The sequence below is a fragment of the Eulemur rufifrons genome, chromosome 7, assembly GCF_041146395.1.
Source record: "Eulemur rufifrons isolate Redbay chromosome 7, OSU_ERuf_1, whole genome shotgun sequence".
Taxonomy (NCBI): Eukaryota; Metazoa; Chordata; class Mammalia; order Primates; family Lemuridae; genus Eulemur; species Eulemur rufifrons.
This window is the reverse complement of record NC_090989.1, coordinates 139877329-139987212: the sequence shown is the minus strand read 5'-3', so window position 1 is coordinate 139987212 and position 109884 is coordinate 139877329. Positions and strand designations below refer to the sequence as shown.

Sequence of the window (109884 nt, the reverse complement as noted above, 5' to 3'; positions counted from 1 at the left end):
GGAATGGCAGAAAACCTGTAATTTGGGCCTTTGGCTGACTTGGAAGTCCAAACTTAGTTAAGACTATTGAAATCATTTTTTTAAAAATTCTTTCACTGAAAAGGAAGAAAATGATCAATTGTCAGATTTTGCACACCAACATACATGTACCACCACACGTGTTAATATGCTGAGAAAACTATCAGATAGCATTTGATACACTAGTCATTGTCTCAATCACTGATCCTATAAGTTGTCATCAAAATACAATTTAGAAATATTGGCGAAGATGTTTATTTAATAGAGAAGAAAAGAAAGCACACTGCCTGAATGTGTAAAAGAAAAATGCAGAGGTTATTAAAATGTAAAGAGGTGACAGTCTTTGGATTTGTCTATACATATATATATATGGCTTTGCCTTAATATACCCCTTTTTTTGTTTGTGACTTTCAGCTGTAATCAGTTAATAAAGTATTTATTCTCTGCATTCAGGTTCAAATAACTTGTTGCATTCCCGTATATTTAAATTTGTATTTGTCAGCTAATAAGATTTGTTAGTATAGTCATTGCTTGGTATCTGTGCATAATTGGTTCCAGGACCTCCCTTGGGTACCAAAATCCATGGATGTTCAAGTCCCTGATACAAAATGGGTATAGTATTAATATTTGCATATAACCTATGCACATCCTCCTGTATACTTTAAATCATCTCTAGATTAGTTATAATACCTAATTCAGTGTAAATGCTATATAAATCGTTGTTATACTGTATTGTTTAAGGGAAAATGACAAGAAAAAATGTCTGCATATGTTCAGTACAGATACAGTTTTTTCCCAAATAGTTTCAATCTACAATTGGTTGAATCCTCGGATGTGGAACCCATGAATACAGAGGGTGGACTGTAGTTTGAAATGTTTGACTTATTAGAATTCTTCAGCATTCTGATCTTCTTCCTAAGAGACATAAGAGTACATAAGATTCACTATCCTGTGTAAGTTTCCTTAATTTGGGAGTTTGCCTTGATCAACACATCTTCCCCACAGGCATGTCTTGAACTGTAAAATCTTACGTCAGCATTCCTAAAAGATACAGCCATTTGTCATCATTCAATGGCAAGAAGCTATTTTAAAAGCTTGGCGGATGTATTAACATATAGCTACTCACAGGTGGTAACACCTGTTACTAATTGCACATTTTCAATACTCAGCTTTCATTGCTTCATAAGAACAAGTTGGTTTTTTTATTGAGGTTCACCTAGAGAATACATCTACATTTGACCTATTGAATCATTTCAGATAGTTGGGACCACAGTGGTTACTGCCCTTTAAATTGGTCTCTGTTACTACTTTAAAAATACATATTCCAAAGGTTTTTTCACCAAAGTATTTGAAGATAATACCTCTATTATCTAGCACAATCCTTTCATTAAAACTTTAAAATCTGTTTAGTTTTACAATAGTATTTGACACCTTATAATTTGTCAAAAATATATGAGAGGGCAATAATTGTTTCCATGTGGGAAAAACAGGGTGTTCCTAGGCATAGAAAAATTAATTTGTAAGAACATTTGGTTTCATAAAATATTTGAGATAAAAAATGCCATTGATAAAATATTTCATCCAGAAAGGGTTCTGCAATTAGGACAGTGTAGATTTTCTCTAAATTAGTGTTTGATGAAATAAGTGGAACTAACGATAAAAAGAATGCAGACTGTGTATTGTGGTACATTTTGATATATCAGCTACTGTGTTTGCATGCATAAACCAACTCATTTTGTGTGTGTGACATTGAGCATGTACTAGAAAAATCCTTGGAATTGAGTTGTTACCTAAAATTACTGTAAATTGTACACTCTATCTGGGATTTAGTTTTAACTAAAGCCTAGCGTTTACCATGTTTAAACTTTGAACCTATTTTTGTACCAATTTTTGCAAGGAAGTTTGTTTTACAACTTGATTTTTTGTTTTTAAACTAACTTCTTTTTAATCCTCCTTTGAATACATTTTTTCCCAAAATCTTTAAACTTTTTATTGAAATATACAATACAGAAGTGTACAAGTTACAAGCATACAGTTCGAAATATCACAGTGACCACATATAGCCAGCACCAAAGTAAGAAAGATTACCGGCACCCTCAGAAGCTTCCAGTGTGCCCCCTCAAATCAGTACCCCCACCCACCATCACTGCCTCACAAAGCCATAGATAAATTTTGCTTATCTTTTAAGCTTTATGTAAGAATCTTAAGAATTTATATTCTTTTTGTGTCAGGCATCTTTCAATATAGGCTGTGGTTCAACCATTTTTTTTTTTTTTTTTTTTTTTTTTGCATGTAGCAATAGTTACTCTCATTGCAGCGTGATATTCCCTTGAGCAAATATAGCCAGTGGGCCAGTGAGGTGGCTCATGCCTACAATCCCAGTGCTTTGGGAGGCCAAGGTGGAAGGATCACATGAGGCCAGGAGTTCGAGACCAGCCATAGCAAGTTCTGGTGTCTACAAAAAATTTAAATATATATATTTATATATAGAGAGAGAGAGCTATTATAGTATTGATGAGTGTATATTTGTTTCCTATCATTGCTGTAGTAGATTATCACAAATTTAATGGCTTAAAACAATACAAATTTATTATCTTAACCATTCTGGAGTTCAAAATCAGCCTTACTGGGCTAAAGTTAAGGTGTCGGCAGGACTGGTTTCTTTTGGAGCTTTCAGAGGAGCATGTATTGTTTTCCTTTCTAACTTCGAGAGGCTGCCTGCATTCCTCTGCTCTTGGCCCCTTCTCCAAAGCCAGCTGCAAAGCATCTTCAACTCTCTCTGCATCCATCACCTCACCTCATTCTGACTCTTCCTGCCTCGCTCACACAAGTGATTAAATTGGGCCCTCCTTAATAATCCAGTATAATTTCCCTCAATTCTTTAAATATTTCACTCCACTGTCTTGCTTGCATGGTTTCTTTCTTTCTTTTTTTTTTTTTTTTTTTTTTGAGACAGAGTCTCACTCTTTTGCCGGGGCTAGAGTGCCATGGCATCAGCCTAGCTCACAGCAACCTCAAACTCCTGGGCTCAAGCAATCCTACTGCCTCAGCCTCCCAAGTAACTGGGGACTACAGGCATGTGCCACCATGCCCAGCTAATTATATATATACACACACACACACACACACACACACACACATATATATATATATATATTTTTTTTTAGATGTCCAGCTAATTTCTTTCTATTTTTTTAGGAGACATAGGGTCTTGCTGTTGCTCAGCCTGGTCTCCAACTCCTGAGCTCAAAGGATCCACCCACCTCGGCCTCCCAGAGTGCTAGGATTACAGGCGTGAGCCACCACGCCGGGCCTGCTTGCGTGGTTTCTGAAGAGAAGTCCGGTGTAATTCTTTGCTCCTCTATAGATGTTTTTCCCCCTGGTTTCTTTCAACTTCTTTCTTTTTTCTTTCTTTTTTTTTTTTTTTTGAGACAGAGTCTCACTCTGTTGCCCAGGCTAGAGTGAGTGCCGTGGCGTCAGCCTAGCTCACAGCAACCTCAAACTCCTGAGCTCAAGCGATCCTCCTGTCTCAGCCTCCCGAGTAGCTGGGACTACAGGCATGCGCCACCATGCCCGGCTAATTTTTTCTATATATATTTTTAGCTGTCCATATAATTTCTTTCTATTTTTAGTAGAGATGGGGTCTCGCTCTTGCTCAGGCTGGTCTCGAACTCCTGAGCTCAAACGATCCGCCCACCTCGGCCTCCCAGAGTGCTAGGATTACAGGCGTGAGCCACCGCGCCCGGCCTCTTTTTTTTTTAAATTGAGACAGGGTCTTGCTCTGTTGCCCAGGCTGGAGTACAGTGGCACAGTCATAGCTCACTGCAACCTCAAACTCCTGGGCTCAAGCAATCCAACTGCCTCAGCCTCCCAAGTAGCCTGGAGTACAGGCAGGTGCCACCACACCTGGCTAATTTTTCTATTTTTAGTAGAGATGGGGTCTCACTATGTTGCTCAGGCTGGTCTCGAACTCCTGGCCTCAAGTGATCCCACCCCTCAGCAACCCACAGTGCTAGGATTATAGGCATGAGCCACCATGCCCAGCCTAAGATTTTTTTTCTTTAAAGTTTTCTGCAGTTGGAATATAATATGCCTAGGTGTAGTTTTTTGAGGTTTTGTGGGGGTTTTGGGCATTTATCCTGCTTAATGCTCTCTGAACTTCCTGGATCTGTGGTTTGGTATCTGACATTAATTTGGAGGAAATTCTCAAGTCATTGCTTCAAATACTCCTGTTCCTTTGTCTTTCTTCTATTGGTTTGCCCAGTTATCCCACAGTTCTTGGATATTTTGTTCCTTTTTTGTCTTTTTTCTCTGTGTTTCAGTTTCGGAAGTTTCTACTGACATATCCTCCAGCTCAGAGATTCCTGCCTCGGTCCAGTCTACTAGTGAGCCCATCACAGGCATTCCTCTATTAGGTGTTTTTTTTTTTTTTTTTTTAATCCCTAGCATTGCATTTTGATATGTTTTGGATTTCTGTCTTTCTGCTCACATTACCCATCAGTTCTTAGGTGTTGTCTATTTTTTCTCTGAGAGTCCTTAGCATATTAATTATAGTTGTTTTATATTTATGGTCTGATAATTCCAACATCCCTGCCAAGTCTGAGTCTGGTTCTGATGCTTCCTCTGTCTCTTCAAACTGTGTTTTTAGTATGCCTTGTAATTTTTTGTTAATAGCAGGACACTGTGTACGGTAAAAGTAACCAGTACATAGGCCCTTAGTGATGTGGTGAGGTATGGGGGGAGGGGGAGCGTTGTGCGGTCCTGTGATTAGGTCTCAGCTTTAGTGAGCTTGTGCTCCTGCGTTGTGAAGACTTCACTAGTGCTTCTCAGTCCCCCCACCCGCTTGTGGTGGCACAGGATGTCTAGAGGGGGCCAGACTTGAATATTTCCCTACCATGACTGACCTGATGGTAGGGAAATAGGCTCTGGTAAAATAGTTTATCTTGAGGGCAGGCCTTGTTAGAACAGAATGCTCTGGCATATTTCAAAATGGTTACTTTCTCTCTCCTCCTGCCAGAAGCTTGAGGGGATTTTTCTCTGATCTTCCCTGTGAGAACCTGGTAGAGCTGGAGGTAAAACACAAAAGTGTGAGAACCCTCTTATGACTGGGTCCCTGTGGAATTCTCAACTCCCAGGCTTGTCCGCACTGAACCTCCAGTAATTCATCAATTGCAGTTCAGATTCTCCTACCCCAGTACTGGTTTCCATGGAGGTCTCTACCCACGAATGTCTACCTGGTAAGGTGATTCTCTGCCTGGCGGTCTCTAATTTTGAGGCAGTGGTTTGCTCTGTGACCTCACTTCTCTGACAGATGTAAGAATTCTTTTTCATTTGTTCAACTTCTTACTTGTTAGAATCAAATGATGACTTCCAAAGTCCTTACATGCTGGACCAAAAACTGGAAGTCTTATTTCCTCCCTTTCAAGATCCTTAATCATACCTGCAAAGTCCCTTTGCCAAGTCAGGTAATATTTGCAGGTTCCAGCAATTAGAATGTGGACATCTTCTGGAGTTTATTGTTCAGCAAACATCCAAACAGGATGTTTGGGTGGTTTTCAGATTTTCAGTTGCCATTATGAATAGGGGTATTGTGAACACTCTTGAATGTGTCTTGTGGAAAACATGTATTCATTTTGGTTGAGTGTATTTGTAGAAGTGGATTGTTGGGTCCATAGGCTATGTATGTATTCAACTTTAGTAGATAAAGCCAAATAGTTTTTCCAAAGTGGTTATAAAGATTTCCATTCCTGGGAGAAAATATTTGCAAGACATATGTCTGATAAGGGCCTCCTGTTCAAAATATATAAAGAGTATTTATAATTCAATAATATGACAAATAACCCAATTTAAAAATTGGCCAAGGATTTGAATAGACAGTTTCTCCAAAGGAGATACACAAATGGCAAATAAGCACATGAAAGGATGCTTAACATCTTTAGTCCTTGGGGATATGTGAATCAAAGCCACAATGAAACACTAACTATTCAGCCATAAAAAGTAATGAACTATTGACTGATGTATGCTGTAACATGAATGAACATTGAAAACATGTTAAGTGAAAGGAGCCAGTCACAAAAAGCCACATTATAGGATTCCATTGATATGAAATGTCCAGAATAAACAAACTCGTTGAGACAGAGTGTAGATTAGTAATGGCTAGGGGGAAGGGAAAATAGGAATTGGGGTTTCCTTTTGGGGTGATGAAAATGTTCCCGGCCGGGCGCGGTGGCTCACGCCTGTAATCCTAGCACTCTGGGAGGCCGAGGTGGGCGGATCGTTTGAGCTCAGGAGTTTGAGACCAGCCTGAGCAAGAGCGAGACCCCATCTCTACTAAAAATAGAAAGAAATTATATGGCCAGCTAAAAATATATATAGAAAAAAATTAGCCGGGCATGGTGGCGCATGCCTGTAGTCCCAGCTACTTGGGAGGCTGAGACAGGAGGATCGCTTGAGCTCAGGAGTTTGAGGTTGCTGTGAGCTAGGCTGACGCCACGGCACTCACTCTAGCCTGGGCAACAGAGTGAGACTCTGTCTCAAAAAAAAAAAAAAAAAAAAAAAAAGAAAATGTTCCGGAATTATATGGTGGTGAATATACTAAAAACTACTGATTTGTGTACTTCAAAAGGGTGAATATTATGGTATGTGAATTATATACCATTTTCTTAAAAGAATTCCTCCTACTAGCAGCAACTTCAGAGTTCCAGTTGTTCAGCATCCTTGTCTACATTTGCTATTGTCTGTTTTTAGTTTTAGATATTCTGGCAGATAGATGGTAGGATCTCATGGTTTTAATTGTATTTCCTTGATAACAAGAGTTAGTTAATTAGAGTTAAGCATATTTCATGTTTATTGGACTTTTGATATCCTTTTTTGTAAAATGCCTGTTTAAGAGTCTTGTCCTTTTTTGTGACGGGTAGGGGTTGGGGGAGAAGGCTGTATGATTTTTTTCTTACTGACTTGTTTACTAGTCCTTGTCAGATCTGTATTGTAAATATCTTCTTGCACTCTGTGGTTTGCCTTTTCACACTCTTATTGGTGTCTTTTCATGAGTAGAACTTACTGATTTTAATGTCCAATTTGTCAGTTTTTCTTTATGGTTATTGCTTTTCTTACCTATTTTTAAGAAGTGTTTGCCTGCCCACAAGGTCATGAAGATGTTCTACTATAATTTCTTTTTTTAAGAAGCTTTATTGTTTTACTTTCCTACAATCTATCTGGAATTGAGTTCTACCCATAGTTTCTTAAAATATGAGTGTTCACTTAATCCAATACTACTACTGGAAAAAAATCGTCGTTTTTACAACACGGCAGTGCTACCTTGGTGATAATTCCACTGTCCATTTATGCACACAACTATTTCTGGGCTTTCCAGTCTCTTCCAATTGCCAGTTTGCTTATCCTCATGTGGGTACTACAGGCTCAATTTCTGTAGGTTTATTTTAAAGCCTTTATCTGGTCACTTAAGCCCTTTAGTATTATTTTTCCTTATGTTGTTTTTGCTATTCTTGTGCCTTTGCATTTCCATATAAACTTTAGAACCAACTGGTCACTTGTCACAAAAACCTGGCATTTTCATTAGGATTGTAATGAATTTACAGATATTTGGGGATAACTGTCATCTTTACAACATCTGCAAACTATGAATAGTAATATCCTTCTGTTTTTACATAGGTCTTCAATTTCTCTTAGCAATGTTTGCAGTTTTTTTTCTTTTTTTAAGATTAAAAAAAAAATTTTTTTAGGCCAGGCTCGGTGGCTCACGCCTGTAATCCTAGCACTCTGGGAGGCCGAGGCGGGAGGATCGCTTAAGGTCAGGAGTTCGAGACCAGCCTGAGCAAGAGTGAGACCCCATCTCTACTAAAAATAGAAAGAAATTATATGGACAGCTAAAAATATATATATAGAAAAATTAGCTGGGCATGGTGGCGCATGCCTATAGTCCCAGCTACTCGGGAGGCTGAGGCAGGAGGATTGCTTAAGTTCAGGAGTTTGAGGTTGCTGTGAGCTAGGCTGACGCCACAGCACTCTAGCCCCTGCAACAGAGCGAGACTCTGTCTCAAAAAAAAAAAAAAAAAAGAAAAAGAAAAAGAAAGAAATTAACCAGATAACTAAAAATATATAGAAAAAAATTAGCCAGGCATGGTGGCGCCTGCCTGTAGCCCCAGCTACTCGGGAGGCTGAGGCAGTAGGATTGCTGGAGCCCAGGAGTTTGAGGTTGCTGTGAGCTAGGCTGATGCCACAGCACTCTAGCCAGGGCAACAAAGTTAGGCTCTGTCTCAAAACATAAATAAATAAATATTTTTTTAAACTATTGATTTTTTTTTTTTTTCTGGAGACAGAGTCTCACTCTGTTGCCATGGGTAGAGCGCAGTGAGTGGTGTCATCGAAGCTTATTGCAACCTCAAACTCCTGGTCTCAAGCCATCATCCTGTCTCGGCCTCCCGAGTAGCTGGGACTACAGGTGTGCACCACCACACCCAGCTGATTTTTCTGTTTTTTTGCAGAGACAGGGTCTTGCTCTTGCTCAGGCTGGTCTTGAACTCCTGAGCTCAAGAGATCCTCCTGCCTCAGCCTCTCAGAGTGCTAGGATTACAGGTGTGAGCCACACTCCCAGCCTGTTTGTAGTGGTTTTGCACCTCCTGTTTGTAGTTTTTTTGCAGAGTATTTGTTTTTGATGCTATTATAAATGCCATCCTTTTAAAATTTCATTTCACTTTGTTGCTGATATATATAAATACATCTTCTTCATATTAATTTCATCTAGCATCCTTACCTAATCCAGTTATTAATGTAATAGTTCACCTGTTATTTTATTTTTTTCTACATACAGTTATGTTATCTGCCAATAATGTTTTATCTCTTCCTTTCTAATATCTTGCTATATTATACCTGCACTCCAATACAGAATAGTATAAAACTGGTAAGAGGAAGCATCTTTAATTTTTGCCCATGTAAGAGTGAAACTTTCAATATTTCACCATTAAGTGTATTTGCTGCATGATTTTTATAGACGCTCTATCAAAGAAAGTACTCTTCTAGTCACTTTATAGCATAAGTTTTATCATGAATGGGTGTTGAATTTTATCAAATGCTTGTTTTCTTCATCTATTGAGATTATTCCTTTTCTTTTCTCTCTGTTAATGGTATGAGTGACCTTACCTTTTAAAAATTAAGCCAGCTTTGTATTCCTGGAATAAACCTAACTGGATCTTAATGTATTAGTTTTATTATATTGCTGGATTTCATTTGCTATTGTTTTGTGAGAATTTTTGCATTATGCTCTTGAGAAAGACTGGCCTGTAATCTTCATTTCTCATAATGTTCTGTCAGTACTGATAGCAAGATTATGTTGACTTCCTAAAACAAGTTGGGAAGTATTCCCTCTTCGTGGTTTTGTAAAGAGTTCATGTAAGACTGGTGTAATACTTGTCAATTTTGTTTTTTTAAAACTATCAGATAACAATTTTTAAGGCTCTTCGTGGAACAGAAGAATGACTCAAATGGTAATATCCGTTACAGTTTTCTTATTTGGGGACTTCCATTTATATAAAAATTATTTGCTGTTTAAACTGGCAAAATTCCAGAATATGGGAATTCTTCCTTCATGTAACACCTTACTAATGTCCTTACTAAATAAATGTTCCCCGTGCTGAAATAGGATTGTACACAATGATGCCAGGGAATTCTTGCTGAATGTGTAAGATTTTTCCTATGATCATGATCGTTTTAGGAAATTATAGGAAAAATGAGTTAATCTCTTATTCCAATGGGTTAAAGTTTAATAAACCCTAGGGAGAAACTTAAGCTATATACAGTATAAGATAATTTACTAGAATTTTTATCTCTTTTTTCTTGAGCTACGCCGTGGCCTAGGAAATAGCTAAGACATATGAATACCTATTTGGAAACATCCTGTTGTATAAATCTTGATTGATTATATGGGTTTGGTTTGGTTTTGTAGAAAAGAATCATGGATATTATGTTTAGACAGCCCCCGAAGCCTCATTTATTATAGTTTAAACCAACAGGTAGAAAAAATGGCTTAAATGAGGAAATATTTAAACATTTGGGCAAGTCTTGTGTGAAATAGGGACAAGGTTTAAAAAAATAAAAGAAAGTGTACTTGTCCATTGCCTAGTAAGTTCTTGGCTACCCTGTACCAAGAAATGCCAGGAATAGCTGGTATTTTATTCTCTTAAATATGCAATAGGGAGAAAATCACCAACCACTTTTGGTTTTACTGTTTTACATTGTAATCTATAGATATAATGAAAAATATGTGGTTATTAATGCGAAGAGGTACGTGGAATTCAAAAATATTTTTTAAAGTATTTCTCAATAAGATAGAAATAATTGGAGAATGGAAAGCCATAGTAATACTTTGAGAAAGTGGAGGTATGTATATACAAACAGATAAAGGGAGAGGAGTAAATATACACACATACATACACACACACATTTGGGGTAAAATAGTACCTTGATCCACTGTATTACCAAAAGCTTTTTAGAATTAGTTGTTGACAATTCCTTTCTGTCTTATGCTGGGTTAAGAATTTTTTCTAAAATGTAAATACAGGCCAGGCATAGTGGTCCATACTTGTACACTATATTGCCCAGGCTGGTCTCCAACTCCTGGCCTCAAGTGATCCTTCCACTTCAGCCTCCCAGAGTGCTAGGATTACAGGCATGAGCCACCATGCCCAGCCACAAGTGTTAGTTTTTTGTTTTCTGTTTTTTTAATTTATTCTTTAACCTTTTTTTTTTTTTTTTCAATGGGTTGGAGGTTGTGAGGAGGGGTGCTCAGTTGCCTTGGTTTTTTTGTTGTTGTTGAGACACAGTCCCACTCTGTCGCCCTGGGTAGAGTACAATGGCATCATTGTAGCTCACTGCAACCTCCAACTCCTGGGCTCTTACGTGATCCTTCTGCCTCAGCCTCCCATGTAGCTGGGGCTACAGGCATGCACCCCTAACGCCCGGCTGGGTTTTTTTTTCTTTTCTTTTTGGTAGAGACAGAGTCTCACTCTTGCTCAGGCTAGTCTCAAACTCCTGAGCTCAAGCAGTCCTCCTGCCTTGGCCTCCCAGAGTGCTAGGATTACAGGCATGAGCCACCGCACCCAGCCTCATACAAGTTCTAAAAGAAAACATGGGTAAATTCTGTTGTACCTGAGTGGGGAAAGACTTTCTAACTTTAATTCAATCCACATGCAATAAGAGAAAAATTTTAATTTCAACCACATAAAAATAATTTTAGAAAACAAGATGGCAAAAAGCGCCATAAGCAAATGTAACATATCACAGATAAAGAGCTAATATTCCTAATATATTAAGAAGTCTTTAAAAATAGAGGCTGGGGGCTGGGTGTTTCACTTATCAATATATCTTGGAAGTTACTTCATATCAGTTCATAGAAATCAACTTCATTAAAAGAAAAATTGAAGTAATCTATCCTGTGGCTATACCACAGTTTATTCAGCCAATTTCCTGGGCGACACTTCTCTAAGTAAACATTTTTGTATGTTTTTACTTCTGGAACCTTTATCAATGTTTTAACATTTTGAAAAAATAAAACCAATAATGAGGAAAGAACTCTGAGATGGATTCTGTGACCTCTGCTGGCACTTGGTATGAGGCAAGGCTTGTACGGAGGGCGCATGGTGATGCCCCGGACTCCCTACAATCCAAGTTCCAAACCGGACCCCACCCTCTCCCTTCCCCAGGCACCCGGAAGCTTCCACCTTCCTTTGTCGCCACTCTCATTCAAGTGATCAAACTGTCCTGGACTAAAGTACCCAAATGATGATGGCAGCAAGGAAGCTAAGTGACCCGCAGTCCTTTTATCCCCTAATCCCACTTAGGAATTAACTCTGCACTGGTGTGTGCCTCAGAACCAAAGACAGTATAGCATTCCTTTGCCTTTGCGGCCCTCTGCTGGTGTAAAGAAAATGTGGAAGCTGATGGTACTTGTTTCTCCTCTAGTCTAGTTTTGTTGGGAGAGGAGCTTTGATGAGTTATCATCTCTAGAATATGTCTGATCCAAACTTGGCTTATCTGGCCCCTTGCCCACTCTACAGTTGGGAAGTACTGATGAAACAGAAGACTTTGCCTTTGACGGCACAACACGACTTCCTGCGTTCTCCTCCCCTTTCTTACCCTGGCTGCTCCTCTCTTTCTCTCCCACTCCCTCCAAAGTTCTGGCCTAAATCATTTTCTTTCTATAGGTTCATCCCTTTAACATTTTAATGACTCTAACTATTCAGTGCTACAACTATTTTCCAAGTGCTTTATTTGCTCCAATGCTCCAGATCCATGTTTGAAACTATTTACCACAAACTCCACTTGGTGCCCTCTGGTACCTCAATTTCAGTGTGCCCTGAATCTGAGTTTTTCATCTTCTCTTTGTTGAAACAAATGACCCAAAACCTCGAAATAGGGTGAGAAAATTACTGACTGCCCTTTCAATGTCATATGAGATCAGTGGTTCTCAAAGTGTGATCCGTGGACCAGCAGCATCAGCATCACCTGCGAGCTGTCAGAAGTACAAATTCTCAGGCTCCACCCAAGGTCTACTGTCAGAAACTCTGGGGGTGGGACCCAGAGCAATCTGTGGTTTAACAAACCTTCCAGGCCAGGCACAGTGGCTCACACTTGTAATCCTAGTACTCTGGGAGGCCAAGGCAGGAGGATCACTTGAGGTCAGGAGTTTGAGACCAGCCTGAGCAAAAGCGAGACCCCATCTCTACTAAAAATAGAAAAAAAAAATTAGCCAGGCATGGTGGCATGTGCCTGTAGTCTCAGCTACTTGGGAGGCTGAGGCATAAGGATCATGTAGAGCCCAGAAGTTTGAGGTTGTTGGGAGCTAGGCTGACATCACGGCACTCTAGCCTGGGCAACAGAGCCAAACTCCTTTAAAAAAAAAAAAAAAAAGAGAAGCCTCCCAGGTGATTCTGATGATCACTCAAGTTTGAGAACTGCTGAACTAGTGCAGGAGTCATCAAACTATGGCTTGTGGGCCAGATTGAGCCCACTGCCTTGTTTTTATGCAGTTTTATTGGGATGCAGACACACCCATTTGTTTATGGCTGCTTTCATTTCACAGCAACACAATTGAGTTGAACAGTTGTGACAGAGACCATATGGGCCTCATAGCCTAAAATATTTACTATCTGGACCTTTAAAGAAAAGGTTTGCCCACCTCTGGACTACAGCACTGTCTACAAAACCCTCTGAAGGGTCATCTGATGATAGGGAAAGATAATTTTATGTAAGTTGCTATTTATTTATTTATTTATTTATTTTTTTTGTTGAGACAGAGTCTCACTTTGTTGCCCAGGCTAGAGTGAGTGCCGTGGCGTCAGCTTAGCTCACAGCAACCTCAGACTCCTAGGCTTAAGCGATCCTACTGCCTCAGCCTCCCGAGTAGCTGGGACTACAGGCATGCGCCACTATGCCCGGCTAATTTTTTCTATATAGATTTTTAGTTGTCCATATAATGTCTTTCTATTTTTAGTAGAGACGGGGTCTCGCTCAGGCTGGTCTCGAACTCCTGACCTTGAGCGATCCACCCGCCTCGGCCTCCCAGAGTGCTAGGATTACAGGTGTGAGCCACCGCGCCCGGCCTTATTTATTATGAGTTGGGCCCAAAGTCTCTAACTAAGGTATTTTTTTTTCTTTGAAACAGAGTCTCGCTCTGTTACATGGGCTAGAGTGCCGTGGTGTCAGCCTAGCTCACAGCAACGTCAAACTCCTGGGCTCAAGCGATCCTACTGCCTCAGCCTCCCAAGTAGCTGGGACTACAGGCATGTGCCACCATGCCCAGCTAATTTTTCTATATATATGTTTTTAGCTGTGCAGATCATTTCTTTCTATTTTTAGTAGAGACGGGGTCTCACTCTTGCTCAGGCTGGTCTCAAACTCCTGACCTCGAGCGATCCTCCCGCCTCGGCCTCCCAGAGTGCTAGGATTACAGGCGTGAGCCACTGCGCCTGGCCTGTAACTAAAGTATTAATTATAGAAAACTGATAAATTGGAAATGATTTTTGTCTAATAGAAGTGAAAATGATTTCTCTCTGGTACGGTTAATTACAAAGCTAACAATTTTATTCTCCTGTACACTATTAATCAGTTTTGGATCTAACCCAGCAATCCTATCCCATCATACTTTTTTTCTTTTATTGAATACACACATACACATACACCAGGGTCTCTCATATCCTCCTGAGAACCAGTTTTACATTACTCCGATTACTAATAAGTTAGATAAATCTTTCAAGCGTGCTCACTACATACTTGTATGAAAGTCATCTTTTTAATTTTTTCAAATTTATGGTTTGACATCAGTAAGAGTTAATTCCTCTTATATTCCCTGTCTGTGTCCTTATACTCCCCCTATCTCCCAGTTACATGATTTGAAACCTGACATCTGTCCCAATTTTCCCTTATTCTCCAAACAAATCAGTCTATGAATCTCACTAATTTTACCTCCCATGTTCTCTTGGAGCCAGCGCATGACTACTGTCAGAGTTGAAGCCCCTATTCCCTTGCTCCTGAACTTTCACAACAGCCCCTACCTGGATCTTTGTAACCAATCCAGTCTGCTCAAGGATGCTAGAAAAACACCTCCAAAGAGAAGCTCCGATCATTTCACTCCCCTGCCACAAGCCCTCTGGTTGTTCCTCATTGGCCAACAATAATGGAAAAGTCCAGTTCCTTAGCCTGATTTCTAAGGCCCTCCGAAACTTGCCCTGAAGCTCATCTTCCTTGACTACTCTTTGTCCACCCAGCCCTCCCTCCATTCTCTGTGCCTGGGCACACTTTCTTTGCCTTCCTTCATATTGCCCTTCTGCCTGAATATCCTCTGCCCTGTTTCTGCATGTCCAAACCCAAGTGTCGTTTAACCCCAGCTTGAAGCTCCACCATACTGATCCTTTTAACCAAAAGTCATTTCTCTCTGCTCTTAATTCCCAACACATTTAATTTGTATCTCTTTTATAGCACATATGACCTATTTTGTGACATGGTCCTTCCGGTTGACATTTTTGTGGCCTTATTTTAAGACAGCATCTATGATGCAACATTGTATCCACATTATTGCCTAACTGTGCCAACACAGATACATAAGAGCCAGTGACAAGTTTTGAGTAGGAGCTGCTGAAAAATTAAACTCTCAACTGGAAAAGTAGCACCACATTATTTTTTGACTGTCTAAAATCCCATCATGTTTTCCCCATCTATTTCTTCTTTTGAATGTTTTCTTTCTTTCACTTAATATTAAATACTAAAGGAGAAAACTGAATACTCTTCAAAACCTAAGTTAAATGCATCTTCCCTTTTTTTTTTTTTTTTGGTGTATCTTTTCAGCATAAACAAGGTTTCTCGTTTCAATGAACTATTCCAATTAGTTTATTCATTAATGAGGGTGACAATTTTCTGTGTGGATATGCCCATCAAAAGGGCTTCCTCTACAAGTATTTGCTCTTGAAGCACTAAAATCTTTATTTGTTCTTTTGATTTATGAAGAAACATAAGGGATGCACACTTCTTTAATTGGGAAGGATATTAGTCTCTAAATCCTGGGCACCCCCAAATCAATTGGGGCAAACGAAGTATGGAATGTCTGCTATCTACTACATAACTGGCTTTTACTTTTATCATATTAAAAGACAGTGTTCCTTCATGTGGATGAATTTCTTACCAGACTCACCTGAAGAGCTTATTACAAAAGTATATTCCCAAACCCCATCCAAATTCAGAATCTTTGAGGCTAGATCTCCAAAAATCTTTATTTTTAATTAACCTCCCAGATGATTCTTATGCACCCTAGAGTTTGTGAATCACAGGCTAAATTCATATCTTCTTCAAAATGTAAAGAGAAGCAGAGACCCCTAGAGAATTGTCCAAGGGCACCCTAAACAAACCAAGAGGGTTAAGAAAGTCTGTTCATCTTTTCTCCTATATCAAAATGTCCTTGCTTCTTTGTAACTTTCCCCCAATATTTTACTTTGAAAGTATTCAAACATAGAGAAATATTAAAACAATTGTACGGTGGACACCCATATACTTCACCTACATTCTACCATTAACATGTTACTGCAGTTGCTTTATCACAAGTCTATCCTTTTGTCTTTTCAGTCATCAAACCATCTTATTTTGGGGGGTGGATTTCTAAGGAAATTTTAGACATCAGTAGTGTCCAATCTGGGATAATGGTGGTGACCTGAAGAATAAAAGGGCAGTGAATCCTTGTAGCCCAGGTGAAAATTCAGTGGCCTCCTTTTATTGGACAGAATTTGGTGGTTGCTTGGCCTCGGGAAGACATTTAGAATGCATTTAATCAGTCAGAAGGATGGTTGGCTGGCTATAGACAGCCCCCATGGAATAGTATCTACTTGTCTCCGTTCATTTGAATAGGAGCTTTTCTCTTGTTATTGGAAGAAGAAAAGGGAGGTTTGGAATCATGGAAAAGAGATGATAAATGTAGCAGCAGTAAACCCTCCCCTCTTCCATGGGTTTTGAGACCTTACTGAAGAAATAAGGCTGAAGTTTGCTGGGTTAGTGGTTAGTCAGCAGCAAGCTGTGAGTCAGACTGCCCAGGCCTGTACTCCAGCTGCTCCTGGCTTTTTGACCTTGGATATGATACTCAACCTCTTGGCCTCAGTTTTCTCATCTGCAAAATGAAGATAATAATAGTATCTACTTTACATCGTTGTAGAGAAAATAGGTGTGCAGCCTGCCATGTAACTCAATCATCTTCAGTTGCTAAAATATAATTACATTCCTTCGTGAGTTTTCCTAAGTTCACGTGAAATGAACAGATGTGAGTATAGAATCTGGTGACCAAGAAAGAGACAAACTACATGATTTTGACAAGTGAGCCTAAAAGGAATTCCGAGAGGCAGGAGGGAGCAATCCCGAAAGTCCTCCCAATTTATTATATATAAAATGATATCCAAATTCTTCCCTTGGTCTGCAAGGCTGCTCTCCATTATCTGACCTTTGCCTGCATCTCCAACTTCACTTCCTCTCCTCCTTCCTATTTAGCCCTAGCAACACTGGTCATTTGGCCTGCAGGACATTTGCACTTGCTGTCCCCTCTGCATGAAAGTCTCTTCCCAGATCTTTACAAGCCTGGCTTCAGTCTCATTCAACTCAAATACGAAGGTTCTCAGGATGCCTTTCATAACTACACAGTGGCCTGTTCGGCACCCAACTCTCCATCACGTCACATTATTTTCATGTCACTTATCACTATCTGAAATTATTAATCTGTTAACTTGTTTATTGTCTGTCTCTCCTACTAGGCGGTAGCACGGAGACGGCAGGTGCCTTGTGTCCTTGGCTTACTTGTCTGTAATCCCAGCACCTAGCACAGGGTTCTTGCACACTGTAAGTGCTCAAAAAACATTGAATGAATATCTGGAAGATGGAAGATTGAGGGAGGTGAGAAATAAATCAAAAGCCCACAGAAAGAACTCAAATCTTGGGCAAAAGCCAGAATCCCAAGAGTTAACAGACAAGTTTGAGGAGGGGTTAAGGTCGGGGGCGAAGGAGGGCTGGGAGCGGAGGTGGGTAGGGAAGGCGGGGCGGGGCGGGGGGGGGAACGCGGGAGGGAACGCGGGAGGGCGGGGCGGGGGGGGAACGTGGGAGGGGGGGAACGTGGGAGGGCGGGGCAGGGGGGAAGGCGGGGCGAGGGCGGAGCCGGCAGGAAGCTGGGGAGGAGGCCCAGGAAGTGACGGCTTTCTGCGCTCCCGGGGATTTCTGGAGTTCGTGAAGTCCGCGAAGTCAGTGACGCTATTGCTGTGGCCGTCGTGTTCCCCAGCCCTGGGCGATGGAGAACGGAGAGGTGTACAGAGCCACCACGGAGGCGGCTCCGGGCCCCGTGAGAGGCCCCCGGAGCGGCCTCGCTGCCTACTTCTTCCTGGGCCGGCTCCCTTGGTACCGGCAAGTTCTCAAAGGCTTGCAGCTGGTGAGTCCGCGGCCCGGGAGGGCGAGCCCGGGCTGGGGAGGAGAGTCTGCCCGGGGGCCGTCGGCCTGCGGGCTCGGGAGGCTGCCGAGCGGCCTCTTCTCAGCCTGGTTGTTCAGTAAGCGACCGTTTCCACATCCCCCGTTCCCTCCATCTCCGCCTGGGGAAGGGGGCGTTACCTTCCGCCCTCCCCACCCCGCTTCCGCCGGGCGGCCCCTCATCCCCTGGTCTTTCCCCACCAGAGTCCCCGAAGACGACTAGGGCCACCGAGCAAGTTAGGCGGGTCCAGGAAATGCGTCGGAGGAGCCCCACATCGGCCACTTAGACTTTTTTCGCTCATCCTCAGTAACTACCTTCCTTTCTTCTCCCAGCTGAAACTCTGCATTATCACCCCAAGTGCCTGTATTTAGACTGCGAAGTACTTTCTGTTTATCTTTCTCTGGCTCTTGCGATTTTCCTGTTGAGAGCCCATGGAAGCAGTTTAACTTGGACGAGCGCTTCCGATATCACGCATGGCTTTGAGATGTGTGTGTATATCCAGTAAATTGTCTTTCAGAAGTTCTGTATTCATTGGAAAAGAATTATTTCTGAGTGAGCAAGATGTGTGTTCCAGGTAGAAAGTCAGAAGGACAGCTCTTTGTGTTTATGTGCGGATAGCATAACTAAGGCATGCTATGCTTCTCTTTCATTTCTTTGAGTTTCAGTTTATTTTAAGCAATTGAAGTGCCGTAAACCTTTTAGAGGAAGTATCAAAGCACCTTTGACATTTAAATTATAATTCTGTTTACATTCGTGTTGAGCTACTATTGTTATACTGTTTCAACCAGTGATGAGCAGCATTTTCTACAAGAGTACCAGTTTGGGAAAAATCAGAATGCTTAGAATGTTTATGGGTTTTGTGTTATTTATGTATTTTATTTATTTTTTGAGACAGGGTCTCACTCGTTGCTCAGGCTAGAGTGCAGCAGCATCATTATAGCTCAGCGAAATCTCAGACTTCTGGGCTCAAACCATCCTTCTGCCTCGGTGTCCGGAGGAGTAGCTGGGACTACAGGAAGGCGCCATCATGCCCCACTGATTTTTCTATATTTTGTAGAAATGAGGTCTAGTTATGTTGCTCAGGCTGATCTTGAACCCCTGGCCTCAAGTGATCCTCCTGCCTTGGCCTCCCAAAGTGCTGTGATTACAGGGGTGAGCCACCGTGTCTGGCCTGTTTTGTTTTGTTTTTTAACCATCCCAAGCAAAAAAAAAAAAAAAATTGCTCATTGGTTTCCTTGGGAAGAACTTAAATTCTTACAACTCAAATGATCAGAACTTAAATTCTTAGGAACTCAGATGACCTACTTTTATTGAATAGAAAACAGAAACTTGGCACTGGTTTATAGCCACGAAAATGACCATATCTGGGAGTGACTGGAAAATTACTTGGAGGCAAGTGATAATATAGCCTATGGAACCCAAGAGGGTCTGGTTCTGTCATTCTTCAGCCTCCCTCTAGATAGTTCCACACCAGCCACCTTTAATTTTTTTTTTTTTTTTTTTTTTGAGACAGCGTCTTACTCTGTCTTCCTGGCTAGAGTGCAGTGGCCTCACCTAGCTCACTGCAACCTCCAACTCCTGAGCTCAAGTGATTCTCCTGTCTCAGCTAAGATTATAGGGGTGAGCCACTTCTCCCAGCCCCTACCTTTAATTTCTTACCAAGCATCAGGGGTTCCCTCCTGCCACTGTTCCTTTGCACAAGCTGTTACTTCTACCCAGAAGTCCTTCCTTCTGCTCTTCTTGTCAGCTCTCACAGGATTTTTATCAGCTATATTTGTTTGCATTAAAGCTAAAATGTTTCTACATGAATGAATAGAACTCTTCAGAACAGAATATTCATCTGAAGCATTCTTGCAGCTCAAAAGACATCATCTGTATTGGTTTGTTACCCATGAAATCTGATATTTTAAGTTGCTTTTATTCTTTCTAATCAAAAGTGGCAAAGCTAAAGTAAAATTTCTCATTACCTTATAGTTTAATAAACTATACTTCCATATCTTCGGGATAGAATGAAACCAGATTCCTTCCTTATTGCCAGAAAAAAGGAACACTACCAGAAATTTTGGTGGTAGATGTTATACTTGGACACAGAAGGGAAGATGAATTTGCCTTGAAAAGATTGTTAGACTATTCCTATTTGTTCTCCGTCATTCAGAAGGAGAAATGGGGAAAGAATAATGTCTCTTCATGAAATCCATTGATTTATGGGGAGCTTGTTAAAAGATTGCCTCCTTTAATATGAAGTTTTAAACATATTTTTTCATTATTACCTTTCACTTTAATGATTACCTTTTTGTTCCTGCTTTATCTGTTTTAATAATGTCTTATCTCTTCACAATAACAGTATATTACAAAAGTTACCTGGAAAGTCCCAAGGAAGTTACATATGAAGTCAGTAAAAGCTGTTATCCACTCTGGGGCAGTTGGCAGGGTTTTCTTTGCCTTAACTCAAACTGCCTTTAGGTTGGTTGTTTTACTTTAGATGTTTCATTTTTAAAAACTAAGTAGAATTGCAGACCTCCAAGAAGGAGATAACTGTAATGGAGAAACCCATAATCAGAAGAGGAGGTATTTTAACAAGAGACCTGCAAATCCTGTGAAAAAATTTTTTTTCCACGTCAGATGAGCAATGTGCTGACGTCTTACCAAGGTTTGAGGGAGGCACATCTCACACAGGGGTATGAAAACCCAGTCATCATGCTTATGAACTACGAAAAGATGCCCTGTGAAATTAAATTCAAAACGTTGTACATTTATATGTTTGGGTGCATTATTCTGGACCCACAAATCTTAGCAGATTCTCAAAGATCCCAAAAGAGAAAGGAAGATTTCTGTAAAACTTAAAAACCAGACACTGTATGTGCTTAGGAAATTCTTCGAGTCCTAGGAGGTTGAATTGGATTACCTCTGAGGTTCTTTTCACTCCTAAGATTTTTTTTCAAATCTCTGAGGCTCCATGGGGTTTGCTGTAACAACTGAACACCGATGGGGCAGAGAGTGGAGCCTGCACACACACACAGGAGGAGATGTAATTATATAGCTTTATCTGCCATTCAGATATGACCTGAATTTTGTCAAAACTTAAGCATCCCCTAACTACCGTCCACCTTTCCAGAGCTAAAGAAGAAATACTCAGTTAAGAATTCAATGTAAGGAGTTACTAGAGTCCTAAATTTATGCAATCAGTTTTTCAATTTATTCTATCCTTAGATCTGACCTGATGCTTATATATATATATTTTTTTTTTGAGGGAGTTTTTGTTTTAAGGGGAGAATTGACATTTGGTAACCTAATTGCTTGCTAATAAGCTGGTGCAGTGACCTAAATATATGTAATTTTCTCCCTGCAGCAAGCTCCCCATTGTGTCTGTGGTATCAGTTGAATGTCCTTATGGCTGCGCAGTACTGGGATTATGGTCACTCTTCAGGCAAGCAGTTTTAGGATTCACCAGTGATTTTCAGTATGTTACATTTTAAATAATGTTATTCTGAAAGTACCAAGAAATAAATCACTTAGAAGCAATTTCTTATGTTGATGCTCTTTTCATTATTTCAGTGTGAAAATTGATATGTACTAAATCGAAATGTTCTATTTTTTCCTTGAAGAAGATCCATAATGGCAGCAAATTATGTCTTTGAACCTTTGTAAGAATAAATATTTGCCTAAGGCAAGGGAAACCTAATCTATTTCTTCAAACTGACAGATGTTTTTATTTGAACCTTACTATAACTACAAGGTTTTTAATAGTAAGTTCATTAATTTGTAAATTCATATAATTTTGAGGGTGGAGTCTTATAATTAATGGCAAACATTAAAAAGTTTTTTATAAAAAAGTTTGAAGTAGTAGATTGTAAAGGTAAATGATAGAGAATTAGTATTTAATATAATGACTGTTAATATTAAGGAAGAGTTGAATTTTCAGAAAAGGCAGTGAAACTGAAATGGAGAAAGATACAGGATACTTATCATCTGAATGTTTAAATCACCAGAGCTGTGAGTAAGACCATCTTTTAGTCACTGAGACTTCCCAAATGTGTTGACCCTAGCAAATTGCTTTTAATGCATGATTTAATAGCACAAAGGGAAATATACAAAACTGTGGCTGTAACATCAAAAACCCAATCTAAAGGGAAAACCTATACCAAAATGCATAATTATAAAATGAACTTAATAAATGGTGTTTCATGGGGGGAACAATACAGAGTGGGCGTCAGGAGACATGGGTTCTTCTGTCTATGCCTGGATAACTTGGGGCTTAACCTGTCAGAAACTTGCAAACTTGCTTCCTGTAAACATGGAAGTGGGAGACTCTGTTTTCCACGGGCCCTCCCAGCTCTGAAAGCTTGATAATTTCCTTAATTATATTTGGATAAAATTTTATTTCATTAGAAGGAGCTACATTGAGTATGCAGTTGTTAGGTACTTAGCATAATATTCAGTAAGCAGTATTTAGCGTGATGACTTCATGCTATTGAGAACAAAACTGTTTACCAAAAATGATAATTGAGCCTTTTTACTCATGGGTTACATTTACCATTAACTTCTTACCTAATTTAGTGATTTTTCTCTCTTCTTATTCTTGACCACTTCGGTATTTAATGCTGGTGACCACCTGTTTCTTGAAATTCTTCCTTCCCTTAACTTTCACACTTCTTTCTTTTTTAATACAAGAAAAGTCTGCTTACTCAAAAAATCAACTAAAAAATATGATTAAAATAAAAGAGGCCACTCTCCCATCCTCACACTCCCACTCTCCCAGGCATCACTGCTTTATTAACAGTTTGGAGTATGTTTACTTGCTTTTTAAGGAGTTTTCCTAGGTTTTTTTTTTTTTAAACACTTCCTGTGACTTGTCCTGTGCTAGTTGCCTTTTCCCTCCTACCCTTGAACTGTGGAATTCCTCAGGCCCCACCCAATCCTCTGCTCCTCCTGTCTTCTAACCTACCAAACCACGCAGATATTCCTGCTGCCTTCATCTAGAAGTCCGTGTGCCCTTGCATGGTCATTACATAAACACACCCAACTCCTTTACCATTTTTTTTTCATCATCCCCATCCAGTTAGGTCAGTTGCCTTATTATCTTTCGGACTTGCCATTGCAAATTCTTGCTTTTATGAACCTGTTCTTTTTCATCCCCCACCTGGAATGTCCTCCGCCTATCCAGATTCTGTGTGTCTCTTGACCCTGGTTTGAGTCCTGCTTTTCCATTCACCTTCTCCAGCTACTCTGAACATTTTCCTGAGATTTTCTAAACTTATGTATAAGGAATGCTCAATTATGTGGTATAAAATATATTGTTTTTTTATTGTTTCTTGTTACTCCATCATTACTTGTTCCTATACATATTACAGTGTTGGATATATAATATTCAAATATATTTTGTACTGGTGCTGTTGTCCCCAGTCACTGGGCCATGGACTGGTACTGGTCCACGGCCTGTTAGGAACCAGGCTGCACAGCAGGAGGTAAGCGGCAGGCAAGCTAGGGAAGCTTCATATGTATTTACAACCACTCCCCATCACTTGCGTCATTGCCTGAGCTCTGACTCCTGTCAGATCGGCGTTAGATTCTGCATTATGGTGAGTTGTATAATTATTTCATTATATATTGCAGTGTAATAATAGAAATAAAGTGCACAATAAACATAATGTGCTTGAGTCATCCCAAAACCATCCCACCACCCCCTCCCCCATTCCCTTTCACTTCCCCAGCCCCCATCCATGGAAAAATTGTTTTCCATGAAACTGGTTCCTGGACCACTGCACTAGCAATTGTAGTGCTGTGGGAAGTTATAAAGGAAGGCTAGTAGCCTCAGGGATGAGGAAGCAGGAGAGAATTTCATACTGCATATAGCTTGTGGTGGTAATTTCTTGGTCTTTAACTGGGAATAGGAACTGGTAAACGTCCAAGCTTAATATTGTACTCCTTCATTCTCTTAGGATGTCCAGGCAGAACCTGCCTCTTAATACTTCTCTGAGGCTGGAGGTCAGTAAGAAGGACTCCTGTTAGAACAGGACTTGTAATGACTTGAGACTGTTTCTGTACAAGCTAGCTGCTGTCCCTTACTAAGACTAGACAAGCAGTCTATATTTCTACTACAGATAAGATTTTATTGTCGTGTAATCTTGACAGATGAGTGTTCCTGATAATCTAATTATTGTAATAAGAATGGTTCAGACAGTGGCTCACGCCTGGAATCCTAGCACTCTGGGAGGCCAAGGTGGGAGGATCGCTTGCGCTCAGGAGTTCAAGACCAGCCTGAGCAAGAATGAGACTTTATCTCTACAAAAAATAGAAAAATAAAATTAGCTGGGCATGGTGGCATGTGCCTGTAGTCTCCCCCCTAGCCCTCACCAAAACAAAGGTTCAAGATCAACTATTCTCAAACCCCGATTAGAGTTTTAGGCTGGCATCTATTCACAGTTAATTGACTTTATATACCTGAGGTATATTTTGCAAATTTCTCATAGAGAAACTCTTAAAACTTGGATAAGATTTAACGTAGAGGCAAGAATAAAGCAAGTGGAATATTAGACATTTAGTATTTTATTATGCTGTAGTGATGTAAAAACTCATCCTGTAATTATAATTATAGGAGATTAAGGAAGTACCTCTACACAGTGACCTGGGATTTGTCATGTCACTTTATATCCCATGGGGCAATGGTTGGGAATGTCTCATCTGACATGTTTGAGGGAAGTTACTTGGGATGTGCTGGGCTATTTCATGCCTCACTAACTTATGGGAAACCAGAGGGATAGGAGCTATTTTCATCCTTATATAAATTCTTTTAAGTTGCAGTTGTGGGGATATATATGAATTTTTTTTTTTTTTTTTTGAGACAAGAGTCTCACTGTGTTGCCTAGGCTAGAGTGAGTGCCGTGGCATCAGCCTAGCTCACAGCAACTCCTGGGCTAAAGCGATCCTTCTGCCTCAGCCTTCCAAGTAGCTGGGACTACAGGCATGCGCCACCATGCCCAGCTAATTTTTTTTTTCTATATATATTTTTAGCTGTCCAGATTATTTCTTTCTATTTCTTTTAGTAGAGACAGCGTCTCACTCTTGCTCAGGCTGGTCTCGAACTCCTGACCTTGAGCAATCCTCCCGCCTCGGCCTCCCAAAGTGCTAGGATTACAGGCGTGAGCCACCACGCCCGGCCTATATGAATTTTTTATTGCCAGTAGGAGGAGGGGAAATCCCTTAGAGGCTTTGGATGCCAATTTAGATATGACTGGTTTTTTTTTGCTTTTTTTTTTTTTTTACTTTTTATTTTGAAATAATTATAGATTCACCAGAAGCTGTAAAAAAATGTGAAGGGAGGTCCCATGCACTCGTGTGTGTGTGTGTGTGTGTGTGTGTGTGTGTTTCTGTGCAGTTTTATCCCGTGTATAGCTTCCTGTAATCATCACTATGATCAAGATACTGAACTGTTCTATCCACACAGGGCTTCCTTGTGCTACCCATTTATAGCCACAGCTTCCCACTTTTCCCTGGCCACCACCAGCTTGTTCACCATGGCTATAATTTTTGTTATTCAAAGAATGCTGTATAATTGGATTCATGCAGTATGTAACCTTTTGAGATTGGATTTTTTTTTTTACTTTGCATAATTCTCTGGAGATTTATGTAGGTCATTGTGTGTCAGGTTTGTTCCTTTTTATTGCTGATATTCCATGGTGTGGTGGATGTACCATAGTTTAAAAATTGAAGGACATCTGGGTTGTTTCTAGTTTGGGGCCATCATGAATAAAATTGTTATAAACATTCATGTACTAGTTTTGGCACGAACATTTTTTTTCATTTCTCTGGGATAAATGCCCAAGAGTGCAGTTGCTGGCTCTGCAACTTAGTTTTTTAAGAAACTGCTAAACTTTTCCAGAGTGGCTGTGTCATTGACTTCTTCCTGAAAATGTTTTGTAGGATAAGATATTTATTATACACTATGAAGTCTATCTGTTAATTTTGGTAGAAATCTTGTTGCCGTTTGGCCTGGCTGGGGTGAGATGGCATTTCCCTTTAGCCATTGACTTGGGTCATCTGTCATTTTGATGGTTTTGGCACTCAGAAGGAAATTCCCTCAACTTCCACAAAACCCACACAAACTGCCCAAATGAACCACTCTCTTCTCTCCTATTTCTAGAGAAGAGTTAGGCCCAAACCTGAGCCCTGAATCCTACCTTTAGAAAGCCTTTTTTTTTTCTACTTCTGTCTTTAGACTCACTTATCTTACTAGTTTCTACCTAAGCATTTAAACATGCTCAGTTCTCTCCCATCATGAAATTCGTTTTTCTTTGACATCATCCACTGCTACCCTATCTGGCCACTCTCTCCCAGCCACTCTTCTTGACTGTGCTATCTTTGTTCCACTGCCTTGTCCTCCCCTTCTTTCCCAATATACAGTCCTGTAATCTTACGTTCTCTACCTGACTATGCTGGAATTTTTCTTGCTGATATCACCAGTAACCTTCTCATAGCTCAGTCTAATGTAGGTGTTTCAGTGTTGTTCTTACTTGACCTCTAAGTAGCATTTAGCTCTCACTCTTCATCACTCTCTTTTTGTGGAAATACTTTTTTCTTGTCTGCTACCCCTTTGGCTTGCTGTTCCTAGTTATTCTTTGCTGGTGTTTCCTCCTCTGTATATCCCTTAAATCTTGGGATTCCTCTGAGTTCTGCATAAGGCCAACTTTCTTTATTCTGGGTGATCTCATCATTTTACTTGGCTGCCTCCCACATCTTTATCTGCATCTCAGACTTATCTGCATCTCAGACTGCTCCCCAGAGCCCTGAGCTCCAGACCTATATATTCATTTGCCTTCTAGCTACATTTCTATCTAACTCTTCTGCCTGTCTCCTCAATCACAGCACATTTAAAATGGAATTTGTTCTCTCTCCGGCACCCTTGCCTATTAAAAAGAGGAAGAAAAAAACCTGATTTCTTTCTTTATGAGGACCAGTATGTTAATATCACATATAGATCAGTGAGAGTGCTGTTAAAACCCATCTGCATTTAATTGAGTTGCCTGTTAACCAGAGTTAACATTGTCCATTCACCATGCTGAGCATCCTCCCCCGACACCTGACACCCACAGCCTGTCATGGCCAGTAGTTGCCTCCTTAGCACTCCAGCACTCATGCTTCTGTCATCAGTTGAGTGGTGGTATTCCCATAGTGATTTATGCTAACTACACTTTTATGGTCAAACATTCAATATTAAATATTACACAAACTAAAATTGAGTGTGAAAAGGAATTGTTTCTAGGGAAGCTAAATTGAATGCTTTGGAAAGACTGAAAGATAAGTTACTGAAATACTTATCTGCTGTGGAATTAAATAAGAGCAAGGCAACTATACAAGGCTAGTAAAACTAGACTGACTCTAGAAAAGTTATGCACTCTGTTTCTCAAGTGCCCAGGATCTCACTCTACTTCAAATCACCCGTCTGGAAGTGGTTGATGATGTTGAAAATGATTAAGGCAGAAAGCATGATGTGGAATTCCAATCAGTAGACCCATACTCAAAAGACCCACTTCAAAAGATTGGTGAATAAATGTGCCTTTTTCTTTTATGTTAAATAAAGTGTTTAAAGTCCGTATGTATTATCTCATGTCCCACTTTATTTGTACTCATCCTGTCTGATAAGAGCTTCTGCATCTCTCAGTGATTAGCTACTCTTCTTCATTACTACTGCCCTGGCCACTGTGTTTTCCCCGATTTCCTACATCAGCTTCCCAGCTGGATGGCTGACCCAAGTTTTCCCCTACCTACGTTTCCTTCTCCATATCGTAGCCAGTAAGAACTACTAAAAGCATAAACCTGATCATGTCGCTCCTTTACTTTACAACTTTTACAATCCAGATTCCTTAAACTAGTTAATGAGGACATTATTTAGATCTGGCTTCAGCTTACCTCTCTAGCCTCATATAATAATTTTTATTTTGCTATTCCCGTCCCTCAAATTCTGCACTTTAGCCATGTTGATTTGACTCACTTTCACAATTCAGTTGGGGTGGTAGTGGGGCGTGTGTGTGTATGTGTGCGTGAGAGAGTGCTGTGCTGTCTTACCTCTGGGCCTTTCTATGTACTGCTTCTCTGCCGGGTACTTCTCTCCCTGTGTTTCACCTCCAAAACTGACCCTATCTCCTTCAGGTCTCAGCTTTCCTTCAGGAAGCCTTTCCTGACCACCAGTTTGAGTGCCTCGCCTGTGTGCTTTTATAACAACACCCTATATTCCCCCTGTTTTGGCATTTAGCACACAATAGTTAATTATTTGTTTACCTATGTTTCTGTCAAGGCAGCCAGACTGTAAATTCTGTGTAGATAGGGTTTATTCATTAATCTTGTCTGCCATAGTTTCCATTTTATAAACATTTGAGTAAACGGATGCTGTGTGAATTCTATAGGTTCTTTAAAAAACACTTAAGTATAATGTCTTGCTTTTTTTGTAGTTGCTGTCTCTGCTGGCCTTTATCTGTGAAGAAGTTGTATCACAGTGCACTATGTGTGGAGGACTTTACGTTTTTGAATTTGTAAGCTGCAGTGCCTTTCTTCTGAGTCTCCTTATGTTGGTGGTGTATTGCACTCCTGCTTATGACAGAATTGATGCCAACAAAGTAAAATTATCAGTAAGTGTGGAAAAATGTAGTCCCTATATTAAGTGCATAGCTGTTTTATAATCTTGCATAGTTTTATTGTTCAAAGTAGTAATGCTTTCAAAACTCAGCAACACAAAAAAGACACTATCTGTTGTTCCAACTCTCTGCCTCTAAGCAACTCAGTTTTCCTGCCAACGGGATGATAGGGAAAGTGAGATTGGAATAAGAGTGACAAACACTGGCAATAATTTGCAATTATTGGTGGTTTAATTTAATTCACATTCGACTGTAAAAAAAAAAAAAAAAAGAAAGAAAAAACCTAGGACTTTGTCACTTTTGATTTCTCACATTTCAGAATGTCACTCATTGGTTTTACAATTATTGATTGTGTGCCTATTACATGCCAAGCATTATACTAGATACTGGAGATAGAGAAATGAACTAATGTGAGATATTTCTGGAGCTAAATAAAACAACAGCTCTACCTATATTTTGCTTTGATTTGATTATGAAAAAATTATAAGTAAATTAAGAATGCATTTGTTGAATTCATTGTTCAGAAATTTCCTTATGATAAAATTGTACTTGGGAGTCTAGATGCTTACCTTTCTAAAGACTTAGTCTGCTGACCCTATGTTTTTATTTGAGTGTGGTTTGGATTTGTGGGATGACAGATGAAATAATTAACATGATTTTTTAAGTTGAAAAATTAAAAAATAAAAGTTGATGCCAAACAGTTAAAAAATAACTTTGAAAAACAAATGGAGTCTGAGAGTCTGAATCAAATCCATCAAGCATTTGATGAGAACATACACACAGTTCTTGATATGGCCATTTGTGGAACATTTACCATATGCCTGGCACTGATGTATGTACCTTCCATGGATGAACTCTAATCTTTAGAATCACTTTATGAAGAAGATAGTTTTATTCCCATTTTGCAGCTAAAGAAATGGCATAGAGATGTGAAGTAACTAGTTGAAAGTCACATAATTAGGAAGTGGTAGAGGTGGAAATTTACACTCAGGTGATCTGGTTCTAGAACACCATGTTTATTGAGCACTGCATTATTCTGTCTCAAAATGATTGTCTTGTTTAAATATTTCCTTCAGTGTACTCCAAATATCAGGGAATAGAGTTTTATTTTTGTATGTAACAGATTTGAAATAATCAAAAAAATAAAAAATGGGCCAGGCGCGGTGGCTCACGCCTGTAATCCTAGCACTCTGGGAGGCCAAGGTGGGTGGATCGCTTAAGGTCAGGAGTTCGAGACCAGCCTGAGCAAGAGTGAGACCCCGTCTCTACTAAAACATAGAAAGAAATTTTATGGACAGCTAAAAATATATATAGAAAAAAAATTAGCCGGGCATGGTGGCACATGCCTGTAGTCCCAGCTACTCGGGAGGCTGAGGCAGAAGGATTCCTTGAGCCCAGGAGTTTGGGGTTGCTGTGAGCTAGGCTGACGCCATGGCACTCACTCTAGCCCGGGCAACAGAGGGAGACTCTGTCAAAAATAAAATAAAATAAAATAAAAAATAAAAAAATAAAAAATGGAGAAAGTACGACAGGAAAACATCTCTTTTAGAAGCAAAGAGAAAACTTCTTAAGTTTTTTATAAGTGTTAAGTGAATGTTTGACCATGTAGGAATTCTATGTTGGATAGTTTTATTGATATTAGGTTTAGTGGAAGTTGTGTTTCAGAGAACTCAGAAAGTGTCAGACTTAAAACACTTTGAAGTGGCTCTCATTTTACCAGTTTCCACCTCTGAATTAAGTATGTATGCCAGTGACTGTTTTCAGTTAGCATATGAGAGCCTTATGAAGTAATGCCTGTGAGAGCACTTGGAAACCCATGAAGCATCTCAGGATTGTAAGCTGCATTATGATGAGATATGGTAGCTTTTTTGTAGTAGATAAGCTCATCATACAAGCTCATTTTGGATTACCCACTTGGAACACTTGAAGGCAATATTTAATTGCAGGAAGCTTACGTGTCTAAAAAACGCTATTGGCATATTTGTATTTAATTAATGACGGGTGATTTTTTTTGATTCTCTCTTTTCCAAACTGCTTTCAGAGCAGAGAAGTACTCTCAGAGATGCCAGGCTAGCATACAATACTTTGTAAGAAAAGAAAAATGCTTTTTCTGCTGAAAGTAAGATGGAACTGTAATAAATGCTTTGGCTTTGATAATTTTAGTACACCCTAGAGAAAAAGAGGGCACACGCACATGACCTTTTGGAGGACTGTTTTTATTAAAAGATTATTTTGTAATGTGCTCTCTCAGTATGCCCAGCTCAAAGCATAGATGGTGTTTCTTTACAGGGTATGTATTGAATGCCAAAAAGTTAGAAGTTGGAGTATGTAAGTTTGGGTTGTGTCAAGAGAAAAAGTTATTGAAGCCTTTTAAAATTAAACCGTTTATTTCCATGAATCTAACCCTACTGTATTCCTTATTTGTTTTATATGTATGCATAGGATTTTTACATTACTTTGGCAACAGGATGTTTGTTTTTGCTGGCATCCATCATTTTTGTTTCTACGCATGACAGGACCGCAGCTGAATATGCTGCAATTGTAAGTACTTTGTATTTTTAACTCTGCTTATTTTTGCTTATTTAGAAATATGGAATTTGGAAAGTACTTGACAAGTTATACAGCATGTTGTCTTTCAACTTATTTTTTAGTGTAATTTTGAATAGAAGACCTAAAAGTAAATAAATACGACAGCCTTTAAAACCTAAAACCTGTCTAGAATTTGAGTTTTGTTAACAAAAATCCATTTACTCCACATATAAACATGTTACTGCTCATGGAAGTAGTAAAATTGACTTTATTATCTTACGTTTCTCTACTTTTCAGTTCAAACAAAAGCACACCCACATGCCAGGTGCTGTTCCAGGTATAGAAAATATATAGGAGAGCCTGGAACATTGGCACATGTCTGCAGTCCCAGCTACTGGGGAGGCTGAGATGGGAGAATCACTTGAGCCCAGCAGTTTCAAGCTGTAGTGGGCTATGATTGCACCTATGACTAGCCACTGCACTTCAGCCTGGGCAACATAGCAAGACCCCATGTCTGTTAAAAAACGAGAGAGAGAATGCATAGGAGAAATGACTCAAAGGTTGAGTCTAGTAAAGGAGATAGGTAAATAAATTGTAATGGAGTATGTTAAATAACCAATAGAAGTTGGTCTAGATAACATTTCCAGTGGGTAGTTCATCAAGACTTTCCAAGGAGTACTAGGAAGGATAGTTTTTGAGGAAATCGGTTTCCAGCTTTTTAATCTCCGTATGTAGTCTGTCTTAAAACTAGTACGTCTGAGAATTCATCTTGGTGGAGGAGTCTCGCCAGTTCTTTCCCGTGTTCCCTTTCACAGTCACACCTGCCCCACCCCCCAAAAAATAAAAGAAGAAAAATGTGTTTGCTTGTCCCATATCTTACTATGGTACATTGCCCTGAGTTGTAAAACAAAACAAAACCAAACCAAAAACCCTTGAGTACAACAAAGGGAAAATAAAGATTCAGTTTTTATCTGAAATCCTTGGGGACAGATTTTTTTTTTTCCTTTAGAATTCAGAACATCCTGGATTTGGAAAGGTAATACTGTGCATTTACAATATTACACAATACCATTTGAGGGCCTGGGGCAGACTCTGTAATCCCTCATATTTCTGAAGCAAATATTTACAGTAAAAGGGATAAGTGAAGACGGTAAATAGTCTTACTTCATGTCAATTTTGAGTCAAATAAATCATGAAAACTTTGAGGTTTTTGTAGATTTTTGGGTTTCAGAATTGCAAATCAAGGATCATGGACCTGGAATGGTATCAGTGTTGTGAACTTGAATGCCTAGCAATTGGATAACAAATCCTCTTGTAAATCAGGTGGTTTCCAATTAATACTTTGTTCTTAACAAAATTGAAGTTGTAATTAATAGAGTTGTCAGCTAGTAGACCATTCAAACTACTTTTATGATAGGACAACTCAAAAGGAGTTGAGAGATTACATGGCTGTAATATATCTACCTATTCACGTGACTACATTTTCTTAGCACTTACATGTGTTGAAAACAAAACATAGCAGTAACATCAATGCTAAACCTTGATTCATTCTAGCCATAAGTAATATTTATCCATGGGTACATAAACCAATTGAAGAGAAAAGCCAAAGTTTTAATAAGGTCTTATGGTTAATTTTAGTTTATACATATATTTTTGTTGCAGAGGAGTTTGATACAGTGATTGATACAATAGGAGTATAAAAATATTATAAAATTCTGTGGGGGAAGTGAAATGAAGTTGAAGAAAAATTAGTTCTAGGGGAAAAAATTCCCAGCTATTAGAAAAAGAGTTTATTTAAGTTTATTTATATGTTTTAATTAGATGATGTTTTAGATTGTTACAGTATTTAGATTTCATTGGATATATTTAATAGTGAATGGCCGGGCGCGGTGGCTCACGCCTGTAATCCTAGCACTCTGGGAGGCCGAGGCGGGTGGATCGCTCGAGGTCAGGAGTTCGAGACCAGCCTGAGCAAGAGTGAGACCCCGTCTCTACTAAAAAATAGAAAGAAATTATATGGACAACTAAAATATATATATACAAAAAATTAGCCGGGCATGGTGGCACATGCCTGTAGTCCCAGCTACTTGGGAGGCTGAGGCAGTAGGATCGCTTAAGCCCAGGAGTTTGAGGTTGCTGTGAGCTAGGCTGACGCCACGGCACTCACTCTAGCCCGGGCAACAAAGCAAGACTCTGTCTCAAAAAAAAAAAAAAAAAAAAAAAAAAAAAAAAATAGTGAATGATAGTTTAAAAAGTCAGTATTTATTATATGCTGGAAATTACCCTTTTCAACTACTTAAATTATGAAAAGTTTTATAGACTTAAAGGAGTGAGGAAGTTCTCTTTTCAAAAAAAAATTGGGAAGTATGTGAGCAAAAGAGCTGGAAGATGTCTTGTATGGATTGTGTAGTATAGAGGGCCCTATATGGACTGGGGCTCTCTGAGCTGTGACAGCCTCTCAGACAAGGTCTGCATTTGAAATATGCAAGAAGTTTGCTAGAAAAATAAGGGGATAGATGCTGTCAAGCCCAAGTAAAGACTCTACAGGGGAGAAAGACTTCAGTTTTGAGGGTGAATTGATAATTAAATTTAGGCTGGATATGCTGGGGACATCCAGGTGAATTCATGAATTTGGAGCTCAGTTTACTATATGGTGAAATGAGGCAGAATGCATATTCTTTGGGGGAAGGGAGAGGGGAAGGGTCAGGAAACTGCAACAGACTGTAACAGAATGTTAAAAATCATGGAGGTGGAGTGTCACAGTTGGAAGAGACTTGAGCTATCACCTACATCTGTTTTCTCTTCTTTACAGAGCACTTCTTTGGCCCCCATTTTCTTAAGGGTTTTGCTAGTGAAGTAGCTAAATTTGAAACATGGTCTTCTGTCTCTTGACAGAATTCTCAGAATGTTTGATCATATGTCAGAAGAGTAAATGAGGAAGTGATTTAAGGAAGAGGAAGTAGGTAGTGGTGTCATGTCACTGTGTCATTACAATGTGACAATTAACTGGAAAATGTATTTTAGGTAATTTAACCCAATAGTATCTTCAAGATGAAATTTCTTTTTGTCCATTCACCTAGGCTGAGTTGCCTACTCACATATTTCTGGTATCACATCTGTGGGTCATTCTAACTGTTGCTAATAATCCTGTGTTTTGTATCATTTTATAGGATTTAATTTTCATCTAATATTAGTTTCGTAGATTAGCATTCCATACATACACATGCACACATATTTGTATTTTGTGAGACTTTGACGAATAGCCATTATTCTGAAAGTTTTTCTTTTGTAACTTCCCATTTTTTGATGACTTTAAAACATTTTTTACCATTAAAATTAAAAGTAGTGTGTGTAAGATAAAATTGATGAACATCTTGCTTTTATGAAGCACTCTCAGAGCCAAGCAGAACATGTGAGATTATATTCCAAAATTCCTCACAGTACCTTTCTCCCTTTTTCCTCAGGTGTTTGGATTTATAGCAAGTTTTATATTCCTGCTTGACTTTCTTGTTATGCTCATTGAAAGACGACGGGAGTCCCAGAGGAGAAAACCTGAGAATGCCATTAGGACAGAACCCCTCACTGAACCACTTAATGCTTAAAGGCCATGGAAAGCAGTTGTTATGTAAGATAGTGGTTTTGTGTTGTGATGCCTGAGCCCTGGCAGAAGCTCTTGTAGAATTTGTGTAATTGTTGAAACCACTTCTTTTGGAGAACAAGAGGAAAGGCAGAAAGGCAGTTTTATCAATATTGTGTCAGTCACCACAAATTAGGCTAGAGGGTTTAAAAAATAATTTTAATTAAAAAAAATAATGGTTAAATTATTTTAACCATTTGATCTATCTAAATATAGATCAAATGGAGATTTGGGGGTGGGTGGGAGGTGGAAGACAATTGTTTTTTTAAATGACACAGGTCAACTGATGATAAATGATTCTGTCATTCTGTTATAGAGCATTCTGTTACTAGGCTTAGCTTCCAAATTATGCTTTATGGTTGTATAAACAGCATGATTATATTCATCATTTAGAAATTTTTATTTTTAAATTAATTTGCTTAGCTATTGGTTTGTTTTAATGATTAGATTATGTTCTATTAATGGGACTTTAATGTATATTTAAGAGACCAGTATTTTAAATATTGGTCTAAGTATTTTTCTTTAATATGTAACACCTGGCTTTACTGTATCTTGCTCAGCCTTGAAATTATATTGTGATGGTTTAGGATAATTATTAACTCTTTTGGATGCTTTTGTATAGCCTAATATAAAATATATGGAAGATGTTGGTATTGAATGTATATAAAAGCAACAATATCAGCATCCTCCTGTTTATACTGCACTTTGGTTATTGATGTAAAGTAAAAGAAAAAAAGAATTATTATGTAACACATAAAAAAATTGAAGAAACTGATATCACTCCTAAGGACCAAAAATAAGAAAGATAGACTTTTTGGCCAAGATAATGAAAGTAATTATAAAAACAGGCTTTTGACCATTTACCCAGTATCTGAAGGGATGAGTTAGAAAACGGTCCATTCCCTTGTTGGTATATGGTTATTTTTACTAAAATTAATACAGCTCTGCAGGCTTCTTTAGTGTTTTCTTTGGAGCCAGTCGTCTTTTTAGAACCCCAGCCTTTGATTTTTCAACTATTCAAGATATTCCCTTTTCTGTCTCTTTATCAGACAGAAATGAAGCCGTGTGCAGCTTCATCATCTGGCAGAGTTGGGACCCTGGCTCTGAGTCGTTCTTGTTGTCAGTTGTCTTTAGGTGGTCCAGAATCTTGGGCCCTTTTAACTGTGAAGGGTGTGTAGCAGGATCTTTAGGGTTCTGTTTCCACATAGGCACTGCTCTAGTTTCTCTTTGGAGGAGACTGTCTTAACAAAATGAATATGCAGAGAACCCTGCCCAGATTAATACTGTTGGTGGTATAAAGGATTAATAGACCATTCTCAAGAGTTACTTTGTAAGCAGTTCTGATAATTTGGAAGAATAGTCTGTTGCTGGCAGCTGTCTTAGAGCCAGACACATACAGCACTTGAAATAGGACCTTTCTGTCTGAGTGGATCACAGACTAGACCTTTATTGCCCTTCTGCTAGAGTTTTGACCTGAGTCTCTAGTGTTAAGGTGATAAGCCCATATGTCAGGTCCTTTTGTACTTTGGTGGAAGTCTCCTGGGATAGGTTTTCTATCTGAAACAGTGGAATCATGTTTCCAGTGATACAGTTTAATGACCCTATCCTTTTTAGTTTCTCATCTGCCATTTATGTGCTGTGAATGGGTTTCAGTTGCATGAACGTGGCTAATGTGATTCTCAGGAATTGGTCAGTATGGCCAGACATAACTTCTGCTCCGTCTCACTGACGGAGTACCTTACCTGTTTATATCAGAGTTTGGATGATGTCACCACTATCTATTTGGGAGATAATGAAACCAATCATGGATGCTGTTTTTATTGGGTGTGTCATCTAACAGAGGAGAAATAGCAGGGTCTTGGGTTTAAGAATAAAGACTGATTCAGATAACCAGTATATGGAAAGCAGATTGTAGAATTTCATATCAGACTGTACCATTGTCATTTTAACTGTCATCTGTACCCATTTAGAATTCATAGCAAATCATCTGGGCTACCTCAGAGTCACCACCCATGCAGTGGGTGTAATCAAGATTGAGAGACATATTCTCAGCTGGCCTCACATATGTAGCATGTTGGCATTTGAGCTTCAGCTCTGCTTGTTCTGAGATTTCACCTCCATTTGTTTCATTGGTGCAGAAATGGGTCTCTTAGTTGGCCACTTAATTCTTTCCTGTTCAGAAAGATACATTCACTGGTATTTTGGGTCACTCTTGGAACCTTCCTTCACATTGGTTTTCTATGAAACCCATGAATGGTTAGCCTCTCTCTTCTATTATAGAAGGAAATAAGAGAGTTAAAAGACCGTTGTACAACGTGAATAAGCTCAAGGAGAACTTGGGACCAGAAACCACTATTATGTACAGAAAAGGGTAAACTCAATAAACTAAAACTTAAAATAATTTTTTATTAATAGCTATGATAAATTTCATTTGTTACATTTTATACAAATAAATTGTTTAGAATGGTTTTAATTATAAGGGAAATGCATTTACAGTACAAAAATTTTTATAATTACCGTACTTAAATTATGTTCTGTTTGAGGACCGGGAAATGTATTTTTACATTGTTTATGGCCATTTTTCTATTTGTCAGTTTAAATCCTGTGGGTCTTTTTTTTATCTCTCTTAATGTCAAATTTTGTAGTCTTCTTTTTAAATAAATCCATTTAATTAAAATGTTCATACCTTTGTCATTGTTTATTACAGAAGCATGATGTTTAGATGAAAGCTTTATAGTTTTGGGAGTTGGCTCTATAACCTTGTTGAATACCTATATAGAATACCAGATTGTGGATCTACCCCAGGTGTGACTCTACCTAGGCTAGAAAAGAAACAAATCCATTTCCTATCCATGAGCTGTCCTGCTCATTGAAAAGTTAGAATATACATTTAAACAACATTTTTAGGAAGTCACAGAACGCCTTTAAATACTTCCAAAGAAGCAAATTTAGACTCTCCATCACATTTCTAGATGTGGCCAATAATGCCAAAAACAAAACAGACATATTCTCTAACAGACTGTTCAATGATTAGGAAAAGCATGAAGCAAAACTAGGGTGGTTCTTGTAAAGCTACAGCTATTTGTATAGTTTGCAAAATTCCTGCCTCCAGCCTGTATGAGAATAACAAGGTCTTTTAGTCATCAAGAACTCACTGGAATTTGTACATTCTTCAGGGTTTTGTGTTTTATTTTGATAAAGAACATTGTATCAATGTGCAATGTGCTGTAAGGAGCAGAAGACCTACATTAGATGTGTCTTAAACAGTAAGGAAAATTTACTTTTAACAAGAAGTCTGGGTAGGGCAATTCCACCACTGGTAAATTTGTGGCTAAATTATAATTCTAAAAGTACAGTAATATGTATCATAGCAAATTGGTGTAATAAAAGGTGGGAAGTATTATCTTTCCCCCAATATTTTTACATTTGGCTAGTTTTATTTTTAATTTTTGAAATATTTCAAGCCCTGGAAGTACAGAGGATAACGGCAGTTACAGACACTAACCAGCTTTAGTAGATTATAACATTTTGCCAAATTTGCTTCAAGGTCCCTTGTTTAAAAAAGAAAATAAAGTTATACTTTTAAAGTACTGCCCCCTCTAATCTTATTCTTTCCTTTCCAAAGGTAAACACTATATTGAATTTGGTAGGTATCCTTCCTGTCTGTGTTTTTATTGTCTGTAGTATATGTACAGATGTATCCATAAACAATGTCTAACATGGTATTTGTGCTATATGTATTTTTTCATAGCTTGCTTTTTAAATTAGTATTTTGAAATATATCTAATACATGTAACTCTGGTTCATTCATTATAGATGCTATTTGATATTTCATTGTATAAATATGTCACAATTTACGTATTTCTCAACAGAAAAATTTTAACATTTTTAGTTTTTGATCATTTCAGTGTTACAATGAACAAACGTATTTGAACATCTCTTCTTGTGCACATATGTGAGAGTTTATATGTTGGATAAGTACTTAGAAGTAAAATTGTTGGGTCAGAAGGTATGTGCGATTTCAACATGGTTAAATATTTCCAAATGGGTTTCCAAAATGGTAGACCCAGGGCCGGGCGCGGTGGTTCACTCCTGTAATCCTAGCACTCTGGGAGGCCGAGGCAGGAGGATTGCTTGAGCTCAGGAGTTCAAGAACAGCCTGAGCAAGAGCGAGACCCCGTTTCTACTAAAAATAGAAAAATTAGCCTGGCATCATGGCACGAGCCTGTAGTCCCCATTGCATTCTACCCGGGGTGAATGAGTGAGACTCTGTCTCACCAAAAAAAAAAATAGCCCCAGTTTTTGTTTCTATCAGCTATGTATGGGAGTGCTTGTTTCCCCAATCTTGTCCTGCCCATAATATTAATTCAGCTTAACATTTTTGCCGGTCTGGAACTGAAATGGTGCCTCATTTTATTTTATGTTTCTCATATTACCAGTGAACCTGATCATCTTTTCATTTGTTCGTTGACCTTTTAGGTTTCCACACTTTCATGAGTTGTTTGTTTATATCTTTTGCCTTTTTTTAAATTGAGGTGGTTTTTTTTTCCCTCATGAAAAAACTAAGTTTCTTTTTCTTTTTCTTTCTTTTCTTTTTTTTTTTTTTTGCAACAGAGTCTTACTCTGTTGCCTTGGGTAGAGTACAGTGGTGTCATCGAAGCTCACTGTAACCTCAAACTCCTGGGCTCAAGTGATCCTCTTGCCTCAGCCTCCCGAGTAGCTGGAACTATAGGCCGGCGCCATGATGCACAGCTAATTTTTTTAGTTTTAGTAGAGATGCTGTGTCTCTCTTGCTCAGGCTGGTCTCGAACTTCTGAGCTTAAGCAATCCTCCTGTCTCGGACTCCCAGAGTGCTAGGATTACAGGTGTGAGCCACCATGCCCAGGCTGAAGTTTTTTTCCTGTATTTGAGAGTTCTTGACGTATTATGGATGTTATCCTTTGTTAGAAATAACCCTTGGAAACATCTTCTTGCAGTCTGTGTTTATATTTTAACTATGTTTCTGTAGTTACCTCAAGGATAGACATGTTCTCTTATACTTTCTAAACTGTTTAAAGATTTATATTTTATATTTAGTACTTGATCAGGCCAATAGCCTTGATGCAAATATACACAAAAATCCTCAACAAAATACTAGCAAACCAAATTCAGCAACACATTAAAAAGATCATTCACTGTGATCAAGTGGGATTCATCCCAGGGATGCAAAGATGGTTCAACATATGCAAATCAATAAATATGACACATCACATTAACAGACTCAAGGACAAAAGCCATATTAGATACTGAAAAATCATTCAATAAAATTTTATATCCCTTCATGATAAAAACTTTCAACAAATTGGGTATAGAAGGAGACTACCTCAAAACAATAAAGACTATACATGACATACCCACAGCTAACATCATACTGATGTTGGGAAAAGTTGATTATTTAGGGGAAAGGTTGAACTCTTTTCCTCTAAGATCTGGAACAAGACAAGGATACCTACTTTCTTCACTTTTATTCAACACATTGCTGGAAGTTCCAGCCAGAGCAATTAGGCAAGAGAAAGAAAGAAAGAGCATCCAGATTGGAAAGAAGGAAACCAAATTGTTCCTGTTTACAGACATGGTCATATATATAGAAAACCCTCAATACGCCACCAAAAAACTGTTAGAATTAATAAATGCATTTAATAAAGTTATTGGATACAAAAATCAACTTACTAAAATCACTTTCTGTATGCCAACAGTGAACTATCTGAAAAAGAATCAAGAAAACAATTACATTTTTTTCCTTAGAACAACTCAAGACGTGTAACCAATTAAAATAGCTACACAAAAAAATAACCTAGGAATAAACTTAGTAAAGGATGTGGAAGATCTCTACAATAAAAACTATAAAACATTGATGAAAGAAATTGAAGAGGACACAGATGGAAAGATATACCATGTTTATGAAAGAATTAATATTGTTAAAATGTCCATATTACCCAAAGGAATCTACAGATTGAATGCCTTCCCTATCAAAATAACCAATGACTGACACACTTCACAGAAATAGAAAAAACAATCTCAGAATTCGTATGGAAATGCAAAAGACCCAGATAGCCAAAGCAATATTGAGCAAAAAGAACAAAACTGGAGACCTTACTCTACCTTACTTCAAAATATGTTACAAAGCTATATTAACCAAAACAGCATGGTATTGGCATAAAAACAGACACATAGACCAATGGAACAGAAAAGAGAACTGAGAAACCCATGCCTTTATAGCCAACTGATTTTTTACAAAGGTGCCAAGAAACATACATTGGGAAAGGACAGTTTCTTCAATAAATGGTGCTGGGTGCTCACTTTGGCAGCACATATACTAAAATTGGAATGATACAGAGACCATTCACATGGCCCCTGTGCAAGCATGACATGCAAATTCATGAAGTGTTTCATATCTTTTTATTAAAAAATGTTGCTAGGAAAACTGGATATCTACAGAGGACTAAAACTAGACCACTGTCTCTCACCATGTACAAAAATCAACTTAGGCTGGGCATGGCAGCTCATGCCTGTAGTCCTAGCACTTTGGGAGGCTGAGGTGAGGAGGATTGCCAGGAATTCCAGACCAGCCTGAGCAAGAGCGAGACCCTGTCTCTACAAAAAATAGAAAAATTAGCTGGGCATGGTGGTGCGCACCTGTAGTCCCAGCTACTTGGAAGGCTAAGGCAGGAATATGCTTGAGCCCAGTGTGAGGTTGCAGTGAGCTATGATGATGCCACTGCACTCTAACCCGGGTAACAGCAAGAACATGTCTCAAAAAAAACAAAAACAAAAACTAAAACTAAAAATGGATTAAAGACTAAATGTAAGACCCAAAACTGTGAAACTAGTAGAAGAAAATATAGAGGAAATGCTTCATGAAATTGGACTGGGTAATAATTTTTCTTTAATAAAATCTCAACAGCACAGGCAACCAAAGCAGAAATAGACAAATGGGATTACATAAAACTAAAAAGTTTCTGCATAGCAAAGGGAATGATCAATAGAGTGAAAAGACAACCTACAGGCTGGACGCAGTGGCTCACGCCTGTAATCCTAGCACTCTAGAGGCCAAGGCGGGACGATCGCTTGAGGTTAGGAGTTCGAGACCAGCCTCAGCAAGAGCAAGATCCCATCTCTACTATAAATAGAAAGAAATTAGCTGGACAACTAAAAATATAGAAAAAATTAGCTGGGCATGGTGGCGCATGCTTGTAGTCCCAGCTACTTGGGAGGCTGAGGCAGAAAGATTGCTTGAGCCCAGGAATTTGAGATTACTGTGAGCTAGGCTGACACCACTGCACTGTAGCCTGGGCAACAGAGTGAGACTCTGCCTCAAAAAAACAAAACAAATAGACCAAAAAAAAAAAAAAAAAAAAATGAGAAGACAACGTACTGAATGGGAAAAAGTATTTGCAAACTATGCATCTGATAAGGGGTTAATATCCAGAATATACAAGGAACTCAAACAGCTCAATAGCAAAAAGCCAAATAGTCTGATTAAAAAATGGGCAAAATGGCCGGGCGCAGTGGCTCATGCCTGTAATCCTAGCACTTGGGAGGCCGAGGCGGGCAGATCCTTTGAGCTCAGGAGTTCGAGACCAGCCTGAGCGAGAGCGAGACTCCATCTCTACTAAAAATAGAAAGAAATTATATGGACAACTAAAAATATATAGAAAAAAATTAGCCGGGCATGGTGGCGCATGCCTGTAGTCCCAGCTACTCAGGAGGCTGAGGCAGGAGGATTGCTTGAGCCCAGGAGTTTGAGGTTGCTGTGAGCTAGGAGGACGCCACGGCACTCACTCTAGCCCGGGCAACAGAGCGAGACCCTGTTTCAAAAAAAAAAAAAAAAAAAAAAAAATGGGCAAAAGACCTGAATAGACATTTCTCAAAAGAAGACATTCAAGTGGCCAACAGATACATGAAAAAAATTTCAACATCACTGATCATCAGAGAAATGTAAATCAAAACCACATTGAAATACCATTTCACTCCAGTCAGAATGGCTATTATCAAAAAGACAAAAAACAAATGCTGGCAAGGATATGGAGAAAGGTAAACTCTTCACCGTTGGTGGGAATATAAATTAGTATAGCCACTATGGAAAACAGTATGAAGTTTTCTCAAAAAGTTAAAAATAGAACTACCATATGACCCAGCAATCCAAGTATTAGGTATTTATCCACAGGAAATGAAAACAGTGTGTCAAGGAGATACCTACACTCTCATGTTTATTGCAGTGCTATTCGCAATAGCCAAGATATGGAATCAATCTAAATGTCCATCCATGGATGAATGGACAAAGAAAATGTGGTACACACACATACAGACACAATGGAATACTGTTCAGCCATAACATAATGAAATCCTGTCGTTAGCGGCAACATGGATGAACCTGGAGGACATTATGTTAACTGAAATAAGCCAGGCACAGAAAGACAAAACACTGCGTGATCTCATTCATGTAGAATCTAAAAAAGTTCATTTCATAGAAGTAGAGAGTAGAATAGTGGTTACCAGAGGCTGGGGAGGGTGGTGGGGAGGTGGGGACAGGCAGAGGTTGGTCAATGGGTACAATAGTTAGATAGAGGGAATGAATTTTGGTGTTATATTATACAATAGGCTGACTATAGCAAATAAAGTAGTGTGTATTTCGAGATAGCTAGAAGACTTTGACTATTATCCCCACAAAGGAATGTCTAAAGTGGTAGATATGGTAATTACCCCGATTTGATCATTATACAATCTATACATGCATTGAAACATCACACTGTACCCCATTTATACAATTAATATGTGTCAATTATAAATAAACATGTTTTAGAAAGTCCTTTACTTTCTAAACTGTTTAAAGATTTGCATTTCATATACATATATACTTGATTCTACCTTGATCTTAGTACAGTGATTACTTCAATGAGTGACCCCTTCTCTGACACACAAGGTTGTTGTTTACCAAGTTTGTGTATATGAATGGGTCTGTTGCTGGCTTTCTTGGGCTGTTTTGAAATACTTAATGCTAATATTATAGACTTGATAAAATCTTAATAGCTGATAGTGCAAGTTCAAAATTGTTTTATTCTAGCCTTGGTACTTTACTTTTTATTATAAATTTTTTTTTTTTTTTTTGAGACAGAGTCTCACTCTGTTGCCCAGGCTAGAGTGAGTGCCGTGGCATCAGCCTAGCTCACAGCAACCTCAAACTCCTGAGCTCAAGCGATCCTTCTGCCTCAGCCTCCCGAGTAGCTGGGACTACAGGCATGTACCACCATGCCCGGCTAATTTTTTCTATATATATTTTTAGCTGTCCATATAATTTCTTTCTATTTTTAGTAGAGATGGGGTCTCGCTCTTGCTCAGGCTGGTCTTGAACTCCTGAGCTCAAACGATCCGCCCACCTCGGCCTCCCAGAGTGCTAGGATTACAGGTGTGAGCCACCGTGCCCGGCCTTATTATAAATTTTAAGATGAGTTTGGCAAGTTCCATTAAAAACCCTTGCTTTTTTTCTTGGAATTTCATTGAATTTAAAGATTAATTTGGGGCCGGGCGTGGTGGCTCACGCCTGTAATCCTAGCACTCTGGGAGGCCGAGGCGGGTGGATCGCTCGAGGTCAGGAGTTCGAGATCAGCCTGAGCAAGAGTGAGACCCCATCTCTACTAAAAATAGAAAGAAATTATATGGACAACTAAAATATATATATACAAAAAGTTAGCCGGGCATGGTGGCACATGCCTGTAGCCCCAGCTACTCGGGAGGCTGAGGCAGGAGGATCGCTTAAGTCCAGGAGTTTGAGGTTGCTGTGAGCTAGACTGATGCCACGGCACTCACTCTAGCCCGGGCAACAGAGCGAGACTCTGTCTCAAAAAAAATAAATAAATAAAAATAAAGATTAATTTGGGAGGAAAATGACATCTTACTGGTTGGATTCTATGGATGAACATAGAATCTCCACTGACATTAGTCCCTTATTGTTTTTTTGTGAAGTTTTATGCTTTTCTTTATAAAGGTCTTACATATCTTTTATCAGATTTATCCTAGATACCTTATTTTTATAGCTATTCAGAATAGGATCTTAATAAAAAATTTCACATTCTGATTAGCATATTGGAATAGGAATGCAGTTGAGTTTTAATTATTGATCTTATATTCAACAACCATGCTGATATCTTCTGTTACCTCTAATAATTTGTTTATGGATTTCTGTTGGACATCTTCTGGATTTATCTGTTTGTGTTATGTTATTTAACTTACTCTTCTGTTTCCAGTATTTCTTGTAAATGGAAAGATAGCTCTAAAGGTGTGCTTTTAAATTCAGGTTAAACTTTTTCTTTTTTCAAGGTTTTCTTGTAGGGGGTGCTCTGTACTTCAGGAGGTGAGTCTTCTCTGGTAATAGCACATTTAATGCACACTTAGTGGGTTCAGGTGCTGAGAGTGTGTTCCTTCTCGCTGTAAAGTTTCCCACCAACTTTTTAGCTAAAAGGTTTCATCCATTGATCTTTGCCTAAATGTCAGTTTGTTCGGGGTTGCAAAATGGTGATTTCATGATTCTGTCATTCCTGCCACTTTTGTTAGCTAGAATTCTTTAGTAATACCTTTTTAGCATGCACAATTGACTTTGTAAAGATTTATAAAGTCAATTAGTACTCCCACCCATCTCCTGAATAATACTGAGAATTTAGAATTAATGGCCACTAATTACTCCCATCTACTGTGGTGTTATTACCTAGTATTTTGCTTTTTATTTTATTTTATTTTTTTGAGACAGAGTCTAGCTCTGTTGCCCCGGGTAGAGTGCAGCAGCATCATCGTAGCTCACTGCAACATCAAACTCCTGGGCTCAAGTGATCCTCCTGCCTCAGCCTTCCAAGTAGCTGGGACTATAGGCATGTGCTACAATGCCTGGCTAATTATTTTTTTCTATTTTTAGTAGAGACAGGGTCTCACTCCTGCTCAGGCTGGTCTCGAACTCCTGAGCTCAAGCGATCTTCCTGCCTTGGCCTCCCAGAGTGCTAGGATTACAGGTGTGAGCCACCACACCAGGCCCAGATTGTCCTTTTTCTGGACCCACAAGTTGCCATTACCGTAGCAGATAGGGGCAGAGGAAGGTGGCCACAGAACACCTGAGACAAAGTACCCCAGTTAGTCTAGCCACATAGATCTGACCAAAATGAACCGTACATCTACTTACCCATTGAGGTCAAAGCAGGTGCCAAAGCCTAGGAGCTCAGGTAAGCAGAGGAGATTATTAGCTTGTGAATAGATGAAGATAGACCAGCTGTCCCTGTAGAAGTCATTAAAGTCTGGTATATGTGGCAAATAATACATCTTTGCAGTTAAGAGTGGCTTCCGGCCGGGCGCGGTGGCTCACGCCTGTAATCCTAGCACTCTGGGAGGCCGAGGTGGGCGGATCGTTTGAGCTCAGGAGTTCAAGACCAGCCTGAGCAAGAGCGAGACCCCATCTCTACTAAAAATAGAAAGAAATTATATGGACAGCTAAAAATATATATAGAAAAAATTAGCCGGGCATGGTGGTGCATGCCTGTAGTCCCAGCTACTCGGGAGGCTGAGACAGGAGGATTGCTTGAGCCCAGGAGTTTGAGGTTGCTGTGAGCTAGGCTGATGCCACGGCACTCACTCTAGCCTGGGCAACAGAGTGAGACTCTGTCTCAAAAAAAAAAAAAAAAAAAAAAAGAGTGGCTTCCATAATTCCTCATGGGGCATCTCAATCCTTTATGGTGGTTCCATGCCCACGGTGGACTTGAACACAGGTTCATTGGTCTTTAGCGGAGATGATGGCCACATAAGTTTGATTGGCTTTTTCAGTCTAAGTGCTTTTCTCTACATGTGGTTGCTTCATATAACCACATCTATAACAAATATTAGCTTTGCAAGTAAAGTTTTATGTTTCCTAGATGGGGGCACTCAATATATGATATGTCATTGCTAGTTCAGTCCTGGTTGGTGCAAATATCTGACCATACAGCTAGGCCATTAGCGACTGCCCATGAGATATTGTTTAATAAGTCCTGGAACAGTGCAGTCTGTGGCTAGAAGTTCCATCTGACGTTCAGCCCATTGCACAGAGTGTCCACAGCTATGAGCCATCAGCCATTTACCATCACTGGATGGCTGTAGCTTTCCAAAGGACCTCCTTGCCTCAGAGGCGGGCTCTTTCATCAGTGATGCTTTCTTATCAAGTGGTCTGTTTTGTAGGTGAAACCTCATTAAAGCAGCAGTTTGGCTAAAACAGTAGGAAAGACACTTTCTGTCTAATGGGTGGGCCACCACCTATTTGTGGAGATGGCTAAAGACCGAGGGGCTGGGTTGGCCCTTAATTGGAAGATCCATTTTCTTCTCATAATGGGACATTCTGGAGCTTGTCTCACCTATGGAATTCACTTCAGGTTTGCAGGATGAGGCCAGGTGTGGTGGGTCACGCCTGTAATCCCAGCGTTTGGGGAGGACAAAGTGGGAGGATTGCTTGAGGCCAGGATTTTGAGATCAGCCTGGGCAACATAGCAAGACCCTGCCTCTACAAAAAAATTTTTAAAAAGAATTGCAGGATGAAAATGTCAAGTTGAAGACTGTTTTTATTAGGGCTCAATAATGCTAGCAATAATCTGTCAGCAGCAGGAGGAAGTCATCAAGTTCAAAGACCTAGGGAGTTTGCTATGCCAAAGGTCCTAATCAATTGTGCAGTTAGTCATGGACACCTGTAGTTCCTTGAGGTCTGAAGGACATAGAGGCTCTAGGGGAAGGCTTCTTTTATCTCTGCCTGGACTGCTTCTAATTTGTTGTTGGGGCCCTCACTCAAATGCGGCCACATCTGATGACTTGGGATTGAGACTGTAGGAACTTTCCCAGGTTTGGGGTATACTGTGTCCAATAGCCAACAGCCAAAGCAGCCAATTTTGCTGTGGGGCCACTTTCTTTTTGGAGTTGGTGGCTACTATTAATACACAGTTTGTCCTTGTTTGATTGTGAAGTATCTGTTTGAGCTGTGACACAGCTCCCAAGATGGTCACTTGGAAGGCAGAGCACTTGGATTTTGTCCTTGCTCAGGGCCCATCTGTCTTTCATCAGTGGCGCTTGGGTGGCATGTAATACAGTGAGAGCAGTTTTCTCTGTGCAGCCATTACGGAAATGCACATCCACCAGTATTTCGCATTGTACTAGGTTTGTCCAACACACTGATGACATATCACTGGAGAATTCAGGGTAATAAAAGTGTGCTGTATGCTGTGCCAGGTGAAAGCATGATGATTCTGTCCCCCCAGAGCAATCTAAAATACAGGGTGTCCCAAAAGTCATCGTACACAGGGAAAATGGGAAATTGTAGCTAAATGTACATTTATTTACAAAATATTCATTACAAAATTTTTTCTTTGTATGGAAACTTTTAGGACACTCTGCATAAAGCATTGGCAATATCCTAGGCTGCCAACCAAGTACCAGGTATGAGGCCAAGAGGATATAAAGTGTGGCGTAATGGTAAGTGAATAAAGTCCCGAAAGATTACAGACAGTGTGGTATCCTGTTCATGTACACACTACCATGATAATATGCACTTTTAGAGCAATAGCTATAGCTGCCATAGAACTATATAATAAGAACAGCAAATACGTGATGAATGTGCGGGATTCAGGAGGTTACCTTGGGAGGGGAGAGATGGGAGGGCGATGAGATGGGGAAACACAGTTACAGTCCAATGTAAGTGGTTGTCATGATTCTAGCTTCAGTGCTGACTACATGATAAAAAACAAGAAGGAAGGGAGGAAGGAAGGAGGCAATTCATGGACTAATGATCGAAGAGCGTAAGAGTGTTGTGAACCCAGAACTATGATTAATCTGTGTATCCGAGGTCCAAGTACAACGTGCAGGTTGGTGCTTCTAAGCTGAACCCCGAATTCGGGCGAACTTGCCTTTCCGGTGGCGATGCTTCCCGCTGGCCGCCAGAGGGCGGGCGCCGCCCGGAGTGGGCCGTGGCGCGCGGCCTCGGGCCGCCACCTGCGCTGTGGGTTTGTTTTTGCCACAGGAGAGCTGTGCCCAGCTGGGAGGGGTGGCAGCGGCAGCAGGCGGGCGCAGCTGTTGGCAGGGGACCCCGGGGCTCCCCGGGGAGGGCTCCGCCCTGCGCGCTGCCCCCGGGTTTCGGGAAGAGGCAGCCGCCCGCCCCCGTCCGCCTTCCTCCCAGGCTCAGCCGGCTTCGTCTGCCCGTCCCGGACCTTGAGGGTCCCCTGGGCAGGGGCGCACGCTGGGGGCCGCTGCTGCACCTCGCCCCCAGACAGGTTCTGCTCGGCCTGAGTGTATCTTTGAAAAGTTTATTTAGCAGCATTTAAAAATCTGGAAATGGGGCCGGGCGCGGTGGCTCACGCCTGTAATCCCAGCACCCTGGGAGGCCGAGGCGGGCGGATCGTTTGAGCTCAAGAGTTCAAGACCCGCCTGCCAACACAGTGAGACCCCTGTTTCTACAAAAGGTAGAAAAATTAGCCGGGCGTGGTGGTGCGCACCTGTAGTCCCAGCTACTCAGGAGGTTCAGGAGCCCGGGAGTTTGAGGTTGCTGTGAGCTATGATGACGCCACTGCACATTAGCTGGGGCGACAGAGAGAGACTGTGTCTCAAAATAAAAATAAATCGGGAAATGTTTAGCCTGAAAATCCAGGTTTCCGTTTCTCTGGGTCACTCGGGGCCTCTGGCAACACTGAGCTGCTGTCCTGCCCGGCAGTGTTTGGCCGCCTGCCCCTCCCCACGCGCCCTGCCCGGCTGACCAGGTTTGTCACAGTTCAGGTCAGATCAGTATTCAGCGCGACCATTATTCTGGTTGTTATCACTATTCACAACTGAGCAGGTGGCGCACTTCATGCCATGATAACATTTCCGAGTTAATTATGGGTTTGTTTTTTTTTTCTATGTACATAGAAAGTGACAAAAAACCCCTGACAATCCACCAGTTGTCTCAGTCTCCGTAGGAGGCCCAGAGGCACCAGGTATTCTCCCGGTGGTCTTCATGCGGAAGTCCCTCTGGCTGTCCCTGCACCTCCTCCAGGCATTGTCTTCATGCGGAAGTCCCTCTGGCTGTCCCTGCACCTCCTCCAGTCTGGCCTGGAGGCGGCTGGCAGCTTCCTGCCTCTCAGTGGTTTCCACACTGTTTTTTAAAGCAGAGAAATTCCCTTTTTCAATCTAAATCATACACTCCATTATATAAAAGAGGAAATATGATGTGAATATCAATTACCAAATTATATTTGTAACATTTATTTATTATTAAGTCAGTCCATAAAAACAATGGGATTAATTTGCAGAGACCACAATTTGGAGGAAGGAGCTCGCTGCCGCTGCCGTGTCTTGCTTGTGCAGGGTGGGGACGTGGGCTGTCCAGACAGGAGCACAGGGAGCGGCAGGGTCCTCAGCTGAGGGAGGCGGCACAAGGTGAGTCACCCCGTGTGGGAGGCAGGTGGCCACAGTATCGGGGTCAGTGTTTGCTGTTGCCGCCTGACCGTGTGTTTGGAGATGTTAGTGTGTATATATATCCTACACATACAATCATAAAACCCACTGTCTGTGGGCCTCCTGAAGCCCCTCTGAGAGTTCACAGGATGCAGTTCAGAAAGTGCCACAAAGGGGGGAAGTGGTGTTTGCTGAGGAGGGGCCCCACACACCTGCTGTGTTTCCATGGCGACAGAAGTTTGCTTTTTCGTGCTAGCAAAGGCCTGGGAGGTGGTGGCCCAGGGAATGGGCCAGCTCTGGATCTGTCTTCCTTCACCGTGGGCCTCTTTAGTGGCCTGGCTGGAGGCCCAGGCTGAGGGCCTGGGAGAGAAGCCTCCAGCACGCGGGTGCCTCAGGCCTGGGGCCTCCCTGGGAGACACACTTGTCTCCCCCCTGGGCCTGTCTGCAGACATCAGGGCCGACTGCCTGTGAAAGAAGGCCATTGGCACAGGCCAGCAGCCCTGCCGTGCCATCCCGGAGGGCGGAGGGGGTCAGGGCCAGGCCCAGCAGACAGCCAGGCCTGGGCTCAAAGCCCAGCTCCATCACAACCTCGTTTCCGCTCAGTTTTCTCCTCGGGCCTCCCTGCTACACTGCCAGTGCCTGCAGGGTAGGCGCGCTCCTGTAGGCAGTGCGGTTGTCACAGGCCACAGTGCTATAGAGAGAGACCCACACAGATGCCATCTTCCAGAGCCTCACTGAGCGGCAGTCTTTCTGTCAGTCTTGGGTGGAGAGAAAACTCCTGTGGCAGAGCTTGCCAGAGGGATGGCGCCACCTTCATCCCTTCCTCCTCCAAGGTCTAGGCCAGGCTGGGGGAGGCTCTGCGGCCGGGGAACCGGCTGCTTGTGGTGGGGCATGTAGGCCTCATCTCCCAGCGCCCCTGTAGCCAGCCACAGGTGCCAGCACCTTTTCCCAGGGGCTCCAGCTGCCACAAGCCCGGGTCTCTGCCCTTCCCCCATGGGCCCAGCCTCCCCTCCTTTCACATCTTCGTCTGCACCTGCTTGGCTGTGACTGCTGTGGGAACTGGGGTGGTGGGCATGGGGTTTGGGTGGTGCAAGGGCACTGTCCCTGGAGAGGGCTTGGTCTAGGGAAGACACACGCACACCAGAACTGGGGTTCTCCAAGATCCAAATGCTTAGCTGTTAGAATATGGTGTTGGGCTCTGTGGGCTGTGGTTTGCTGCTTTGGGTTGGGTGTAATTTTTCCTCTGGCAGCTACTTAGGAGTTCAGACAGAAGGTCCTATATTGCTGTTTATCTATTTATTTATTTCTGAGACACGGTCTCACTCTGTCACCCAGGCTGGAGTACAGTAGCATGATCATAGCTCGCTGCAACCTCGAACTCCTGGGCTCAAGTGATCCTCCTGCCTTAGCTTCCCGAGTAGCTGGGACTCCAGGTGTGTGCCGCCACACCCAGCTAATTTTTAAAATTTTTTTTTGTAAAGATAGGGTCTTGTTATATTGCCCAGGCTGGTCTCAAACTCCTGGCCTCAAGTGATCCTCCTGCCTCAGCCTCCCAAAGTGCTGGGATTACAGGCATGAGCCACCTCACCCAGCCCTGTATTGCTTTTTTTTAAAAATTGTGGTAAAATAAACATAAAATTTACCACCTTTACCATTTTTATGTCTGTAGATCAGTGGCATTAAGTACATTTACATAGTTGTGCGACCACCACCACCATCCATCTCCAGAACTTTTTCATCTTTCACAACTGAAACCCTGTAGCCATTAAACACTAACTCCCCATTCCCCTCCTCCCCCCCCCCCCCCCCCCAGCCCTGGCAACCACAGTTCTGTTTCCTGTTTCTATGAATTTGACTACTCTGGGCACTTCGTATTAGTGGAATCACACGGCATTTGTCCTTCCGTGTCTGGTTTATTTCACTCACCACAATGTCTTCCAGGTTCATCCACATTGTAGCAAGTGTCAGCACTTCCTTCCCTTTGAAGGCTGCCTGTGCTGCTTTTGAAGGCTGCCTGTGCTGCTTTTGAGTACTGCTTTTTGTCTTGTGTGAACAGTCCTGGCTTCTACCCTTCATGTAAATCTTGAGAGGCCAGTATCCTGTGTCCTCTCCTGTCCTCACCTCTAGCAGGACACACAAGCTCGGTGGGACCCAGGGAGCATCAAGCATCCCCTCACTCAGGGAGCGGCTCTGCCCTGGGGCGGCAGGAGCTCAGGCCCCCTCCTTCCAATGAGCCCCTCTTCCTCATTTACAAAGCACGGTGACATCTGGCCTCAGCCTGAGGAGAGTGGAGCGGGTCAGGTGCTCCCCAGTCCCCTGGGGCTGGGGGTGCCGTTCTACATGACTTGTCCCAGGATCCACGGACAGTTCTGCTCCCCATACCCTCTGCTCTGCCTCCGGGTCCCCCTGGGGCACAGTGGGGCAGGGGCCTCAGAGGGCTGAAGCCAGAGCACGGGAAGGGTCAAGGGGTTTGAAAATGCCAAGACAGGAGGCAGTGGGGGTGCTTCTTAAAAGGCGTCTTTCTTCCAGTGTAGCTGTGGATCCAGCGACAGGAAATAGATTTTGCTTCAGATTCCTGCCAAGCAACACCCTTTCTCATCTCCCTCCCCTAGTGAAATCAACCTCAGATTTGCACCCGACCTAGAGCATCTTTGGTCCAACAGTGCTTCACCCACACCGGCATGCATGCACCACTGGGAGTTGGTTACGCTGAGGATGACTCTGCTTATTCAGTCCCCGTGGGGCCTGGGTCCTGCATTTCCAACTGGCTCCTGGTTGACGCCACGTGGCTGAACCACTTTGCGGGCAAGGCTTGGGAGATCCCTGGCTTCCAACTCCGACCTACAGCATCTCAGTTTCTTGGAAGAAGGTTGGTCAGTTCTCCCAGGCACACTGGATTGTGATGAATTAATACCTGAGTTTGGAGTTTAGTCCTCCACAGGGACAGCTGAACGGCATTGCCACACTGGCTTGGATACTCACTCCCTGGGGTTGAAGCTGTAGCCCAGGGGCAGTGAGTCACCACTGGGAAAACACAGGGTTCCTTCTCCCTACTGTCCACAGCATCCTCAGTTGCCAATGGACAGCCAGCTGCCAAGATGACAAGGACTCCCAGGTGCTGGCCCTGTTTGCGGAATGTCCCTCAGTGGCTGGGGAGCTACCAGGGACAAAAGAGCTGGAGGAACAGAGGGTCTGAAAATCATTGCCACACTTTGAAAGTGAAAAGCCAGCGTCCCCTTCCCCAGGTTGGGTGGAGTTAGCAGGCAGGGGCGACCCCCACGACCCAGCTCAGGGGCGGCGGCCGTGCATGTGTTAACCCACCTGGTGTCCTGCAGGTGTTTCCTCCTGCCCGGCATCCACAACCGCTCCTGGAGTCCTGCTGAAACCTGCCCTCTGCCCCCAAGCCTGACTCTAAAAGAATTTAAGGCCCAGGAAACTAAAAGCAAAGATGTTTTCCAGCAGTCTAACTCCCCACGCCCCTCAGCAACATTAACCGGCTTGTTTCCTGTCATTTCGGTACCTCTTTTGGGATTAAGACCAGAAAGATAACTATAATATAAGCACGTTGCTATGTTACTGAATTCCAGGAGGGTCCAGGATGGGCTTACTCTCTCCATTATAGGAATGAGGAGCGAAGGCTCAGCGAGGTAGTCGGTGCAATGCCAGGGGCTAGCATGGCAGAGCTGGGACCCACACCCAGGACTTCTGACTCCAACCAGATTTCTTCCCACCACCCTTAGCTCTGTTTGCTGAAACAATTACTCCCTGGTGCTGGGGTGTGTGGCCAGTTTCTTAAAAGGCCCTGTGGCTTCAAGCAGTCACCTCTGCCCCCACCTCCCACCTCAACACTCTGGTCGAGCAGCTGCCGCGGAGATCTCATCTGCTCTGCACTCCTCTTCCTCACTAAGCAGGCTCTGGCTCTTACCATTCGGCCATCGCACCCTCCCTACCCTCCTCTGTCCCGAGGGGAGACCCGAATGGTCACTCCGACTCCTGGTTCCTTGCTGAGGCCTGCATCGTCACCACACAGGCGGGGACCTCTGGGCCCCGCTGCCTCACCTGGACAGTGCCCTCCTCAGCCAAGCACCACCATCCTGTGTTGAGGAGCTGGTCAACACAGGGCTGCCCAGCCGTGTTCCCGCTCCAGCCCGCCCGAGACACGGGATGCCCTCCTGGCAGCAGCCACACCATGGTGCTGCTGCCCTAGATAATTCCAGACCGATCTCGCTCTCCTGAGCTGCGCAGCATCAAGGAGAGCAGCCCAAGAGCCCATCTCACAGCCTGGGGGGGGGGGGGGGTGGCACTGCCTCCGTTTCAGGCCACACGGTGCACAGGCAGGCATGGGGGTGGGAGTCAGGCACACCTAGATTCTAAGCCCCGTCCCTGCTGGCTTGCCCTGTGCTTTGGGAAGGGAGGCCCGATTTCCTCATCTCTAAAAAAGATGTTCCTAAGGCCTGCCCAAAACACTGCCATCACTAATAGATGTGGTCATGAATGTTACATGCTCAAAGGACGGCTCAACTAACTTTGTTCCACTCCCCCTTCCTCTTTCTAGCCAACTAAGCAGCCCATGACCGGGAAAGTGGTAAACATAAGATAAGAAGGTTAACTGTCATAGTGTAAACACAACCACTTAGCTTCCTTCAAAGCCCCTCACCTTTTTTTTTCTGGGATAGAGTCTGTCTCCCAGGCTGGAGGAAGTACAGTGGTGTCATGGTAGCTCACTGCAACCTCAGACGCCTGGGCTCAGGAGATCTTCCTGCTTTAGCCTCTCAAGTAGCCAGGACTATAGATAATGCGCCACGATGCATGGCCAGTTTTTCTATATTTAGTAGAGACAGGGTCTCGCCCTTGCTAAGGCTGGTCTCAAACTGCTGAGCGATCCTCCCGCCTCGGCCTCCCAGAGTGCTACGATTACAGGCGTGAGCCACTGAATCTGGCTGAAAGCCCTTTCTAAATTGAGCAAAACGATACTGCAGAAGGACCTAAATATAAACTAAAACCTGTACATGTTTACGCAAAATCTAAAATTCAACCTATTAACATCACCCAAAATGGAGCGAAAAACAGAAGTCTAGCAGTTCAGCAAGGAGTCTAGACAGAGCAATGTGTCAGACACAAACTCAAATGGAAACTGTTTCAGGCCATTTTACAGACTTCTAGTTCATTAAGAAATCCTTGTGCAATTGGTCAAGTCAATATTTTATTAAAAAACACACACACGTACAAACACACACAATGGTAACAAAGGCAGAGACAGGGAAAGGAGACATGAGATCTCCTATTTGGGAATAGGCACAACTCACTTTCAGAAAGAGGAGATCTCAGAGACCAGATTGACAAACGAGATAAATTAGGAGGAGGCTTTGTTTCTGTAAGAGGACTTAAGGCAGCATCACTCCCCTGAGGAATGTGAAGTTGAAGCAGATTGATGTAGGAGTATTCACAAACCCCCACCGTGAGTTAAGTGGGGCCATCAGTACCTGAGGTGGTTCTAAAAGCAGGAAGTGAGGGACCAGATTTCCCCTGAGGCTGCCTTCCTTTGGCAGAAGGGGAGGAATGTTCTCCAAGGAAGACTGGAAAGAGAGGCTCTGGCCAGCTCAGGAGCTCAGGGAACCACCTCCTGCCAAGGCGGGAGGAGAGTGCGGGCCCTTCCTTGTGCCCACCAGCGGTGCAGGCCTTTGGCACAGGGACACAGGTCCAGAAGCTTTGCCTCGGGTCACTGGTCCTCCGGTCTGCAGGGCTCCCTAGGGGCCCGAAGGCTGTGGCCTGGTCAGACAGCTGCATCTTGGGAAGGAAATGGCAAAGTCAGGACAGCTTTCCAGGGACGGAGCCCGCCGGGAAGCCACACACTGCTGGCTTGACCCCAAGGTCTGCCCTGGTGGAGGACAGAAGAGTTAGCACCCAGTGCTAACTTTCATTGGGATTATTTTATTCTTTTCAAATATTCTTCTAAAAAAGAAAAAAATTTCAATAGTGCAGAGACGGCACTCCTCCCACCTCAGTCCTCCTCAGAGGTAAGCCCCTGTGACGCCCTTAGCTGCTGCTTTTGGCGATTTCTCCATAATTTTAAGTAATATGTTTATATCAATATTTATAGATTTATCACCTTTAGACATTACTAACTTTTCTTCTACATTCTCCACTTTTTTAATCATTCATTTTTCTTAAACAGCTTTACTGGGATATAATTCACACACCGTACAGTTCACCCATATAAGTGTACAATTCAATGGTTTTCAGTATACAGGATTGTACAGCCACCATCACAATTTTAGGACATTTTCATCACCTCAAGCAGAAACCCCATCCCCATTAGTGGTCCCTCCTGAGTGCCCCCTGCCCCCAGCCCAAGGCCACTACTGTCTGGGGTCTCTGCGGATTTGCCTGTTCTGGACATTTCTTACGAATGGGACCCTACACCCCCGAGGCTTCGGTGCCTGGCTCCTTTCGCAAAGCTCTGCCGTGACTGCCTTTCTGCAGCCGTTCAGACAACGTGAGGCGCACACTTGGACATTTCGAATGTGTTTTTTTAAAAGAAAGAAAAAAAGATAAAGAAAGGAAGTGCTGGCTGAAAGAAAGAAGTGGATCAGTCAAAATAGTGGCTTCAAGCTTTCAGCAATTCTACTCCTAAGAATTTATTCTAAAGAAAAAAAAATGTTAAGGCTGTGTATAGGGATTTGTTGGTAAGGATGTTCTTTACAGCACTGTTTAGTCACAAAGAATGTTTTCAAGCCCCCTAAAACCTTAATGCCCTCAAAAAGGAGACAAGTTAGATAAGGGGCAGCACAGTCGTGCAATGAGTCGCTGCGACACCGCAGAGCCGGGGAGAGCGACAGAGCGGGATTCCTAATGACGCTGGGAAAACGTCTGATAGGTGGCTAAGTAGGAGGGAAAAACAGGTTACAAAGTAGCACATAAAGTCTGATCCTTTTAATAAAAGCAACAGGGATATATATTTTCACAGAGGAAATACTGGGAACATAGACACCCAGGTGCTATTTCTGGGTAGTGTGATGACAGACGGTTTTTATTTAATTTTTTTTCCCTTTAGCTGTATTTTCTAAAAGTTCCACGTTTTATTTTCATCATTAAGAAACTTATATAAAGAAAATGCTGGCCGGGCGCGGTGGCTCACGCCTGTAATCCTAGCACTCTGGGAGGCCGAGGTGGGCGGATCGTTTGAGCTCAGGAGTTCAAGACCAGCCTGAGCAAGAGCGAGACCCCACCTCTACTAAAAAAATAGGAAGAAATTATATGGACAGCTAAAAATATATATAGAAAAAAAAAAAAAAAAAATTAGCCGGGCATGGTGGCGCATGCCTGTAGTCCCAGCTACTCGGGAGGCTGAGACAGGAGGATCGCTTGAGCTCAGGAGTTTGAGGTTGCTGTGAGCTAGGCTGACGCCACGGCACTCACTCTAGCCTGGGCAACAGAGTGAGACTCTGTCTCAAAAAAAAAAAAAAAAAAATAAAGAAAATGCTTTGCCTTCAGAGGCTGAAATGTTAGGGCGTCACTGGGCGTGTGGAGACGGGGACGAGAGCAGAGATAATGGGGTTACACCTGCTCTCCTGGCGGCCCCTGTGCTCTAACACCAGTTCGCAGGTCCCCTTGGGATACAGCCTTCTCGGCAGCAGGGTCGTTCCCTGTTGTTGACGTCAAGAATAAGCCGTCCTCCTGTTGCCAAGAGGTGGGGAGTTTCAGAGATCCTCTGGGCACAGATACCCAGAACTCACCTGTGGACTGGGTCACACACGAGATCTTGTAGGACAGCCATATGCTTGCCAGGCAGAGGAAGGTGGCCAAGAAACCGAAGATCTGCAGTGGAAAGAGAGGACAGGATGTTCACAGGCGTGGGCCAATCACTTGGCAATCCTGTCTGTTTCTCATCTCTGTGCTGGTCCCCTGGACCATCTGTGGCCGGAAGGGGGCTTGGGGAGTCACCTGACCGGACCTCCTCGTCCTTGCTCAGGTGCACACATGAAGCCCAGAGAGACCCAGTCACCGGCCCCAGGTCCCCTAGGTTGGGCCCAGGTCAGGTCTGGCAGCCAGGCCTCTGGTCTCCACCCCCTGCCCTTCTCACTCTAGGCAACTTCAGGGCCCCCGTTTGGGTTCATATTTATAACCAACTTGGGGCCAAGCCACTGGACTTTGATTATCCTGGATGAATGAATTAGTAAGGTGAAATTATACATTTTAGTTTGGGTTTAAATTTTTTTTTTTTATTTCACAACATTATGGGGTACAAATGCTTGGGTTTAAAAATTTGAAATGTTCAAATGGATTTTATTGGTGTGGTGGCATTGTTTGCATTTCATTTGTCATGGCTTTCTGTTCCATTCTGGCTTTATAGCCATGCAAGAGCCAGAAGCTGAGGCCTTTCTATCCAGTTTGCACACATTAAATAATATTAGACTGAAATAAGGGCAGTGTACTTTTCCTTTCTCAGGGTCCATCTAGTCTGACCTAGCCCAGCCCAACCCCTCACTTGCAGATGGGGAACAGGTGCCTGGGGAAGAAGGGGCCTTGGGGGAGGCTCCTCAGCCGGTTCAGGGAGAAGGCAGGCACAAACCCTGGTGTCTTTGGAACTCTGACGGCTGCAGCCATTTTCCTTCCTTGTGAACACACTGGCAGCTGTAGCAGCTAAAACTTACTGACCACCTACTGTGTACCTGCCAGGGTACTAAGCCCTTGTGTGGATCCCATTAACACAACTCTATGAAGTGGGTGCTAGTACTACCTGCCTTCATCCCCCCCATTTTACAGCCAAAGAAAGGGAGGTACAGGAGGTCAACTATTTTGCATAAGGTTACAGAGCCAGCAAGGGCCAGACATGGGGCGTGAGCCCCGGGAGTCCGGCTCCAGAGTCCACGCTGTGCTATTCTGGCCGCACAGGTGTTCTCAGACCACTCAAAGGCCTCGGGCTCATTGTGCCACCACTAGTGCACGCCTGAAATCACCGCTTGACGTCCAACAGGAATGGTCCGGGCACAGCCAGGTGAAGGGTAGGACTTTCAACAAGGTTTGGTTTTCTTTTCAAGCCCAGCTGCTGGTTTACATTAACAGCTGCCACCACCAGCCCACACTCACTACTTCCTCGAGTGCCTTTTCCTTGGCTCTGTTTGTACCAATTGTTTGTAGCACATAATTAGCCTATTAGTGCCTGTCCTGGCCTCTCATTGTCTGTTCTGCACAATTAGCACATTATATACCATCCCAGTCTCCAACTGTCTGCACTGCATAATTGAACAGTTTATTATATCGCTACATAATACCATTCTAGATGACAATGCCTTGTTTGCTAATTGTTTCATGTGCCTTGTCATCATCTCCTAAGCTAAATTGCCACTTTCTCATAAGCAAGGACCATATTTTTAAAATTTCTTCTGGCTTCCCCGTGGCCCAGGTTTGGTCCTGGGCACGACGACAGTGTATGATAAATGTTGGCTACTGGGGCTCCAGGGCTAACATGGTTACATGCAGCCTGAGTTACCAAACCCAGCTGGCATCTCCCTGTGTGGGCCCCGAAACACAGAGGGGTACATTTCCTCCTGCCTCCGCCACCAGCCCACACTGCAGCTGGCCAGGTGGTGAGCTACAAGTGGCAACCACCCCCTCCTCAGGGACTGCGCAGGGGCAGGGTTGTGGGAGGGGGTGCTGAGGGAGGCACAGACGGGCCATCAGTGTTTAGGGCCACCCTCTGCAGTGACGTTCTGCCCCCATGCTGACCTTTGGAGGAGAGACTCCATCTCTCAGTGGAATTCCAGGAGCCAACCCACTCCCAGGCCAAAGCCCGGAGGATTTTGGTAACGTGTGTAAGTCAGTGAATGTTACACACAGAGAGAGCTGTTTATTCTTTTCTTCTTCTTTTTTTAAAGAGATGGGGTCTCACTATGTTGTCCAAGCTGGACTTGAACTCCTAGGCTTAAGCGATCCTCCTGCCTCAGCCTCCTGAGTAGCTGAGACTACACCATGCCTGGCTTGAGAGAGTTTTTCTTAAAACTCATTTGAAAAATCTTGCCTTTTTATCAGTGAAGCAAATCAGTACTGCAAACAACTAAATCAGAAATCAGATGACAGGAATCTGTGAATCGCATACGGGTGTTATTTCCTGCCCCGAATCCTGTTAAGAATCAGGAATGGCAAAGCTAAGACTCATGGCAGATTCACTAACTGATCATAGCATCCTGCCGCCTGGGCCCACAAAAGGCCCTAAAATCTTTCTCTGCACATTACCGTGGCAGCCACAAGCAAATGATCAGAGTGGGCATGCAAATTAAAACCCATCTGCCCCTGATTTAAGTAGTGGCTGTAGGAGAGGGAGGCCTGGGCTCCTGGGGGCCACTTGCATTTGCCAACAGCCCTGACATACCACCTTCTGAGACCCTCTGCTGTTCGCCCACGTTTAAGGCTCTTTGGAGGTAGCTGCTGGCTGGATCAAGGTAGCTATCGAATCTGTGAAAGAAAGGCCCCAGAAACCAACCCCTTTCCTGCCCCCCACCACGAAACAATAAGCATTTGAAACATGAATTCATTCCTAAAGACCCCCATGAACATCCTCACCGCTCCGGCTACCAGTCCGCCCTGGCTGTAACTCTTGGAGGCTGCCACGATGGAGGCGATGAGGAGGAGCAGGGTACCGATTCCATAGTGCAGAAGTTCCTGGGGGCAGCAACAAAGCAGACGGTGGGTAGGGAGGTCCACTCCTAGCTCTTGCAGAGCAACTGGGCATCAGAAGAGATGAAAAGAAGGGGAGAGTGACACCGGCTGGGAGCAGCGGTGCAGCTAGCAGGCGGCCGACGTGGAAGGCTGGCCGGGAAGAGGCCAAGCAAGAGAGGAACGATGTTCAATGCTAGGCAGGCGGGAAGGGAAGGGGACGCAGAGAAAGGAAGCTCTCCTGAGGGCAGAGACAGCCACTGAGGACCGCTCCACTCCAGAGATCAATCTGTAGACAGTACACTGATCTCTGGCTAAAGCTACTAAACAGCAAATGAGCTTCTTGCAGTTCCCAGGCTGGAGAGTTTAAATGGAGGCTCCAGCTCTGGGAAGCAAAGCCCCTTAAAGAGATATGTGCCTTTCTCTTCAGCTTCAGAGAAAGTTCTGGGCCAACAATGTGCTGCCTTTGTGTGGCAGCCCCGAGTGTGGACTTGAGAGGTGCTTGTTCCTAGGGGCCCTTTGTGCTCAGAGTCAGAGCCCAGAATGAGGCGTGGTGCGCAGTGGCAGCTCCTCTCTCACTCCTAAGCCCTCTTGGTTTTGTCCTCATTTTGTCGTTCCCTCTTCTCTCCAGAAGAACTCCCTGTGGCCAGGCTCTGCCAATGAGCCTACTGGCAGGACTGACTCCATCTTTACTTCTTGCCTTGGCCCATGGGCCGTCCATTTCCACCCCATTCACTCCCTGTGATTAAAAAGCATCTCTGCCGGCCATGGACAAGGCTGGACCTATTAGTAATATGAGAATGCTTTTACCTCACCCTCCCTCCTCCCCATTCAATGCCAGATCAGAGGAGAACTGGAGCTGAGAGCCACTTAGAGTCTTGCTCTGAATCTAGAGTCAATCCATTTCAGTTGCCTGCAATGAGAATTTAGACATCATTCCTTCGTGAAGGTCTGCCCATCAGGGCAGGCAGCTATTACAGTTTGGAAAAGCATTCCATTTTGAAGCTTAGCTCCTCTCAAAGCTATACAAAATCAAAGACTCTGATTTGTTTTCTAGTGAATAGAAAGGACTACGCCAGGTAGATCACAGAGATTGTGACTAAAGAGCAGATTAGTAGCTGGAAGTTCTCCATCTCCAAGATTCTCACCTATAAAAAAAGAGGAGGATGACGTGGGACAGAGAAAGACACTCGAGAGAATCCTAGCTGGGAGGTACTTAAACAGTACTCAGCCAAAAATGTGTGGTGGAGCCTGTCCTTCCAACACTCACCACCCCCTTAGCCCACCCCAGTTCTTTTTTTTTTTTTTTTTGAGACAGAGTCTTGCTCTGTTGCCCAGGCTACAGTGCCATGGTGTCAGCCTAGCTCACAGCAACCTCAGACTCCTGGGCTCAAGCAATCCTCCTGCCTCAGTCTCCCAAGTAGCTAGGACTACAGGCATGCGCCACCATGCCTGGCTAATTTTTTCTATATATTTTTAGTTGGCCTGCTAATTTCTTTCTATTTTTTAGTAGAGACGGGGTCTCGCTCTTATTCATGCTGATCTCAAACTCCTGACCTCGAGTGAGCCACCCGCCTTGGCCTCCCAGAGTGCTAGGATGACAGGCATGAGCCACCTCGCCCGGCCTCAGCCAAACATTTAAAGAACAATTAATACCAATTCTGCACAAACTCTTTCAAAAGATAAAATAGAATTAGCTGGGCATGTTGGTGTGCACCTGTAGTCCCAGCTACTTGGGAGGCTGAGTTGGGAGGATCGCTTGAGCCCAGGAGTTTGAGGATGCAGTGAGTATGATGATGCCACTACACTCTAGCCCAGGCAACAGAACAAGACTCTGTCTCAAAAAGAAAAAAAAAAAAGATAAAAAAGAAGGAAACACTTCCCAAATTATTCTATGTGACCAGTATTATCTTGATACCCAAACCATACAGACATGAGAAGAGAACTACAGACCACTATCTCTTTTGAATATAGATGCAAAAAATCCTCAACAAAATACTAGCAAGCTGAATCTACCAACATACATGAGGTTGGGATAAATGTCCTTTGGTCATGGTGTATAATCCATTTTACGAGGTCTGTCTGGAAAGTATCCAGCCATTGTTATATGTTATATGGAGGATTTTGGTAATGTGTGTAAGTGAAAGTCAGTGAATGCTGCACACAGCTATTTTTTTCTTCTTTTTTTTTGTTTTTAAAGAGATAGGGTCTCATCTGCACTCGAATGTTTTTAGCAGCACAATTCATAATTGCAAAGACGTGGGAACAACCCAAGTGCCCATCAATACATGAGTGTATTAATAAAATGTGGTATATGTATACCGTGGAGTACTACTGAACTATAAGAAACAATGGTGATATAGCACCTCTTGTATTTTCCTGGATAGAGCTGTAGCCCATTCTACTAAGTGAAGTATCCCAAGAATGGAAAAATAAGCACCACATGTACTCACCATCAAATTGGTTTCACTGATCATCACCCAGGAGCACATTTAGGAATGACATTAATTGGGTGTCGGGCAGATGTGGGGGGGATGGGTGTATGCATACATGATGAGTGCGGTGTGCACCATCTGGGGGATGGACACGCTTGAAGTTCTGACTCAGGGGGAGGAGGATAAGGGAAATATACCTAACCTAAACTTTTGTACCCCCATAATATGCTTAAATTAAAAAAAAAAAAAAAAAGAGAGATGGGGTCTCATTATGTTGCCCAGACTGGACTTGAACTCCTAGGCTCAAGTGATCCTCCTGCCTCAGCCTCCTGAGTAGCTGAGACTACAAGTGCACACTTGTTAATATAATGAGAATGATTTATACAACATTGATACAACCTGCCAGCCAAGGAGAGTGGATTGTAATGTAAATGTGTGAATAATGATGACTTCACTGTACTAGTCAGTGGGGCACTAGACACTGTTGAGTGAGCATGTGTACTGTGTGGCCATTGCATTCAAAATGATTGGGCGAGTAGAGCAAAGATTCTGCATCAAATTTTGCATTAAGCTTGAACATTCCTCCGTGGAAACCATTCGGATGATTCAGAAGGCTTTCGGGGATAATGCAATGAGTGGAGTGCAAATAAATGTGTGGCACAAATGCTTCAAAGATGGTCAAGGATCTGTTGAAAGTGGTCCATGTTCTGGAAGGCCTACAACAAGCAGAACACCTGAGAATGCTGAACGTGTACGGGCTAGGTTAAGAGACGTTGGGAGAACTGTGTGAAGTCCCAAGTGCCTACTTTGAAGGAGACTGAGGTGTCATTGTCCTATGTACAATGTTTCTTGTATCTTCTTCAATAAATGTCTCTATTTTTCATATTACATGGCTGGATACCTTCTGGACAGACCTCGTAAAATGGATTATACACCATGACCAAATGAAATTTATCCTAGGAATGCAAGGTTGGTTCAACATATAAGAACAAATCAATGTAATGTACCATATTAATAGAATAATGTGGAGAAAACCCACATGGATCATCTCAATAGACACAGAAAAAAGATTTGACAAAATCTAACACCCTTCATGATAAAACACTCAACAAAGTAGGACTAGAAGGGAACTTCCTCAATCTGATAAAGGGCATTTACCAAAAAACAGATACCCAATATCATATTTAATGATGAAAGATGAAATGCTTTCCTCTTAAAATCAGGAAAAAGATAATGATGCCTGCTCTTGCCATTTATAGTCAACATTCAACTAATTTACTCAACTAATTTCTTTTTTTTTTTTTTTGAGACAGAGTCTCACTCTGTTGCCTGGGCTACAGTGAGTGCCGTGGCGTCAGTCTAGCTCACAGCAACCTCAAACTCCTGGGCTTAAGCGATCCTACTGCCTCAGCCTCCCGAGTAGCTGGGACTACAGGCATGTGCCACCATGCCCGGCTAATTTTTTGTATATATATATATTTTAGTTGTCCATATAATTTCTTTCTATTTTTAGTAGAGACGGGGTCTCACTCTTGCTCAGGCTGGTCTCGAACTCCTGACCTCGAGCGATCCACCCGCCTCGGCCTCCCAGAGTGCTAGGATTACAGGCGTGAGCCACCGCGCCCGGCCTCAACTAATTTCTTGCAATAAGGCAAGAGAATGAAATAAAAGGCACTGAGATTAGAAAGAAGTAAAACCATCTCTGTTTGCAGATGACATGGTCTTATACATATAGAATATCCTAAGAAATCCACTAAAAATCTATTATTAATAGAACTAATAAAGGAGTTCAACAAAGTATAAGACAGGATCAATACAAAAGTAATTGTATTCCTATACATTTGCAATGAAAAATATGAAAATGAAATTAAGAAAAATCTGGTTGAAATAGCATCAAAAAGAATAGAATACTTAGGAACAAATTTAACAAAAAAAGTACAAAACTTATACTCTGCAAACTATAAAACACTGAAAGAAATGAAAGAAGGTCTAAATAAATGGAAAAATCTCCCATGTTCATGGATCATATGACTTAATATTGTTAGGATAGCAATATTACCCAAATTGAGCTACAAATCCAACAAAATTCCTAATAGAATCTCAACTAATTTCTTTGTAGAAATTGAAAAGCTGACTCTAAAATTTAGGGGGAATTGTAATGATCCAAAACAATCCTAAAAAAGAACAAATTGGGAGGACTCCCATTTCCTAATTTCACAACTATAAAGCTACAGTAATTAAAATAGTGTGGTACTGGCATAAATACAGACATATAGATCAATGGAATAGAATTGAAAGTCCAGAAATAAATGCATGTATTTAACGGTCAATTGATTTTGACAAAGGTGCCAACACCATTCAATGGGGAAAGAATAGTCTTTTCAATATATGGTGCTGGGAAAACTGGATATCCCCATGCAAAAAATGAAGCTGAACCCTTACCTCACACCATATGCAGAAATTAACTCAACATTATGTTAAGTGAAATAAGCCAGGAACAGAAACTAAAACACTGCATGTCCTCACTCATATGTGGAAGTTAAAAAGAGTTGATCTTACAGAAGTAAAAAGTACAACAGAAGTTACTAGAGGCTGGGAATGGTAGGAGAAAGGGAGGGATAAGGAGAGATTTGTTAAAGGACACAAAATTACAGCTAGATAGGAGAAATAAGTTCTAGTGGTCTTTAGCACTGTAGGATGACTATAGTTAACCATAATACATTATATGGTTTCAAATAGCTAGAAGGAGGATATTGAATGTTCTCAACACAAAGCAATGATAAATGTTTGAGATGACAGATATGCTAATTACCCTGATCTGATCATTATACAGTATATGTATTGAAACATCACTATAGGCCAGGCATGGTGGCTCACACCTGTAATCCTAGTACTTTGGGAGGCTGAGGTAGGAGGATTGCTTGAGTCAGGAGTTCAAGACCAGCCTCAGCAAGAGGCTAGGTTCAACATAATAGAGGCTTTCTATTTCAAAAAAATAGAAAGAAATTAGCTGAGCAACTATAATAGAAAAAATTAGCCAGATGTGGTGGTGCACACCTGTAGTCCCAGCTACTCAGGAGGCTGAGGTGGGAGGATCGCTGAGCTCAGAAATCTAAGGTTGCTGTGAGCTAGGCTGATGCCACAGCACTCTAGCCTGGGCAACAGAATGAGACTCTGTCTCAAAAAAAAGAAACATCACTATGTACCGTATGAATACATATAATTTATTATTTGTCAATTAAAAATAAATTCAAAAAATTAAATCAAAATGGATTAAAACCTAAATGTAAGAACTAAAACTATAAAACTCTTAGACGAAAACACAGAGGTAAATCTTCACTATCTTGGAGTTGGCAATAGCTGCTTAGATATGACACCAAAAGCATGAGCTAAAAAAGAAAAAAAAAGATAAGTTAGATTTATCAAAATTAAAAACTTGTGCTTTAAAGGGCACCATCAAAAAAGTGAAAAACAATGAACAGAATGGGAGGAAATATGTGCAAATCATCTGATAAGGGACTTTTATCTAGAATATATAAAGAACTCTTACAACTGAATAATAAAAGACAGATAACCTAATCAAAATGGGCAAAGGATCTGAATAGATATTTCTTTAAAGAAAAAGTACAAATAGCCAAAAAGCACATGAAAAGATAATTGACCTCATTAGTCATCAGAGAGATCAAAACCACTTCACACTCACTAGAATGGCTAAGATCATAAAGTCAGATAATAAGTGTGCCCAGTATAGGGTGAAATTCGAGCCCTCATACACTTTTGGTAGAAATGTAAAACAGTGTACCCACTTTGGCATACAGTCTGGCAGTTCCTCAAATAATTAAACATAAAGTTACCATATGACCCAGCAATTTTACTCTTAGATATATACCAAAGAAAAATGAAAACATGTTCACATAGAAAACTTGTATATGAATGCTCACAGCATTATTCATAATAGCCAAAGGGTGAAAATACCCAAAGGTCCATCAGTGATGAATGAAAACAAAGTGTGGTGTACCCATGCAATGGAATAACACTTGATCATAAAAAGGAATGAAGTACAGATACACACTACAACATGGATGAACCATGAAAACATTCTGCTAAGTGAAAGAAGTTAGTTACAAAAGATCACAAATATGATTCCATTTATGTGAAATGTCCAAAGTAGAAAAATTTTACAGACAGAAAGCAGATCAGTCTTTGCTTAGGACTAGAGGAGATGAGTGGTGGGGACGTGAGAGCTAAAGGGTACAGAATTATTTTTTGAAATGATGAAAATATTCTTTTTTTTTTTGAGACAGAGTCTTACTACCCTCTATTGCCCGGGCTAGAGTGCCGTGGCATCAGCCTAGCTCACAGCGACCTCAAACTCCTGGGCTCAAGCGATCCTCTTGCCTCAGCATCCCAAGTAGCTGGGACTATAGGCATGCACCATCACACCCGGCTAATTTTTTCTGTTTTTAGTAGAGACAGGGTCTCGCTCTTGCTGAGGCTGGTCTTGAACTCCTGAGCTCCAGTGATTCCCCCGCCTTGGCCTCCCAGAGTGCTAGGATTACAGATGTAAGGCACTGTGCCCAGCCTGAAAATGTTCTAAAATTGACTGTGGTGATAGATGCCCAATTTTGAAAATATACTAAACTCCATTGAACTGCACACTTTAAATGGGTGAATGGTATAGTATGTGAACTGCATAGCAACAAAGCTTTAAAAAAAATAATATAGTGGGAACAAAAACATCTGGCAACCTCTGATTGTCTCCCTACCCTGCCCATCCCCTTTAGCTAACAAATCCCATCATGCAATGCTCACAACAGCATAAATACCCACCCTCTCCATCAGCTCCTTCCTTCCTGTTCCTCCTCCCAACTCCCACACCACAGCCCATTCTCTGTCACTTGAGAAAATCAACACTGAGGCCAAAGCCACAGTCTTCTTGTAGCTGGCAAGTGAGTTTTAGAAAGCAGAGATGTCCACCAAACCATGGGAAATTCAGGGCGGAAGCAAAGGACGGTTAAAGAGGAGGAATGGGCAGACGGGAAGGACTGCATTGGGTGTCAAAGCAGCTGACATCCTGACGTCGGCATGCTGAGAACAGGGCCGGGCTGCTTACCGACAGGGGCCAGCTGATACAGGTGAGCAGGCGGTAGACGCGGAAGAGGTGGACCAGGTAAAAGGCGAGGATCATTATCAAGTCGCAAATGGTGACCACTTCAAAGTAGCTGTAGGCACTGTAGTCGGTCCACACAGAGCTCCGCACACAGATGAAGGCGATCAGCAGCGTGACCTGAGACATGAGTACAGAGACATCAGAGAAGTGCCTGCCCAAGACAGGAACCCAGGGCACGAACAAACAGAAAACAAACCAGACATCCCCCTGGCAGGCCAGAATTGAGGAAATGCTACAGGTTATTTCCGCACAAACTGGCTGCAAGGTTGGGAGAGTGCAATTTCATAGAGTGCAAGCTTTTTAAAATACATGCTAGTTGTGAATGCTGATGATGGCAGAGACTGACTTCGTCCCCTCTGAAGTGCACTGTATTGTGCCGGCAGGATGCCTCACACGGACATAACAAAGCAGAACCATTCCATTTATTTGCTGGACCACCACAGGGCAAAGAATAGAGTACAGAGTGACAGCTGACCTAGGGTTTACATGTTAGGTTGGACTGTATGAAGTTGCCAATATTCAACTGTTTTTGACCTACAAAAGATGACAATTCATACAATACAGCCTATCAGTCGGCAGGCAGTAAGTTACCATTTGCTGATGTCTGACATAGATGATCTCACTAAGGCCTTGCAGAATGCTGCCAGGTAGACCAAATCCTCATGTTCATATGGGGAAACTGAGGCATGTGGGTTCACAATTAGTCCAAGGCTACCCAGCTTGTAAGCAGCAGCGGTGGGATTTGAATCCAGGTCTGCCTGACTCTAGCAACTCTGTTCCTCCATGTCAGATGCAATTTTGCCTCCCAAAAATGTAAGCCGTCATCCTAAAAAGCTGAAAGGGGTGGATATATCATCAAACGGGTGATGCCCTGTTTCAGAGGTGGTGCCTGCTCACCACCAGGGCAGGTGCTGAGGCCTCACTCAGTGATACTGTTGCATGAATGAATGAATGTGCACAATTAATGACCTACTATTGGCCAGGCGCGGTGGCTCACGCCTGTAATCCTAGCACTCTAGGAGGCCGAGGCGGGAGGATCACTCGAGGTCAGGAGTTTGAGACCAGCCTGAGGAAGAGCGAGACCCCGTCTCTACTAAAAATAGAAAGAAATTATCTGGCCAACTAAAAATATATATAGAAAAAATTAGCTGGGCATGGTGGTGCATGCCTGTAGTCCCAGCTACTCGGGAGGCTGAGGCAGGAGGATCGCTTAAGCCCAGGAGTTTGAGGTTGCTGTGAGCTAGGCTGACGCCACGACACTCTAGCCTGGGCAATAGAGCGAGACTCTGTCTCAAGAAAAAAAAAAATTATTTAAAAAAAAAAGAAAAAAAATGACCTACTAATGAACTGATAGGTCAGGTAAATATTATTAGCAACACATGAATATGACAGGTGAGTAGAATGGAGGAGGGAAGAGAAGATTCTGAGTTTTTGTGAAGGCCACTCAAAGAGAATGAAACCTTGTCCACTTCGTGCAGGGAATAAATCAATAACACACAGGGTTAAATGCATGTAAAAATCTCAGGATCTATTTTAAATGCACAACTAATTTAGGAAAAAGATTATTTTATACAGCCTCTTTCCTATAGAATAGTGATTCTTAAATGTGTGGGCGTGGGGAGAGAGAGAAAGAGAGATTTGTGTCCTATGGGACATTTGGCAATGGCTGGATACATTTTTGATTATTACAACTGGGGGGTTCAACTGGCCTTTAGTGGGTAGAGGCCAGGGGGGCTGCTAAACAGCCCAAAATGCATAGTACAGCTCCCATAATAATTATCCAGCCCCAAATATGACCCCTAAACTATTGTACTGCTGTTGAAAAACCCTGCCGTAGAAAATGTCAGTCTACAATGAGAATTAAATCACGAAACAGATCTAACTCCAGTTAAAGTGGTCAATGCTGAAAATGCTCTTATTTTCTAAAGCCCCTTGTTTCTAGCTCTCTCTCAAGGTCTCAGTAATAGGTACAACAGCTAAAAAAGAACTCTTGGCTTGAAGTGGGCACAAAGACTGTTCTGCTTAACAGATGAAAACACAAGTGTGTGGCTCTGACATGGAGGGACCCTCAACATTTGCGATTTCCCTTTGCTAATGAGTAACATGAGTATTTGCATTTTTTCGGTTCCTCTGAAGCCAGCCAGCCATGGCAATATAATGATTCACACCTTGAGGTTGTTTCAAGCTCTTACAGTGCCTCTGCTTTACATGCAGGACTGTGCATGGTCTCCAGGGCTTGGCTGTCTCGTCAGTCCCATTTCCCGACCTCATCTATTCGAGGAAGTCTCCCCCGCGGGGTCTCCCCCACGATACGCTGACCTCCTCATGCACTGGGCTATTTTTATGCACGGCTTAAATGCAGATAATTTGGAATGATGCAGTATGATTACTAGGTGAAGAGGCAATTTTGCACCTAATTTAATGCAAAGATTAAAATAATTTTTACAACTCTTCATTGATGAGGGAGTCAGCCCTCTCTCATGGTGACACAGGGATATGCAAGTTTCCCAATGAACAAAAGGGGTCTGGGCAGGCCTTCCCCCTCTGAGCTTCCAGGCTGAGTACTCTGCAGCAGGACATTATTGCCATGTCACAAACATCTCAAACCTCGCTGGGAAACTTGAAATAAGACTTCCTGAATTCTGTTCACACGGACTGCACCCGCCTACCATGTGCCCTTCTTTAGGAAAGCCCCATTTTGGAAAACTCTAGTTTAGACAGGATAGGGCATGTGCTTATGCGTGCTCCTAAAAACTTCCTTTTTGCCCGAGGATTCATTCATTCCAACTGGACACAGCCAGCGTCTCAGCCAGCTCACTGTAGTCCCAGCAGTTTGGGAGGCCAAGGTGGGAGGATCGCTTGAGCCCAGGAGGTCAAGGTTACAGTGAGCTATGATCACACCATGGCATTCCAGCCTCGGTGACAGAGCAAAACCACATCTCTATATATAAAAAAAAAAAAAAAAAAAATTTAAAAATAGATATGACTGACACTGGACTTTTCAGAAATTCTTCTAAGGCCAGTAGGTAACTTCTGCAAATGTTGGGGACCCCTGAATCATTTAAATCAGTTCTCAGGGGGCAAGAAGAAAGGTGAAGCAGAAAGAAGAACAAGACGACGGTGGAGAACAGGCCCTGGGTGTTTATCCACTGGCCCCTCATGTCTCTCAGGATCTCTCCTTGTTCCCGGTCCGAAAAGCAAATGAACAAAACGCCTGAGTTCAGAAAGGACCGAGGGAGGAGTTCTGCCTTCAGCACAGGTGAGGCTGGGAGGCTCTCTGGAAGACAGGTGTGCTTTTGCTTGGAGCAACTTCAGCGTGATACTCCCCAAGGGCTAACTAGTCTCTTAAGGTGCCTTCTAGCTCCTCTCGTAAAGGTTTGTTCCTTTATATTGAACTGTCACGGAAGTTGAAAATAAAGCATCTAACATAAAAGTCCAGGGGTTTAAAAGCAATGTTGCAAGAGCCTGCCACTCAAAGCAAGGGTCCCACATGCCAGCCGTGACACTGTGTAGAGTCACAGGAATTAGAATTCCAGAGTAGAAACATCCCTCCTCCCCGAACCTGTGTCCTTTCTGACTCTATTCTATCAGAATTCTTACTAGAAAGAAGAGACGATTTTTGTGAAAGTAGCAGAGGGTTACAATTTCACAGGAGGTGAAGCAAGCTGGCATTACCTGAGAAAAATGATTTTCCCCTGAGGACTGCAGAACTAGACCAGTCTGGGCCTAACTAGAGTAGACACCCAGAGCCGGGTGACAACAGCTTGTCTAGGTTTTAAGCCTGGCTGAGCGTCCCTCCAGGAAGAAATGGAATTTTGATTTCTAAGTAAATTCCAGAAAAATTTCTGGAAAAGACTCAACAGACACTTTCAGGAGATGCCTACTTCTGAGCTGGGCAGAACAAGCGTCTTGAGGTCTTGGAGGCCCTGAGTCCTGCTGCCCGCAGCCCATGCTTGGGAACGTTCCCTCCGCGGGCCTGAGTCCCCACGTCCCTGCCAAGTCCGTCCACTGAGCGTGCCTGTCTGTGTCTGGCTGAAGATGGCACCAGACACCTTTTGTTTTGGGAGCCTCAGGCTGGATGCCGGCAGGTCACCCAGCCCTGCCCTCCCCATCCTGAACGTGGAGTGACAGAGACAGGCAGGAGGAGAGGACATAACTGATGAAAGCCAACATCAAAAGGTCCCAGACCCAACCCGAAGAGGCTTTTCTGAAAAAGCCCAGGAGATGAAAGGCAGGTTTGTTCAAAAAGTCAGAGATGTGGATGATGATTTGGTGACTGAAAGCTGCGTGTGTCAATGACTTCACCTGGCAGTGGGCAGGCAGGAGGAAGAATCCGACATGTTCCCAGCTTTGGCTGAATTTTGCCCCGGGTGTAAAGAATTTACCCCTGCCTCCCTGTTAAAGCCTCCACTACGTCAGTGGCATCTAACAGCCCTTGCACAATCTCACTGACACCCACGGGGCTGAGAGAACCCTCCCACTCACTTCCTCTAGACGCTGTCTCACTCACCAACATCAGACTCTTGCTCCAGGGTCCTGCCCACCCTTCCCTAAGCCCAGCACACAGTTTTGTATTGTACCCATAAATGAAAATGCCACAGAAACACAAAAGAGGGAGAATAATCTAGGGAATATGTTAGGGACCCCCAGCTCCAGGTCTGGAGCAGACAGAAGGGCACTGGCTTCTGAATCTAACTGTGTAGCACAGCCGCCCGGCAGCACAGAAAACCAGACTCCCCGTCTGCCCACGCTGGGCATATTTGTGGAAGGACACATGAAAAGGAAACAGTGGTTACCTCTGGGGAGGCGGAGTGATATGTAGCGGTTTTTAAAATTCATTTACTTTGTTTTCTTACATTATAAAGGATCACATATTAAATTTCAAAAAAGCAATTTTTAAATGACACATCTTAGAGATCCTTAATGTCACACAAATATAGGTCTACCTTTTTCTTTCTTTTTTTTTTTTTTTTTTGAGACAGAGTCTCACTTTGTTGCCCAGGCTAGAGTGAGTGCCATGGCGTCAGCCTAGCTCACAGCAACCTCAAACTCCTGAGCTCAAGGGATCCTCCTGTCTCAGCCTCCCGAGTAGCTGGGACTACAGGCATGCGCCACTATGCCCGGCTAATTTTTCTATATATATATTTTTAGTTGTCCATATAATTTTTTTCTATTTTTAGTAGAGACGGGGTCTCGCTCTTGCTCAGGCTGGTCTTGAACTCCTGACCTTGAGCAATCCACCCGCCTCGGCCTCCCAGAGTGCTAGGATTACAGGCGTGAGCCACCGGCGCCCGGCCAGGTCTACGTTTTTCTTTTCATTGTCTGCACAGTGTTGCCCCGGCTGTGGCTTTATTTAACCTGGAATTTCTCAACCTCAGCACTACTGACATTTTGGGCTGGATGGTTCTTTGTTGTGGGCGCCTGTCCTGTAGGTTGTCTTCCGTCCTGGCCTTTACCTGCTCGGTGCCAGTCTCTATCCACTCCCCAGCTGCAACAACCAAAAATGTCTGCAGGCATTGCCAAACTGCCTCTGGTTCAGAACCGATACTTCAACAGTCATTTATTGATGGGCATTTAGCACACCCCCAGTTTTTCACCAATACAAATGATCCTGCAAAGAACTGGATGCATTTCTTTGTGTATGTGTGAATATTCGTGATAGATTCCTAGAAGCAAAATTACTGGATGAAAGCATATGCACATTTAAGATTTTGTTGTTTGTTGCTAAAATGCTATTTAAAAGATAGGAGTCTCCTTACATGGGGAATCTTGCCAACACAGATTAACAGCATTAAAAAGAATGGAAATGATGTCATGTTTTAATTTTCATTTCTCATTTCTCCAACTACTAGTGGGTTGTATATCTTTTAATATGTTTATTGGTTACTGCCTGTTTATGTTCTTGGCCTGTTTTTCTATTTTTTTTTTTATTATGGATTTAAAGAACTCTTTATAGTCTGAGTATTAACTTTCTGACTATTATGGGTATTGCAAATATATTCTCTCCATCTCTCATTGCCTTTATTTTTAGTCTTCTGTTTTACAAAAGTTTAAATTTTTTGTACAGCAAAATCTATGTATCACATTTTATAGCTTCTAAGTTTTACGTCTTGTTCTCCAGCCCAATATTATAAAAAAAAGTAGTCTCCTACATTAAAAAGAAATATTTGCTTCCTTCCAAAATATATGTAACTTTTAGCTCTGTAAGCATCTGGGATTTATTTTTGCAGATGGTATGACCTAGGGCACACAGTAGAGTTCTCACTTTATCCAGTTAGTCAATCGATTGTGCTAACATTATTTATTGGACAGCCCATCTTTCTCCACCAGTTTGAAATGCCACCTTTAACACAAACTTCTACCAGCTCACTTCCAATCTATTGTCCACATAGCAATTACCATCAACTTTAAAACACTTTTAAGTCTTAAAATGTAAAACCCTTCAACAGTTTCCCATACTTTGGGAGTCAGGTCAAAATCCTTTAATGAGGCCCTGCTGGAGCTGCAATTTCTGATCCCAGGTTCTTCTGCTCCTCTGGGCACACGGGGCTCCTGGAGCTCCTCACGTGCTGCCCCGCAGGAGGGTCCCCAATATTATCTCGTTGGGAACCTTTGCAACCTGTACTGTATCTCTGTGTTTGCTGGCTAACTTGTTTACTACTAACCTCCCCAGCTAGCATGCAAGCTCCATGAGTACAGGGACCCCATCAGTTTCACTTGGACTCTCTACGTGCCCTGCACACAATGGGTGCTCAATTCAGTGCTGGCTGAATGAAAGGTTCCTGGGGTCATCTGCCATCCTCTGTGACTGCTCCATGACACTCTCTTACATTTTAAAAATTCATCTTCCTCCCTTATTGGCCTCCGGTCCTCTGAGGTGAGAACTGTGCTGTGTTGCTGAACATCACTGAGGGACCTAGCACAATGCCTGACACATGGAAAGGGGTGAGTGACTTCTGGAGGCTGCCGTTGGGACATCTTTACACTTGACAGAATGCCCTCATCACCTGCCCTGGGAGGTCTGTCCTTCGGGCCCTCCAGGCAGAATATCAGGCTGTGGGTGGATGTAAGGATTCAGGTTCCAGGTTCTCAGCTCATGACGGGGCCAGAACATTCTCTGCTTGTTACGCAGACTAGGCCATGTTCTTGTCTGTAACCAATTTCCCCACAACAGACGCAGCCTGGATGCACAGTCTGCACAGCCCTCGGGCCACCGCTTCACCCCTGCACTGCAGCAAAGGTCATCAGGATCACATTTAGGAAGACCCGGCTAGAAAGCTCAACTTGTCAAAAATGTCACTGCATCAAAGGGTGAGATGCACCGCTGACGTTTACTGTGTAGCAAATTTGGCGGTTTGGTGCTTATGCTGAACTGAGCTAAAATCACAAATTCTTGTTTGCAACAAGCAATGATTTCTCTCTAGCTTGTTTCTCTTTCAGTGTCTGACACAATTTCCTGGTCTCTTTAGTGGCTGACTGAATTTCACGACTACAAAAAGAGCATCCCCTGCCCCTTCTCCTGCCCTCTCTGTGGGAGGATAGACTTCTTTGGATATACAGCGGGGTGAAAGGACAGGGCTGTGGGCAGTCACCACCACAAGGAGACCATTTGGAGGAGCGAGGCATCAGAGAGGAACAAGGGCGGCTGAGACAACGTGGAGACACCACAGGGAATGTGAGGGACCCCCAGGAGAAGGACATCTGCTGTGGTTACCAGCCTGGCTCCTAGGACGACAAGGAGAGCAGGGTAATCACTAACACTGACTGAGTGCTCACTGTGCACCAAGCTCTGTGTGCCTTGCATGTACGTGCCCATTTTATCCTCAAGCCTACGACTCATGCAGGTACTGTCATTCTCCTCACTGTACAAATGGAAGCTGAGGAACAGAGACATTAAGGGATTTGTGCCTATCACATGGCTAAGTGCTTCCGGAGCCAGGGCTGGGACCCAGGCAGCCTGGCTCCGGCAGGCCCCTCGTCAGTGCTGCAGCCTCTTGTTGCTATGGCAATAGTGGCCATCGCCACAGAGACTGTCGCCCAAGGGCACCCCAGCCCCAACTCTGGCTACCAACGCATGTCAGCAAAAGTGAACTGGGCAGAGAGGAACAGGTGGGGAAGATGTCTGGGGGTCAGTGCCATGGACACCCCCAGGGTGAAGGAAGCACCAGCTAAGGCAGGGCAGCAGGTGCGGAAGCCCAGGGAGCGATTTGGGAGCCCCGAGGGGGGAGGAGGCAAGAGGAGCGGCAGTGACAACTGTCCACTGAACACCTGCTAGGCACCAGGCAGCGTGATGCTGGCTCATCCCATCCTCACAGCTGTGGCCAGGTGGCACTGTGACCAAACTAACAGATCTAAGGAAGGTGGGGACCAGGGTAGGTCACTTGCCCAAGGAAGGTCACCTAGATGGCAAGTGGTGGAACCCAGACGCAACGCCGGGTCTGTGTGACCCCCAAGACCCTGTGAAGAGGGAGTGTTTTCCAGAGGGAGGCCTCAGGAAGCTAGTGTGGGCTGTCACACCTCAGAGGCTTGAGCTCGCTCCTAGCCCACCCGGGTACGGGCGTCTCCTCCAACGTCCGACCAAGAAGAATCTCACAGGGGCGTGACAGAAGGTGGTGGCAGGAGGGGGCTACAAAGAACCAGATTCGAGTCTATTTCTTCTAAGGTTTCTTTAAAATAAGTCACTCTCTTGCTTCAGGTCAGGAGTTCAAAACCAGCCTGAGCAAGAGCAAGACCCTATCTCTACTAAAAATAAAAAAATTAGCCAGGCGTGGTGGCCTGCACCTGTAGTCCCACCTACTCAGGAGGCCGAGGCAGGAGGATCCCTTGAGCCCAGGAGTTTCAGGTTACAGTGAGCTATGATGATGCTACTGCATTCTAGCCAGGGTGACAGAGCAAGACTCTGTCTCAAACAAAACAAAACAAAACAACCCAAAAAATTACCCACAATGCTACTTCTCAAAGAAAACCACCACCTCTCGCTCTGGTGCCATGGCTAGAGTGCCGTGGCATCAGCCTAGCTCACAGCAACCTCCAGCTCCTGGGCTCAAGTGATCCTCCTGCCTCAGCCTCCCAAGTAGCTGGGACTGCAGACATGCGTCACCATGCCCGGCTAATTTTTCTATTTTTAATAGAGACGGCGTCTCCCTCTTGCTCAGGGTGGTCTTGAGCTCCTGAGCTCAAGCAGTCCTACTGTCTCGACCTCCCAGAGTGCTAGGATTACAGGTGTGGCCACCACGCCCAGCCTATGACCTTTTTCTGAGGGCCTTCTATGGTCTTCACTCTCCACTTACTGTCCAGAGGAGACAGGCAGAGAGCAAAGGAGGGCAAAGCCATCACCCTGGCGAGGGCTGTATCTTTAACATGTGGGATGAGAATGGTACATTCACTCTCTCCCGTCCACCCCAAAACAAGTAGGGGCTTTATACCCAGAAGCAAGAGGTCATCAGGGAAGCTGTGTAGAATATGTGCCGAGGCATTCAGACATAGATCAGGAGCAATGCTTTAGCTGGAAACAAGCTGGCCTAATAAGCTCACATCCCACCAAGGCCACCTCTGACCACTGTATTATACCAACTGTGTACACAGTTTGACTTTGTTGTGCACACACAGCATGGACCACAACGAATTCATTGTAGTATCCTCAGTGCCCAGCACATAGGAGGCCTTCAGTCATACCTGTAGAACTGAATTGGGGTTAAACTGAATGCCCAACAGCACCTCCAGCATAAAAATGGCCAGCAGGCCCAATGCAGCCTCTTTTCTGCAATCATTTCCCCGACGGCTTCCTGGGGTTTGTAATAAGAGGCAACCCTGAACCCAGGGCTGTGCTTTTATAAAGATGTAGGCAGAAGTGGGCTGCCTGAGCAGGCGCCGTTGTGACACACGAACACAATGCCCAGCACTTAGATACACACCGAAGTGTCTGTGGATGAGAGGAAACGCAGTACAGGATCACAAGATAGGAGCAAACGGGCAGGAGGGATCTTTTGAGGGTGCTGGAAATGTCTGAAAATTGGATTATGATGACGGTTGCATAGCTCTGTCAATTTACTCAAAATCATTGAATTGCACATGCAAAAGGAATAACGTTTATCATATTAAGTCATTTCTCAATAAAGCCATTAAAAATAACCTGGCAGTGGAGATATAGGTCCACAAAAACTGGCCATGAGTTGGCGATTGCTGCAGCTCGGTGACAGGTACATGACGGCTCATTGTGCTTTTCTCTCTACTCCTGTGTTTGAAATTTTCCATAATAATTTTTTTTTATATACACTGTCCAATAAGCTCAGAGAAAGAGAGGAGGGGGAAGGAAAAACAAAGAGATTTGCAGTCATCACTCTTCCCATAAAGGCATGAGAAGTTAGGAAATTGTTCTTTTTATTTTTAAAACTATAAAGTAATGATTCCATTTAGTAAGCAATTCGAGCAGTGTGATGGGATGGGGCTTCCTCACCCAAGAGTAGACAATGATTTTTGGTTCCTTTTGATAAACTGAATGAAAGTGCAATAGTTCACCTTCTGACCACAGCCAGACTAAGTGATGAGGTTCTACGTCACAAATGTCACCAGTGCAAATAGCAGCACAGACTCTTGGTGGGAGCGCGTCTGATGCAGTCAAGCAAACCCTGACTGATGTCTGAATGGGGCCAGGTGGGCCGCAGGTGGGCCGCTGTTGTCGGCAGCTTTCCACAGTTCTCAGGCGCAAGGTGGGCCGAAAACAACTCAGCTGACTCTCTGCCAAGAGTAGAAGGAACATTCTGGAGCAATGAAGTCTGGGATTGACTGGAAAAATACCCACACTGCATAAAGTCAGATGGATAAGACTCCTACATGCAGCCAGGGTCTTACCAGGGTTAGGAGCTAGTGTTTCCCAGAGGTTCCCTGCTGAGCTGAATAACAAAATAGAACAGTATGACTGCCAAGGCGTCTTCTCCAGGACTAGCAGGAGGGGGCAGGACCCACAGCCCTTGCTGGGACAAAAGCTTTTTACTAGGTGCTGAACTGATGCTAATAATGGTAATTATTTTCACGAATGGCTAATATTCATTAGGCACTTATCATACGCTGAGCATAGAGTCATCAAATTATTACAACAACCCTAGGGGGTAAGTGCTCTGACTTCCTTTGTTCTACAGGTGAGGAAACTGAGGCAGAGAGGTGCCCGCCCTGGGCCACAGAGCTGCACACACAGAGATGGGATGCAGTCTCTCCCACGTGGCTCCACAGTCTGCTTCTTAATCACTGGCACAGCCTCCTGCCTCTGGTGTGTTTTTTCCAGCTGCGAGACTTCGGGCAGATCAGCAAAGCCCTAACTATAAAGCTTTCCCTGAGGACTCAATGGTCTGTTGGGGGGAGGAGGCTTAAGCAGGCTCCCTGCAGCCAGATATTCTGAGTCCTCTGTCCTCAGTAACAGGGTATAAAAAGAACACCCAAGACCACATTAACGCAGTGTGGCTGATTGCATTTTCCAAAAATGGCCACAGTGACGTTTCTAGTCTCACATACTCTTGCTGAACCCTGCCACTCCCCATCAAGAAGCAGAATCTGTTTTCTTTCCTCTAGAAGCTGGGCAGGCCTTGGTGGCCACCTAGAATGTAGTGGAAGTGTCGTGTCATAACCTGCAAGGCGAGGTCACAAGACCGAGATACTAGTTCTTTCTGGTCGTATCCCTCAGGCCACTTGCCCTGGGACCCCTGCCACCATGTTAAAAGGAGGCTCAGACCGCTGGAGAGGCCAAGTGTGGGTGTTCCGGCCAGTAGCTCCGGCCGAGGCCCCGGCCAGCACCGGCTGCAGCACGTGAGAAAGTGAGTCTTCAGACGGTCTGGCCCGGCTTTGGAGTCTTCCCAGCTGAGGCTGCAGGCATTGTGGAGTAGAGACAAGCCATCTCCACCGTGCCCTGCCCAAAATCCTGACCTGAAGAATTTGTGAGAATAATTAGAGGTTGTTTCACATCACTAAATTTTGGGGTAATCTGTTCCGTACTTTAGTAGCTGGAACAGGCACTTAAACAGAAACAGGCCTGATTCGGCCTATATTGAAAGTAACACACGAATTGTTCTGGGTTTCACGTTTTGATCCTTTGCACGGGGAAGCTGAGATCTGTCCAGAGGACAGTGATAGGCACGGGTGAGAGAGACAACACCTGTGACCTGCACCTGGGAGTCTGGCTTAAATGTCCCCCCAGCAGAGATACTCCTAGGGCAGGCTCAGCTGAAAGGCAGCTGTCACCTCTGAGAACCTTGTCACTATTATATAATACAATGAAACCACCGTGGTGGCCATGCCGTGAGAAGTTGAGTAAATCCCCACCTCCTTACCGCATCACTGAGTGGATGCGCACCCGAGTCACCTGCAGACTAGGGGCTCTGATGGGGCTGGCCCTGGAGGCTCCACGCTCTGCTTCAGGTAAATGAAAAATGCCAGTGACAGTCAGAGGCAGCTTTTGAGAAAGCTCTTGGTTTTGGCTTCCCAGCAGCCACGGAAGCAAAGAGGGATCAGTAGGAAGACACAGAAGTCCTGCCTCCACCGTCCTCTTGGCCCCGACCCTGAAAGCTCAGCTGTAAGAACCATTTATTTATGCTTCCTGTAAGATTCCACTTGAAAAGAAGCTTCTACACCAAATATATCTACTAATACATATTTTTTTTTTTGTTGAGACAGAGTCTCACTCTGTTGCCCGGGCTAGAGTGAGTGCCGTGGTGTCAGCCTAGCTCACAGCAACCTCAAACTCCTGGGCTCCAGCAATCCTCCTGCCTCAGCCTCCCGAGTAGCCGGGACTACAGGCATGCGCCAGCATGCCTGGCTAATTTTTTGTATATATATTTTTAGCTGTCCATATAATTTGTTTCTATTTTTAGTAGAGACAGGGTCTCGCTCTTGCTCAGGCTGGTCTCGAACTCCTGAATTCAAACGATCCACCCGCCTCGGCCTCCCAGAGTGCTAGGATTACAGGCATGAGCCACTGCGCCCGGCCTACTAATACATATTGATTTCTTTAAAAAATTAAATGTGGCAACTCTTCACAGTACGATGGTAGAGGTAGGTCCTTTTGAGTTTGGTGTGTTCATACCACCTATTGTGGACTTTGAGACAATGCAGTTCTCCCACCACTTTTCTCTACTCAAGCTGCTAGCCTGCTGGCCCCAGAAGGATGAGAGACATGTGGACAGTGCGGGGTCACTCCAGTTACCCCAGCTGAAGCCAGCCCAGGTTGGATGACAGCAGCCAACCCCCAGCCATGGAAGCAAGCCTAACTCATGATCAGCGGAGCCAACCTCCAGCTGACCTCAGTCATGTGAGCAATAAACACTTACTGTTGTATGCCACCAGGGTTTTGTGACTACAGAAGGTCAGACTTACAATGGCTGGAGTTATTTTTCAGCTTTATGACGGTGCGAAAGTGATGCACATTCAGTAGAACATCAATAAATTATATTCATCACTTTATTATAAAACAGGCTTTGTGGTAGATGACTGTGGGCTAATGGAAGTGTTCTGAGCATGTTTAACACATTGACTGCCACACTAGAAAAAATTTTTTTCCTTGGGGCCACGATGTTTTATTATAAAAACAGAATAGAAACTTTGAAAACAAAACAATCCTTTCTAATTTAATAAAAAAATTTGTTATTTTTTATTGTGTTCTGTGCATGAGTTATATGCAATGTTTTTAGAATTAAATCGTTGGCCAGGCGCGGTGGCTCATGTTGGTAATTCTAACACACTGGGAGGCCAGGCTTGCTTGAGCTCAGGAGTTTGAAACTAGCCTGAGCAAGAGTGAGACCCTGTCTCTCACTTTTTTCCAAAAAGGAAAAAAAAACCAAAACAGCCAGGCGTTGTGGTGCGCCTGTAGTCTCAGCTACCTGGGAGGCTGAGGCAGGGGGACTGCTTGAGGCCAGGAGTTCAAGGCGGCAGTGAGCTATGACTGCACCTGTGAATAGCTACTGTACTCCAGCCTGTGTGACAGAGACCCCATCTCTAAAAATAAAATGAAATAAATAAATAAAAAATGAAAAGGAAAGAATAAATTTATTCATTCAATGATTCTTTATCGAGTACCAACCACATGCCCAGGCCTGTGCTTGACACTAGGGATAAAAGACTGCCCTGGTTCCCATTTTGCCAAAGAGAATCCTAAGGAAACCTTGACACAGAAGAAACAGTTATGCTGCTCTGCACTTTGGCCACTATCCTGGGGAAATAAATATTTGGAGAGGCTGTGGGGCCAGTCCCAGCAGGAGGCCTGGCACCCAGCCCTGGGCAGGTGCCAGAAGTGCGTGCCTGCTGAGTTTCACAATGCGGGCATAGGGCGCCTTGATTGAAAACCCAGGCAGCACAATGCCAAATCAGTGCCAGTCTGGGGAAGAAGAAATTAGTCTGGGATAAAAAAATGACAAAGCAAGTACACAAGAACCATTAAGGGATTGTAAGCACGAGTCACGAATGGAAAACCACTATTGTTAAGAATGTGTGATCATCACATGGTACCCAGAGAGGACTGGAGCAGGAAGCCTGAGTGCTGGCCACAGGCTGGCCCTCCATCACAGCAAGTAAGGCTGAACGGGAGCAATAATGCACAGCCAGCAACCCCACAGATCAGACAGTCATTTAACAAACACAATTACTAGTGGGCCAGTTAAGCTCCCTGGGCCTCATCTTTGAATTGGGATAATAATCCAACGCATCACGTACAGTAAATACAAGGATTAAACGAGCAGATTCAGACAAAAGATTTAGAACAGCCTGGTACTGCTCTAGTAAATGCTCAACAAATGTCAGGTATCAAAACTCCTTTCAGAGGTTTGTTGGGAGGAATGAAGGGATAATGTCTCAATGTTTGAGAAGCTCTTGGGCACAGAGTAGCATACAAATGGTGATTCTTCTAAGTGCAGTGTGTTGTCACCAGAAGATGAGCACAACATGGGGACAGCTTAGACACAAGGCCCTGTCATAAAGGATAAGGAGCTTAAGAGCCAGACACACGTAACTACAATAAAATTCGGGATAAATGCCATCAGACAGGTACAGTTTGTGAGGAGTGATGCTTGGGGGAAAGAGAAGGTCCTTTGTGTCCTCTATGAAGAGCAGATGTGGCCCTTGTGTGGACTCCACAGGAGGATTCCAACACACAGAGGAGGGAAAGCGGAGGCTCCTGGCACAGGGAACATGGCAAGGGAAGGAACAGGGTGGAAAAGCACAGAAACATCTGGGAGCAAGTGAGCTTTGTCCATGGTAGGCAAAGCACACAGGTACATGAAGGGGCGTGATGGGAAGTAAAGTTTGCAGGGAGGAGTGGGCATCAGATTCCAGGCTGAGGAAGTACTCATGATCAGTGGGAGCCAGCGAAGGTTATTGAGCAGAGTAGATCCACAAGCAGAACTGTACTTTAGGAAAACCCATCTAGTATCAGATGTCCTGGAGATGAGGGAGAAGAGACACAGAAGTCAGTTGGTAGAAGATTGTGTCTATGCTAGCAAGGACTAGATTCAGAATACTGGCCAGAGGAATGGGGCAGGAGACAGATGGGAGTGGAGGGCAGCAAGTGGCAGAGATGTCCCAGGGAGCCTCCAGGGAGCCAGGCTGCATGGTCCTGCAGGGAGCAGGTCCCCTCCAATAACAGGGTCCCCACAGCTGGAGAGACCCACAGGACACTCCCCTGCCTCGCTCGGCTGCCCCGGATTCCTCAGATTCTTGACAACATGCTCAAATTGAGCTGACAATTCTGTCTGTCCAAACACTTCCACAAACTAAACCACTGATTAAAGCAGCAAACGCCAGGCCTCACCCCTTCTGCAGGCCATTAGCTGTCCCCCTCTGCTGCTCCCGGACCCTGCTCCGCAGAGAGGGCCTCTCCCGCCTCTCTCTGGCTGCTGTGCTTTCTAGGGAGCAGACGCCTGCTGTGGTGGACCGCCCATTCACACAGGCGACACGGTGGGGCTGTGGCATGCACATGTCGCCCCTTGCTTCCTTCCCTCTTCCAGTCTTCTTGACTGTGTCCCTGGTTCACAGGTGTGACTACTGTGACCTGCACCCCCAGGTCCAGCGGAAGTCATTTCAGAAGGCAGGCAAGGGTTCCGGTGGCCCTCCCCTGACGCTTCATTCTCCTGGGCTCTCTCACTTCTGAGTCATCTGAGTGCCAAGTGAAAACAAAGACCTCCCTTCAGAAAGTTCCCCACCCCCTTGGCCTTCACTTATTAAAAGTAACCTGATAAGGCTGGAACCTGGCCACTCCCTACATGTCCCTTCATCCAGCCTGCAGGGTCACTCTGAGGCCCCCCTTGCCACTGGTGGTAAGACAAAGAGACCCTTTCAGAGCCTACAAAGCAGGCCCTGCCTCTGCCGCGGTCTGGATGCCTCTGGAGAAAGCAGGGAGGCCACAAAGAGATGCGATCAAGGGTTCACAACAATGTCCCCTCTCATGCACCTGCCAATGGAGAACCAGACTGCGTAGATAAATCACAGATGAACTGTCCTCCGAGCCTGAAACAGTGGGAGCCAAGCATCTGGGAGGTTCCCAGTAATGTGAGGCAAAGCAATTTGGATCTAGCAACTGGACTCAAATACGTCTTTCTAAATCTTGTTTCTGAACTGAGTTGCAATTCAGAAATGCTTTTCAAGCATGTGGGCAGAAAGGAGAAACAGGTGGAAGCCAGAAAGAATAGCAACCACAGAAAGGAGGAGAGACGAGGATTCAGAACAACCCACACTAGACTGTTAGTATGTGAATACTCCAAAAGGGACTACTGAACATGGGTTTGGTCATTAACACACTTAACGGAGAAACTCTTTCCAGGATATCAAAAACCCTCAACAAAATATTAGCATATCGAATCCAACAATATATAAGAAATACAAATGTACCACAACTAAGGTTTATTCTAGGAATACATGGCTGGTGTTCAATATTTTCAAATGTTTCAAATGTATGCATCATATGAACAGACAAAAGAAGAAAAACCAGACATTCATATCAACTGAGGCAGAAAAAGTATTTGACAAGATTCAATATCCATTCATGGTAAAAACTTTCAGCAAGTTAGGATAGAAGGGAACTTCCTTAATCTGATAAAGGGCATCTACAAAGCAACCTACAGCTAGTGTCAGACTTGGCAGTGAGAGATTGCATGCTTTCCCCCGAAGATGGGGAGAACAAAGAAAAGATGTCCTTTCTCACCATTCTTATTCAACATACTGCTGGCAGTTGCAATAAGGTAAGATAAAGAAATAAAAGGCATATAGATTAAAAAGGAAGAAACAAAAGTTCTTTATCTGTAGACAACATGATTATCTATGTAGAAAAATCCCAAAGAATCTACAAAAAAGCTCCTAGAGCTAACAAATGAGCTTAGTAATGTCATGGGTGGGCGGATCGTTTGAGCTCAGGAGTTCGAGACCAGCCTGAGCAAGAGAGAGACCCCATCTCTACTAAAAAAATAGAAAGAAATTATATAGACAGCTAAAAATATATATAGAAAAAATTAGCCGGGCATGGTGGTGCATACCTGTAGTCCCAGCTACTCGGGAGGCTGAGACAGGAGGATCCCTTGAGCTCAGGAGTTTGAGGTTGCTGTGAGCTAGGCTGATGCCATGGCACTCACTCTAGCCTGGGCAACAGAGAGAGACTCTGTCTCAAAAAAATAAATAAATAAATAAATAAATAAACTTTATATGGAAAGGCAAGGGAACTAGAATAACCAAAACAATTTTGCAAAAGAACATTATCAAATTTCAAAATTTACTATAAAATTACAGTAATCAAGACAGTGCAGTATTGGTGAAAGCAAAGACACATAGATCAATGGAGCAGAATAGAGTCCAGAAATAGACTCACATTAATATACTCAACTGATCTTTTGATAGAAGTATAAAGTAATTCAGTAGAGAGAGGATATTCTTGTCAACAAGGAGTGTTGGAACAACTGGACATCCATATACTGTACAGAACAATGAACTTTGACCCATACTTTGCTCCTTATATAAAAATTAATTCAAAATGGATCACAGACCTAAAATATAAAACCACAAAACTTCTAGAAGAAAATACAGGAGAAAATCTTTGTGAGTTGGGTTAGGCAAAGAGTTTTTAGATAAGATACCAAAAGCACAATGCATAAAAGAAAAAAACTGGTAAGTTAGATTTTATCAAAATTAACTTTTGCCCTGCTCTTAAGAGAGATTGTTAACAGAAAGAGAAAGAGAAGCCATAGAGCAGTGAAAAATTTTGCAAATCACATTTCTAACAAATGACTTTTATATAGAATATATAAAGAATACTCACCAATGAGCACACGTGCACAGAGGGAAGTAAAACGCAGTGGAAATCAAGCGGGGGTGGGGGGGGATGGGGGGGAGAGGGGCAAAAACCTACCTAATGGGTACAGTGTATGCTATTTGGGTCATGGGCACACTCATAGCTGTGACTCGAGCCTCACAAAAGCGATCCATGTAACCAAAAACATTTGTACCCTCTTAATATTTTGAAATAATAATAAAAATGAAAATTTTTTTTAAAAAGAAAAAGAATACTCAAAACCTAACAATAAAAAACCAAACAAGCCTATTTTTTTAAATGGGCAAAAAAATTTGAATAGACACTTCACCAAAGAGGCTGTATGGATGGCAAACAAGGACATGAAATGATGTTCAACATTATAGTCTTTAGGGAAAGGAAATTAAAACCACAATAACAAATCACTACATACCTATTTGAATGGCTAAAATTAAACAAAAACAAAAACAGAAAATATTGATAATACCAAGTGCTATCAAGCACGATGAACAACTAGAATGCTCATACATTGCTGTGGGAATGCAAAATGGTACAGCCACTGTGAAAAACAGTTTTGTAGTTTCTTATAAATTTGAATATACACTTAACATATGACCCAACAAAACCACTCCTAGGTATTTACTTAAGGGAAATGAAAACTTACATTCTCTCTCTCTCTCTCTCTCACACACACACACACACACACACACGTTCGTGCAAGCAAAACCTGTAAGTAAATGTTTACAGCAACTTTATTCCTAATTGCCAAAACCTGAAACAGATGTCCTTCAACTGGTGAACAGATGAAACACACGTCCATACAATGGAATACTACTCAGTAATAAAAAGGAACAATTAATTAATTCACATGATAACACGGATGAAGCTCAAATTCATTTTGCTAAGTGAAAGAAGCCAGTCCCAAGGCTACATACTGTTATGATTCCATTTACATGACATTCTAGAAACAGCGAACTACAGGAATGGAAAACAGACAGTGGTTGCCAGGAGTTACAAGGTGGGGAGAGGGGTTGACTGCAAAGGGGCAGCACGAGGGACGTTTTGGTGTGAGGGGGCTGTTCTGTGTCGCTCTGCGGTGGTGGATACATGACGATGCATTTGTCAAAACCCACAGAATGGTTCCAGGTGTCCTGAAATTGACTGTGGTGTTGCCGGTACGTGCTCTTTGAATATACAGAAACCATTGAATTGGACACTTTAAGTAGGTGATTTATATTGTATGTGAAATATATCCGATGATGCTGTCTCTGAGTGAGAGTCAGGTTGTGGAGATAAGATGAAATTTGGAGGCTCCAGCTCTCACTACACTTTGTAAAAACCTCACTGTGGCATTTCCAGAACTCACAGGGCATTTTCAAAACTCTGATTTTCTCTGCCCTGGAATTTCTTGATGCCAACAGAAAAACCTTCTAGGAATGCCCAGCCCCCAACACTCACAGTTCATCCACACCAGCACCCAGGCTTTTTGGAATCTGCCAGCAATTCATATTCTTATGTAGGACATACGTGCAAGTATATATAATTATTAGAACAACACTGATCTTGAGGAATTTCCCCCTACTTTGCAAGAGAAAACTGAGACCAAGAGAGGGGACGGACACGATGTACCCAGGATTACCCACATGGTGGGCAGCAGAGCCAAGAGCCAACGCAGTGCTCTTCCTTCATGACCTTGATGTCTCTGCTCAGTCAAAACACGAGTCTGGCACATACAGCCTGCTTTACACGTGATAGCTAAATGCAAAATGAAACCGCTGTAATGCCCTTGAACGATGGCCAGGTGGTTGCTCTCCTCCACTCCAATGCAGGCATGTGCCAATCTAACATTCCTAGCAAAGGGACCAACGTAGATTTGAGGAGGTAAGTTGGAGATGTGCAAAGAGGAAGAGAGAAGGAGGACCTTGTAGGAAATATTATGAATATGGACTAGCAAGAACAGACCCAGCTGACTTGTAGGTTAAAGATTAAAGATGTCCCTAGGATGCCGAAAGGAGATAATAGAATAATAACTAGCACTTACTCAGAGCTCAAATACTTCATAGATGATCTGCACAGTAACCCTTGGAACCAGGTAATACCATCACCTCCATTTCACAGATAAGGGAAATGAGGCACAGAGAGGGTAGATGACCTGCCCAAGATCTCACTCAGGCAGTGGGAATCCTGCAGTTACACTGCCTCAGTTTCCCTCCCTTGATCAGTAGATGAAGAACAGCATGAAGGTTCTTAATCCTAATAGGAGGGTCTCCTGAAAAGGCAGCACAACAGTGGAAGACAATGATGACCTGCAGGTGTTGCAAAGGTGCTCATGGTCTTACGTCCCTGGTTTGCCTGAGACACAGGCCAGGCAAGTTATGAAGGGGGCCTGTGATCTGTACAGCAGTGAGGAAGTCTCTACCCGCCATCCTCACCATTCAGAGTGTTTCAGCCAGGGGATGTGTTAAAATGCCAGTCCCTGGGCCCCTCAGCCAGAGTTTCTAACCCAGTAGGTCTGAGTTGGGGCTCAGGAATCTGCATTTTGAACAAATTCACTTCCCCCACCAGCCAAAGTACTTTGCACACCTCTGGTCCCTGGGATAGGCTATGGACAATCTCGGTCTGTACAGAAAGAAGTCAAACTAATGCAGATTAAGAGCTTTTGTCTCTGGAGTCAAATTCCCATTGCCTCTTACAAGCTGTCTGAGGTGGAAAAGCTAAGTAACCTTCCTGAGCCTGTTTTGCCACCTGGAAAGTGGGGGTTACCAATAGTAACCAATAGTAATACCTAGAGGGTTAGCTCGTCTAAGATAAAACCTGAAAAGCACTAAGCACAGCGCCTGGCATGCATCACATGCTCTACGCATGACAGCTAAACGCAAAAATAAAGCCCTTATGGGGTCCATGGAATGCTTCTATTGCCGTAAACAATCTGCAGCCCCAGTATCGTAACATTCTTGAGTTATCATTTCCTCTTCCTCAGCTGAGTTTTCTGGAAGGAGTCTCTTTCTGAGCGTGAATTAGTAACTCAACAGAAGCCACCGCTTCCCCAGCCTCCCTCTTCCTCCCGAGAAGACAGCGTTCCTGCCGGTTAGCCTTCCCCTCTCCCCTCGCCCCGGGGAATGGAGACTGACGCTGACTCAAAGTGGACATCTGTTCGGGGGCAGATGGTCCGTGCAATTTGAATATTTATTATCTTAGTAATTTGTACTTCACCTCTTCCTAAAGTAATGAGGCCATAAAAGGACCCTTAGTAAGAAATGTCAAAGGCGAGGGGAAGAGCAGAGACTTGCACCAAACACAAGCTGTGAATGCAGTGCTGAAATAGCATCACGAAGAGCAGCAAAGAAGGCGCAAACTTGCAAAGTCGATGGAAAGTTAAGAATGAAAATGAACCAAGAAAGCTTAGGTTGGTCATTTGGGGGGGGGGGGGCGGGTGTGGTGTGGAACAGAGAGTTCCCTGGAAATAGACTGAGAAATAGGAAATAGGCTGGGGAGTGCTCTCTGGGAGACAGCTGTGGGGGAGTGAGAGGCAGGACAGGGCGGAGGGAGGATTTGGGCAGCTGTAACATAGGCCTTTGCGGGCCCTCCAAGGAGCTTGGCTGGGATGGGTCTTCCCAGTTGTCTCTGTTGAGGTAAGGAGACCAGGCCTTCATAACTCCCCCACTGACCAGCCACTGGACACAGAGTGCCCCCAGGGAGAGGACAGGTGTCACCCTGGGTGAGGTAGATCCCTTTGGCCAAAGGCAATTTCTGGAGAGGAACTCAGCAGGCCACATCCCTGGCATCTGGGGGGAATGAATACCTCAGTAATAACAGGGGTATCTGGCCATACACCAGTGTGTCCATTGCATGGATTTAAGTGGGTTCTTTCCCAAAAAGTGAAGTTGCAAACAGAATAGAAAAATCTTAGCCCAAATTTAAGCAGCCACATAGGAGAGAGCTGCCCACTGACCAGGAATGCCTATGTTGGGGTTCCTAAATGGGGGACGAGGAGGTATTGTGTTAAACCACTGACAATTGAGAGTTATTTGTTCAGCAGCTAGTGTTACACTAATACAACAACAAAAAAAAAAAACTGTGAGAAATACTATGAATGAAAAGCACTGGCTGCTAATAGGAGAGTTATAATGGAGGTGTCAATTAGTAACCTCTGAGTACAAATGGACCAAAGGTACTTTAGTGATATCTTCTAATTACTATGACCTTATAATGGTTAATGAATGAATGAATGAATCAGCTAACTCATTTGTTCTGATATGTCACTGTCTATATGGACCATATTCATGTTATAAATTCGAAACTATTTTGAAATCAACAAAATAATATCCTGAGTAAATAATCCCATCTCTTACAATTTATCTTAAGAAAAATAATCTCAATCAAAACAAAGCTCTACTACATACCATAAAACAGAGGCTGGCAATTTCTTTTTGGTAAAGGACCAGATAGTACATATTTTTGGCTTTGCAGATCACAATCTTAATTGCAACTATTCCATTCTGCTGTTGTAAAGCGAAAGTGGCCATATGCAATACATAAGTGAATGGGTTTGGCTGTGTTCCAATATAACTTTACAAAAACAGGTGGCAGGCTGGATTTGGTCTGAGGGCCATAGTTTGCCAATTTCTGCAAATGTTTGATGTAATATCATTTATAGCAGCTAAAAGCTCAAAAGTAACCTACATGGTCAAAAGTGAATGGTTACATAAATTAAAGAATGTCTACTTAGAACTGTACATATGCACAATTATGAAGACTTTATTGCAACAGAGACATGTTACCAAACATTAAATTTCATAATAAAAATATGCAACAAAGCAGAATCTATGATTATAATCAGTTGGATTACAGCCCAGCAAACTTCACATATACTCTTAAACAAGGACCAAAATATAACATTCGTAAAATCTAAGGAATCTAAGGTCCACAGGTGAATTTAGTTTTTAAAATAATTTTTGGATTTAATTATATTAATGTCCTAATCATATTTGTGTAATAACATAAAATATCAAAAACAAAAAAAAATGCTAGACCTACAAAATCTCTTCAATGGAAGACCCAGATGAAACACGTAAGTTAACATGCTCACCACGTCAATTCCTTCAGCAGTTTCTATGAGACAGTGGACAACAGTGGGGAAGCTGACAAAGCCTAACAGAATCACTAACTTATTTTTGTGGTTACCAGCTCTTCCATCCCTCATCGCTACCAGAAAGGCCATTTTGTGAACTGACCAAGATTTCAAACACTTTAACTTCTCTCTCAACTCCAGGCCTTTGCAGAGGCTGTTCCCTCCTCCTGAACACTCTTCCCACCTTTTCCTCCCGCACTGCTTCCCCTGCATCAGGTCTCAGCCTGGAGCTTCCTTCCCCAGGAAGGTCTGACCAGGGACTGGGGAGGACCCTGTTATCTGTGCTCACAGCATCCTCTATTTCCCTCTCTGTAACACTCGGCACCCTGGCACTAACCACACTTCACTGATTCAAGATGTTCCTTCTTTCAAGTTTTTACTTCCCTCAAGCTGGTGCATCTTACAATCGCCGCTGGCCAAACAGCAGTTGTGGAGCAGTTCTCATTGTGTGAGCACGTGCCAACGTCAAACATGCCAGCATCAAACTTGTGGCATTAGCTGCCAGCAGCATGAAAGAAAATCCCAGAGACAAGAGTGGAACACCTTGACCCCTGGGAAGCCTCGGGTGTGAGGCTGAGATGGCAGGGACGGGACGGTGAAGCAGGCATGTTTAGCATCATTCTGAAAGCAAGAGTCAAACTCCAGCTTACAGGCCCAGAACCAATGGCTTTTGGTTCTTGTATGGATTCTCCTGAGAAATGCTGATGGCATAGAGGACAGCAGTGTATGTAACAATACTCTTAAAATAAAAAGAGATTTAGGAGAGGAAGGAGGGCTCTGACTGTAAAAAGGTTTTAGGAATATCTTAACCAATTTATTTTCCTTCACCTATTTTCCTTTTTACATATTCACAAGAATACATAAACATCTATATTTAATTAAGCCTAAAAGAACTCTTTCAATAAGCATAAGATAAAAATCTAAGAGAGACTTGTGTCATCATATAATTAATTTTTTTTTCTTTCTTGGGCGTGCCTAAAGCGATGGTGCCTCAGAGGTGATGAAACACGATACACGCTTAGTGCCCAGGTTTGCAGCCACACAGGAAGGGCCGGATGGGCCTCACCGACGGCTGGATCCCCTGCAGTTGGCACAGGGCTGGGACAGAGCAGACACTAACTAAACATCTGACGAAGGGACTTGAAGTAGAGCCTCTGCCAGGCAAAGAGCCAAGACCCCACCAAAGGCGTGGCCCTCGAGCCAGAAATGGAAATCTGAAAGCGAGCTTGCCACTTCTGGCATTCGATTCTCTTAGCCTTTATTACAATACAGTAATGTCACTATCCAGTGTTTCCTGGTGTTGTTTTAAATTAGGAACCCTGCCCTGACAGCTTGATTCACTGACAGACAAGTCTCTCATCCTTCCGCTTGTCTGTCTGCTTTGGCGTAGGGACCACTGTTTTGATTAGGAGTCGGTGGAAACCTGTCAACTCAACTAAATAAAAAAGAAAGGTGCTGTCACAAAAGGCTGGCAGCCAGCATGGAACCTGCATCCTATCAGAAACCTGGGGGATGCTCCACGACAGGCATCCCAGCCTCTCCTTGCTGGGGTCCTCCCACTCCTCCCCACCCCCAGCCGCCTGGCCCACAGGTCTGCAGTTACAGGCCCCCGGCCACTCCCCAGCCCCTCCCGCAGCAGGCGCCTACTGACAAAGCATAATTTCATCTTCTGAGGAGGACCCGAGCCTCTCAACTTCACCCACGCTGACTTTTTTGAAAGGAGTGCTATTACCAAAGGCTTTGTGAAAAAAAATATGCATTCATTCATTAAGTAAAAAATGATTATGAGAACTTTCTGTGTCCCAGGCAGCTCCTTAGGAACTGGACATCCTGCAGCGACCCAACAGAAAGGTTGCTGCCCCCGATGCAGTTCGGGTCCCAGTGGAGAAGACCCACCATGACCACGCAATGAAGGCGTGAACAAGGGGGTTTCTGCCAGCAATGGCTGGGATGAAATCGGAACTGGACAATAGGATAGAGTGATGGTGGCTAGGCCTGGGGGTCGGGGAAGGCCCTTTGGAGGCAGGACAGGGAGCAGGACAGAGGGGAAGCAGGCATACCCCAGGCCTGGGTTTGCTTCTCTGTTTCCTTATCTATAATATATGAAAAATAATGGTTCCTAAATGATAGGGCCGTTGTGAAGATTAAATGAGGCAATTCATGTCAAGTTCATAGAATAAGACTTCATAGGCAATAAGCCCTCAATCCACTTTAGTCATTGTCCCAAGGAGGTGACATCTGAGCTAAGACTTTTTTAAAGCACAGAACATAAAATTAAGCTCAGCTTGAATTATTAGCTATTAACTTCAGATAGGAAGTTTGCAAAAGAGACTTTTGTGAAAACAAAAGCACTAAAATTGAGATAAGACACGCCAAATCTTCTTTTCCTTCTTTCTCCTTTGCCTCCAGTGTAGCCATAAAATGCTGAGAATCAGAAGGTCCCCCCAAACTGACTTTAATGTCCAATGACGGGGCTGTTCCGTCCTGGACTCTTCACAAATGTCAAGGTCATGAAGGATAAAAAAGACCGAGAAACTGTTCCAGACTGGAGGGTATTAAAGAGACCTGACATCCGAATGCACCTCGAGATGTGGGATGGGCTCCTAGACCAGAACAAGGACATTAGTGGGTCGATGGTGAAATCTTAATAAGGCTTGTAGATAAGATAATAGCATTGGTGTCTTTAATTTCTGATTTAGGTAACTGTACTATGGCTATGTAAGAGAAGGTCCTTCTTGGGAAATACACCTGCAGTACTGACGGACAAAAGTGCATGAGATCCGCAACTCACTCTCAAATGGTTCAGAGAAAAAAATAATTAATGTGTATAAATGAAAAATGATTAAACAAACGTCAAATGTTAATAATTGGGGAGCCTAGAGAAAGGGATTATGGGAAGTTCTTTGTATTGTTCGTTTCTATAAATCTGGAATTATTTGTAAGTGAAAAGTTTAAAAAGTATATATAATTTAGAGGCTTAAATCATCAGACAATTTTACAAACAAAAAATAGCAACCAATTCACAAGTAGTAGATTAAGCAGTGTCAACTTGACCACCTTAATACATATGTTTTTGAGCTGTACTAGCTTATCTTTAAAGACTCTACGAGAATGCCGTAAGATTTATTTGGCATTCTAATGGTCTGCGGGAATCTGGGGACACCTCATTCATCATCTGTGGAAGGCTAGAAGCAGTGCTTCTTTGAAACGTACTTTTCATCTTTTTGCCTCCACACTGCCATCTGAGAACCACTCTCTGATGTTCTCTTCTGTCTTTATTGTTTCGTTTTTCTCAGCAGAAATTCAACCACTGCTTCCCTTTTTGAATAAGCTATCAAGGAAAAAGATGTAGTGAGAGAGGACTGAGTTGTCATTGCCATTCAGAGAGGCAGAAAGGGTGGCCACCACCTCTCTGAAAGTTCATTCCTGGAAATGAGCAAAGTGCTTCTAAAAGAAGAAACTATTAAATGCCTACAGTCTATAATGTTGAAGATTTTTAGAATCTGACCACAATGGAAAGTCTTTACTTGGTTGGGTTAGTTTCCTGTGGCTACTGTAATAAACTACCATGAATCTGGTGGCTTAGAACAACAGACACCTATTCTCCCACAGTTCTGGAGGCCAGAAGTTTGAAATCAGCGTTCACTGGGCTGAAGTCAGGCATCGGCAGGACCACTGTCCCTCTGGGGACCCTGGGGGAGAATGCCTTGTCTCTCCCAGCTCCCGGTGGCTGCCCTGCCATTCCTGGGCTCTCAGCCACATCACCACAATCTCTGCCTCATCTTCACATCACCGTCATCTTCTCTGTGTGTTTCTCATAAGGACGCTTGTCATTGGATTTAGGGCCCAGCCAGATAACCCATGATGATCTCCTCATTTCAAGATCCTTAACTTAATTACTTGGGAGAAGACCCTTTTTCCAAGTAAAGTAACATTCACAGGTTCCGGAATTAGGAAGTGGAAAACATTTTCAGTGGCCATGATTGAACCCACTATATCTGGAAAGTAATTTTTCATCCCTAAACCACAGTAAGACAACTCTATGTTAAAGTAGTGATCACATCTCTGAATGCAGGATTGACGTCATCACAAACTGAGACAGGAGACTTACTGTCAGCAAGCAGACCCACATCGGGCCCAGGGGGCGTGTCACGCTTCGGCGTTCTTTCCTCTGCCCAACGTGGCGGCCAGTAAACAGGACGCACTGATCAATAGTGGGGACACTGAGGCACTCTTGTAAAACCAACGTCACATTAGCAACAGGAGGGTCCATGGTGCCTCTTTTACCTTTTCCAAGTGAAACCCACAATAGTATGGGTCAATAAGGCCCCCATCTCAGAAATCAAATATCTGATCTCCAAGAAACTTCTTCTGTGGTTATGGCCTTAGATCTTTCCAAGAAGTTAAAAAAGACAGGGTCAAGTTATTTATGTTCCCATGACACTGCTTGTAAAAGGTCACAGAAATTATTTTGCTATTAATTTTATTTTTTATTCAGTAAACATTTTTTCCCTCCTCTTGTTTCAAACTGCAGTTGAAAAAAATATAACACAACTCTTTAAGTGGGCAGCAAAAAGTAATATCAAAAATCTTATGAGGTCTGTCAGGCAGCTGCTTGGCATTACAGATCCAGGGGGCTGTCTGGGCAAGAATACAGATCAGCCAGGTTTGCGGAGGAAGGAAGACGCAGTCAGATTTATATGTCCCCAGAAGGCATCGGCTTAGAGCCTCAGCAGACACCAGACAGACAGGAGGCAATTCCAACGCCTACTTCCGAACACAAGCAGGGACTGTGCTGGTGTCCTGCTCAGATGCCCGGCTCTCGTTCACCAAGTCAGAGTACCCATCACCCAGCTACTGCAGGTGCTGCTGCTCACTTCTCACGCTGGTACCCCTCTGCTAATGATTTCCCTTGGACAACTGGAGCTGTCTGCTTCAGAAGTCCCTGGAGTCTATCTACACCCCTCCCTGGTCTGCAGCCAATTAAAGGTGTACAAAGGCCTCTTGTACTCAAAGCAGGACAATCTCTGCAGTACACTTCATTCTCCAGAGCTCCCCACAAGGTCAGGCTGAGGCTAGGCTACCGAAACTCATCTTTGTCTAGCTCTTTCTGCCCTAGTTTGCTTCGCTCACTCGACAAGCCAGTTGCACAAGAATCCCCATGTCTAGCTCTGCTTTTAGGGAAGCTGACTTCAGCACTCCCTGTGACAGACCTTGGGAAATGCTAAGAAAAATGCTGGTCACACAGGTCTTCCTGTTTCCTACCTGGACTTCTCTGGTTCCTAATATCTTAAATAAAGTTGAGTGGGATACCAGAGTAGTGGACCCTCAATGTTGTCTGAACACAAGGTAGAGTCTTTTTCAATGAAAATGGACATGGAAGACCCCTGGAGCCGTCTGGGAGAAGATCACAGGGTGATGTTTGAGAAGCTGAGTTTCAGGACAGATGAAAAAATTTCCAAGAGCATGTAACATTTGGTGCAGGTCCTCTACTTTTAGGAATTTTTCCTGATATTCTTGTGTACACACAAAACTATGATATGTACAAAGGTAGCCACTACAACACTGTTAGATAACAGAAGATGGGAAATAAACTAAATTTCTGTCAACAGGGGATTGGTTAAACAAACAGAGTGGGCCGGTCGCGGTGGCTCACGCCTGTAATCCTAGCACTTTGGGAGGCCGAGGCGGGTGGATCATTTGAGCTCAGGAGTTCGAGACCAGCCTGAGCAAGAGCAAGACCCCGTCTCTACCAAAAAAATAGAAAGAAATTATATGGACAACTAAAAATATATATAGAGAAAAAATTAGCCGGGCATGGTGGCACATGCCTGTAGTCCCGGCTACTTGGGAGGCTGAGGCAGGAGGATTGCTTGAGCCCAGGAGTCTGAGGTTGCTGTGAGCAAGGCTGATGCCACGGCACTCTAGCCTGGGCAACAGAGTGAGACTCTGTCTCAAAAAAAAAGAAAAAAAAAATCTAACATAAACAAACAAACAAACAAACACAGTGTATATCCATTCTATGGAATACAATGCAGCTATTAAAGAGAAAGAGAAGAATAAGAACATTTTCTGGATGGATATGGCATTATCTCCAAGATGGAATGTTAAGTATTCGGGTTTACTAAGTATGAAATGTCTGATTTCCTTAAGTACTAAGTTATACAGTTGATATCTCTGACATTTCACTTTGACACTTCTTGTTTTATTTGTATTGTGAAGGTACATCTTTCAAATGCACAATTTGGCTTGTGATTATCTGTCAAAATTTTTTTAGAGCAATTTTTGTGAAACCATGGGTAAGTCAAAAATTCATGTTATTTTTGAATATGAGTTCCATCATGGAACCAATGCAGTGTAGACTGCGTGAAATACCAACTAAGTGTTTGGGAAGGATGTGGCTGATGAATGCACAGTACATCAATGGTTTGAGAAGTTTGGTTCTGGTGATTTTAATCATGAATATGAGTCACATGGGCAACCTCAGACCAAGGTGGATAACGATGAGCTGAAAGCTGTAGTGGAAGCGAATCTATCTCAACCTGTGTGTGAATTAGCAGCAAGGTTTGATGTTACTATTTCAACAATATTGGACCATTTGAAAGAAGGTAAAGAAGCTGGATAGATGGGTTCTGGGTGAATTAAACACACATTGGAAGAGAAATCATCTCAAAGCTTGCCTTTCTTTGCTGTTACAACATAAAGATGAACCATTTCTACATCGTATTATTGTTACATGTGATGAAGAATGGATTCTTTTTAACAATTGCAAGCATTCGGCAAAATGGTTGGATAAAGATGAAGTGCCAAAACACGGTCCAAAACCGAATATTCATCAAAAAGGGCTAATGGTGTCTGCTTGGTGATCCAGCACTGGTAATTGCCACTACAGCTTCATGAAACCTGGACAATTGATTACAGCAGATGTCTACTGCAACCAATTGGATGAAATGATGAGGATTAAGCAGCCAAGACTGGTCAATAGAGATGGGCCAATCCTCTTGCAAGACAATGCTCAACGAGGTGTCACACAAACAATGCTACTCAAACTACAGCAGCTGGACTTGGAAACTCTCTGTCATTCACCGTATTCACCAGACCTTGCACCAACTGACTACCCCTTCTTCCAGGCTTTGGACCACTTCTTGCAAGGAAAAATATTCAATTCTCAACAAGCCTGTGGAAAACACCTTCTGCAATTTCAACCCCACTCGCTCTCCAGGCTTCTTCACTGCTGGCATAAGCAAGCTACCGTTAAGATGGCAAAACTGTGTCAACAGTTTAGGTGCATACTTTAATTTATTGTACTGCTTCTTGTTTGCGATATAATAAATTACACTTTTGATTCGAAATCGGACATTTCATATTTAATGACCTGATAGTAAAAGCACAGAACAGTGAGTATACATGTGCTCCTAACCAGACGGGAGGGGAGATACACATACACAGAAGCATAAAATAATTCCTGAAGGTTATACAAGAAGCTGGCATCACTGGCTCCCTCCAGTAGCCTCCAGGGAGGAAAACTGAGAATTGGGGGACTTTTGGTATATTTTGAATCTTAATTATATAAATGTTATCTATTCGAAACATCAAATACAACTTAACAATGTACAATCACGATTGACAGAGTCAGTCTTTACAAGCTGGGAGGTTGCAGACAAGATATTTAAACTCCCACATCAGTTTCCTCATCTGCAAAATGGGAACACTAACACCTTAAAGGAATGTTGTAATGACAATGAGCTCTTGCATGGAAAACATGCAGCACAACACCCAGAGCAGTAACTCAACAAACGGACTTACCCTAATGACATATGACCAAAGCCCAGTTATAAAAATGGTCACTGTGCCCACTGCCCCAACACTGCCATTGCCCCCTCTTCCCTCACTGAAAGCTCCAGCTCTGAAGAGGGATAAACAGGCTTTTGTGGGAGTGTTAGTTATCTACTGCTGCACAGCAAATTACCAAAAACTCAGCAGCTCAGAACAACGTTCATTTATCATCTCATGGCTTTGCCGGGCAGGCATCGGACAGGAAGAAGTCCTCTGCTCAGGGTCTCACCAGGCTGCAATCAAGATGTTGGCCAGGTAGGTGTAGGGCCCCCTTCCTAGGTCATGTGGTTGTTGGCAGCATCCAGTTCCTCGCAGCTGTGAGGATGAAGTCCTGTTCCACTGGCTGTCCATTGAGGGCTGCTCTTAGCGTCTAGAAACAGCCCATAGGTTCTTGCCACGTGGCCCCTCAGGGGTCCTTTCCCAACAAGGCAGTTTTCTCCTTTAGAGTCAGCAGGAGACTCTCTCCCTTTGGGAAGGACCCAGTAGCTCTTCTGAAGGCATTTACCTGATAAAGGCAGGTCCATCTAGGGAAAAATCTCCTTTTGATTAACTCAGAGTCAACTGCTTTGGGGTCTTAATTACATCTACAACATCCCATCACCTTGGCAAGTGACATTAACATAATCGTGAGAATGACATCTTTTCACCTGCGCCGTATTATGTTGGGCAGAAGCAAGTCAGAGATTCCACCCACATGCAAGATGATGGAATTAGGCAAGGGTGTGACTCACTGGGGGTCACCCTAGGGTGTGTCTGCCACAGTGGGCTAGCCCGGGAGCCTGCTCCCCCTGGCCGGAGAGACAGCACACCACCGTGCAAAAAACCAACCTGGCTGGACTTGGATTAAATGTTGGTGCCAGAATTTAACAAATTTATTTAGCTTTGGGCAAGTTATAAAACCTCTCAGTTTCTGTTCAACCAAACGAAGGAAAATAATCCTGAGTCATTAGAAGGGTTAAACAAAGGAAAACTGTACGTAAAATCACCTGACATAGTAGAGCAGGAACTCAAACCTCAGGTCCCCTTTCTCTTCCCAGCCCTTCCTAGAAGAACTTATGACTTATGGCAGGTAATGTGAAAATGCTTCCTAAAATGCGACACACATACTCAGTCTGTTAATACCCCAGTGAGGGGTTTTCCCCACTCCGGCTGATTTCATCTCTGGCAAAGGATGAAATCCTCATTAGCACCTGCTGTCCCAGCTCACAGCACCTTCTCGATCTGCCCCAGCTTGCCCATCAATGAGGAGCCAAATGGATAAATTACAGTACAACCAAACAACGGGCTTGTACGCAGTTATCACATTATTTCCAAGCAATGTTTAATGACATGGGAAAATACACACACCATGGTGACCACGAGGGAAAAAAAAAACACTCCAAGTTGTTTTTCTAAGAACTCAAGTTCTGGATCCAGATCACCTGGTCCAAAACCCAGCTTCAATATCTATGGCTCTGTGGCTTTGGGCAAGTTCCCTAACCCCTCTGTGCCTCAGACCACCTCACGTTATTGTGAGGAATAAGCAAGGTAACACATGTAACAAACACCTAGCCCTGTAATGTCACCTAATGGGAGCTCGATGAGCTATTATTTGATTAAGTACCACTTTTATAATTTAAGAGGAAAGTTAAAAAAAAAAAAAAGAGAGAGAGACTTCTTCATATTTAGAGTTGCCGCCGCCTTCTCAGGGGAATAAAGAAAACCTAGGAGGAAGAAGAGAATAAAAATATATCAAGGTCATACTATATTTAGCAATTCTCTCTGCTTTCCAGAAGGTTTCACTTTCCTCTGTACCCAAAAGCATTTAATTAATTTCTCCCCTTTTTCGCCCTTCCTATTCCCTTTGGAAGGAACTTCAGTTTTGCCATCTTAAGAAATGGGGATGATACATCTTTTCTCTTAAGTTTCACAGCAATCCTTTGGGAATAACATATGGAAACTGCTTTACAAACAATTTCTCTCTTTGTCAATCGAGAAGAGGAGGGGGAGGGAGAGAGAGAGATTGTTCCAGGAAAAGAAGAGCCAGGTCACTGCGCTTGCTGATTAAAACACAAACCAGGTGAGACACTTCTTCTGCAGGAGGCTGCAAGGCAGGGGCTCTGTTGGTGATTTCCACCAGGGAGTGTGGGGACGGGGAGGGGGCGGTGGCAGTGGCGGCAAGTGAGTCCAGCCCATGTCCCATCCTCCTTTTTCCTTACGAAGCCCCAGAGGCTGCTGAGCAACCAGAGCCAGCGCTAGGCTCTGAGCCAGGCCCCTGCTGCTGCCAGGACTCACTAAGGACCTCAGTGAGGAAGGCCAGGGACTGAGCAGCCAGTGAGGGAACCACTGAGCCAAAGTGGTGACAAAGAAAGCCAGCATGTGGCGGGCGGCGGGTCGGAAGGAGGCTGCCAGGGCAGCACTCTGGGCCAGCACAGGGCGAGGCAGATGGCAGAGGGGAGGAAACAGATGGCTGTCCAGTGGCGCTGAACAGGAAGCACCAGGGCTGGGAGGAAGGGAGAAGAGAGAAGGCCTTCCCTGGCCTTTTTAACATCTAGAAATTAATGGGTGTCCCTATATCAGTAATTATATATTTATAACTTATTTACTGAAACAAGAATTCCAGTAAATACACTGGCCCACAAAGGGGGTCCCCCAGGATTTCATGGCCCAGGAGTGCTCTGGAGGGTCTCTAGGACCCACTGTAGTGCTACAAAATCGATGGGACACTCCCCAGACTCACACCTCCTTTCCCCAGGATGGATGTCTTCATCCGTCATCATATGGCCTCACCTCTGGCCAGCGATTCTCAGCCCTGCAGCAGGTGGTTACTTGGAGTACCCAAAAATTCTTGCTGGTGACTAGGACATCCTTATGCTCTGCAGCCTGAATAGATAAGGTCTGCTGTTGCCATTCCTTAAATATAAGTGCATTTAAAAGCATTACAAAAACTTCCAGTCTGTCTCTGTCATTGTTCCTTTTCCAAGTCATCAGACACCAAAAATACTATTACAACTTAAAATACTATTACTATTGCACTCGGTTCCTTGAAATTCCTCCATGATACCGGGATACCCATTAATTTCTAGATGTTAAAAAGGCCAGAAAATTGTTTAATGCCAGCCATCTCAGAAGAGCAAGAAGCACTTCATTTCTCTCTCTGCAAAAGGTCAGTGCCATTTATCCTGAGGAGTATTTACGGATTTGTACACCAGACTTCTCTACGGCAAGTTCATCACGGTCCTGTTTGTACATGGGCAGAATTGCAAGCTCCCTGAGCCACAGTGGGGAGGGGACCTGGTCACATAAACCATAATACCTCCATGACTGGCTACAACAGTAATAAAAACCAAATTGCAGACGAACATTAAGTACCATGAGAAAACATTCATCACATATTAAACAACAAAGGCATTTTACAAAATAGGTATAGTATCATCCTAGTTTTGTTTTTAAAAACCACCAAAATTATACGTATCTACTATAAAAATACTATAAAGTTTTACTTTAAATATTAATCTTGAGGAAGAGGAGGTGGGAGAGTCTATTTTCTTCTTTGTGTTTCCCAAAGTTTTGGGACCTTTTGGTACCTTTTTTCCCCAAAGGTTGCACCCAGCCTGGGTAGGTTCCTTCAATCTCGTTTCAGACAAAACATCCTTTTAGAATATAAAGTATTTCACACAGTCCTCATTACTATCCTGAAATGAATAAAATGTATATATAATATTAATATAACCTTAATCCCTGTGACAACCACAAAAGTTTCCACAAAATTCCAAAATGACCCCTAGGGGACAGTATAGCCTCTGGGTGGGAACAAGTATTAATACTTTTTTTTAAAAATCAGGAATAAAGCCCATAACTTGTTTTATTATTTGTTATTTTTTAATTTGCTTGGCCATTGGCAGAAAGTAGTTTTTGTCCTTGGACCAGACTGGTTAAGCTCAAAGAATCCTGGCAGTGAGGTTCTTTGCTGCCTTTAACTCTCCACCTTACAGGAACTAGGACATGGGTGTGCAGATCACACTTGGGAACCAAACCAGAACCCCCCTGCCATATAGATCTGAAAACAAAACATAAAGGGGCGGACCATTCTGGGTTATGCTGGACCTTTCTCCACTCAGGGGTCTATTCACAGCTATACCAGAGGCTGACATCCCCCTCAGTCTAATTCCATTTGGCACCTGAGCTGTGAATTCCCAAAGTGAAGCCCAGAACTGCCCAGGCATCCTGGAGGGTCTTTAGGACCCACTCTCCTGCCACCCGGCCTGGGTAGGTTCCTTCAGTCTTATTTCAGACAAAATGTCCTTTTAGGATATAAATTATTTTGCACAGTCCTCATTACTATCCTGAAATGAATAAAATGTATATATATAATATAACCCTTATCCCTGCGACAGCCAAAAAAAAAAGTTTCCACAAAATTCCAAAATGACCCCTAGGGGGCAGTACAGCCCCTGGCTGAGAACCACATCAATGGTGAGCCGATACCGTCATGATGCTGCCCTGATTTTCTCAGAACAAGGACCCTGTCCTCATCATGATCTGGCAGACCTGGGGGTCTGGTCCCTGCATACTTCTCCAGTCTCACCCACGCTCCTCTCACCCTGTTCCCTCCCCTCTAGCCGTAGGGATGCTCCTCCCTCCAGACTCAGAGCTGTGGGCTGTGCTCCTTCTTCTTATGATGCTCACATCAGAAGGTGCTTCCTCAGAAGAGCCCTTCCTAGCTCCCCAAGAAAGGCCACCCCCTATTATATGGTCTATACCACTGAGTACCTCCTCCATAACATTTGTCCTGGTTTGTAAGTATATATTTATAACTGATTAATGTTCGTTTTCTCTATTAAAGCACACAGAGGACAGGAGCTCATTTGTCTTGTTTGCTCCTCTTTCCACAGTGCCCCAGCACACACTAGCTGCTCAATAAATATTTGCCAAATAAAGAAATGAACCTTCTGGAAGACATTTAGGTTTCCATCTTCACTGTTTGTGGACTACATTCTGGTTCCCTTCCATATTACAGCTGTGCAAATGTCACAGCCTGTTTTTCTGCACAGGCAAAAAGAATCTATCTTTTTAATAGCTGTATTCCACATGCCTCGCATATAGTTCAGAGCATAACAGAGGCTCAATGAATGAGTTGATGCCAATTTCTAAATGTCTGGGGTGGGAACACTAAGAACTGCACCATCCCCAGCTTATCACTTATCTCCAACTTAAACATATACTGAACAAAGGCACTAGGAGGGGTAACATGGCACTTCTAACCTGACAAGCTGACACTCATCTGTCAAGATTCAACTCACATGTCACCTCTGTTTGCCCTCTGACCCTCTTCCCTGAAGTGGACAACTATCAGAACTTTTATCTTCCTGAGCAGCCAGTGGTGGTACTTGTTTGTCTCCTCAGCTGAAACACAAATTTCTAGAGGGCAGGAACTTTGTCACAGTTATGTGTGTCTGCAGAAACGGAGAAGAATGTGGTACTCATGTCTGCTGAATGAACAGGTAGATGAGCATTGGTGAGGCCACGAGCCCCATCCCCGGGGTCTCCTCACTCCCCCAGCAAGGATATCCGGATCCCTTCAGACCTCAGGGCATCCCTTCCAGCTTAGGGCCTTCAGGCACTCAGGGGATGCCGGGAGACCCGACCCTTCATCCTAGACTCTGTGAGGCCTGTGGTGGGCCGTCCTCCTCTCTCAGTGGCTACGGTGGGGACACCAAGGGGGGTTTCCTGACACGGACCTGCGGCCTCCCCACAGCCAGTGGCTGCATGCAAAGCATCTTGCCCCCTCAAACTCTTCCCTAGGTCTACTTCTTTTTAATGGCTGAGACATAATTCACATGCTATATAGTGCATTCATTTAAAGTGAAAAAGTCAGGGTTTTTTAGTACATTCAGAGTTATACAACCATCACAATTTTCATTTCCACATGAACATTTTTATCACCCCCCAAAGAAACTAATACCCATTAGCAGTCACTTCCTATTTCCTCTCAGCAACCCCCCACCCCCAGCCCTAAGGAACCACTAATCTACTTTTTGTGTCTATAAATTTGCCTATTCTGGATATTTCATATAAATGGAATCATATAATATGTGGTCTTTTGTGACTGGCTCTTTCTTTTAGTATAATGTTTTCAAGGTTCATCCATGCTGTTATTAATACATGTATCAGTACTTCCTTCCCCCTCAGCTTTTTTTGCTGAATAATATTCCATTGTATGAATGTATCACTTTTGTGTTGTTGTTTATCCATTCATCATTTGATGGACATCTCTGTTGTTTCTGCTTTCTGGCTATTATGAATAATGCTATTACGAACATATATCAACATGAGTCTTTGTGTGGACATATGTTTTCATTTTTCACTTCTCTTGGGTATAGGTAGGAGTAGAATTACATGGTAACTTTTGAGACATTGCAGACTATTTTCCAAAGTGGCTGTACCATTTTGCATTCCCAATAGCAGCATAACAGAGTTCCAATTTCTTCACATCCTTCACATCCTCATCACTTGTTATTATCTGTCTTTTTTATTGTTGCAATCTTCCTAGGTGTGAAGTAGCTTTGATTTCCCTAGATCTATTAAAAAGCAACAGTTCCACTGGAGTTATGAGTTCTGGGGACATGAGGCCATCAGACGTGAGCCTGTCATACTGCTGCTACTGACGGCTGTGTGACTTTAGTGGCCCTTTAACTTTTTAGCCAGTTTCCTCATCTGGCAAATATGTTACTCTACTGGATTCTTAGAAACATTTAATGAGATGATACATAAATGATAGATAGTATATAAATCCCAGAACATTACCAAGAACAACAGATGGGCTAAAAAAAAAAACAAAGGCTATTAGGAAAAAAAAAAAAAAAATAGGCCCTTAAAGTCAAGAACTATAACTGTGTCTCTGGTCTAAAAAGGAATATCAAAGAAACTAAACCATTGTGACCAGAGGACTATAAGGGTTACATATATGTAAATTACATGTCAAGTACAACACTAACTTAGAAACTCATCTTCTTCCTATTTTCTCATTCTCTCATTTTCTAGTAGTGGTGGACTCAGAAGAGGCCCAAGACAAGGGAAGCTGCTCTCCAACACAACAGCCTTGTCAATGATTTCTTAAGGCAACATGTCGGCAGGTCCGTTGATCAGATCATGATGAAAACACTTCACGGGAAGGTGGGGACAAAAGGGTCAGCCTGTTCAGTATGCAACTGACACATCAATGGTCAAACGAGAGACCTATAGAAAGGGTGTCCAAAGGGGGTCATCAATTTAGCTGCTTCTGCCCTTCCCCAATGTTAAAACTGGGTTAAGTGTTTTCTAGCAAAGAAGACAAATGAACATCAAATGCCCAAGCAGCAGCCCCAAACAGAGGAGGAGGAGAATAGGGAGGAGTTAGACAAGAGGCCAAAGTCCATAGCCCTGAATAGTCTCTACTGTAATATGGCCATCCTGCAAAAGGGCAACTTCACTCCCAGAGCATCCGATCAAACTAGCCTGCAGTTACAGGGATGGCATCCTCTGAGGAAGGTGTAAGCATCCCCTGGCAAGGTTTTAAGAAGGGCACACAGAGAAGAAACAGCCAGATAAAGTAATTCTTCAATTCTTTGTTCTCTTCTTTTGAATAATAGCCCCATCATTGTCACCTGCAACCTGGCACGAGGGCTACAGGCGAGAGGCTAGCTGAGGAGCTTAAAATGAGAAACGGAGTTTTCTCATTTCCCAGTATCTTTGTTCTTCAAACTCATGGACCAATATGAAGGCTTCACATCTCCATTACCTTTGTGTACCAATCTCATAGACCAACAGAGACTTTCATCCTCCCGGAAATCTCTGTCCACCAAACTCATCACTTCCATCGCTCAGGCAGGGGTCTGTCTCACTCCCGCCCATCTTTTAAGGATGGGGAGGTGGGCTGGTCTCCTCTATTTGGCTGATCAAATCTCTTAGCCTGGGCCAAAAAGTGCCCTGCTCAAACCTAACACTGCTCAGCACCAGATTTTTTTGTACACTGCTAAAATGCCTCTACTTCCTAATTCTGGTCTATCTAGACAACCCTCTTAGGGAGGAGGAAACTCCCCCTTCTCCTTAGGTCTCACCCATGCAGGAAATGAGAGCCTTTATACACACTCAGCTTCTGGAATACAGTGCTCTCTATGGATGCTCAGATGGCTCTGATCCTGTGTCCAGCCCCCCCGGGGCTGGCCCACCCTAGTAGGCCCCAGCTTCTGTGTCTGTGACCTTGTGCCCATGCCTGCAGGCCTTTCCCCACACCTCACCCCAAAACTACCCCTCCCCTCTCCACCATTCTTGCTGCAAACATTTCAGTAAGTAGAGAGTCATAAACAGCCCAACCCAGTTGCAAAACATATCTACAAACGGAAAAAGTGTTTAAGATTAAAATTTTTAAAACAAGAAAAAATGGGAAGGAAGAAAAGAGTGGGGAACAAGAGAACAGGCCGGACGATGTCTGCCCTGGTAGAAAGCCCTTGTGTTGCGCTGGTCACACTCAAAGCCGAGACATCCATCCCGCCTGACTCCACAGGTGCCCCCCAGTCAACAGACTGGCTCCCCCTGAACGAGTGCCAGCCCCTCAGAACGGGCCTTTCCCAATTAATCGCCGGCCCTCCCTTGGAACTCGGGAGCGCAAGGGGACCAGGACGGCCCGGCCAAGGGTCCCGGTTGTTTTTCCCCGCCGTGGGACGCGCGACCCCGTGACCTCCTCCCTGGGGGAAGCTGCGCACAGCGCCGAGCAGCAAGGCCGCGCGGGGCCGGGGGGAAGACGAGGCCGCGGCCGGCCAGGAGGTCGGGTTTCGCCGCCTCAGCGCAGCCGCCCGGGCGGCTCTGCACCCCCGGCCCGGGTTCGAAGCGGCTCGGCCAGAGAAGAGGAAGGAAGACGAAAAGGAACTTTTGCCTACGGTTTCCGTGAGTAGGCGGGTCAGGCCCCGCAGAGGGGTGGCTGGAGAAACTCCAGACCCCGGGGACCCGGTGCGCGGGAGCAAGGGCCGGGCGCGGAGCTCCGCGCGGGGCTGCAGCGGCAACTTTGCGGGAGGAAGCCCTCCTCGAACTTGACTTCGGCGACGCGGCCCCCGCCACGCCCGCCGCGCTGTCGCCGGGGGCTCCGGCCGCGGTCCAGCCGCCCGGCGCGTCGGCTCCCGGGCCCCTTCCTCCCCGGGCCTCCCCGTGTGACCCCGGCCCCGCGCGCCGGCCCCTCTTACCATCTGCGCCACTTTCAGCAGGGCCGCGTGCGTGCGGGGGTACACGAGGTCCAGCAGCCCCTCCGAGGGGCTCGCGCCGGGCTGGGCCGCGCCTGCCCCGGGTCCGAGCGCGCTGCCACTGCTGCACGTGGTGCGGACGAGCCCGGCTCCGTGCGACATCGCGCGGCCCCAGCCCGCCGGCCGCCTCCCCGGGCCGCGGCCCTGGGGCCAGATAAGGAGGGGCGGGCCGGGGCGGGCGGCGGGCGCTAGCGAGGGCGGGGCGCACTCGTCCCAGCCCCGGCGCGGGAGACGCCGAGCCGGCAGGGGCAGGGACCCAGCCGGGAACCGAGCGGCCGGCGCTTTCCAGAGAGCGCGCCAGTCCTGGCCCTCGGAGATGCGCGGAAGTTCGGAGTGGAGCGAGAGGAAACCGGATGCCTCGGGCCGTGGCCTCTCCGAAGTGGGCAAGGCCCGGGCTGCAGCTGGCACTGAGCCTCCTGGGATTTTGCGTGGGTGCGGCTGCGGATGTGTGCCGAGAGTACTTTATTGAAGTTTAACTTACTACAGTGAAATGCCCAGACCTTACACGTTCAGCTCCATTAATTTTTATGTATGTGTAATCATCAGCCAGATCAACAAATGGAACATGCCCATCACCCCAAAAAGTTCTACCGTGCTCCTCCTTAATCTTCCCCCGTTTCCTGACCCCCTTCCCACCCATCCTCAGGCAGCCACCTCAGTATGTTCTGCTTTCTGTCACTGTAGATTAGTTTGGCCTGTTCCTGGACTTTGTATACTTGAAATAATACAGAATGTTCTCATTTGTGTCTGGCTTCTTTCATTCAACATAACACGTTTGGGATTCATCCTGTTGGGAATATAAGTAGTTGGGGTAGTAATCCACTGTGTGAAAATATCACAGTTTTAAAAAATTGATTCA

At 43.5% G+C, this 109884-nt stretch overlaps 2 protein-coding genes and 2 non-coding genes across 4 annotated transcripts; 2 read left to right on the top strand and 2 right to left on the bottom strand.

Annotated features, from left to right (window-relative positions):
* The first annotated feature begins 17760 nt into the window (after window positions 1-17760).
* Window positions 17761-34949, top strand: CMTM6 (CKLF like MARVEL transmembrane domain containing 6). Its single transcript, XM_069473355.1, has 4 exons — window positions 17761-17980; window positions 28462-28638; window positions 31087-31185; window positions 34638-34949. The coding sequence occupies exons 1-4, from the start codon at window positions 17843-17845 to the stop codon at window positions 34773-34775; spliced, it is 552 nt and encodes a 183-aa protein (XP_069329456.1). The 5' UTR covers window positions 17761-17842; the 3' UTR covers window positions 34776-34949.
* On the bottom strand, window positions 20633-20736 carry LOC138389047 (small nucleolar RNA U13). The gene has a single exon (XR_011234487.1). It is a non-coding gene; the product is annotated as a small nucleolar RNA U13 (small nucleolar RNA).
* Window positions 34950-41141: 6192 nt separating the features above from the next.
* On the top strand, window positions 41142-41248 carry LOC138388833 (U6 spliceosomal RNA). The gene has a single exon (XR_011234315.1). It is a non-coding gene; the product is annotated as a U6 spliceosomal RNA (small nuclear RNA).
* Window positions 41249-55486: 14238 nt separating this feature from the next.
* CMTM7 (CKLF like MARVEL transmembrane domain containing 7) lies at window positions 55487-109130 on the bottom strand. The gene is made up of 5 exons (XM_069473354.1): window positions 108969-109130; window positions 68477-68650; window positions 60836-60934; window positions 58009-58090; window positions 55487-56059 (listed from the first exon to the last, which is right to left on the bottom strand). The coding sequence occupies exons 1-5, from the start codon at window positions 109125-109127 to the stop codon at window positions 56046-56048; spliced, it is 528 nt and encodes a 175-aa protein (XP_069329455.1). The 5' UTR covers window positions 109128-109130; the 3' UTR covers window positions 55487-56045.
* Between the last annotated feature and the right edge of the window lie 754 nt (window positions 109131-109884).

Coding starts and splice junctions, on each gene's coding strand:
- CMTM6 (XM_069473355.1), top strand. CDS start 17,843: ATGGAGAACGGAGAGGTGTACAGAGCCACCACGGAGGCGGCTCCGGGC. Junction 17,981..28,461: donor TTCTCAAAGGCTTGCAGCTG/GTGAGTCCGCGG, acceptor CTTTTTTTGTAG/TTGCTGTCTCTGCTGGCCTT. Junction 28,639..31,086: donor CCAACAAAGTAAAATTATCA/GTAAGTGTGGAA, acceptor ATGTATGCATAG/GATTTTTACATTACTTTGGC.
- CMTM7 (XM_069473354.1), bottom strand. CDS start 109,127: ATGTCGCACGGAGCCGGGCTCGTCCGCACCACGTGCAGCAGTGGCAGC. Junction 68,651..108,968: donor TGCTGAAAGTGGCGCAGATG/GTAAGAGGGGCC, acceptor CTCATGTCTCAG/GTCACGCTGCTGATCGCCTT. Junction 60,935..68,476: donor GTATCAGCTGGCCCCTGTCG/GTAAGCAGCCCG, acceptor TGCTGCCCCCAG/GAACTTCTGCACTATGGAAT.